A 134602-nucleotide genomic window follows, 5' to 3' on the forward strand; every position below is an offset into this window, starting at 1 on the left:
TATAAAATAATCATTAAGTGGCTTTTTTTGATTATTAATGTTCACATTTTAAATAACATCAATATAGCTTCTTAAATATGTATTTAATAAACCTCAATTTTACATACAATAACTCCAATTCTTATGACAACATTGTAATTTTGCAATTTGTGCAAGACTGCTAGATACTTTCAATTGAGTTGAAGTAGTTTTTTAATGCGTAATTGATGGTCTTTTCTTTGATTGACTTGGCGGCTCCTGCCTATCGGACCTTAAACTCAAGCATGCAAAAGAACTCAAAGACTTACTGAAAAAATCTCACTAACTACACGGTTGATCACACCAGGTGAGTAGAGGTTGGCCTATTAGGCCTGAAACAATCATATGGTTGAGGCAGGTCACTATTTCCAACTAGGCCTTACTCTAGTAAAGACTGAAACTCCAGTTACAAACATAAGACACTAATCTTATATTTGGAAAAAGTTGTTGGTGGTAATAACATTGTTGTTCCTACTATAATCCAAGGTCAAACTTAAAATAAATACACAATTTCATGGGCTGCTTATTGTATTCTTTCTCAAAACAATGTATATAATGTCATTGCGCTTTATGTTGGAAGCTGCATTCTTTGCTATGACATTACACCATTCTAATGTCACCACCAGAGCAGGGCTCCACTGCTCTGTTGCATCCATCTGCAGTTTGTATGTTTACTTTTGGATTCAATTTTCTAATCCTTTTTCAGACCTCAAGGTAATATGCTCTGGGTTTGATCTGTACTTCTAGCAACTTTAGAATTTAAACCCAAGTAGCACTTAAGAGTAGTAGTAAAAAGTGAGTTCACACTGAATTCAGCATGAACAAAACATTGTTCTGAAAGTAATGCTCAATATTTGGGATAGTAAAAAATAGTTGAATGGATAATTTATTATAATTATAACTGCATAACCTGTAGCAAAGGCATTTACAGTTTAAATCCCTCTCCAACTGTTTGACTGACATCAAGACCTGGATGCAAAACAGCTTTCTCAAACTCAACTCCAACAAATCCGAAATCCTCATCATTGGTCCTGACACCCTCACTCACTCCACTCTGAACTTCACCCTTAACATTGACGGCTCCACCATCACCCCCTCCACCAAAATCCGTAACCTTAGAGTTATCCTGGACCCCACTCTCTCCTTCCTCCCCCATGTTAACCATATTACCAAAACTGCCTTTTTCCACCTCCAAAACATCGCCCGCCTCCGCCCCAACCTGTCAACTACCGCTGCTGCGACACTCATCCACGCTTTCATTTCATCCAGGCTTGACTACTGCAATGGTCTTCTCTACGGCACCACCAACAAAGTCCTCAAAAAACTTCAATATGTCTAGAACTCAGCTGCACGCCTCCTCACTGGTACCCGCTCCAGAGAACACATCACACCTGTCCTCCGTGAACTCCATTGGCTTCCAATTAAACACAGAATCAACTACAAAATCGTACTCATCACCTACAAGGCCCTCAACAGCCTAGCCCCCCCTACCTTGCCGACCTTCTCCATCACCACGCCCCCTCCCGATTCCTCAGGTCCAATTCTGCCAACCTGCTACAAGTTCCACGGACTGAGCGACGGACTTGGGATGATCGGGCCTTCTCAGTTGCTGCCCCCACCCTTTGGAATTCACTCCCCTCCCACATCAAAGTCTCTCCAACCCTCTCTTCTTTTAAATCTGCCCTCAAAACATACCTTTTCACACTAGCCTTCCCCACCTAACTCCCACCTTATTCTTCATGTTTAACCTCTGTTTTTCTTTTATTCCTAGTCTGTTTTACATAGTTTTGATAGGGCAATATGTAAAGCATCTTAGAGTACCGTATTAAGCGCTATATAAATTTCATTTATTATTTTTATTACAGCTTTTAAATGTAATTTACAAATGTTAACTGAGGCACTCCCTACCATTGATTAGCTCACACAAAACCCTTAACTTATGCTTTGTTACTACCTGAATTGATAAATCCAGCCGCAACGTCTTTTATAAAAGCTTAGTAAGGCGTAGTCCTCACTTTAGATAAGCTCAAAGAAATACCTAATCATGATTGCAGCATTGTTTTTGTTTCTAAAGCACTATTAGCACATTGCAAATCTATTTTTTTTTTTTAAACCATTGACATACACTTTTAAATAAATCTTCATAAAACATCTAAATCACTTTAAATGATTAAAAATAGCTTACAAATGCATATTCATATATGAACAATGCTTACTAGGAATCCACTATTTACTACCCCTATTTAATGCATTAATGTTGTTATCCTAAAGTGCTATTGAATCCTCCCAAAAACCTGTTACTAGATTAGTTATTCCATTTATGTCATTTAACAAGCATAAGTATTATATAAACATATTTAAAATAAACAAATCATCCAAAAAGCTCATAGTATCAGCATCCTGGTATTTATCAATATATTTAATTCATATAAAAAATTAGCAGAATCAGGGATGCAATAGATCGGTTAATCATAAACTTAACAGCTTCAAATGGAAATTCAGAGCTTACTTGAACAACCCATAACTTAGTAACACAAGTACTGATGTGCTAATATCGTCTTTGTCGCATCGTTTGAAGAAGCTTCCAAATACAAAATAACAGATTTTTTTCTGATACACATATGTACATTCATGCCCTTAAATGCTAACACAGTAGCATTTATTGATGCAAAACCAAAATAAAAATGTAAAGCCACACCTATACACAAACATGCACACTATCCCCTCAAAATCCTGCATTATCCATGTTGTTCACTTGAGGTGTGCCATTATTATTGGACAAAAGATGCCATTGGATGTCAAGGACACAACCTCTGTCAAAGTGACTATTCAACTGCTATGCAGGTTCCAGGTATTTTGAGAGGAACGGGGGTAAAACAGTCCAGGTTACAAACGGAGATGGTCATCTTAAAACCACTTATTTATCAAACGTTTTATCAGCCTGCTTACCAATCTCTTTTGACACCATTAATGACTTAAAACTTCAAGACCAAAAGTTGCATATTGAAATACGTATACACACAAAAACACATTTCTTCAGAGCCTCTGTTCCTCTTTAAGCCTAAGGGAAAGTTTGTCCTGAACAATGTGGAGGTCCATATTCTTGCAGAGCTTCAGGTAGAAGTCCTTCCTCACTGGATGGATTGTCAGCCAATCAGGGACCAACTCTGCCAACAGCTGGAGGTGTTTCTCCATCTCACCTAGAAGAGGGCGACAAAAGTGTGAGCAACAAAAAAGGAGACCCAGTTAAATAACACATTTCCCAAGATACTGTTTGATGCACCAGTAGCCTACCAAAAGCTGTGACTATAACGAATACTGTAGATACACATTTACATTAGAGCTGTTATTTTATACAAAATACTATATCTGCTTTGGTTGAAGGAAGAGTCCAACATACAAGTAGGACTAATCTGCATGCCAAAAATCAACGTCACTAGTGGTCTTTTAGTTAAACAAGCAATCATCGCCAAGGAAAGTGCTATGATCCGGTAACTTCCGCTTAAAACCGAGGGAAGGCATCCAAAAATACATCAACCCCTGGATGGCTGTTATAGAGCTTAAATATGGAACGGCAGACGGAACGCAAAGGGACACGAATCAGCTGGAAGCACGCATATTGTTCTCAAGTCTAATTGTTTTGAGTATTTATAATAATAAAAAATAATAAAAAAAGTCAAGCAATGTATCAAAAGTTGGCACATCTCAGTACGACCAAGGTCCCACCGTTATTTTTGCAACATGCATTATTTCAGTTGGCCCTCATGCCGTGAATGTGTTCCGCCACACACCAGTTGGTACGTAGGTATCAAAACAGTCGGCAGTTCCTTGAAAGTAAAAATATAAAAATAAATACTCTTAGCCTTTTAAGAGACTGGAGCACAACCTCGTCCATACTGCCACGTTATTATGTAATTTCTAATTATAAAGAATATTATAACGAAGTCATGAAAGGCAGATTTTACCGACTGGTGTGAAAAGGGCCATCCAGAATTTTCCACCAGATTAAATTAATGGTCAGATATTTTGGGAACCTGCATGTGGTTTAACATCGGTTAACAGGTTAACCTCAGGGCTGTAGGACTCAAGACCTTTTATAGTCTCAGACTAGTTTTATTTTCACTCTGAAAAAAAAAAAAGAAAAAAAAGAAAAAGAAAAAAGAAAAGACAAAAACCGGGCCACCAATTCAGTTCAGTACTGTGCCCAGAGACCTAAAACACCCGTCAGGGCCCACTGACCGAAATTATCCAGAGTATATATGAACCCGATTCAAAACGGCACCGCAAAATGACTAAGGACATAGTCATTTCGAGTTCATAGGGAGAGTTACACGGAGACCAGAGACCGGGTTTACATCTTTGGTAAAGACACTGGATAACAGTACAGCACGCCACCACGTATAGAAACCGTGATCAGTGTTCTCGGAGAGGATTTATTTTTCTGTCCCTCTCATTTTGTCTTGACCTGAACCCTAACCTCTTTGGACTCAGACTCGACAAGCCTTGGCCTCGACAAAGATGGTCAAAGATGGACTACAACTTTGGTTGATTAGGCATATTAGATGCATATTCTAATTCTTCAATTAATATTTCCAACATTAGTGCAGAGCATCATGGTTTCAGGACAATAGAAATAAAACCTTTAACCAACTGCTCTTTGTGGTGTCGACTTCCAAAGCACAGCCACACCGTCGTGAGCTAATTTATACCACAACACAGGATCTACATCTAAATACACGATCATCTGAAATAACATTGATTATACAATACATAATACCCATTAGCTTCGGTTACTTGTACTGCACATAAAACCCTATGTGTACGCACCTGTGGAGAGGGCAGACCTGTAGCTGGCCACCATGCGGTTACACGCCATCTCCATGATCAGAGCCGGTTTCCTCTCTGCAACGAACACCGTCCTCAGGATGCGGGCCAGCTCCGTCAGACGGGTCATCATGAGGAGGCGTAGCTCCTGGGCCGGGTTCCTCGTCATGGCGGCCTCCAGCTTCTGGGCCTCCTTTGCACGGATCTGACAAAACAGACACCTATTTTAAAAAAACTGACCGACTCAAGTCAAAGACCCGGTGGCTGCGACGCAAAACTCTGCTTTTGGTGCAGAAGTCAAAATTACTGTACCGACAGCGAAATATTGTTTCACCTTCTTCTGCCAAATGTACTTATTTTAAGTCGCTTTGGAGAAAAGTGTCTGCTAAATGGTCTGAATGTATATGTAGAAGTCCTTCAGCGACCTGAACCCAGATTCAGCTGTAGACATCATAATAAGGACTGTGGTACTGTTACATGGCACCTACCCGATCTAGAAGGGCCTGAGAAACTCCTTTGAGGTCCCTGGAGGTTGTTGAAGCAGGAGCTACCGGCTCGTTGGTCCCTGTGGTCGGTGGTGAGACAGGCTGTGGCTCCTCACCAACAGTGGATGCTGCGGTCGTCTTTAAGGCTGCACAGGTCAACGCGCTCGCCATCTGGAATGCAAGCATTACATGTTAAAGTGGCAGGCAAGGGCTGAATGATTTGGGGAAATAATCGAATTGCGATCATTTCGACAAATATTGTGATTAAGTAGGGGAAAAAATTATTGTGATTTACATATCGCGTTCTATTATACCAGTCCACGAGTCTTGCTAGACATTACCTGGAATATATAAATATGACATGATTTGTAGTCCTGAATATTTTTTTTTACGTTTTATTTAACAAACGGCACTATATCCTAAACTGAATGCTGATAAAGTTAGGGGCAACGGACCATTAAACCTCACATCTTGGCTACAGAACTGCAACATAACGTCTCACATAGCAGCAGTAGTGTACCTTGGGGGTCAGTAGTGAGCGAGCCCTGTTCAGAACCTCCTGAGCGGAGGTGAGTTTCTCCACGTGAGGGGGGGCGGGGAGCTCGTCTGGCACGATGGCAGGCACCATGTCCACTTGGAAGCGAGGGTGCCAGCGAGTGAGTTTGTCCTCTGGCACCAATAGGGCAGGAAACCGTGAAGACAGGAAGGTCTGAAAATATTACAACAGATTAATTAGCCAAGAGTTTGAATCTTATGAATGGGTTAAACGGATATAGCCCATTTCACAAACGACGCATTGATGCAACCTCATATTGTAAAAACGTTATGCCATCAAAGCTGAAAACATTGCATTTTAAGTGCTGATACATTCAACAAAACAACAGACATTGGCAAAATTGGTATTATTAAAGCCAAGGGGAACATCTAGGTGTAGTACTTACCTTGTGATGCTCTTTGACGTGGCCCACCAGATTCTGGTGGAAGATGCGTCTTCTCTCCAGGAGGCGAGACGCTGTGAGAAGTGGGCGGGCCTCTTTTTGACCTGAAAGAAGACGCCACAATGAAGGCACACTATACAATGCTACGCTCTGTGGCAAGTTCACATCCACAAACTAAAAACTTAGTTATACAAGGTTTGGCAGAAGGCATTAGAATACATCCTTACAAATGTAAGCCAATGATTTGGGCTTGACACATCATTGTACACTGAAGACCTCTGGCAACTATGAATGTGTATACTATAATGTTTCTCAGCTTTAAAGATGTCATGCTAACAATGTAGAACAAAGAATGCGCGCAGGATCCAAACTATACAGCAGTGCAAAGTGCCTCCCCCCCACCCGTTACTACCCACAAGTAGGTTTGCAGACCATTGCATTGAATGACTTCAATTCCATAAAATATAACTATGGTCAAACAAAGCCCATCATAGCACTGTTTCCTTGAAAGCCCCATTACAGCAAATGTTCAATAGAGAAAGCAAATGTTACAAGGGCCCATTGGCCTCCTTCTCACCTGTATTCATGACAGGCTCCAGGGTCAGCTGATAGCTTCCCTTCTTGATATTGGAATTGAAAGTTGGGATGTTTCTTTCCTGCCTGAACGCATAGGCGCCAGGAAAAACTGTTTTCATCTGTCCCATGTGACTCTGCTCAAAACGCCTATAGAGCAGACAAACAGGAAAGGTCCATAACCAGATACACAGACACAAAGAACACAATGAGGTGCAACACCAAAGAACACTTACTTATGCATCATATCCCGAACCCCTTGCTGGACCTTGGCGAAAGTCACAGTTTCATTGCGGTTGTAGAGCATTCCAACAATGGTGTCTGCACTTCTAAACATCTCAGCCAGGAGCTTGTACTGGTACGGTAGTGTGAGGCCGGGGGTCTCATCCTGGGCCAGCGTGTGGTAGCGCTGGTAGGCTGGCAGATTGCTGTAGAATAAAACAAAAAGCATAATCACGCAAATGTCCAATACTGGAGTGTTTTTTTGTTTAATTTAATATCCAGTCAACCCAACACGTTTACCCTGTACACACCTATCCTGAGCTTCAGTGTTCCCAGCATCCGTCTTCCCCTCCTTTTCCTGCGTTGTATTTTTGGCAGTATTCGTTGACTTAGCAGATAGTTCTTTGGCTCGAACCACCCTCTTCTTCAAGGCAGCAATGTCAATGCAAACTGGTGGTGTTTTAGAAGAAGTGTCTTCGTCCTCTGCCACCGGGGTCGTCTTTGTGGAAGAGATGCTGGGAAGATTCTCAGCCCGTCTTCTGATAGTCTCGAGGCGTGATTTGAGACCCACCAGGTCTTCTTTTGACATGGCCTGTGATAGCCAAAAAGGAAGAATGTAACTTACCGGCCTTTTTGTTATTTATGCATACATATCCAACTTAAACCTCTGTAGAGAGATTTGGCCCGACGCTTACATTAGTGTCGAGACTGCCTGCATGTTGTCTGGAGGAGATCCTTGCTGCCGGGATATTCAGCTCCACTCCTTCGGATACATGAACCAGTGCTGCCGCTGGAGCCAGGTCGTCTGCACGGCATTTTTCCGTAGCCTAGAGAGAAAAATATCAGAAAAAAGTTTGATTACTATTGTATACGTACTGCAACGTTATAATTTAAATGTGGGAAGTTTTAATAATTTAGCTGACGTAATTGACGCCGAAGAAAACCAGCAGTAAATCTTCCAGAATTCCATACCTCTTCATTTTTTGGGAGTATCAATCTTTTTCTGGCCGTTTTTCTCTCCGTCTTTCGATCTTCTTGTGCGCCTTTGCTCACATCCAGCTGTCTTCTCTTCTTCGCAGTGCTGTGGTCCTTTGCAGCCGACGTTACGGAGCCCAGGTCCGCGTCCACCGAGGTCCGCTTGGGGGTGACGGGACTCGGAGGGGTCTTCCTCTGGCCATTAGGGTCAGACCAGTGATCGGTCTCTTCTCCAACCACCTCTGTGGCAGCAACGATATTCCTGACAAAGTCCCGATGTATGGACTTTGAACAACTCGAAGAAAGTGGCGTCGAGCAAACTGTGGATGGCAAAAACACTTTACCGGACAGACCATTGTCCCCCGACAAGCTGCTGGTTCTCGGTCCCTTTCGGCGCGTCGCTTCTTGAGCGCTGCTCTTCTTCTTCTGCGGGAAAAACGCCGTAACGCGAAGCTGCGCCATGGTACTGAAGACAAGTTATTGTAAGGATCTCGGCGATATTTGTCCACTAGTGTTGTTGTTGTACGCAGCGTTGTTTATATAGATCGCAGCGAAACAGCAGCACCGGAAATGGAGCTTAGCTTTGCCGCGAAAAAGTTGTACTTTTCTGTCCCCGATTGGCTAGAGACGAGTGACGTAGAAGAATGCGACGGAAGTAACTAGTTTATTTCTTAGTGATCCCTTTAACAATAGGTTCATGCCTTTAAACCTAGTATATCTTTAGTTTATTTATTGGTAATCCTTCAACCTTATTATAACTTTAGTTTATTTACTAGTAATCCCTTTAACGTAGTAAATGTACCCAGGCCCGTTTTGGGAATTTTCCAAAATTGTGGAAATATATTTTATGCATCCCTACACCTATAGGTGATCAATCCATAATGAAGTTGTTGATTTAATCTCATTAATTATTTTTAAGTAGTTAGAATTCTAAGATTCATTAGAAAGGAAAGATACCTGTATAACATCTTACAAACAGTTTTATACATTCCTGATGTGTGAGTAGCACTATGATTCAGGAGATTTCTCCAGAGTTAAAAAAACAAACGTTGCTAGAGTTTCTAAAAAACCTCCACACGCATGTCTCAGTGCTTCAGTGTGGTCGAAATTCAGTAAGTATCAAAATATTGCTTGATTGATTTCAAGGCCTGTGGGAAAGATTTTCAAATACTGCATAAACAGGTTTTCATACTGCATAACTGAATTATTGGAAAGAAATACAGGAGATTAATCGTGGGAGTCAGGGAAATTAGGTCTCAAACACTCATACGGATAGTATGGGTGGTGGAAATTCCTTAAGAAAGATTGGAGATAAACTTAAATGTTAGGTCGTTGTCCTTACTTTCACTCAACTTGTACCTCAATTAAAGATTTGTGTGTGTGCGCGCCTGCTTATATACTATTTCCATACAAGATCAAATCAGTAGCCTTATCTATATAATTCACAAATCATATCAACCTTTTTTTTTAACATATAAATCAACTAATCTGTCTGTTTAGATTACCTATAACAAAGCATAATGAGGTGATGACAGTATGCGGTTTCTATCACAATAATGCTCTTGAGCTATTAGACTGTAAGTTAGGCCAGCCTAAGGTTTAGGCCAGCCTCGGCTTCCAGACTCTCCTGTGACTGGAGAATTAGGACAGATCCCTTAAAAGTGTGTGGTGAACCCTGAGCTGTGGTCGGGCAGATTGGTCTTGACATGAGCTGAACAGGCACCTTGGTGAACCAGTGACTGTAACCACAAATCTGAATGCAAATAGAGAGGTGAGGGAGCTAAACCGATAGAAGCAAAGGTGGACATTCATTTTATGTAAAAAATGTTACATAAAATACTATGAACTGTGTTAACACAATGAATCATAAGCACCTATTATGCTTTTTCGACTTTATGACCTATAAACGTTGTTATAAGGATTTATAGTCATGTTTAACCATACTAAAGTGTAAAATAAGGACATGGATTATCATCCAGGCAGACCTCAGTTATTCCAACTGCATCCAATTCTCATGGTTTATTCGCGTCGCCATCTTAGTTTGACTCGTCATAGTTTGACCAGAGAATGTCTATATGAGGAGAATGGGCACTTGCTGGTTAAAGGTGCGGCCACACCAGACGCGTATCTCGCGTACTTCGCGTATAAAATCGCCATTTTTTCCATAGGGAACCATTGGTTTACGCGCGTATTACGCGTTTCACGCGTATAAGCAACATTTTACGCGCGTATATTTACGCGCTATACGCGCGTATATCGCGTACATTTCAAGAGTTCAAAAAATTGAACTTTTTACGCTCATACGCATGAAGATTAGCCGCGTTGCCCAATCAGCGTTGAGCTTGACCCGACGTCACTGGCAGAGAGTAGTGAGCTTGGACAGAAGCATACGGCCGACATCTTTCTTTATTCTGTGTGGAAATAGTAACATAGTTACGCCATTAAATGCTTTTATGGAAACATTTCTAGCGAGAAATGTGCATTTTACTTTTATAATGTTCGCTCGGTGAATGTGAAGGATGTTTGATTTGATAGTTATGACGAAGAGGGAACGCTCCGTTCACTTGCATGGACAGAGTCTCTGGTTACTAAGCAACCTCAACGTCTTGGCGGACTATATATCTGCTGATCAACACTACGAATGCTGGAAACACACCAGACACACCATGTGAAGTTATTTAACCCGATTATTGTTATTTATATCCGAGATTATTTAATCTAACCCGATCTAAACTCTATCACCCAAACACGGCGGCGTTTGGGTTTCCTACCTCGGACTCCAGAGCAGCTTATCCTGGGGTAACACACACACACACCCAAGTGTTGGAGCCTTAACTGTGGGGAGCCTCACCCTGGGGCAAGACACACACACAGACACACACAGCCACGGCCGACAACTTTCTTTATTCTGGGTGGAAATAGTAACATAGTTACGCCATTAAATGCGTTTATGGAAACATTTTTAGCGAGAAATGTGCATTTTAATTTCGTAATGTTCGCTCGGTGAATGTGAAGGATGTTTGGTTTGATAGTTATGACGAAGAGGGAACGCTCCGTTCACTTGCATGGACATGGACTCATCTAGGCGAGTGACGTAGGCGCGTATGCGACCATTTTTGACACAAAATGGTCAAGCAACATTTTACCCGCGTATCTCGCGTAAAAATTACGCGAGATACGCGTCTGGTGTGGCCGCACCTTTAGTTCCTGTTTTCTGGACTGGTTGCAGTAATAATCTCTGTCCACGCGGGGCGCTCACAGGCGAGTCCAGAATGAATGGGAGCCTATGGGGTTTTATCCTCAGAATCCACTTTTCTCACGATGTAATTTTTTGTCAAGTAATTTGAAAGTTGCGTTCAAAAGGAGGGGCTAAGAAAATAATATTGCATTTTTTAAGGTCACATATCTATTCTAAAAAGGCGTTAAAAACATGCGATGACGTCACACATTGTCATACTGTCAGAGGTACTGCTTTACGGCAGTTTCATAAGCACTTCGGCACTTACGCATTTCCCCGCAACGATAACACCAGCTGTTGGAGGTAAGGCATTTTTTTGCTTAATACACTAGTTACAGAGTTTTAGTGAGCCAATGTAAAAAAAAGAAATGCGCAAATGTTTTACATATGTATGTTACTTACAGAGTGTTTTTTTTAATCCTCACGAGTGCCGATGATAAAGCTTTTTTTTATCATCACGATTATGAGCTATTTCTTTCTCCTGAAATGGAAACCTGGATTAGAGTCATCATTTTAACACTGCATCAACTTAGTTTACATCAGTAAACAATCTCCTAGAGAGCAGTGTTCTGTTGTACTCCTCCTCATGCCTCTTCCTTTCTTGATCTCTACAGTTGGACCTTGATGCTGTGACAACGGACAAGTTCTATGTCGTATAGGCTTCGCCTTTTAAGGCTATCGCTATTGGGTTATCCCTAGGCGTGAGCCGTAGCACTGAAAAATTTGTAATCCCCGCCCACCAACAGCGTGGGCCTCAATTACGTCCACGTGCGGCGTGCCTCAACAACGTCCGCATTTCGCAGATATAGTCGGGCGCCGGCGGACGTTCTGCTCCCATTTTCTTCAGGACGATCCTGTAGCATACTGAAGTAAATAAATAGATATTATGGACTCAACGGCGAACGGCATCTGCAGGCGCATAACATCTCCACCATGGCGGTTGACCCTCATCGTCTGGCCGAACAGGCAGTCGACGTGGTGAAAACCGCCGGTGTCATCCTCTGCCTCTGCTCCACCGGCGCGGTGGCAGCGGCCCGGACGGCGGCATGGCAGCACCTCATACAGAGGAACCTGTGGCTGCAGCAGACCCCGGGCATCCCTGAGCCGATGAGTCGGCAGTTACTGGAGTGCCCCATCAGCCCGGACGTGCTGTTCGGGCCCCGTCTGTCATCTATGGTGGATGACATGCAGGCCGCTTGTCATCCACAACCTCGCCCTGCTTACCAGCCCCGCCCACCTCCATCGCAGGCGGCGGCGAGCGGCCAGCAAGAGCCCAAGACAGCGGGCTCATGGGGCGATGTCCCGCCCCAAAAGCACCGACTATTACGGGGCAAGGGAGGAGTGTGTGACAGCGGGGAACACCTCTTTACTAAAGACGGCTGTTTTCTCCCCACACAGTTAACGCCGGAGCCTGCCGGCCCGGCCATAACTGTTTCACACGCATCTTCCACCACATATAGGCAGGCCGTCAATAAACCTTGTATTATTGATCTAGCCAGACCTTCATTACCTTTACAAAGGCAGCCTCGCCCGGTTTACCAGCCCCGCCCGCCTCCATCGCAGGCTGCGGCAAGTGGCTGGCAAAGGCCTCGGGCAGCGGGCTCATGGAGCGATGTCCCGCCCCATGAGCGCCGGCTATTACGGGGCGAGGGAGAAACGTGTGACAGCGAGAAACACCTCTTTACTAAAGACGGCTGTTTTCTCCCCACAGTTAACTCCGGAGCCTACCGGCCCGGCCATAACTGTTTCACATGCATCCCCCCCCACACAAAGGCAGGCCGTCAATAAACTTTGCATTATTGATTGAGCCATCCCTACATTACTTTCCCCTCACCACATCATGCCTGGCATGACACGTGGCGAGGCGGCCGCTAAAACAAACTCTCTGTCTACAAAAGACACGCAGCTCGTCGTGTCAGCAGTCTGCTGCCCAGTCACAGTGTTATTCCTCCTCGCGTCCCAACGCTCAGGAGAGAGGAAGCTACACTCTTGTCACAAGCTGAGCAGGCAGGGCATGCCTCTGCTAATGACACACACACCCAGCCCTTTCGGGCAGAGCCCCCCATGGGCTGCGGGGAGGACTCCTCCCCTTGCAGCGGCGGCAGGGGCTCAAGCGTGGCTCGTTTCCATGACAGCCGCATCAAAACAAGAGGCTGCACAGCTATGGCGACACATTAGTGCCATAATTCACTAATGTGATAAAAGATGCATTCGGGCGTATTATATTATTCCACACGCGTAGATATTAACTGCGAGCGCGCAAACGATCTCTGCGCGCGCAAAACAGCCTCTCGCGCGCGCAAATTACCTCAGCGCGCGCAAAACAGCCTCTCGCGCGCGCAAATTACCTCAGCGGGCGCAAAACCTCTCGCGAAAGATGTTTTTACGCTCTCGCTCAAATTACATTTTGGCACTATGAGGGAGGGAACCAAGGCAGGGCGGGCTTTCCTATGATTGGCCGTTTCTGAAGCGCGATATTTGATTGACAGCCCTCCTCTCATTCAATTCTGAATTGTACAGTAAATGGCTGAAACGATAGTTACTTATTGTAACTCTAGATTCTATGAGTATAGGCGCAGCCTTTTAAGGCTATCGCTATTGGGTTATCCCTAGGCGTGAGCCGTAGCACTGAACATTTTGTAATCCCCGACCACCAACAGCGTGGGCCTCAATTACGTCCGTGTGCGGCGTGCCTCAACGACGTCCGCATTTCGCAGATATAGTCGGGCGCCGGCGGACGTTCTGCTCCCAATAAAAAGCTTTTCTTCAGCTATTTAAAGGACAATGAGGCCGACACTTAAAAGGCTGCGGCTATACTCATAGAATCTGGAGTTACAATACGTAACTATCGTTTCAGCCATTTACTGTACAATTCAGAAATGAATGAGAGGGCTGAGGAGGGCTGTCAATCAAATATCGCGCTTCAGAAACGGCCAATCATAGGAAAGCCCCCCCTGCCTTGGTTCCCTCCCCCATAGTGCCAAAATTAAATTCGAGCGAGAGCGTAGAAACATCTTTCGCGAGAGGTTTTGCGCGCGCTGAGGTAATTTGCACTAATGTGTCGCCATACACAGCCGCTTTCAGAGCATTACTCAGAATGGCTGAACGCATGCACCCTGGCCAAATGGATGGACAGGCTGATCAGCAAGGGTCACACCCTGCAGTTCACCTCCGTCCCGCCGCGATTCAACGGGATTGTGGAAACAACGCTGTCATCCAAGGATCAACAGCTGTCACCTTTAGCGGAGCTCCAGCAGCTTCTAGCGAAAAAAGTGATTTCCACGGTCCCGAAGGGAGAGGAAATGCAGGGATTCTATTCCCGTTATTTCCTGGTACTCAAGAAAACAGGAGGGCTGAGACCGATTCTCGATCTAGCCCTATTCAACAAATGCATCGCAGAGAGGCCGTTTCACATGTTAACAATCAGACGAGTGTTAAGCCCAATTCAGACCAAAGATTCACCTTGCAACGGCTTGCAACAAGACGGTTTTAGAACGTCGCAGGGGCGGTGTGAACGGGTCGTTGCAAGGAGTCCCTAGGAGTCGCCAGAGATTGAACATGTCAAATCGTAAGGTCCAGTTTTAGAATGCGCAATTGAACTATTTCTCTTCAGCCAATCACAGCACAGAACAACTTGTACGTCACAGCCTTACTCCGTCCCGGTAATGTACTGTCCACTCCAGAATAAAAATATCCGATTGAAATATCCGATATCCGGAGAATGACAAAACACAGTAACTCTAGCCTACTCTCAAGCAAAATAAAAATAAAACTAATTGCAAACCTAACTAATCGCAAACCTAACTAATCTAACCGAACCTACGCAAATGATGCTGTTGCGGCTCTCAGCTGTGCCAGAGCGTTCACAGTTGCTAGGGAAACCACCTAGCGTCGCAGCCCGTTGCAGCCAGTGTGAACGGCCCAGTTTTAGAACGTCGCAGCCCGTCTCGTCGCAAGGAGTTGCGAGTTGCAAGCCGTTGCAAGGTGAATCTTTGGTCTGAACTGGGCTTTACAGTGTGTAAAGCCGGGCGACTGGTTCACCTCAATCGATTTGAAGGACGCCTACTTCCACGTCACAGTGATCCCCAAACACAGGAAATTCCTGCGTTTCTCGTTCCAAGGGTTACACTACCAGTACAACCGTCTCCCGTTCGGCTATTCTCTAGCCCCACGAACGTTTTCCAAGTGCGTAGAGACGGCTCTCCGGCCGCTTCACGCAACAGGAATGAGAGTACTGTTCTACTTGGACGATCTGCTTTTGATGGCTCGCTCCAAGGAGGAAGCAGCTATTCAAACAAAAAAGCTGGTGAGTCACCTGTCGAATTTAGGCTTCGCAATAAATTGGAAGAAGAGCTCCCCCCTCCCCTTACAGAGTGTGATGTATTTGGGGGTAGAGCTGGATTCAGCTGTAATGAGAGCACGGCTCTCACAGCAGAGGATGGAGACGCTGTGGTCTCTCCTCCGCCGCTGTTCCCCGGGCAGCGTCGTGACAGCCCTCTCTGTCATGAGGCTGCTGGGCATGATGTCAGCCGCTCACACAGTGGTGCCGCTGGGGCTGCTTCAATTGAGGCGGCTGCAGAGATGGTTTTCTCGCCGGCGCATCGACCCGGTGCGCCAACGGCGGCGCAAAGTGACCATTCCCCCATCAGTGGGCCCCGATTTGACCCACTGGGGCGATCCCCGAACTCTCGCGAGAGGGGTGCCGTTGGGCAGAGCAACGTCACACATCTCGGTGTTCACGGATGCTTCTCTGTCGGGCTGGGGAGTAACATGCGAGTTTCACGTGGTGGGCGGCGTTTGGCCCCCCCCTTGACCATGCATATAAACGCATTGGAGCTCCTCACTGTGTTGAAAGTGGTCCAACACTTTGCCCCATTGTTGACGAATCAACACGTAATGATTCGCACGGACAACAAGGTGACAGCAGCATACATAAATCGCCAAGGGGGCGTGTGCTCGGCACAGCTGCTGAGCAGAGTGAGACAGCTGTTATGCTGGGCGCACACACACTTGCTCTCCATCAGAGCAGCGTATATCCCCGGTGTCCTGAACAGAGGGGCCGACATAATGTCGAGGGGGGGTCCCCAACCAGGAGACTGGACTCTGCACCACGATCTGATCAATCAGATATGGAGCAAGTTTGGGAAGGCGGAGGTCGACCTATTCGCCACGCGGGAGAACACACAGTGCGAGCTGTGGTTCTCTCTCAGCGCGAAGGACAATCCCCCACTCGGGTTGGATGCGTTCGCTCACAGACCGTGGCCGAACACACTCCTGTACGCTTTCCCGCCCGCCCCCCAGATTCCACAAGTCTTGGACCGAGTCCAAGAGGAGCGGCTGTGTATGATTCTCACAGCACCGCAACGCACGAGTGCACCGTGGTTTCCCTGCCTCCAGCGTCTGCTCTCGGGGCCGCCGAAGGAACTCCCTTGGCGGTGGGACGCTCTCTCACAGGCAGGGGGAGCCATCATAGATTACCCAGAGATCGGCCAGCGCTTGTGGGCCTGGCCGCTGAACGCGAGCGCCTAGAGGGTCTCAGCCTCTCCCAGGAGGTCGTACGGACCATCCAGGGTGCCAGAGCTGACTCCACCAGAGCGTGTTACTCGGCTAAATGGGCGGCTTTCCAGAAATGGTGCACGGAGAGGGGTTGTGATCCCATCTCAAGCCCTTTGCCGCGTGTGCTCTCTTTCCTCCAGATGCTGATGGAAAGAGGGCTGGCCTTTAGCATGGTTAATACGTACGCTGCTGCTGTTTCATCATGCCACAAAGGCTTCGGGGATAAAACAGTTTTTAGTCACCCCTTAATGAAGCGCTTCCTAAAAGGTGTGAGGAGAGAGAGACCTGTGACGCGCTCTCTCATTCCACAATGGGATTTAACACTGGTTAAAGCCCCATTTGAGCCTCTTGACCGGTGCCCCTCAAGTTTGTGTCAGCCAAGACAGCTTTGCTGCTGGCCATGACGTCATCTAAGAGAGTGAGCGACCTGTCTGCACTCTCTGTAGCCCCTTCTTGTCTTAGAATACAAGGAGACGGCAGTTCGGCCATATTACGCCCAAACCCGGCTTCTACACCAAAGAGTATTTCTAGCTCGTTCAGATCGAGAGTAATAACACTCAATGGTTTCTCTCTCCCTCCTCATCAATCTGAGGAGGCAACAGCCCATCTCTTGTGCCCCGTACGGCGCTTGCGCTTTTGTGCATTACAGAGAACATTCCCAGGGCCTCCCCCTGACGAAACAACGGCTGTCGCATTGGCTGTGTGATGCTATCACACAGGCTTATGTGTCAGCGGGGGCAGAGCCAACTGAGACTATCAGAGCTCACTTGACCAGAGGAATATCGTCCTCTGTCGCTCTGCAAAGAGGGATGCCTATGGAGGATATCTGCACAGCAGCCTCCTGGGCTTCCCCATGCTCTTTTATTAGGTTTTACCTAAGAGACATGTCGCGCCTCTCTATGACACACTCAGTTCTAGGTGCTTTGTCAGAGTGAGTGTGATTGTGTGACTATTCCCCTCGCATATTAGACAATGTGAGGAGGAGTCAAATATTCATGCTGAGAGCTCTTGTGTCTTATCAGACACATTGGAGCTGCTCGTTGATGACATGCCGTTAGACGCATGACGTATGTTATGCTACGTCTGACGCTAGCGCGTATGTAGCTGTGTTTCTGGTACTCATCGGGACCAATGAGGCATAGACTATATCGTGCTTCGCCCTTTAACCCAATAGCGATAGCCTTAAAAGGCGAAGCCTATACGACATAGAACGATAGTTACGTATTGTAACTCTAGTCTATGAGTATAGGCGCAGCCTTTTAAGTGTCGGCCTCATTGTCCTTTAAATAGATGAGGCAAAGCTGTTTATTGGGAGCAGAACGTCCGCCGGCGCCCGACTATATCTGCGAAATGCGGACGTCGTTGAGGCACGCAGACGTAATTGAGGCCCACGCTGTTGGTGGGTGGGGATTACAATTTTTTCAGTGCTACGGCTCACGGATAACCCAATAGCGATAGACTTAAAAGGCTGCGCCTATACTCATAGAATCTAGAGTTACAATACGTAACTATCGTTTCCATGGTTGTTTTGCTGTTCGTCAGTCTCTTCCCCCAGATACAGGCTAAATCCCCGAATCAAGGTTCTTGTTTGTTTAGATCACTATCGAATGCCTCAGATTTTCCTGAGAGTGTAGCCTTTATCATGTGATATGTACGGCTCGCCATATAATGTAGTACCCTGCTCCAGAGCTGCTAGTTAGCACATATGCGTCGGTAACAGAATTGCACAAGACAGGAACCTCCATTATAGATTTACCAATGTTATACCTTTGGTGTAGTTCCCCGCGTGTCCATGGTGTAAACATGTTTGTAAAAAGATTGCGTTGCATTTTTTTCTTAGTTACAAGCGTTGGAAAACAGCATTGTTATGAGTTATCGTTAGGAGGCTTGATGACCCAAGACGGCTCGGCCTGCTTGCCCCGGTACAGCCACCACCCACATCCAAACTTGTGCGGTACAAATGTCACGATGAAATCAAGAGAACCCTCAAGAGGATGCTACACAAAAGCTGTTACTTGAATTTTTTTCAATTTCCAAAATAAATATTTTAACCAAAAAGTGTGTAGTATTGAACAAATGAAGGACAGGTGGTGATAACATCTGTTATCTAAAGGGGACATATTTTAAAACCATATACAATAATAATTATTTACAATTTTTTTATTTGCAAACCTTTACACGTAAACAAATGTGTCCCTAATCTTCCAGAAACTGCATCTGGCTATGATAACTCTCCTGCCGGGACTGGCGACAGCATACCCTCTCGATGTCTGAATCCATCTCCCTGCCTACACAAGTTGAGCAGATACATAAATGTACGATTGCTGCGCAAATTCTTAATTCTATCGTTATGTATTATGTTGGCCAATCTTATACTGATCGTTCGGTTCAACAACCAAATATAAACCAATTCTAATCTAGGATATAACATCTCCCCATCAACTATAAAAAAGGATGGGTTCATGTTTATTGTAACACAAATGCACCATTTCAAAATGTATAACCTTGTCTACCCTTCATGAACAGCGAACATCAACCTCGGATATGGCTCCAACCATTCGCCGGCTTCTTTGAAAACAAACACATGGGCTGTTTCCCAAAGTGAAGGCTGCAGCCTTGCTAGGACGCGTCCTTGCTAGTCGCGTCCTATGGAGATGAGACTAGAGTGCTAGCTCGAGTGCTTCCTAACGTTTGTAACGTCTGACTTTGGGAACGACTTGGTAGTGTGGAAGCGCTTCCGCTTCCGCTTTTTAATACTGCGTGTCCGCTTGTAAACACATGTGCGCATATGAATAAAACATGGCAGCAATCAAGCTGATCGATATTTATTTGACTTTTGTCTGTTATGAATGCGGTCATGTCTCCTTCGCATGGAGCCTCTTTGGGGAAGTCACAAAAGCTTTGTTGTGGTGGTTGATCGAATTGTCTTTATTAAAAGGAAAATCCATTCAATTTTTATAAAACTAAGGGAAATTGTCTGAGAACTTAATTCATGCATCACATTTACAATACGGTTGATTACTATTATGCAGGGGGAAAAAGACAAAGAAAGATGATAAACGTGTATTTATTTGGATATATGATCTGATTCATTCATTCATATATGCCTACAATCTACAAGTGCTTTGAACACATAAGTATATCATATAAAATACAATTATATACGTTCATTAAAAATTACAAACATTGCAAATGATCGGTTGTGCATTAATTTGGATAGTGGCACTATCCCTTCCACCGGTAAACAAATGTTTGTGCGCCACCCTAAGGCGCACAAAAGCCTCCGTTTGCTGGGCTGACCCTAAAAAAAAACGATTCAACACAAACATAAATAGGTATACATAAATAATGTAATCTTGTGAGCGAGTAAATTGACATTGGTGACAGTGGTGTTTAACACCAGCTACGTCCATGCAAAATATAGCAACGTATCATTAAGTTGCAAAAACGTTTGAAAAGTGGCACAGGTCTTTAGGCTTGATTATTTGCATTAACATGATGAATCTATAAAAAGCAATACGGCACAAAATATTTCTGAAAACTAATATAACTTCACTTCGTTTGAACGTGTACTGCTCTGCCATTTTCAAGAACCCGCCCAGTGAACGCAGAGGATTGTGGGTAGTTTTGGCTCGTCTAGGATGCAGCGATGCATCCTTGAAAAATCTCGGAATTCTCAAAAACAAAGGACGCAAAAATGGCGCGGCTTTCGAGTGTCCTCAACATTGGAACAGTGCTTGTCGGCGTTCTATGACGTAGCGTCCTTAAAAGGGCGGCCGTTGAGCATGCTTCCTTGACATTGGGAAACAGCCATGGCTAGCTAACGTAGAAGTTGATGGGGAAGGGTCGTCAACGAGTTGTTACGACAGTGTTGTAAAATATCTACTCTGAAGCGTAGGGGGAGCTGTGTAGAGAAAAGTGTGAGCGCAAACCGAAGAAAACAGCGAAGAAATGGCCGATCCTGCATAGTGGGCCTTATTAAAAATTATTTACAACCTCGGTTTATAGGCTACTACAGTGCTCACCGTATTTTCTGCAGGAAATGCATTTTCTAGTTTGTATCGTTCCACAAATCCACAGATTCATAGTTTCAAGTCATCCCTCTCTTCTCAGACGTCCCAGTGGTGGTTAATACTGGCGAGCTGTAGGTTACAGGACGCCCCGCAGTGTTATTGGTGGTATACTGACTGGGTTACAGGCTCAAACCATACCGGTGAACTAAGTATGCACACGTAATATGTAGCTCTCTCCTGACACCACACACACACACACACACACACACACACACACACACACACACACACACACACACACACACACACCCCATAGGAATACTAGGATTATGTTTTTACACGTTTTGCCTACAATGCTTTTTTGAGTCAATATGTGAAGAAAATCCCTTTCATGCAATGGGTCTGCTACAAAAACAGTGTTTCTGTAGTGTTTGTGCAGCAGCAGGGAGGTGGCATGGCGTCAGTAGAGCAGGGTGTCACAGAGAGAAGGTCCGCAGCAGCAGCAGCAGCACACAGAGGGCTTGTTGAATCATAGTTTCCACTCTGGAACATCAGGAGGAACGCCTTGAGGAGAACACACACACGCAGGCAGGCTCAGGCTGGGGCGGACCCACGGACTAACTTGGTTTTAAAATCTAAAGCATATAGATTGAGCTGCTTAATTTTATTTCAAAGAATGGTTCTAATTCAAGTGACACCAAAGAAAGAAGTGTATTGAACACTTCCAACTTTTTCACAAACTTTTTACGCAGTTCCGATCTACGATGACCGCACCGGGGAGTAAATGTGTTATCGTTCACCCGGACTGTTTATCAACTAGTTGAACCGACGATTGATGTTTTATTTTTAAACATGTAGTGCACTACATATTATTGTACGGTTTATTGGAGGATTGGCCCGCAGTGTGTAACGAGTTGTTGGTCCGCCTCTGAAGGCTTCGTGACGGCTCTGTGCCGAAGCACGGCTCCTCAACATGGAGCTCCAGCTGGTCATAGGCTTCTTCTACTGTATGATCCTACCTGCAGTGCTTCTGACAGGTAAGACTGGACATGGTTTTATAATGTAACTACATTGATGCACTCAGACCAGGCAAGAACGTTCAATATTCAAATACTGTAGTTCAAAAAGGTACAGTCCATTTATGTGAAACGCCTGTGTTCACACACACACACACACACACACACACACACACACACACACACACACACACACACACACACACACACACACACACACACACACACACCAAGACACCCACACACACGTCATATTTCAGGGTTCTGCCTCCTGCTTTTGTTCTATCATGTCTATCATGATATATTGCAATCAGCCTTGTTCATACTCAAAATATGTAGAGAGGGGGAGAGCAAGAGAGAGAGAGAGATATCCTGGTATGTTGCTAAGCCAGTGAGACATTTCTTGACTTGATGTGAGAAGTGATCAGGATGACATCTCCCCGGTTTTAGTGTACGATTTCTGTGGGAAATGTGTGCTGGTTGATCTCAGCCGATGAGAAAACCAGAGATGAAACACAAAATATGACCACACTGTCAATTCAAAATATGATCACACTGAGTGTCAATTCATTTTTGTCATGTTCTCTTCAGCATCTGCTGCCTATTTCAATTCAAGAGAGCAGACTGTGCCTTTAACAGTTAAACAAATGTACCTTTATGGGTACATCTATATTTCCGATAAGCCCTAATTTAAGGGAAAGTCCATGACAAAGAACAAAACAATTACAATTTGATGTATGGGTTAAGGTCATTGCTGAATATATGGTCTTACGTTGAATGTGCTTTTGTTTTCCTCCTCTTCTCTTGCCAGTGTTACATGTTTCCAAAAGTGTGGATATCTTGGTGTCATGTGCGAGGGCTCATGTGCCCAGGGGCGGGGTTGTTTTAACTGGGCCTCCAGGTCTCAGGCATTACAAGTTCAACCTGAAGCTAGTTGAGAAAGTCTTTACCCTCAGAACACCAAGGATTTACAAGAGAGGCAGTACGCTATCCAACTAGCCATAAATTATCTCAAGTGCCACCCACTGATTAGGTCAACACCACCCTTTTTTAACTGCTTACAGCTAGATGTATTTGTTGTGTGTGTGTGTGTGTGTGTGTGTGTGTGTGTGTGTGTGTGTGTGTGTGTGTGTGTGTGTGTGTGTGTGTGTGTGTGTGTGTGTGTGTGTGTGTGTGTGTGTGTGTGTGTGTGTGTGTGAGTGATAGTGTGTGTGCCAACACACAGGCACACACGTGCGTGTGGGGAGGTTAGACAAAAACAGGAAAGCATGTCAATTCAGATTCACCAGTTGCTAACACACACACACACACACACACACACACACACACAGAATGGAACATTTCTGGGCTTATTGTTGTTGGACCAGTTGTCGTCATAATGACTGACAAAAGCAACAATGGTTATGGTAACATCAAGTCTGCTAACACATAGCTTAGTATGATCTCGTTAATATTTATTTTGTACTAGTCCGGAATAGTTTTTACAGAACATTAAACAGAGTTACGGCTTAACTTTTTCCATAGCTCCACTGTAATCCCAAAATAACCACGTTGGTTGCCAAGATTTGAACTGCTTTACCGTAATTGTCTACAGCTTTACTTTCCAAATGAGAAGATAATAATTTGTAGGCATTCAAACCCTCTCTACTTTACTCTATTTAATATTTAGTTAAAGTGGTTTGCTGTGTGTGTCTGTGTCATTGGCACACTGTATAGGCTCATATTGTTCAAAGTCAATTTCAAATTACCTCTCTATATCTAAGTTGATAGTTGGTAAGGCGTGTAGTATGTCCATTGTGCAATGCCCGTAAATCGGTTGGTTCAACAAGCATAATGGTTTATAGCACATTATGGCCTCGAAAACTCTCATCACGAAAGCGACTTCCTTCCTCCGATCAAATTCACATTTTGAGTCATGATCATATTTCTTATGTTCATTGTATTGTATCCCTTCTCAACACATACGTTACATATTATTGCCTCAGACAAACTATTATTATTCCATGATCACAGCGACAATATATTTTCTTTCAATTCAAAAAAGTAGACCTATCTAGTGAGAGCAGACTAAAGCAGTGAACAACTGCAATCTGTTGCACTGTGCTGTTTTAAGTGATAAAGAACGTCCGCACGTTGTAAAGAGCGGGTTTATTTCTATGGCCTTGGAAATATGTAAAATGCTAATTGTTTTGAAATATTTCCACGCAAAACCATTCCTAGCCCTTGCAATAGGGCTTGAACATTGTGAATTCACTTCACATTGACCGCCTCTATTCCGAAGCGTTGGAGAATAGGAATGTATTTGGTAATAAGGTTTTTTGGTTATTGTTGGGCAATTACTTGGGAAATCATTAGTCATTATAGGGAGAAATTGTTAGGTTTGAAACATGGTAAAACCAAAAATGTATTAGCCACAGTTACGGTATATTTACTTTTATTTATGATTTTACTGCAAATATCTGAAGATTGCGGAGTATCAGCAACATAAATCTCATGATATGTTCTGATCGACCAGCCATATGATTATTAAACATGATTTGCAGCATTATCTTTAGCAATGAAAACAGGTAGACCACAGTCTACGTCTCCCATTCTTGGAGATTGTTCAAACCATGTACTGTATGTGGTTCTCAAACCTGCAACCTGTTAATGTTTGCACATATCAGCGGGGATCTTTCAAAAATGCCCCTAAGTGTAAAAAAGCTCAAGCCCAAATCACACATCTCTGTTTCAGAGCCGTGTTGCTGCTCAGAGACCGTACACGTCCCGTTGGATGATACATGAAGATATAGGTATATTAGTATATATATTAATCTCTCTGGGACTTGGAGTCCTCTGAGAGCCTAGCGAGGTGTCACACAACACTGCATGGGTCTCGGCTTGAACACATTGCTTATTGTATCGAGAGACATTCTAAATTCTAGAACCGTTGTTGAATCTAGATACTTATCTTGTGTAAATGTGGTATGTATGTATGTATGTATGTATGTATGTATGTATGTATGTATGTATGTATGTATGTATGTATGTATGTATGTATGTATGTATGTATGCATGTGTATATGTGTATATATATATATATATCTCTAGATCAGGCCTATTCAACTAGCGGCCCGCGGGCCGAATACGGCCCATCTTACATTTTTTCTGGCCCGCAAGATGTTGCCTGCCTTTAATAAATAAATAAATAAATAATACAAATTATGAATCATATTACACTGTGTATTACACACGCGGGCCGTGACTTTTACCACGAGGCCCTAGTCCCCATTAGCGTCAACAGCGAGGGTATTCTCAGGATTTTGAAAATAATCTTTTCTTTTATTTTATTTTTTACCCAGAGACAGCGCAGGGAAATTATCTGATTGGATAAGGGCTCTAATACATATATTGTCGCGCTGGAGGCAACGCAACTGAAGGAAAAACAAATAAATACTTATTTAGACTTATGTGAACACACTTATTAAAATAGATAGAATGAATAAAAAATATATATATATTAAAAGGTATAAATTATATATTTTATAGAAATAATGTATTGTTCTGAAAGAATTATATAAAGAATTATACGGCAACAGGATTACATCAGCTCTGTCTGCAACTGCCAACGGCTCAGTCAAGGTCACATTGCATTCTATGCTTGCAGACCACGGAGAAACTCACTGCAGCTAGGCTAACAACAGCTCCAAGATGTCTCTTTCCAAGCCAAAAAAAAGGAAGGTTGATGGTTAAAATCGCCAATTCAAAAGCGAATGGACTGAAAAATATTTATTTACTTTGCCATCCGCCGCAAGTAGTAAACCGATGTGTTTAGTGTGCAACAAAGCCGTTTCCGTGATTAAGGAATACAATGTGAAGAGGCACTACCACTCAAATCACGGCTCGTTTGCTTCCAGTTATTCCCCGGGCTCGGAGGAACGGAGAAAGAAATTACAGGTGCTGCAAGCATCGTTTGAACGGAGTCAAATGGCTCTTGGTCAGTTTTGCACGGAACAACAGAGAGCCATGATAGCATCCCTGCGTGTAGCCTGGACTCTAACCAGACAGAAGAGGCCCTTTACCGACACGGACACCGTTAAAGACTGCATGCTTGCTGTCATTGATGAAGTGGTTATTGACCAAAAAGTAAAAGAGAGCGTCACTTCAGCCATTAAAAAAGAGTGGAATTACTGGCAAAAGATGTGTCGGGGAAGCTTTTTGAAAACGTTCGAAAAGCGGAATATAAATATCGATCGCTGTGGACGAATCAACTGATTGTACCGACATGGCGCAGCTTTGCATTTACGTGAGGTTTTTCGATGGAGTGAGATTTCGGGAAGAACTTCTTGGGCTTATTCCGCTGGAGGGACACACTACAGGTGAAGTGATTTTTCAAAAGATAGTGTCATTTTTTAATGAACATGAACTGGATTTACAAAAGGTGTGCCTGTTGGTTACTGATGGCGCTCCGGCTATGATCGGCAGAGTTCAGGGGCTGGTGGCGCGGCTATCAGCCATAGCCCCGCATATGCAGTATTTGCACTGCATTGTTCATCAATCGGTGCTGTGTGCTAAACTCAGTGGTGATTTGAAAAACACCATGGACACCGTCATGAGCATTGTGGATTTCATCCGGTCAACCTCCAGCCTACAACATCGCCTGTTTCTTCCGCTGCTTGCGGACACGTTCGCCGATCACACTGATTTGCTCGTACATAACGACGTGAGATGGCTGAGCAAGGGAAAAGTTTTGGATCGTTTCTGTGAGCTCCGCCAGGAGATTGTGTCTTTCCTTCGCACATGTAAACACAAACGAGCAGCGAACCTATTGGAGGGCATGTTGGATGAACGGTTTATGGCAGAAGTCTACTTTCTGTGTGACATTTTTGGACACATGAACACTTTGAATCTCGAACTGCAGGGGCGGGGGAAAGTCGATCACTGATCTGGTTGAGAGACTTTGTGCCTTCAAGACCAAGCTGTCGATCTTCTAAACAGACCTGATCACAAAAAAACTGCTGCACTTCCCACAACTCTGTGCATTCATGAGCCCATCGCCACGGGGAGAAATAACGCCTGTCCAACCCTGTCTCGTCAAAATTACGTTCCCAGAGAACTATTCGGCATTCTCAATTACGTTTGTCATAAAACGTATTTTGTCCGCGATTACGTTTTATTGAACGTATTGCAAATACGTTCGTCCTCAGCCTATTTTTTGCCATTCATTAACCTCTAGGATTATGTTTGGTTGAAACGTATCCCAGATAGGTTAAATGTCAACGTATAGCACATTATTGTCATTAAGGCATATCTCCCTTTCAGGGAACGTTTCATTTAACGTATTTTGTCTGAAAAACGTATCTTGGCTGTGGATACGTGTTATTGAACATATCGCAAATACGTTCGTTGTCAACCTATTTTTTGCCATTCATTTACCTCTAGGATTATGTTTGGTTGAAACGTATTCCAAATATGTTAAATGTCAACGTATAGCACATTATTGTCATTAAGGCATATTTCCCTTTCGGGAAACGTTTCATTTAACGTTATTTTGTCCCTGATTACGTCTTATTGAACATATTGCAAATAGGTTCGTTCTCAACATTTTTGTTGTTATTTATTTAAGCTACCTCTTGGATTACAGGCTACATTTAATTGAAACGTATCCTTAATAGGCTACGTTAAATTTCGATAACACATTATTGTCAGCATATAGGCATAGGTCTACCTCTCGGGGAAGCGTACGTTTGATTGTAATGTTAATAGTCCAACGTTATATCAACATGTCACAAGAGGAGAAATTAGCTGCTGACGGGGTAACTGTAGGAGCAGGGGTTGCTTTGTTGATTTCTTTATCTAGGGCTATAGCTGTGGTCAAAGCGGGAAGTGTGCGTTGTCTGGGCGGCTGCCTGAACTGAGCTGCAGGAAATTATGTTCACACGTTTCTTCATTCATTCATGAAGGCTATACCGGTGAACGGTGACGTCAGACTCACGCCCACCGACAAACCAATCAATGTCCAGTATCAGCCTGTCCACTCGGAAAATACGACCACGTAGGTGGTTTGTTCCGCCACAGATTACGACCCATTGGAATTTATCCAAAACGAGCGAACGAGGCCCTCTACATGTGCGGGGAACACTTTCTCATCAAAATGACGTTCCCAGAGAACTATTCGGCATTCTCAATTACATTTGTCTAAAAAACGTTTTTTGTCCGTGATTACGTTTTATTGAACATATTGTAATGACCTCGCCGGTGAAATAACGATGTCGAGTCATTAGTAATTGAAGGAACTTTTAATGGACCAAAACCAGGTCACTGAAACCCGTAACCAACGGCAGAAATCCCACCCAAAACAAACCCCGGTTACCCCGGCAACCCCCAACACGGTCTCACTCACGTGCAGGCCCCCACCCTCGTGTTCTTCCAAGGCCCTCCCCCAGCTGACCTAATGATTCGCCCTCACACTGATTGACAAGAAGAACATTACAATACATGCACAGTTGCACACAGACAACCCAGTCGCCAAGAAAAAACGTCAGTGGTGTACGTTTCCATGAACACTGGATACGTAGCATTTCAACGTAAAAAATAGCGTGTTATACCTACAGTATCCACGTGTGCCGCTGTGGAGGCGGGTTTCGGGGTTTGGGTTTCACGGCTTTCGCGGCAAATTGTGGACACGATTGTTTAGGGGGGGGGGGGGGGAGACTGTTGTTGACCGGGGAGGGGGGGGGGGGGAGACACGTTTGTTGAGGGGGGACGACGACACACGATTGTGGGGGGGGGGGACGACGACGACACGTTAGTTGAAGGGGGGGGGGGGGGGGACACGTTTGTTGAGGGGGGGTGAGACACGTTTGTAGGGGGGGGGCACGCTCGACAACGAGAGTTGGTTTTTATTGAACGCTCGACAACGAGAGTTGGTTTTTATTGAACGAGACTTCAACACGGAACAGCTGCGCGAAACGATGGTCACGTCACTCTCGGTGACGGTGTCGACAATAATGAACACACGGACAATGTTAATAGAACAACACACAACCACATAACATCCCGAACCCATTAACCCCACTTAATCCTAACAACAAAACAAGTTAACAAAAGCCCCATTTGTCAACTGAGAACCCCAATTCCCAGAATCCCCCGCGGCTCCGGAACACGGCGTAGCTTATATTAATCTTTATTATCTGAATGGGAAATGCAATATTTTAGGACAGATACACCATTAAACGCGTTTCTAATGACATTTCTAGCGAGAAATTTACATTTTCCTTACATAATCTTCAGTCAGTGAATGTGTATGATCTTTATTAATCTTTATTATCTGAATGGGAAATGCAATATTTTAGGACCGATTCACCGTTAAACGTGTTTCTAATGACATTTCTAGCGAGAAATATACTTTTTAATTGCATAATCTTCAGTCAGTGATTGTGTCTGATCTTTAGTTTTATAGTTATTAGGAGTTGATCGGCTCGCTCGCATGTTTCAACGACGTCAGGTTGCTTTCGCTAAACTAGCAGCTCACGTGCTTCCTGCGTTTGTGTTATTAAACTGTTACTTTATGTAACTTTTAATGATATCATCTTGTTAGAAACACGTATATCTGAGAGCCAACCCAGTCGCCAAAAACATACCTACGTTGACAGTGTACGTTTCGTGAACACTGGATTACGTCGCATTTCAACATAAAATAGCGTGTTATACACACACACACACGCACGCACATGCACAGACACACACACACACAAGCACACACAAGCACACACACGCACGCACAGACACACAGACACAGACACACACACACACACACACACACACACACACGCACACACGCACACGGTGCATTTCGCTGCTAAAACAACAACAAAAAAATATTCCCTCAAATATTATTACTTTCAAAACGTTGGCCAAAATGGCCAATAATATCTTTTTTTTTTGGGATGCTTCCAGGACATTTTGGGTGGATTTTGAACGGTATGTGGGGGGCACGTTTTTTGCAGGACCTGGCAACCCTGCGCTGTTGCCCGAGATCTGGATCCACCCCGGCGTGGTGCTGTCTCCTTTTGACCTTTTGACCCCAGACTTCTGGGGGAATAGCTGAATCAATTCATTAGTCAATCAGAAGCATGTAAATATCTTTCCGGTGGGGTAAGAGGACGAACAAGGTGTCCTTCAGCATCTACGCTTCCAGGCGATTGCAACGGTGCCACACATGAGCATATTCGAACATGTTTAATGGTAGTAATTAGCTGTCGAAATTGGAGGCCTTAATCAATACTGAGCAGCTATTGATTTGCTTCCCGATAAAGATTTGTCACAAATGACATGTTATTTAGCATCTACACGTTGAGCTGAGTCCAATGACACCAAGAACGACACTCTAGCTAATGGTAACATGTATTTAACATGGTACACCTAGGTCTAGGACATGATCTCGGTGTAGCAAGAGGCCGAGCTTGATCTCATTGGACTCAGCTTAACGTGTAGATGCTAATTAACATGTAATTTGTCAAAAATCTCCATCGGGAAGCAAATCTATAGCTGGTCATTATTGATAAAGGCCTCCAAAATCGACAGCTAATTACTACCCCGAAACATATTCAAATATGATCATGTGTGGCACTGTTGCAATCGTCTCGAAACGTAGATGTCAAAGGACACCTTGTTTGCTCTGTTGCACCACCGGGAACATATTTTCATACTTCTAATGGATTGATTCATATTTTAAGGTTCTCGGAGTGAGACTTTAAGTGGCTGCAGCAGAAGTGTTGAGACGAAAGATGATATCAAGAGATTTATAGAATATTCCCATTCACATTATGATTCTTCGTCGTAACATCCGACCAAACATCCTTCACATTCACAGAGCGAAGATTATGAAAGTCCAGGCTCAGCAAGTGCTCCATCTCGTTGCACCTGCACCCAGCGGCTCACTTGCAAGATTTTGGCCTGAAGATCTTCCCAGACCAACACCCTAGCCATCCAACATGCATATCTGAGAATCAGGCCTCTCTTTAATAATGACATAAAGTTATGAGAGAAACACACATTAACTTTTTGTTATCTCATAAGCGGCGTGGTGCCGGCTCCTTTTGACCTTTTGACCCCCGACTTCAAAAACGTGGCCACAGGCCAGCTGTGTCTACACACCTTTAGCCACAAATGTACACCTCCATCCCACAAAAAATGGGGACTAGAAACTAACCTCTGTCTTATGTACATTTACTGTACTGTTGGAGGTCACGCCCCTTTGCCGACCTTTTCGAGATAGCTAGGGATGCTAAAATGTTTACACACATTTCCCGGGGCCCCGTGTACGACATATCCGAGATTTGGAGTTCTAGCCCTTAGAGAAAAAAAGTTTTCCCAAATGGAGTGTCATTTGGACAAAGCCCCTCAGAAGTGTAGCCTGCAAGACCTAATAGTTCAGAATGTGGTGGAAAAACAGTTTTTGAGATAGGAAGGTCCTACCGCCCTGAAATTTTAATACCTTATTCTAGGGCCTAACTGGGACCTCCGCACCGAAACTTGGCCCGGTCGGACCCCGAGGGGAGGAAGGGGGGGCCCTTCCTGCCCGAGACTTGGCCCGGTCAGACCCCGAGGGCAGGCCCCCCCTTCCTGCCCTCGGGGTCCGACCGGGCCAAGTTTCGGTGCGGGGGTCCCAGTTAGGCCCTAGAATATGGTATTCAAATTTCAGGGCGGTAGGACCTTCCTATCACAAAAACTTTTTTTCCACCACATTCTGAACCATTAGGTCTCGCAGGCAACACTTCTGAAGGGGCTTTGTCCAAATGACAGTCCATTTGGGAAAACTTTTTTTCTCTATGGGCTAGAACTACAAATCTTGCATATGTCGTTCTCGGGGCCCCGGGAAATGTGTGTCAACATTTTAGCATCCCTAGCTATCTCGAAAAGGCTGGAAAAGGGGCGTGACCTCCAACAGTACAGTCAATGTATATAAGACAGAGGTTAGTTTCTAGGCCCTATTTTTTGCGGGATGGAGGTGTACATTTGTGGCTTAATGTGTGTAGACACAGCTGGCCTGTGGCCACGTCTTTGAAGTCTGGGGTCAAAAGGTCAAAAGGAGCCGGCACCACGCCGCTTATGAGATAACAAAAAGTGAATCTGTATTTCTCTCATTACATTTTGTCATTATTGAAGAGAGGCCTGATTCTCAGATATGCATATTGGACTGTTAGGGTATAGGTCTGGGAAGAACTTCAGGCCAAAATCTTGCAAGCGAGCCGCTGGGTGCAGGTGCAACGAGATGGAGCACTTGCTGAGCCTGGACTTTCATAATCTTCGCTCTGTGAATGTAAAGGATGTTTGGTCGGAGGTTACGACGAAGAATCATAATGTGAATGGGAATATTCTATAAATCTCTTGATATCATCTTTCGTCTCAACACTTCTGCTGCAGCCACTTAAAGTCTCACTCCGAGAACCTTAAAATATGAATCAATCCATTAGAAGTATGAAAATATGTTCCCGGTGGTGCAACAGAGCAAACAAGGTGTCCTTTGACATCTACGTTTCGAGACGATTGCAACAGTGCCACACATGATCATATTTGAATATGTTTCGGGGTAGTAATTAGCTGTCGATTTTGGAGGCCTTTATCAATAATGACCAGCTATAGATTTGCTTCCCGATGGAGATTTTTGACAAATTACATGTTAATTAGCATCTACACGTTAAGCTGAGTCCAATGAGATCAAGCTCGGCCTCTTGCTACACCGAGATCATGTCCTAGACCTAGGTGTACCATGTCAAATACATGTTACCATTAGCTAGAGTGTCGTTCTTGGTGTCATTGGACTCAGCTCAACGTGTAGATGCTAAATAACATGTCATTTGTGACAAATCTTTATCGGGAAGCAAATCAATAGCTGCTCAGTATTGATTAAGGCCTCCAATTTCGACAGCTAATTACTACCATTAAACATGTTCGAATATGCTCATGTGTGGCACCGTTGCAATCGCCTGGAAGCGTAGATGCTGAAGGACACCTTGTTCGTCCTCTTACCCCACCGGAAAGATATTTACATGCTTCTGATTGACTAATGAATTGATTCAGCTATTCCCCCAGAAGTCTGGGGTCAAAAGGTCAAAAGGAGACAGCACCACGCCGGGGTGGATCCAGATCTCGGGCAACAGCGCAGGGTTGCCAGGTCCTGCAAAAAACGTGCCCCCCACATACCGTTCAAAATCCACCCAAAATGTCCTGGAAGCATCCCAAAAAAAAAAGATATTATTGGCCATTTTGGCCAACGTTTTGAAAGTAATAATATTTGAGGGAATATTTTTTTGTTGTTGTTTTAGCAGCGAAATGCACCGTGTGCGTGTGTGCGTGTGTGTGTGTGTGTGTGTGTCTGTGTCTGTGTCTGTGTGTCTGTGCGTGCGTGTGTGTGCTTGTGTGTGCTTGTGTGTGTGTGTGTCTGTGCATGTGCGTGCGTGTGTGTGTGTGTATAACACGCTATTTTATGTTGAAATGCGACGTAATCCAGTGTTCACGAAACGTACACTGTCAACGTAGGTATGTTTTTGGCGACTGGGTTGGCTCTCAGATATACGTGTTTCTAACAAGATGATATCATTAAAAGTTACATAAAGTAACAGTTTAATAACACAAACGCAGGAAGCACGTGAGCTGCTAGTTTAGCGAAAGCAACCTGACGTCGTTGAAACATGCGAGCGAGCCGATCAACTCCTAATAACTATAAAACTAAAGATCAGACACAATCACTGACTGAAGATTATGCAATTAAAAAGTATATTTCTCGCTAGAAATGTCATTAGAAACACGTTTAACGGTGAATCGGTCCTAAAATATTGCATTTCCCATTCAGATAATAAAGATTAATAAAGATCATACACATTCACTGACTGAAGATTATGTAAGGAAAATGTAAATTTCTCGCTAGAAATGTCATTAGAAACGCGTTTAATGGTGTATCTGTCCTAAAATATTGCATTTCCCATTCAGATAATAAAGATTAATATAAGCTACGCCGTGTTCCGGAGCCGCGGGGGATTCTGGGAATTGGGGTTCTCAGTTGACAAATGGGGCTTTTGTTAACTTGTTTTGTTGTTAGGATTAAGTGGGGTTAATGGGTTCGGGATGTTATGTGGTTGTGTGTTGTTCTATTAACATTGTCCGTGTGTTCATTATTGTCGACACCGTCACCGAGAGTGACGTGACCATCGTTTCGCGCAGCTGTTCCGTGTTGAAGTCTCGTTCAATAAAAACCAACTCTCGTTGTCGAGCGTTCAATAAAAACCAACTCTCGTTGTCGAGCGTGCCCCCCCCCTACAAACGGGTCTCACCCCCCCTCAACAAACGTGTCCCCCCCCCCCCCCCCTTCAACTAACGTGTCGTCGTCCCCCCCCCCCCCCCACAATCGTGTGTCGTCGTCCCCCCCTCAACAAACGTGCCCCCCCCCTCCCCGGTCAACAACAGTCTCCCCCCCCCCCCCTAAACAATCGTGTCCACAATTTGCCGCGAAAGCCGTGAAACCCAAACCCCGAAACCCGCCTCCACAGCGGCACACGTGGATACTGTAGGTATAACACGCTATTTTTTACGTTGAAATGCTACGTATCCAGTGTTCATGGAAACGTACACCACTGACGTTTTTTCTTGGCGACTGGGTTGTCTGTGTGCATGTATTGTAATGTTCTTCTTGTCAATCAGTGTGAGGGCGAATCATTAGGTCAGCTGGGGGAGGGCCTTGGAAGAACACGAGGGTGGGGGCCTGCACGTGAGTGAGACCGTGTTGGGGGTTGCCGGGGTAACCGGGGTTTGTTTTGGGTGGGATTTCTGCCGTTGGTTACGGGTTTCAGTGACCTGGTTTTGGTCCATTAAAAGTTCCTTCAATTACTAATGACTCGACATCGTTATTTCACCGGCGAGGTCATTACAATATGTTCAATAAAACGTAATCACGGACAAAAAACGTTTTTTAGACAAATGTAATTGAGAATGCCGAATAGTTCTCTGGGAACGTAATTTTGATGAGAAAGTGTTCCCCGCACATGTAGAGGGCCTCGTTCGCTCGTTTTGGATAAATTCCAATGGGTCGTAATCTGTGGCGGAACAAACCACCTACGTGGTCGTATTTTCCGAGAGGACAGGCTGATACTGGACATTGATTGGTTTGTCGGTGGGCGTGAGTCTGACGTCACCGTTCACCGGTATAGCCTTCATGAATGAATGTAGAAACGTGTGAACATAATTTCCTGCAGCTCAGTTCAGGCAGCCGCCCAGACAACGCACACTTCCCGCTTTGACCACAGCTATAGCCCTAGATAAAGAAATCAACAAAGCAACCCCTGCTCCTACAGTTACCCCGTCAGCAGCTAATTTCTCCTCTTGTGACATGTTGATATAACGTTGGACTATTAACATTACAATCAAACGTACGCTTCCCCGAGAGGTAGACCTATGCCTATATGCTGACAATAATGTGTTATCGAAATTTAACGTAGCCTATTAAGGATACGTTTCAATTAAATGTAGCCTGTAATCCAAGAGGTAGCTTAAATAAATAACAACAAAAATGTTGAGAACGAACCTATTTGCAATATGTTCAATAAGACGTAATCAGGGACAAAATAACGTTAAATGAAACGTTTCCCGAAAGGGAAATATGCCTTAATGACAATAATGTGCTATACGTTGACATTTAACATATTTGGAATACGTTTCAACCAAACATAATCCTAGAGGTAAATGAATGGCAAAAAATAGGTTGACAACGAACGTATTTGCGATATGTTCAATAACACGTATCCACAGCCAAGATACGTTTTTCAGACAAAATACGTTAAATGAAACGTTCCCTGAAAGGGAGATATGCCTTAATGACAATAATGTGCTATACGTTGACATTTAACCTATCTGGGATACGTTTCAACCAAACATAATCCTAGAGGTTAATGAATGGCAAAAAATAGGCTGAGGACGAACGTATTTGCAATACGTTCAATAAAACGTAATCGCGGACAAAATACGTTTTATGACAAACGTAATTGAGAATGCCGAATAGTTCTCTGGGAACGTAATTTTGACGAGACAGGGTTGGCCTGTCATGACAGACTGCATGACAAAATTGACAGAGAACTTCACTGAGAGATTCCAAGGCTTCAGCATTCCCATTGAGGTATTGCAGTTTGCTCGTGACCCATTTCCATCAAGCCTGATGCAGACTTCTGTGTAAAAGTAAAGGAGGTATTATCCTGTATTGATGAAGGCACATTTCAGATGGAACTGGTTGATGTGCAGTCTTGCTTTGCTTTAAAACAGCACTTGTAGTCTGAGGGTGTAGCTGACTTTTGGTGTAACCATGTTAGCCAGTATCAGTACTCAGCCTGTTGTTACAAGTCGCATCACTTATTCTGACAATGTTTGGCTCAACCTATACTTGTGAGTCTAGCTTTTCACATATGAATGCCATCAAAACAAGGGCACGTTGCTCCATGAGCAATGGGAAGCTGCATGAGTGTCTCAGGATTGGTCTTACAACGTATGAACCAAACTATGCTGAAAAAGCAAAATCAAGGCAGTGCAATTTCTCTCACTGAATATAACAGGCTCAAAATGTGTCATATGTACAGTAGTTCTGTTTTGTGATAATTCCAACAACATCGTTGAATCGTAAAAATGTGTCCAAAATATTGTTATTGTTATTATATTGTTATTATAAATGTGTCAAAAAATATTTTGAATAAAAATTGCAATTGCAATACGTCTTACAAGTTTATTCCATTTAGCACTATATATATTAAGTTAACACTGCTTTAAGTACGATTTATTTGTAGCGATTAATTGACATAAGTTTTGTATGTGTGGCCCATGAACCACCAGCGGTTTTCCTTTTTGGCCCACTTGTTAAGGAGGTTGAATAGCCCTGCTCTAGGTGATTAACAGACAATTCAAAAAGTGACCCAAGCGTATAGATTATTCATGTATAGTTTGAAGTAAGAGCAGATCCTTTTATACCTGCAATGAAACACACGTGTGTGTGTGTGTGTGTGTGTGTGTGTGTGTGTGTGTGTGTGTGTGTGTGTGTGTGTGTGTGTGTGTGTGTGTGTGTGTGTGTGTGTGTGTGTGTGTGTGTGTGTGTGTGAGGGGTTTGCATGGATGTGTTTGGTCTTTTTTGGAATTGGTTGAAAGGCTGATAACCTTTATCTATTGTTTATCTAAGCTGCTACTGCTCAGAGAAGCCTGATTACACTACCTGCTGCAGCATATAATGTCTGTGTATATATGAATGGGTAAATACAGTCCTTAATGTAGATGTCAGTAGTTGCAGGATTTGAAAACCATTGCAGAGGGAACAAAACATTACTTGGGTCAGAGCAGATGAATGGAATCAACTAACAGAAACAAGAACTTAAACATAAGGAAACCAACAAATAGGCAGATGACATAGACGGTACTATCTAATTGCTGATATCTCCCACAGGGTGATAGGAAGGAAGAAGGATGCTTTCATCTGATTAGCGAGAGTTTTGACGTTCCACCTTTGAATAAACTAAACCATTACATTTGAACAAGATACAATTTAAGAACTATTCAGCTGCTTTAAAACATCAAATATTTAAAGGGCCCATGCCACCAAATGTGGGTGTGATTAACTGGTGGCACACCTGGTGGCATGACTTGAGCCCTTTAAGGAAGGGTTTATGTGGAGAAACTAGGAGGAGAAGTGGGGTGTTGTAGGGATGGTCTATGCCAGTGTCCATAAAACCATGGGAATCCCCAATGGTGTTATGCTGACAAAGTGCATCCGGTCTCGTGGCAGCAGTTATTCAGGCCTAGTGATTGTGGCAGCTGCTTAAAAAAAAAAAAAAAGACCAGTTCCTCTTTAGACAATTTTCAGACGGCTATGGTATTTTGCTACCCAAGTGTAAACATTTGATCAGTTTACCTGCTAATATCAGGGCTAGCGATAGGGAAAACATGCTTTTGACCCACAAACTGGCATATCCTTCTGCTTAATTTACACCACATTAATCGACCCCATACTAGGCCGACATTGCGTACGTGCGTCTGTGTTTCAATTCCCAAATTGATACAAATAAAATGCAACCAGATGACCATAGTGATATTAAAGGAGGGTCCTCAGAGGTGATAGATTCAAACGTGTATCCTCTCAAAATTGTTAACCGATTACCCAATGTTCCAAAAAGAATGCCTAATCCTTACCAATGCATACAAATACCAATACATAGTGCAACGTAATTATTTTCGAAATGGCATGGGTGCCAGTAATTAAAAAAAAATAGACTTAAACAAGTAAACCGCGATATAACACGGTTTGACATAGTGCCTATATGGATGTAACGTGGTGCGACCATGGACCCCGATTAGAGGGGCGATTTCTGCACAGAACTGCCTAAAAAACAAATGAAACGTCTGTGTCTAATCTACAGTTGGGTGTAGTTTTGATAGCGAAATATTAGAATGCCTTCCTGCGGCGCCCTTTGTAAGAAGAAGCTTACAAGAAGATTTGTCAGCAATAAGCCAATTACAAATAAAAAGCCCTTTGTGTTTCATATTAATCACAGGCTTCGGCTAAATCTAAAGTATTCTACAAAGCTTGTTTATGGGTGTGTATTACGCCCCCTGGTGGCTCGGAGTAGGACGCAACATAAGGGCAACAGGTTTGGGCAAGTGAGGGTGCAGTCACACAAAATCCAAGACAAAAGGTGAATTCAATATAAAGTGTTTATTTACAAAAAAGGCAACACAGGGATCAACAAGGACTGTCAGTGGCACCAAAGAAAAGAACATAACCCACCCCCCCCATTGACAGGTGCTTTGCACCCAAAAAGTACAGTGGGTGGTGCTCACTCTAACCTAGGGTATTAACAACAGGTAAACCTACGTGTATGAAATATGTAAACCCCAGGGTATCTTACCTATCCTTATTGACCCTGTGCGCACAACAAAATAATTAACAAAGGCAAAGACAAAACTAAAGTAGGCTGCTAACAACTAAAGTAATGAGGTTTAAACAAGTGTGTAATAACTAAAGACAATACAATAAACCAACAAAGAAACCAAGCACTCGCAAGCACTCGCAAGCACTAGTAAACACTAGCAAATACACTCCAAAAGCAAGCCAACAGAGCTCAACCAAAGCTCTGCCACAGCTCAAACCAAAGCACTTAACCCCTACAAACAAACACAGGACTATTTAAAGGGGAATGGTTGATGGGAGATCTGGAACAGGTGTGGTGATTTGGTGATTGGGACCAGGTGTGCACATCTGAGAATTTGGAGAATGAAAACAGGAGGAGGAGACAGAACAACAACACAAACATACTACACAAAACAGAACACAATACATGTAGGCCTATACCATGTATAACATATAAGACATACAGAACACTGTACGAAACAGTGTGTTGTTAATTAATCACAGAGCTCTTCTGGCTATCTCTGTCGCCACATGAGGTCAGATTGATACTAATAATAGGCTTCCCATCCCAGGTCATTCACTGAGCAGTCAACAAGCAGAAAACGCAACTGCTTCACTGTGGGAAAATCATGATTAACGCACTCCCAAAATTATATGTTTATACTATAATAACGAGGTCATCATTTTGTGGAGCCAAACAAAGGCGTTAAATTGGGTTTTACCTGTATCAGGGATCTCCTCAAACAATGCTATAGTGGTGCTGCGCCACCATACTCATTTCAATTAAAGGTATTTGTATGTAGCCCTTAATCACAGTTACAGTCTCAGGGCTTCACAGGCCATATATTCATGACATCCACCTAGGAGTGGTTGCACCCTCCTTCCTGGGATGGTGAGGAGTGCAATGGGTGAAATAATTGACATACACCAAGGCAATTCTGTTGTCTTGGTGATAGGGTGGTGGCCGGTGAGCAGGCTGGTTACCTTCTGGGAATTCCAGGCATCCAGTCAGGGTGCAAATAAAAAATGTTTTCAACCACTAATATAGTGCGAGTCATCTGCAGCAATCTCGGCAAACCCAGTGCAACAGCAGCTTAGTGCGCCTCTAGGCCAAATAAAAGAGTAAAATAGTAGGTAGGTTTTCAGCTTGTCTTTGAATATCTCAGCAGAGTCAGTTTCCCTGATTACAGATGGAAGACCATTCCAAAGATAGGGGGCTCGATTGAAGAGCTCCCAGGAATAATAAGGACCATCAGGTAGGATGGTGCTAATTCTTGCAAGGCTAGGTAAACAGTAGCACCTTAAAATCCGAACTGGCAGTTCTATGGTTGTTGTGTTTTTTCCCCCACTTATGTTCTGAAATGGTTCAATTGGTTAAAAGGCATGTTTACGGCTTGGTGAAGGCAGAGCTTCACTATGAAGCGGCTCACACACCAGACAAGGAGCACCGCGCGGGACAGCCTTATGTAGTGGAAAGGATAAACCTGTGAGAAGATTATATTTTAGGTGATAGGGGAGGTCATGAAAGGTTCAAGCCAAGCTGGAAGTTATAGAGTGGCTCTAATTGGAAACATGACCCACTGAAGTAAAGTTAAAACATAGGGCTTAAAAGGAGAATTTTACACTCTGCAAAGTGTCAATGAAATTGCACAGTAACACTTAAAACACTATAAAAGACAAGAGCATGCAGACAAAATACAAACAATCACTATTCTGATGACTGAGAGCCAGAAAAGGAAATGAAGATCAGGTATAATACCTGTTTACCAGCCTGTTGTTATTAGTGGTTGAGGTTTTTAATGTGTGTGAGAGCAGTGTTGGTAGTGAGGAAAGAAAAGACCCCGGCAGTAAAAAAGGAAAAAGGCATTTACAAGTTATTGCAAGTAAGTTCATCTTTACAAATAAATCTACAGAGATGGATGAAACGGGACAGAGGATGTGCCAATACTGTGACAAAGTGGGGAAAAAGGGTGTGTGACAAATTCTGTTTGGGTGACACAGATCTCCAGTAGCGCCGAGATCATTTATTGGCCTGTGACATGTGCCACCGCGACCACTGACATACCATGGCACATGCCGTTCTGGAACGGCAGATGCCGTTCAGGAGCGGTAACTGCCGTTCAGGAGCGGTAACTGCAGTTCAGGTGGAACGGCATAGCGTTCAGGAACGGTAACTGCCGTTCCCAACAATGGTATATGACACCAGCCCGCCCAGCCTCCTTCATATAATTTCAAGACAAGTATTGCCGTAAATGTAAAGCTATATATATTTATAGCTTTACATAGTGGAAAACTGGATCTAGAAGCTTAAAATAACCATTACATATCCCATTATCCATGACACATCTACCAAATATCTAGGAAAATTTTGAATATGATATAAATATACATCTCAAAGACGGCTAATAACCCCAACCCATACAATAGGCACTGTCGCCTGGATAGCCATTTGAGAGTATGGTCATTCATACCCACCACTCCTTGCTATTACGAGTCACTTATTTCTGTTGTCCATCACTTTTTATTTTACAGGCAGCTCCTTTAAAGGTATAATTCGCCCTGATAATCTATAATAAATGATAATCTCTCGCTCTCTTAATGTGTTGCCTATTACAGTCAAACACAGTTTTTAATTCATATTTTGAAGAGGCAGGGGCAGGGCACAACCTTCTCCTATCAGTCTTTTTCACCTGTGCTATTCTTATTGGAATATGCCAAATAAACGCATCATTACTGATGAAATGCATACTGAAAAAACATTGTTTGTCCAAATTATTTACGTTTTTCTCAGAGTGAAGTTGTGTTCTCTGTGTCTATTATAATTATATTATTTTAATGATAAAACAGCCGAGAGACACCAGGGTAGCCTCATTGTAAAACTCTTCCGGATGTCCCTCCCCTACAGCCTCCGCAAATCCCTACTTAGATGTTTCCTACGTGTATGCGTAGTGTTAACGATATATTGTTATAAAACATGTTCTATGATTGTAGGTGCAAGCCTCATTGGCTTGTTGATTGTAGGTGCAAGCCTTATTGGCTATGCATACCAAATGAATGATAACCAACGAAAACAGTGGGGACACACAGATCCTCCCCATGGTTGAGTTGGAGAGAGTTTCTCACTACGGGGGCAGGAGATTAAAATCCTGGACATAGCTGAACTTTGTGGTTAGCTTTTGTCTTCTTTTTGCTGATCAAAAACTTGATTTGCAAATAATACATTGATGTTTGTAAGCCTCTTGGACTGGAGTTGTGTGTCACCTGGTCCCCACATGTCTGAAACGGCTGCTCTTTCCTGTGGGGGGCCTAAAAGCCTTGTATATGCTCCCCTCAGTTCATATTGTGAGCAAATTTAAAGGTATCAAATATCCCTTCTACCCTGACGATATCCAGGGTAAATATCCCTGGATATCGTCAGGTCAACACAGTCTCACTCCCTACTCGTCAAATGTGTGACGCAAGGATCCCTGGCGTCAATTTCCGCCGAAAAATGGGTACCTTTTTCGTCGTTCTTCAACGCCAGATAGACATTCATGTTAATCCCTCACCGTCGGATATAGATGATAGTCTATCAACGGTGATGCCGTCACGTTATGCTACTATTGTCGATTGATTTGTTTGACAGATTCACCATTAAAAGTGTTTCTGATGACATTTCTAGTGAGAAATTTACTTTTTCCTTGAATAATCTTCAGTCAGTGAATGTGTATGATCTTTATTCATCTTTATTATCTGAATGGGAAATGCAATATTTTAGGATCGATTCACCGTTAAACGTGTTTCTAATAACATTTCTAGCGAGAAATATACTTTTTACTTGCATAATCTTCAGTCAGTGATTGTGTCTGATCTTTAGTTTTATTATAGTTATTAGGAAGATTTAATCGTCTCGCTCGCATGTTTCAACGACGTCAGGTTGCTAGGGACGCTGCTTTCGCTAAACTAGCAGCTCACGTGTTTCCTGCGTTTGTGTTATTAAACCGTTACTTTATGTAACTTTTAATGACAATGTAATAACCACAGGCGAGGTATTGAGCGAAGTAAGCTTGATAGCAGGTTTATTGGATTCCACAATCGGACAGGCAGGCACAGCTCCACCGGAAAACTACAACAACCAAAACTCCCGCCCGGAAGGAAACCCCCGGAACCCCCTCTCAGAAGGCCCGCCCCTTCCTCCCAAACCCTGTGACGTGAAACACGTTTATCTGAGAGCCAACCCAGTCGCCAAAAGCATACGTTGACAGTGTACGTTTTCGTGAACACTGGATTACGTCGCATTTCAACATAAAATAGCGTGTTAGCACACATACACACACGCACGCACGCACGCACGCACGCACGCACACACACACACACACACACACACACACACACACACACACACACACACACACACACACACACACACACACACACACACACACACACACACACACACACACAATGCATTTCGCTGCTAAAAAAACAACTTGGGCTGCTTCTAGGACATTTTGGGTGGATTTTGAACGGTATGTGGGCAGGACGTTTTTTGCAGGCAGGACCTGGCAACCCTGCGCTGTTGCCCGAGGTGCAGAAATGCTCTGGAACAGATCTGGATCCACCATGGCCAAAATAATTGTCATGAATAGCATGAATAGATTCATGCATTATCATTCAACTTGAACATGTGGTGGAGGGATGACGTATGTTGGCCAACCCGGAAGTGAGCGTCGACCTGGGTTTCCCTTGACAAAAAGCCAACGGGTTTTTCCATTGGATTTTGGATTATTGCAGAAATATTAGCATCTTTGAAGCACCTCCACAAAAAATGAAAAGAAATAAATAAATAAAAATAACTGTGCTCCAAAGAACGAAATGTAAACCAATGCATTCTGAATGGGAGTGTTTCTCCGATTTTTCCATGCTACACAGAACGAAATGTAAACCCATGCAAATAAAGACTTCATGGTCATAATAATTTAAATATCATTATTCTCCTCAGTGTGTAGGGTGGTATTCTATTTTTTTCAACGGGGCTGCATCCAGTCACTTGACCGTCATGGTTGCTATGGTGGTTGCTATCGACCAGCCCCTAAAATGGCCTCTAAAAACCACGCGGCAAAGGAGCTGCCGTCCATTGTGTTGTTTTTGTCGTAAACTAGGGTCCGATGGTTAAAAAATAGACAGATATTCCAAGGTATCCTTAAAAGGCAGCTTGGATGTTTTTATTTTCTGCAGTTTAGACTTCTTCTATAACCTATTTTTGAAAGCAAAACACCAAGCTCAATGATTTAACGAGGCAGGGTTATTTGAAACAATTTATTAAATATATATTTGTGAGAGGTCATTCCTTCTCCTGAGTTTGCTTCCTATTTATGTCTAGTGTACACAGAGCCGGATTAACCCAAAGGCAAACTAGGCACGTGCCTAGGGCCTGATTGGCAGGGGGGGGCCCAGACAGAAGTAAAAAATAAATAAATAAATGAAATAGCCAATACAAATGTCCTTCCTACTATTTATTTCAGTGATAATATATCAATATATATTAATTAACTAAAAATAGTGACGTTGTTTATCTTAACGTTACGTCACATTAACGCCAATCAGTTAAGTCCGAGGGGAGGTCAGCGGGTCAAGACTAAGCGGAACAATAAAGCTAGCAGGCAGGTCGTTTCTTGAGTAGGCTAACATTCAAGATGCTTTCGGGTGCGGCAAAACATAAAAAGAAAAAAATGAAGAGGAACAAAAGAAGAAACAGCGGGGGGCTTTACAGAAGTTTCTGTCGGGCAGCCGTCCGACAGCTGTGAACCTGCTCGTGTCAGCAGAGCCAGAGGCCGAGCCAGGCCCGCAGCCAGAGGCCGAGCCAGGCCCGCAGCCAGAGGCCGAGCCAGGCCCGCAGCCAGAGGCCGAGCCAGGCCCGCAGCTAGAGGCCGAGACAGGCCCGCAGCCAGAGGCCGAGCCAGGCCCGCAGCCAGGACCGGAGCCAGGCCCGGAGACGCGGCCCGAAGACGCGGCGGAAGACGCTGTGGCGCCGTCAACATCAGCGCCGTCATTTTCTACGTTGAAACGAGTGAAAACATACCGGAGAGCAACAGTAACAGAAAAAAAACTGAATGCCTTTGCCCTGTTGGCAATTGAGAATAGATTTACAACCTCCCTGGATTTTGAAGACATTATAGAGGACTTTGCCTCATCAAAACTCAGGAGAAAGCATCCGTAAATGTAAGTTTTCCATTTAAAAATCTAAATCTTAATAAGTAAAGTGAATGCATATTACTTTCTACTATAATGAAATGAAATATGAGGAACAAACCAAGTACCGGTATATTCAAATCTCAAACAGCTGTCTTTCAGCTTATATATACATTTTATTATTTCTCCACAAGATCGTGATGATGCTGTCAAGATGTGTTTCTACTGCAATGGAGGCCTGTGGTGCTGGAAGGCTGAAGATTATCCCTGAGTGGAGCATGCTAAATGAGAGTGTTGGAAAATTGAAGATAGGTGATGCTTGTCCATGAAAATAAACATCTTTACCACTACAGCACACTTTCTCTGACTGCATATTTTATTAGTCTTTGTATATTTGACTACTTATTTAACTATTCAATTTAATCAACACATTTAATTAAGATTTTCTGCAAAATGCAATAGCTTACTACATTTATCTTTTTTGCTCTGTTTACATAGCAATGCTGACACAGTGACACCTATTGGTGATTTACTGGGACTACTGCCTTAAAAATGACACTGGCAATGGATAAGATAAGGATAATTTAATAGCATTTAATAGAGCTGTGTAATAACGTATAAATAATAAAAATCAAAAAATAGTCTGATAGACTGTTTAATATACAACACATGGCGTACAAATAACCAACTTGTAACCAAAGACTACGCTATGTAAAATGTGAATTAACTTTTATTAGTAACTTTGGTAAGTGTTAGGGTTAGGTTAGGTTATCGATGGAGGGGGGGCCCAAAAAATACAGTCTGCCTAGTATAGTCCATTTATTTAATCTGGCTCTGAGTGTACAACCTAACTGTCCACAAGCATCACCCCCCCCCCTCCCCATATGGATTTGGAGAATTGTTGCCACGTCCCAGTGGTGGAGGTATCACATATATGAAAGAGGGCATTCAATTATACTACAATGATCAATTAGGAGGCTGAAGCCCTAAAGGAAGTGATGCAATAGGTGACTGGGTCGACAACATTTAAGTAAACTGTACTTTGAGGTCTCTTATATATCAAAGGGGGTCTCAAAGGACGCATACGCTTCAACCTGTGGCTCCAGCCCTACAGGAAATGACTCAGCAAGTGCTCCATCTCGTTGCACCTGCACCCAGCGGCTCGCGTGCAAGATTTTGGCCTGAAGTTCTCCCCAGACCTACACCCTAGCCATCCAACCTGCATATCTGAGAATCAGGCCTCTCTTTAATAATGACAAAAAGTTATGAGAGAAATACACGTTAACTTTTGTCTCATAAGCGGCGTGGTGCCGGCTCCTTTTGACCCCAGACTTCTGGGGGAATAGCTGAATCAATTCATTAGTCAATCAGAAGCATGTAAATATCTTCCCGGTGGCGTAAGAGGGCGAACAAGGTGTCCTTCAACATCTACGCTTCCAGGCGATTGCAACGGTGCCACACATGAGCATATTCGAACATGTTTAATGGTAGTAATTAGCTGTCGAAATTGGAGGCCTTAATCAATAATGAGCAGCTATTGATTTGCTTCCCGATAGAAATGTGTGACAAATGACATGTTATTTAGCATCTACACGTTGAGCTGAGTCCATTGACACCCAGCATGACACTCTAGCAAATGGAAACATGTATTTTACATGGTACACCTAGGTCTAGGACATGATCTCGGTGTAGCAAGAGGGCGAGCTTGATCTCATTGGACTCCGTTTAACGTGTAGATGCTAAATAACATGTAATTTGTCAAAAATCTCCATCGGGAAGCAAATCTATAGCTGGTCATTATTGATAAAGGCCTACAAAATCGACAGCTAATTACTACCCCGAAACATATTCAAATATGATCATGTGTGGCACTGTTGCAATCGCCTCAAAACGTAGATGTCAAAGGACATGATTCATATTTTAAGGTTCTCGGAGTGAGACTTTAAGCGGCTGCAGCAGAAGTGTTGAGACGAAAGATGATATCAAGACATTTATAGAATATTCCCATTCACATTATGATTCTTCGTCATAACATCCGACCAAACATCCTTTACAGTCACCGAGCGAGGATTATGAAAGTCCAGGCCCCCCCTTCCTGCACTCGGGGTCCGACTGGGCCAAGTTTCGGGCAGGAAGGGCCATCCCTTCCTGCCCTCGGGGTCCGACCGGGCCAAATTTCGGTGCGGGGGTCCCAGTTAGGTCTTAGATTAAGGTATTCAATTAGGGCGGTAGGACGTTCCTATCTCAAAAAAGTTTTTTTCCACCACATTCTGAACCATTAGGTCTTGCAGGTAACCCTTCTGAGGGGCTTTGTCCAAATGACAGTCCATTTGGGAAAACTTTTTTTCTCTAAGGGCTAGAACTCCAAATCTCGGATATGTCGTTCTCGGGTCCCCGGGAAATGTGTGTAAACATTTTAGCCTCCCTAGCTATCTCGAAAAGGTCGGAAAAGGGGCGTGACCTCCAACAATACAGTAAATGTACATAAGACAGAGGTTAGTTTCTAGTCCCCATTTTTTGTGGGATGGATGTGTACATTTGTGGCTTAAGATGTGTAGACACAGCTGGCCTGTGGCCACGTTTTTGAAGTCTGGGGTCAAAAGGTCAAAAGGAGCCGGCACCACGCTGCTTATAAGATAACAAAAAGTCAATGTGTATTTCTCTCGTAACATTTTGTCATTATTAAAGAGAAGCCTGATTCTCAGATATGCGTGTTGGATGGCAAGGGTGTAGGTCTGGGAAGAACTTCAGGCCAAAATCTTGCAAGCGAGCCGCTGGGTGCAGGTGCAACGAGATGGAGCACTTGCTGAGTCATTTCCTGTAGGGCTGGAGCCAAAGGTTGAAGCGTATGCGTCCTTTGAGACCCCCTTTGATATATAAGCAGTGTTGGGTATCGTTACTTTTGAAAGTAATCAGTTAGGTTACTTTGTTACTATCAATTAAAAGTAATCCGTTACGTTACTACGTTACCTATAAATAAAAGAAACGCGTTAGAGTACTCGTGCGTTACCAACAATTAAAATGCGTTTGGGGTGCGTGCGTGTCCGCCTAGCGCAACAACAACACACATCCTCCTTTAGATGCACCAACAGTGCTGACTGTTTATGAATCAATCATGAACCTATAGCATAAGGACAGGAAAGACAGTCATCATATTGCACGTTTTATTTAACAGGCATTCATCCTTTGATCATTTGAACAGCTTCCATGAATAACATACTCCTGTAACAGGCAGTTATTTTAACAGAATGTAGCTTACCGTATTGGCTGCGCACAAAAGAACAGTGCGTCGCACATAGCTTATCCACTTTACAAGTGCAGGCGCCTAACAAAGTGCTTAACAGGTAGGCACGCAACCTTTTAGAATTGGAAATTTAACTCAATTTAACCGTATGCGTTGCACAAAAGAACAGTGCATGGCACTAAAAAAACATTGAAGAACTGAAAATGTTCGTGTGACCCTATAGCCCTACATTCATAACAATCACGTAGGCTACCTTTAGCCTATTTATCACCAAAGTAATGGTTGAAACGTAGGAGAAGAAGGTGCTCAAAACGACCACTATGTTCTTCTTGTCCTTTTCGCTCTGTAACTCAAAATAATGAGCGTACCTCCAGGAATCTAAGGCTATCTTCTCGTCCATCTTGCCGCGGTGACACACGTAGCTTACACACACAGGTGCGCGCGCACACACACACAGAGAGCGAGAGAGAGAGATGCAAGGAGCAGGGCAGCAGCATCTGACTAAATGCAGAAAACCCGGGACTTTACTTTCCTTATCGAGGGAAAATCTTAAAGTAACGGAGTAACGAGTGGTTATTTTGGAAATTAACGAGTTACTGATTACTGAATTCGCAAAACTAACGCGTTACAGGTTACTCGTTACTGAAAAAAACGAATAAGAGTACTCTAACGCGTTAGTTCTAACGCGTTACCCCCAACACTGTATATAAGAGACCTCAAAGTACAGTTTACTTAAATGTTGTCGACCCAGTCACCTATTGCATCACTTCCTTTAGGGCTTCGGCCTCCTAATTGATCATTGTAGTATAATTGAATGCCCTCTTTCATATATATGATTCCTCCACCACTGGGACGTGGCAACAATTCTCCAAATCCATATGGGGAGGGGGGGGGGTGATGCTTGTGGACAGTAGGGTTGTACACTAGACATAAATAGGAAGCAAACTCAGGAGAAGGAATGACCTCTCACAAATATATATTTAATAAATTGTTTCAAATAACCCTGCCTCGTTAAATCATTGAGCTTGGTGTTTTGCTTTCAAAAATAGGTTATAGAAGAAGTCTAAACTGCAGAAAATAAAAACATCCAAGCTGCCTTTTAAGGATACCCTGGAATATCTGTCTATTTTTTAACCATCGGACCGCAGTTTACGACAAAAACAACACAATGGACGGCAGCTCCTTTGCCGCGTGGTTTTTAGAGCCATGTAAGGATTAGAGGGGCTGGTCGATAGCAACCACCAAGCAACCATGACGGTCAAGTGACTGGATGCAGCCCCGTTGAAAAAAAATAGAATACCACCCTACACACTGAGGAGAATAATGATATTTAAATTATTATGACCATGAAGTCTTTATTTGCATGGGTTTACATTTCGTTCTGTGTAGCATGGAAAAATCGGAGAAACACTCCCATTCAGAATGCATTGGTTTACATTTCGTTCTTTGGAGCACAGTTATTTTTATTGAATTATTTATTTTCAGTTTTTGTGGAGGTGCTTCATAGATGCTAATTTTTCTGCAATAATCCAAAATCCAATGGAAAAACCCGTTGGCTTTTTGTCAAGGGAAACCCAGGTCAACGCTCACTTCCGGGTTGGCCAACATACGTCATCCCTCCACCACTCTATACTGTAAAAACACATGTTCAAGTTGAATGATAATGCATGAATCTATTCATGCTATTCATGACAATTATTTTGGCCATGGTGGATCCAGATCTGTTCCGGAGCATTTCTGCACCTCGGGCAACAGCGCAGGGTTGCCAGGTCCTGCCTGCAAAAAACGTCCTGCCCACATACCGTTCAAAATCCACCCAAAATGTCCTAGAAGCAGCCCAAGTTGTTGTTTTAGCAGCGAAATGGTCTAGCTGGACCACTCAAATTACATTCTTCTTCACATTTGTTTCCCATGAAGTTCAGGATTTATTTTAAGCTACTTGTTTATTTTACATATAGAGCCTTGCATGGTCCAGGACCTGTGTACATCTCTTTCCTGCTCAATCCTTATATCACCACTGAAAACAAAGCTGGTTGGCCCTTTGAAGTGGTAACTCTGAGAATTCTCTTACATAGGCATATGAAATTGAGAGAGATGAGAGATATTAAAATTGTAGCTGAAGACTAATTTATTCAAACTGGCCTTTGTGTTTTTAAGATCTGTAGTTGCTTATTGTAGCAATGTCAAACCACATATCCCTAGATGGCAACACTCTCCTGCATGCTGCCATGCAGGAGATCTCTTCCAGAGTGTGTATGGAGATGGCTGGTTTAACCTGTGCACACTAATTACTCAATGCGCAAATTGGCCAATAAAGTTGGAGCAGTTAGCCCATTTTTCTCATATGACCATTTTGTTATTGTATAAAAAAACATACAACTATTATTGGGTGGATACCAATACCCCCCAATACCCATAAACCAAAGTTGTTGTACTGCACCCAAAGGAGGCTCTATTTAAAAAGCCTTATTTCTCCTCACTAGATTGACCTGGACTCAAAATTCTTTAATCATATTAACCTCTAAAATCAGATGCATCTTTTTCCCCCTTATCTTCTGCTCTAAAATGTTTTACTTTTCCCACAATTTCATAGAAAAGCCAAACATCCACAGTCTAAACCCATTTTGCCTATATGACCAATTTGTTGTTGTATAACTACCATACGGCTATCATTAGGTGGATACCATTAACAATGCAAATTTTCAGATCTGTACTCTTTTAAGAAAACCCTTAATTCTCTTGTGAAATGTGTGCTTGGAGTTTTCTTGATGTTGTGTGCTTATCAATTGACATTTTCACCATGTGAATGAGGCTGTATGCAGTTCAGGAATGTCAGTGGCTCAATGGGATTATGCTGTGTACTGGTGATCCTGAGGTTGAGAGTTCAAATCCCGATTATCACATTATGAACAAGCTGAACATGACATTCTGTGATTGCCACTCATTTAAGAAACACAACAATGAAAAGCACCTGAAATTCATCAGGCAATCAACATTCTGGCTCATTAGTTTCCAAGAATCTGACTGCCATGACAGAGTATGGCATTAAGGGGAACTTCCTCATTAATCATTTTTCCTTCATAATGAACTCTGTCATATTGATATTTCTTCCGTTAGTGTTCTTGACTACAAATGTTTAATTTCCCCAGAATGTCAAGGGTTCTTAGTGGAACCGAGAACAAGAAATGATGATGTTTGTACGCTCCACTGCCCGCACACTTCAGATTGAAGCTTTGCCCTAACCAAGTCTCGGTCGGTGTTGAGAGTTGATCGGAAACCCACTTACTTCCTCCAAATAGCACCTATGTGATATTTAGGCTATCAGGTAGAGTAGAGTACACTTTGTTTGACTCATCTCCAGATAACTAGCAGATTGACCTAATGGATACGAATAGGTCGATTTTACCAGAGAGGTAGAGTTTGTTTTAAGTTCCTCAAACAGAGGAGCTTGCAGTAACGGAAACACAGTCCTATAACCCTATTTGTTTAAAGATAGAATTACTGTCTTCCTTCTGTCAAAAAACTTAGTTTTATAAGTACTTACCGTAACCGACTATAAGCCACGCCTTTTTTCCCATTTTTCGATTCTGCGGCTTATATAACGGTGCGGCTAATCTATGGATTTTTACAGCTAGCGGCCACTAGGGGACCTCCTAAATCGAGAGCAAGATAGACATTACGAGAGCGAGACAGCCATCTCTTTCCCGACAATCCCTTCTGTGCACGAACCCTTACATATGGTAATTAGGGCTGGCCCGAATTATTCAAATACTTGTTCGGAAAATTTGTATTCAAAGCTTAAATCAGTATTCTGAGTTTTTTTTTCGAAATGCTAACCTTAGTTTAGTTGATTGTTTACGTTCGCAGTACAGCGCCGCACCAATCAACTGTGACTGGCTTACTGCAGAGCGTGAGCGTCTTGGGAGTACCCGGTCAATATAACGGATATAATATGGACACGTAAGACGATCAATATTCGGTATTTGTTATGGATTTATTGTACAAATTCCCTGAAAAGATGCACGTTCCAGGATGAATTTAAAAGCTCCCGTAAGGGCTGAGATGGCAGAGGACAGCTGATTTGGAACAGAACAACAGCTGTTCGCGTTCACGGGGAAAAACTAAGGAACTTCAACCTACTTAGGCCTACTAATTAACGTTCAAAAGCTATTAAATCTTCAACAAAAAATGCAGATACTGTCAAAATCGGTTCCAGGGAGTTTATAGGGATTATTAATGTTGTTTTTGATGGCGTTTTTTCTGGAACGAGTATTCGAATATTCGCTCGGAAAAACCAACGAGTATTCGGAGCCTGAAAAATGGCATTCGGGCCAGCCCTAATGGTAATTAAACATTAAAACACCTGCGGCTTATAGTCCAGTGCGGCTTATATATGTACACATCATTCAATTTAGCTGCTGCTGTTAGATTTTTGCGGCTCGGGCGAGGCGGCGGACAAACGGCCCTTTTCAGGGCCACCTGAGAGCGCTCCTGGAGCTAGGTCCTTTTCAGGACTCCTATGCGCCTCCTGTCCCGCCTCCCTGGCACCGGGTGATGGGCACTTGGCATGCTTTCGGTGCCTCGGCGCCGACCACGCCGCGGCTGCTATGGCGGCCCCCGTCTCCTGTGTCGCCTGCCGGGAGCTGCCTGAAGAGGGTGCTTCTTGCTTGCTTGCTTCTTTTCCCCTGCGGTGGAACTGGCTGACACCATGGACCTGTTCAGGGCCGGCCCTGACGTCGACGATGGCATATTGACGCCTCCCTGGACGACGTCTTCGGCGACTCGGCGTCCGGTTTTTCCCGCTCTCGGGTTACAACCGCCATCGTCATACAACACGAGGGTCCGCGCCGGATGACCGATCTCTTCCGGGAGATCATGGGTGAGGCGGTGGCCATCAAAAGGATTCCCATGCCGGCCCCGCCTCTCGCCCCCGTATCTGACGATATGGAGGGCGAGTGCTTTCGCACCCCATCTTTTTCCCGGCGGGTTACCCAGTGCCCCTTGTTCCCGCCTTTGCAGCACTTGTTTATTGCTGCAGGTGAGGACCCTTCGACCCTGAAGGCTCCGGTAAGATCCTACACGGATTTCACCAACGTGGAGGGGTGGGCCGATACTCAGGCGGGCGGGATCCCTCTCCTGGAGCCTCCCCTGGCAACGCTACTCTGTCCGGGCGCCGGATGGCTCCCTAACGAAAAGCCGCTGCCCCCCGACCGCCTCCAGAAGCAGAATGTCGGCCTAACGGACAGGGTGTTCGTTTGTGCCTCTCAATCCGCGGCGGCGGTCAACAACATCACCCTGCTCTCCTCTGCCATGGTCTCCTTGTCGGCTGACAGGGAGGCCTACGGCCCGGAGGAAGCCGCGACATGCGCACAGGTGCTGCGGCCGGACGGCTCGCTCCCTGTTCAGCGGGCACGAGCGCGACGTCTAGACAGCGCGTTGTTTTTACAGCTGCTAGTTCTGGTACGTCTCCTACGCTCGCTGAGCCTCCTCCCTTTCATTGGAAGCCCCCCTTGGTTCACATGCAGTGTGGAGGCGGTAGGGGCAGAGGAATACGGGTTATTCCTGGACGGTCTTCCTCAGCTGTCGGCTCGCCCTCTCTCCGACTGCTATGCGTATTGGCAAGAGCGGTGCGTTCTGCCATCATGGTTGGACACCACGTTGAGATGGGGCCATCCCATACAGTTCAAGCGTCGTCCCCCACCCTTTATGGGGTTGGTGGAGACCACGCTACGGGACCCGGCTACGGGACCCGGCTGCGAGCACGGCTCTAGCAGCAGAGGTGGCACGTCTCTTGGTAAAGGGGGCCATCACTGTTGTTCCCCCCTACGAGTCTCACCTATGGTTTTATTCCCGCTACTTCCTGGTTTCCAAGAAGTCAGGGGAAAAGAGACCTATTCTGGAACTTTGCATGTTCAACAGATTCGTTGCCACGAGGAAGTTCAGAATGCTCACTGTCGGAGCGTTGTTCCGGTGTGTGAGAGAGGGCGATTGGTTCACAACCCTGGATCTCAAGGATGCTTACTTCCACGTCCCTGTTCGGCAGGCGCACAGGAAGTTTCTCCGCTTTGCCTTTATGGGGATGGCGTACGAGTACCAGTGTCTGCCGTTCGGCTATTCCCTGGCTCCGCGCACCTTCTCGAAGTGTGTGGAGACGGCGTTGGAACCGCTCAGGCGTCAGGGAAAGAGGATTCTCTTCTACCTAGACGACCTGCTTATTCTGAGCAACTCAGAAGAGACCGCGAGAAGGGACAACATGTTGGTGATAAACCTTCCTGGGTTTTGCCGTCAACTGGGAGAAGAGCTCCCCGCTCCCCAGCTGGCAGACAGTCTACTTGGGGCTTTGCCTGGACTCAGCCACCATGACTGCGATGCTTTCGCCTCCTCGGCGAGACGCCATCCTGTCGGCGCTCTCCCGTTTTCACGTTCGCAGAAACGTGACGGCACTGTCCACCATGCGCCTGTTAGGGCTGATGGCAGCTGCCCACCCCGTGGTCCCCCTGGGTCTGCTTTTTATGCGCAGACTCCAGCGGTGGTTTGCTCACCAACGGTTGGACCCCAGGCGACACAAGCTCAGGGTGCTCCTCGTTCCTTGTTCGGTGTTGCCAGACCTGGAATATTGGAAAGGATCCTCCGCCCTTCTCAGGGGTGTTTCCCTGGGCAGGGTGGCGTCCTACTTAGTGGTCTTCACGGACGCCTCGTTGACGGGTTGGGGAGGAACGTGCCTCTCTCACTCGGTCGGAGACGAGTGGCGCACGCCCCCTACAGCACACATAAATGTGTTGGAGCTCGACGCTGTGAGGAAAGTGCTGTTGCATTTCTTTCACCTGGTGCACGGCCGCCACGTTCTGATCAGGACAGACAGCGTGTCGGCGGCGGCGTACATCAACAGACAGGGGGGAGTCCGCTCCCCTGCTCTCCACCGAAAGGCGGTCGAGCTCTGGCTTTGGGCTCATCAGTATATCCTCAGTCTGAGAGCCCTGCATATCGCGGGCGCCCAGAACTTTGGGGCGGACCTCATGTCTCGAGGCGGTCCCCGCCGAGACGAGTGGCGGTTATATCCCGACATTGTCAGACTGATCTGGCAGAGGTTCGGGACAGCGCAGGTGGACCTCTTCGCGTCCAGGGGGAACACGCACTGCAGGTGGTGGTTCTCCCTCAGCCCTCGGGATCTTCCCCCGTTGGGGGTAGATGCGTTGGCACACACACCTTGGCCGCGGGCTCTCTTGTATGCGTTTCCCCCGCTCCAGCTGATCCTTCCTCTTCTGGAACGGGTCAGACAGGAGAGACTGTCCCTGATATCAGTGGCCCCGGAGAACCGTTCAGCTTTGTGGTTTCCAGAGCTGGCCGCGCTCTTGCGGTCGGCGCCTTGGCCAGTACCGTTCAGGCCGGATGCGCTTTCACAGGCCCACGGGACAGTGCACCACCCGCCCGATGTCTCGGGACGGCTGTTGGTTTGGCTCCTGAGAGGTTGATCCTGCAGGGCAAAGGTTTGCCTGAGACGGTTATCAACACTATTCAGAGTGCTCGTGCGCCTTAGCTCACCATGCGGTTAGCTCACCGGGCCGGTGAGCTAACCGCTCTTTCTGTCAGCCCGAGTTGCTTGTTGCGAAACGAGGACAGCTCCTTCGCGTTGCTCAGACCTAATCCTGCGTTCCTCCCGAAGAACATTAATAGTTATTTTCGGTCGAGGGATATTGTGCTTAAGGCTTTTCACCCCCCGCCTCATTCTAGTGAGGCGGAGGCGGAGGTGCATCTCCTGTGCCCGGTTCGGGCGTTGGCTATGTACGTGAATCGCTCGGCCGCGTTCCGCTCCAAACAAGTTGTTTGTGTGTTATAGCGACGCTAGCAGGAGCCGCGCTCTCTCTAAGCAGCGGTTTTCTCGCTGGGTATGTGAGGGTGTTTGCTTAGCCTACTCTCGGCAGGGCTTGGCGCCACCGTTGGGCGTTAAAGCTCACTCCACACGGAGCGTGGCCGCTTCAACGGCTCTACTCAAGGGCGTTTCGGTGGAAGACATCTGCGCGGCTGCGTCTTGGTCTTCCCCCGGCCCCTTTGTCCGTTTTTACATGTTAGACATGTCCAGGGGCTCACTCGGCAACTCTGTGCTGGAGTCCGGGACCCCTTTTACGGCTTAAGAATATAGACATGTTCTTTAAAGCGGCGTGGTTGGATTTCCTCTCGCCGGCTGGCGAGTTGGACTTGATTACCAGTCTTACTCTCCCAGCTTTTTCAAATGAAAAACAGGCTAGGGGTTTTTCTATTGGCTCGCCAATTGTCTGGTGGTTTGTTTACCAGTGTGGCACTCCCGCCGTTTTCTTCAAATAAGAAACGGCCGAGAGAGTCCCATTATTGGAGAGCCGGATTCCGTAGCTCCGCCCCCGGTGGCAGCGGACCTAATGGAAACCATGTTGCTCTGGTTTTTCTTTTCCTTTCATGGGTTCCATGAAGCACGGATTAGAGCCGGAGTCTTTACAGACTCACTTTTTCTACCTTGATCATTGCCTTGCTTGATCTAGGAGGAATTAGTTTTTTATTACGGCCTGATTCCACCGAACGCGTTACGGCAACGTTACGGCTGCGGCACGTCTTGGCCGCGGTCACCGCAGCAGATAGGTTTCCACTCTAATCAATGAGACCATTTCCACCGGGCGCGGCTGCGGAACGTCTCAGCAGCGTCTCAGGAGCAGCTCGCCGTGCCGCAGCGCTATCATTCCGTAGCATTCCTATTTTTGCCGCAAGCCGTTGCTGAACCGCATCAATTTCAACAGAGCAGATCGAGCAGGCCAGGAAGTGAAAAAGTAAAAGCCATAGAGCATCCGGTCAATTTTCAAAATAAAACACAATAAATAAAACACCAACATTATTACGTCATGACCGGTGGCACCAGGTCAGCAGTCAATCAATCAAACTGTACGTCCACACCAGAAGCGAATTGAGCGACCAAATCGCCGGAAGTCATTCACTTTCTATGGGCAAGAGCGACCAAAGCGACCAACGCTACCAGCGGCCAAAGTTGAGCGACCAGAGCGTCAAAAAGAAGTTGAAAACTTTTTAACTTTATGCAAATGACTATTATTCGCTTCAGCGGCCAAACACTGACAGCCAATCGGAATGTAGACGCTCTTCGCTTGCGTGGATCCCAGGGAACATCGGCAGGCACTTTGGTTCCTACCTACCTTTATTCACTCACTGAACAAAATGTCGGCTGAAGTATTAATCGCGGCTGTAACTGGGCACCCGGTGTTGTACGAACCCACCCTTTTTCAGTTCAGAGATCGAAACGCCATAGTGGTTTTGGATATCAAGTGATGATAAGCGGGAGTATTTATAGGCTACATCTAGAACGTTCGTATTTAAGCGGGAATCATTTTAATTAGCTCTCCATGCCACCAATCTAACCAACCAATCGCGTGTAGCATGCTTTAAACAAAACCAAAAAAGTTTTTGAAATCGTCACATAAACAAACTAATCGACAAGACGAGGGATAAATGACAAGGGATATATCTCTTGTCTTTTATCCCTCTATTCCCCACTATTCACAGAGCCTGAGGTGAATAATTGTTAATTAAATAGTCTAGATAGATAGATAGCCTAGTCAAGTCTTTATTAATACCAAACGACACAAATCGTCGGGAATCCATTTAGGTGGTTCGCCCACACAGGACAGTAGCCTACAAGACCACACAGAACAAGTCTGACTGGACATACACACAATACATCACATTAAAACTAGACACGCGTTGATAGATAGATAGACAGAAAAGCCTAGATAGATAGATATGTTCCATTATTTGCCTTGCGGAGCCAACCAGTCCTGTGCACGTATGCAAATTAGCCATGTGCGCCAATGTCTATTTGTTTTGAATGCGACGAATGAGTGCAGATCATGATTTGCAGATCCAGATCAGTGAAACATATTTTAACTACTACAACACGCAGGGTTTTTTGTTCTCGGTTGTAATTAGCCTACATTTTAGGATTTTTTTATATTGGGGGGAATCACTGTCCCACTTGTTGTCGAAGCACTTTATCGAACAAGCAAAACCGTCTCGGCAATATGGCCAAGGTGTATGGGAGAGTTCACTATTTGATATGGCGGTCTGTAGGGCCTACTAAACGCATACGGCTCCTTTAAATGCGTCTGCATAATTGAATTGTACGTCATGAGCGACTTGAGCGACCAAACCGAACAGAATAATTCGCAGCGAAACCTTGTGAGCAACACGCTCACAAAGTTTCGCTGCAAATTTTTCTGTTCGCTTTGGTCGCTCAAGCCGCCATATCACGTCCACCGGTGTGGATGTACAGAAAGGGTCTCAAATCATCCTTTTTATAAGAACAATGTCAGAAAGGACAAAGCCTGGCATTTAATTGCAGTAGTTTGGGAGTGGAAGGTGAGTACATTACGTTTAGGATTATCGCGGGATCTCGTGATCTCACGTGAATACGGCTGGCTCGCAAGGCAGCGTTGCGCTGCCGTAACGCGCCCGGTGGAAATGCAAGCAGGGCAAAGTTGCGGCCAAGACGTGCCGCAGCCGTAACGTTGCCGTAACGCGTCCGGTGGAATCCCGGGTTAAGCTGTTGTGTTTTACACTTCCTTGGCTTTTTGAGTCTTAATGTGCTCTGGTGACTTAGGTCGTTTTGACTGGGGTCCAGCAGGAGTACATTGATCGGGCTCCGCTCGCAGCTTCACCTTAGCCCATAAGGCGAAGCCTAGACGGCGTAGGCTACATGAAATAGAACGATAGTTATGTTATTATAACTCTAGTCCTATGATTGTAGGCGTAGCCGTCTAGTTTCCCACCTGCTGTTCCCTCCAAATGCTGAAAGAAAAGCGTGGAGGATAAGCGACGGTATACACCGCGTTATATAGCGCGCGGCGCGGGACAAGCCCATAAGGCGAAGCCTAGACGGCTACGCCTACAATCATAGAACTAGAGTTATAATAACATAACTATCGTTTTCTCTACTACTGCTACTGCTAGTACTACGGCTACGGTTGATGTGTATAATGTGTTTTTGGGTCTTAATTTATGTATGTGTCGGTCTTTAAAAGTCTTAAAAGGCTTAAATTTGACTTTAAAAATGGTGCAAGAACCATGCTGCCAATCTCCTCCATCAGAGACAGCGCCCCTATCCTCCAAAATAATAGGGGCTTCCATCAAATGAATTAACTTCTTAATAATTCTCATGATTTACAAAACTTTCCTCACTGCAGGACCTTAGCTGTAAGGTCCTGCCAGTGGTGTAGCATAGCTACCCATTCCTCTTGACCAAGAACAGCAGTGATATTCCCTCCCCTCGAACCATTCAAACCCTTTCAATCCTTCAAACCCCCTCTCTCCAAACGCCCTCTCAAAGCGCCAGTGAACCCACTGTTTTCAGCTGGAATTTGAACAGTAATGAGTTAGACTTTGAGTCAAAAAGGTCTGAGAATTATATTACAAAACCATAATAAATAAAATGGATAATTACTAAATTATTACTTTGTTTTACCTGTGGAATGGAAATGTTACTGTCAATGACTTATAGAATTGAACAATGACTAGATAGCGCCATTGTTTGCAAAATAAATAATGACAATGCATAAATCAGAATTGGAGGGTGAGAAGTGATTCATGCAGTTGATCACATCTAATTTGAGAAGGTATTGTGGGACACTATTTTACTGACTAGAAACTTTGTTTTTTACACCCCACAGCATGTTTGTTGCGCTACACTGTATTCTCCCTGGTCTACCTGTTCTACTTGCTGCTGCTACCATGGTTCTTCTGGCCCAACAAGCACACAGTCAGAGGTAAGACAGATAGATTTGTGTGTGTATATTCTGCTGCCTGTCTTTAAGAAGCCTGTGTGTAACTTAACCATTCATCTTGTCGATTGCCGATTCTGTGTAAAAGAAGGAAGAGCCCTTGGAGGCTAAGGAGACACAGGGAGAGTCCTAATTGATTAAAACTTTAATCAATTAAGAATTCCTTTAGTTCCTTTAGTTCACCTTTTTCACAGAGGTGTCATCATAGGACACAGACAGCGGTCACTCATATCACTAATTACATGTCTGCTGTTTTTATGGGCATGGTACATAAACCAGCCATACATGATTGGAGCTGCCCATGTAGTGTTGGAGACGCACACACACACACACACACACACACACACACACACACACACACACACACACACCACACACACACACACACACACACACACACACACCAACCTACCTATCTACACCCCTCATGGGAAAAGGTTTGTCTGTAATCCGAGCCTGCCTCACCAGGCATATTTAGCTTTATATAGTAATACAGAGAACCTGATAGGGACAGCTGGTTAGGTTTGGTAATCAATAATATGTTCCCAGATATATATCTGTCCAAAAGAGAACGCAAATGCTCCCATAAGCGTAACAAGCCAGAAGGTAGCAAGAAAACATTATGTTAAACAGCACAGTGGAACCGTTGGAGTAAACAAATTGATGGGCAATGTTATGAAACCTAACAGTACAGAGTCACGTAAACACCGGTAGTCCGCCATTCCCTCATGTAATTTATTACCAACTCAGATTAATTATGTAAGCATTCTTCCTGCCTGGTAACCCTGGAATGTTTGACTTATGTCCTTAGCAAACATCATGTATGACAAAGCTACTGCCGAGATTCCCCCATGTTATGTCTTACATCTCCAATGATAATCACAATCTATTTTGTCTCCTCTATCATTTGTCTGTCGCAGGTCCAACAGGCCTATACATCAAAGGATTGTTTTGCACCAGTCTGGTTTTTGTGCTGGCTCATGTCTGTTTCCAGACGATGCTATACACATATCCACCTCTGTATACAGCTCTGGCTGACAACTGCACGCAATGGGACGTGCTCTCCAAACACATAGGACTGTCAAGGTACCAATGTCACGTTTCAGTTGGTTTGACTTTGCCGGTGTTTGTTGACATTTACGTTTAACAATGTTTTATTTGTGTCTTCCGAAGGCTTTCATTGGACGACCCATGGGGTCTGATGCGTCAGTTATGCCCGGATGTAGGGGTGTGCATGGTTGCCCTGGTAACCATGGTACTCTGCAGCCAAATATCGAAGAAGAGGGAGCTGCTGGCTGCTTCTAACATCACCTCGGTAAGTTGCAGCATATACCTTAAGGGTTGCTCAATATATTAAACCTTTTCCTTAACCCAGCCACTTCTCCACCATCAGCCCACACTGGACAGTGGGGCTTTTCCACCCTCATCTGAAACTTACTTTGCTACGGATGTGCTGACGCTGCGTTTTAGTTATGGAGTACCAAAGAGGCAATGCTGCAGACCTTTAACTGGGTGATTAGTGTGGTTTCAAAGCAAGCCCCAATATTGTTATTCTGTGTCTTATTATTATAAGCCGGCCAACTAAATCCGTAGGAACCCTATTGTATACGTTTGTATTATTAGGTGTCTGTAACCACTGAAAAAAAGACTCAATCGCACAACTCAGATTGGTTAGAAATCAAACAAGCAGATAAAGATGTAGTCAGGAGAAACAAGCAGGAATCAACAAACCAGGAACTGTAGTAATCTCAGAGTGAATGCTTGGACATTTGACACATTGAGTACACAGATAAACTAGCACAGAGGGAGGGCACCAGGCTGACTAAATACACAAGGAAGGAGATGATGACGTGGAACAGGTGGAACTTATCAGGGAGAGGGAAGGACAAAAAAGGATAAAGACAGCTGGTGGACCCAAAAGCTGGAGACTCAAGACTCATGACTAGATTTGAGTTGGAAATGAGCCGCAATAGTGACCATCATTGTTCACAGACAAATAAAAACAATGGCGTGTGGAATATTGAAGGCTGGCTGATTTAATACACTCTTTTGTGTATCCTATGAATTAATACAAAACAGTGCTGCCAAGTTTTCAGAAAACCTTGGAGGGATAGTGTCGTGGATTAACTGAGATATATAACACTTAGACTAATTCAAGAGAGAGAGAGAGAGAGTAAAATGAAAACGAGGGGTCCGGAGCAAGAATTGACAAAAGACTTTATCGTGCAGTAAAACAACAACGATAACAGCCGAGTAGGTCTCGAGAGTCACTCATGTTCACAAACTGCGGCGTCTTTTTATACACACAAACAGAACAGCTTCTCCTTGAGGTGTCTGCCTCCATTCAGTCATAAATCCACTTTAACCTGAATGGTCAGAAAATAGACAACAAATGGTCTGCAAAGATAGCCCTGCTCCTTTTAGGGGGGCTCCATCTGTTCTAAACCCAGACACCTAGGCACCGTGTGTTTTCCACTATATAAAAGACCTCATAATAATCACAGTTCACCATAGAATATAATCATTAATTTCTACCACAATAGTTGCGGTAAATTTAGGCAAGCTGGACATTACTTTTGGGCCTGTTTGCACTGCACACTGAAGATATTTATTTATTAATTCCTGTACTTTATGAAACTTTTTACAGCCGCTAACCCTAACCAAAGTTTCAGCACTTATTTTCCTTACCGCAACCATATGACCTGACAATCAAGGGACTGGTTGGGGTTCGTCTCCTCAGTATCGCGGCAATATTTTCTATTCAGTTGGCCATCCTTGATTAACTTACTTATCACTGCATGACATCTTGAACAATAATTCAATCATGAAAAATGAAAGTAGTGTAGTGATTTATTATTTACGTGTCGTGATAACAAACAGACGTTAATACGTATACGTACAATAAGTATTATAGATTGCATAATTACATTTACAATTACATTGCATAAATGCAATTTTAATTGTAAATGTAATTAAATGTAATTTGCATAAATCTATCCATCTATCCATTTATCCATTCCTCCAATCATCCATCCATCCATCCATCCATCCATCCATCCATCCATCCATCCATCCATCCATCCATCCATCCATCCATCCATCCATCCATCTATCCATCTATCAACACGTGTCTAGTTTTAATGTGATGTATTTTGTGTATGTCCAGTCAGACTTGTCTCCCTTGTTCTGTGTGATCTTGTAGGCTACTGTCCTGTGTGAGCCGAATCAGCTAAATGAATTCCCGATGATTTGTGTCATTTGGTATTAATAAAGACTTCACTAGGCTATATATCTATCTAGACTATTTAATTAAAAATGATTCACCTCAGGCTCCGTGAATGGTGGGGAATAAAGGGATAAAAGACAAGAGATATATCCCTTGTCATTTATCCCTCGTCTTGTCGATTAGTTTGTGTATGTGACGATTTCAAAAACGTGTTTTGTTAAAAGCATGACTACGCGCGATTGGTTGGTTATGCCGCTTTTCCACCGCACATGTAGCTCGACTCGACACGACTCGACACAACACGACTCGACACGGTAGCAGCACGGGTCCTTTTCCACCGCAAATAGTACCTCCTGGACGTGGGCGGGGTCGGCTGCGCGAAAGGGCCGTGACGTATTTTTGTACGCGACGCAAACAACACCTACGCAACCCACACATGGACAGAACCCACATAACAACGATGGAGGACATCGATAACATTACTATTATTAGCTGGCATGTTGAAGAAGTTGAAGAAGTGGAATATGTTGGCTGCTATGGCTGTTACCGGCATGGTTGCCATGTCGCTCTCGTGACTTCGTCACACTCTCTGGCCAATCAGTGGCCGGCCGTCTGCCGACGTCACCTTTTAGTATCGGCTCAGCCGCTTGGAACCTAGAGCGAGGGGTACTAGAAAAAGCAGCCACTTGAGGTACTAGATCGCGGTGGAAACGCAAAAAATGCGAGCTGAGTCGAGTCGAGTCGAGTCGAGCTGGTACCATGCAGTGGAAAAGCGGCATTAGATTGGTGGTATGGAGAGCAAATGAAATTGATTCCAGCTTAAAGGTTGGGTACGGAATTCGCTTTTTTGGCCATTTTTGCAAAATTACTTGAAATCCTTATCATAACCCGCTCACAGCCACTGAGTCAGAAGTACTGACATGAAAATTAAACTTGTCAATCATCTGTGGAACGGGCAGGGCTCGAAAAACTCCAGCCAATCATTTCCATTGCCACCGAGTTGCATTGGACAGTAAGTACGTCAATCAAACGGTCGCACTGCACTCCCCCTCCCCCGCTCCCCGCGCGCGACCCCTTCGTGCAGTACTCGTGACCCAGAGCTCGTGACCCAGAGCAAGTTCCTGTTTGTTGTTATCCTGCGGTAGCTACTGGAACTAGTTAATCCACATTTGGACCTAGCAGTAGAAGACTTTCCATGGCAGACAAGACGCCACCATACCACCACCACCACCACCACCACCACCACCACCACCACCAGCAAAGAGAAGGAAAACTCTTTTTCAGAGAGTAATTGATAATAAAAACGCTGAAAGAGAAAAACTGAAATCAAGAATAATCCTAGGCGCTGCTTTCGAACGTTGGCGGCAACTGAAGGACGAGAAGGGTCTAAAAACCGATGCTTGTGTGGCGGTTGACCTAGTTTCAAAGTTTATACCGTTTATACTCGGTAATACCGGTGTTGGACGAGTGAAAATGTCCACACCGCGGCAACCCTAGTGAAAACCAGGACTTCCAATACAATTATATGAAACAAACATACATTTTCTAAAAATAGTAATGATTTATGTGACCGTTTAATGTTTATAATATCTGGTGCAACCATAGCCGCGAGAACGTATTCTCAGCAGGGGGTGCTGGAAAAAAAAACCCGGCCTGCACTAGACTCGCAACTCGTCACATTGATAAAAAAGATATATAGCAGCGCAGCTCAATTACACCAGTGCATGCGCGCAAAGTTGAAAATCGATCGTTGTGTTCACTTCCTTCACACCATGGTTCACATCCAGCTGCTCACAGAACAAGTTTAGCGCACCACCGCTACCCTCACACTTTTTCATATAACCTTTTTTCAGCACTAGGTCATATGAGCATTAAATAAATGCTGCGTCTCAACATGCCTTGGACAGCAGCGAGGATGACTCGCTTTGCCACGGGCCGAAACAGTTCGGAGCGACCACAGCCAGAGCGAACACAGCGGGGCAGAGGAGTGTCAGGAAGTCTTTGGTGTACACATCAGTACGGCCTATTTGCACTACTGTTTAGTGGCAATGCAGTGTTTTATTCTATGCCTTTTTATTTTCGTATATTATTTCAATTAATGCAATTTATTTATTCATGAAATCAAGATCTGGTCTTCAAATATTTTTTCCAAATATAGGTCGTCTTACAATGGGGTTTGTGTTTATATTCGGACCAATACGGTACAGCGGGCGCTCACATGACGTTAAGCATTTCCTTGTGCATAATGTGACGCTTCAGAACCTAAAATCCCGTTTCTCCCCGTTGACACGACAACACATAACCAGCGTTTTCAGAAATCTCCACTTTGGCCGGAGTTTTTAGAAATGATCGTTTTCTGTGATAAGACAGGGCCTCGGACAGGGGGTGTTGCAGCACCCCCAGCACCCCTACTTCCCGCGGTACTGGGTGCAACTTACAGCTGAATGTAGTGCCATGTTGTTAAACGAAAACCTACGCTAGCCTGGCTCGCTCTCGCGCATCTCTGTTCGCGCTCGTGCATGATTGCGCGTCCAGGTACTTGGAATGGGTGGAGTCACGCCCCGTGCCCACTACCTCCGTCAGTTGTCCGTTGCCCATTGACTTTGAATGGGACGGACGCGCAATGCATTGTGGATCCGTCCGTTCAGTTGGAGCGTTCGCCACCATCACGCCCCGTGCCCACTACCTCCGTCAGTTGTCCGTTGCCCATTGACTTTGAATGGGGACGGACGCGCAATGCATTGTGGATCCGTCCGTTCAGTTGGAGCGTTCGCCACCGTCAGAAAGTTGAAAAATGTTCAACTTTTTCGGCAGCGACGGTTCCGTCATCCAATCAGATCGCGTATGCAAATTTAAGCACTGTGACGCGACTCGGGCTCTGACGATACTGGAAAGCGGGAAAGCGGGTCATCTTGCCTCGCAACAAGCAGGAAGAAGCGGGAAGAACCCGGCGAAGCGATTTGATTGGCTGACGGATGCCTCTGCAAAGACTACTCCCCCATCCGTCAGCCACGCCTTCCCACGTCCGTTGACTGACGGTGCAGTGGGCACGAGGTGTCAGAGTCAGCGTTGAAGGAGAGGGGGTAGGACCATTTGAGTTGTGTATTTTCAAAATCTGCTGGCGTTTCGCAAATCGCGATTTGCGTACCCAACGCAAAATCGCCTTGACTCTGAGTGCAAATAGGCCGTACTGATGTGTACACCAAAGACTTCCTGACACTCCTCTGCCCCGCTGTGTTCGCTCTGGCTGTGGTCGCTCCGAACTGTTTCGGCCCGTGGCAAAGCGAGTCATCCTCGCTGCTGTCCAAGGCATGTTGAGACGCAGCATTTATTTAATGCTCATATGACCTAGTGCTGAAAAAAGGTTATATGAAAAAGTGTGAGGGTAGCGGTGGTGCGCTAAACTTGTTCTGTGAGCAGCTGGATGTGAACCATGGTGTGAAGGAAGTGAACACAACGATCGATTTTCAATTGCCAACAGGGCAAAGGCATTCAGTTTTTTTTCTGTTACTGTTGCTCTCCGGTATGTTTTCACTTGTTTCAACGTAGAAAATGACGGCGCTGATGTTGACGGCGCCACAGCGTCTTCCGCCGCGTCTTCGGGCCGCGTCTCCGGGCCTGGCTCCGGTCCTGGCTGCGGGCCTGGCTCGGCCTCTGGCTGCGGGCCTGTCTCGGCCTCTAGCTGCGGGCCTGGCTCGGCCTCTGGCTGCGGGCCTGGCTCGGCCTCTGGCTCTGCTGACACGAGCAGGTTCACAGCTGTCGGACGGCTGCCCGACAGAAACTTCTGTAAAGCCCCCGCTGTTTCTTCTTTTGTTCCTCTTCATTTTTTTTTTATGTTTTGCCGCACCGAAAGCATCTTGAATGTTAGCCTACTCAAGAAACGACCTGCCTGCTAGCTTTATTGTTCCGCTTAGTCTTGACCCGCTGACCTCCCCTCGGACTTAACTGATTGGCGTTAATGTGACGTAACGTTAAGATAAACAACGTCACTATTTTAGTTAATTAATATATATATTGATATATTATCACTGAAATAAATAGTAGGCAGGACATTTGTATTGGCTATTTCATTTTTTTTCATTATTATTATTATTTTTTTTACTTCTGTCTGGGCCCCCCCCGCCAATCAGGCCCTAGGCACGTGCCTAGTTTGCCTTTGGGTTAATCCGGCTCTGGTTGCGAGTCTAGTGCAGGCCGGGTTTTTTTTTTCCAGCACCCCCTGCTGAGAATACTTTCTCGCGGCTATGGTTGCACCAGATGTTATAAACATTAAACGGTCACATAAATCATTATATTTTTAGAAAATGTATGTTTGTTTCATATAATTGTATTGGAAGTCCTGGTTTTCACTAGGGTTGCCGCGGTGTGGACATTTTCACACCGAGTAATACACTCGTCTCAACACCGGTATTACCGAGTATAACGGTATAAACTTTGAAACTAGGTCAACCGCCACACAAGCATCGGTTTTTAGACCCTTCTCGTCCTTCAGTTGCCGCCAACGTTCGAAAGCAGCGCCTAGGATTATTCTTGATTTCAGTTTTTCTCTTTCAGCGTTTTTATTATCAATTACTCTCTGAAAAAGAGTTTTCCTTCTCTTTGCTGGTGGTGGTGGTGGGGATGGTGGCGTCTTGTCTGCCATGGAAATTGTCTTCTACTGCTAGGTCCAAATGTGGATTAACTAGTTCCAGTAGCTACCGCAGGATAACAACAAACAGGAGCTTGCTCTGGGTCACGACTCACGAGCTCTGGGTCACGAGTACTGCCCGAAGGGGTCGCGCGCGGGGCGCGGGGGAGTGGGAGTGCAGTACGACCGTTTGATTGACGTACTTACTGTCCAATGCAACTCGGTGGCAATGGAAATGATTGGCTGGAGTTTTTCGAGCCCTGCCCGTTCCACAGATGATTGACAAGTTTAATTTTCATGTCAGTACTTCTGACTCAGTGGCTGTAAGCGGGTTATGATAAGGATTTCAAGTAATTTTGCAAAAATGGCCAAAAAAGCGAATTCCGTACCCAACCTTTAAATACGAACGTTCTAGGTCGCAAATATTTTCTATAAATACTCGCGCTTATCATCACTTGGTATCAAAATCACTATGGATGTTGCACTCATTAACTATTGAACACAAAACAGAAAACACAGCTGTCATTATCACTGTCACTGACAGCGATATATTGTTTCACTTCTTATGGCAAATGTACTTATTGTAAGTCGCTTTGGATAAAAGCGTCTGCTAAATGGTCATTTGTCCGCCGTCTATCCTCAATTAAACTGCATTGAGGTGACACGTTTGTTCAGTGCATTATTCATTTGCATTATTATTGCATTATTATGCGTGCATTATTCCTTTGCACTACCTATTATTCCTTTGCACAACGTATCTATTTTCGATATTTCAAAACGTTATCGTCCCAGAGCAAGGAAGATTAGTATGCTAGGATCTCGGTTAGCAGGCATGTATCGCGCCTATCTTACAATAATCTCATACGTTTCATTAACTCACACAGACCAACCAACCACGCGTGACACCTCCGCCCAGGCCACAGCCTTTTTGTTGCAATTTCTGAAATGAAAAAGGCTGGGATCGTACAACACCGGGTGCCCAGTTACAGCCGCGATTAATTTTCAGTCGACATTTTGTACAGTGAGTGGGAACCAATAAAGTAGGTAGGAACCAAAGTGCCGGTGTTAGTGTTGGCTTGTTCGTTCGCGAACCGGTTCGAATGAACAAGTCTTTAGGACGAAAAACCGAACCGGTTCGTTTATCTCGTTTGTTCCATAATGCGATTTACCGCTACCGGAAACCAGGCTGAACGAACAAACGATTCGCGAACGACTCCTCCCAGTTCAGTCGAGTTTCCGGTAGCACTGAGTCCGACTGACTCAGCTGAGAACCGTGCAATGGCATGCATTCCATGATGCGATTCACCGCTACCGGAAACTAGGTTGATTTGTGAACGATTCCTCCACCGAGTTTCCGGTGAATCATTTCACCGGAAACTCGACAGAGGAGTCGTTTGTCGAACCGTTTGTCGTTCAGCTGGTTTCCGGTAGCGGTAAATCGCATCATGGAATGGACCCCATTGCACGGTTCTCAGCTGAGTCAGTCAGACTAAGTGGAGTTAGTGCTACCGGAAACTCGACTGACGAACGAACGAACGTATGATTCGTGAACGACTCCTCTTGGCAACTGAATCACGCGAACTGGGTCACTGAAACGAATCATTGAATCCACCACTAGCCGGTGTTCGGTGTTCCCTGGGATCCACGCAAGTGAAGAGTCTACATTCCGATTGGCTGTCAGTGTTTTGCCGCCGAAACGTGTCATAGTAATTTGAATAAAGATCAGCCGCTCACCTTTTGCCGCTGGTAGCGTTTGACGCTTGTGTCGCTTTGGTCGCTCTTGCCCATAGAGTGACTGACTTCCGGTGATTTGGCAGCTCAATTCGCTTCTGATGTGAACGCACAGTTATGCTCTCTTGCTGTCATTTGGGATGGCATTTGTTTTGGCAGTCAGGACCCAAGTTGGTCTGTATTTCCCATACACATACATGTAAACAACAGCATCTGTTAGTCATGTTAAAGCAGATCAATGATTCAAAAAGAGAACTTGTTAGGGCTGGGTCAGCGGTCAAGTGAACCACTGTCATAAATAATGTATAAAAGTCACAAATTGGGAGCAGCCAAAACCTTTTAGAGCTAAATTATGATAAATCTGAAATCCTCTGCCTGGGCCCCAACAACAAGATGGATATGCTGTCCATTAGGAATAGTCTTAGGATAGTTTACTCCTTGGATTAAATCAGGGTCTCAAATCAAGGTGATATTATGCAGAGAAAATTATTCATGCAATTATTTCTAGTAGCCTTGGCTAATGCTATGCACTATTTGCTGACGTGTGGCTTGGTGCATTTTGGTGATACTGAAGGTCTTGAAGTGACAGAGTGTGGCTGAAAGTCCTGCAATTTTTCTGTTCCTTTATTCTGTTATGATTGTATAATGTGTCACAGTGTAAACAAGTACAGTGTATAGCACAGAACCATTTCTTACCTAACCCTAAACGTAAGCCTCTGTAACCTAAAACCTTCACCTAAACATCTCCAATGAACAATAATAATAATAATAATACATTTAATTTAGAGGCGCCCTTCAAGGCACCCAAGGTCACCTACAACATCCACTGAAGCATCTCTAGCCTCAAACCTAAACTTTAACGTATGATAGGTAGCAATTCTGCATTCAGATATCTAAACATGATTAGAATGATGTTACATAGTTTATGGAGTTGTGTACTTAAATTATCTAAGTTGTTTTCTACAAAGTTCAAACCTAGAGAAAACCGTAGTCTTATTCATGGTGGTGGACGGTTGCATGTCGATGGCGTCATATGTGTCATAAATGCCATATTTGTCTTATTTCTGATGTGTTTCTTGCATCTCTCAACCCAGATTGAAGATGTACTCACAGACATTGAAGAAGAAGAAGAAGAAGAAGAAGAAGAAGAGGAAGAGGAAGAGGAAGAAGAAGAAGATGAGGTGAATGAAGCAGTCATTGATGAATTTGTTGAAGCAGACATCGATGTTGAAGCAGGCATTGTAGTTGCAGACGAGGATGAGACGATGCTTTCATCCAACATGCCTGCTGAGAAGGTTTCCACAGCGACCAGAGCTAAGCAGCTGGCCCAGCGACTTCGAACCACAGCACACGAGGTTCTCCAGGACGTAGGACGGATCCTAACCATATGTCTTTTGGCTTTAGCTGGTAAGATTATTGTTGAATTTCTAATACATAGGAGATTATGAATATGTGTACTCAAAGCAAATTATCTATGTATGTTAAGTGTTTGAGACTTAAGTGCTTATAGTAAAGTAGGTGCTAATTAAAATGTTTTATTATTGTTAAATTAAATTACCGTATCCTTTTGTCTGTTGCTTTGTCCATGACAACTGCCGTGTTTGTGTGATTGCCTCTGCAGGCATAACTTTTCCATCTACGTTCTCTGCGGTCTACTTTATTCTCTTCATTGGCCTGTGCACATGGTGGGCGTGTCACCTTCCCATCAGCCCCGTGGGGTTCAACGCGCTGTGTGTCATGGTTGGATTCTTCACTGCTGGACACATGGTCTGTCTGTATCTGTACCAGAGTCAGGTGGCACAAAGCCTCTTCCCACCTGAAAGTCTATGGGCCAGGTAAAGTATTGTTCCTTTTTACACTTATTCCCTTAGCGGCACTCAAAACACATTTTCAACATGTAGACTATTTGCAGATGAAAGTTGATTTATTACTACTTTCCGACATCAGATTTTTTTAATCTGTAAATCTTAACAACTCATTTGGATGGATGGATTTATTTGAGTATCTATTTAGCTAATTTACAGTTTTGGTCTTATTAGGTGAGTGCTGCATGCAGCGCTCAACTGTTGTTCTTCATAAGTTTTATTCTTTCTTTCTTTCTATCTTTCTCTCTGTCTTATTCTCTACAAACTTTGGGACCTATCTCCTTCCTCAATCTTTCACCTAGAGACTCCATTCAAATTTTCAGAATAGCTTGGAATCGCGCGCTTCATTTCAGATTTCTTAATATTTTATACTTTTTAAGATATTCTACTTTTAAAATACTGTCTTTTTTCAACATGGGAGTCAATGGGTGTTTAAGACGTAACTAAATCAATTTCCAACCGTTTATCTTTGTTCAAACCATTTAACAAATCTACACACTTGTATCTTCAATAATATCTAAACCAAATTTCGATATAATTTAAACTTTCTTCAGAATCACAGTTATAGTTTCATACCGGCTTCGTTTTCAGCTTGTTTTCTATGGAAACATATATGTAGAATTCAAATGGCAATGCAATTTGCAATTCAATAAGTCATTACATTATGCAATTGACAATTCATTCTGCAATTGAATAATGTAATTTGTAAAGACGTTATTCAAATACGTTATACGGGGACGCTATAGCTTTTCAATTTGAATAAAGGAACTCCAAAAATTTGACAAAATGTTATTCTATTTTTATTGTTATAACTTTTGCAAATTGTATTGAGGATTTCATTGTCACTTTGCATCTTAAAATACACTTTGAATAACGTGTTTACAAATTACATTATTAAATACATAATTAATTGTCAATTGCATAATGAAAGGACTTATTGAATTGCAAATTGCAATTTGCATTGCCATTTGAATTTTGCTACATATGCTTCCATAGTTTTCATTGAAGACGTCTGCCCATTCTGACACATCTACTTCTTAAGACATTGTAACTCAATCATTTTTCAACTGTTTACCTTCTCATCTCATCTCATCTCATCTTCGTCCGCTTATTCGGGGTCGGGTCGCGGGGGGAGCAGCTCAAGCAGGGGGCCCCAGACTTCCCTTTCCCGGGCCACATTGACCAGCTCTGACGGGGGGATCCCGAGGCGTTCCCAGGCCAGTGTTGAGATATAATCTCTCCACCTAGTCCTGGGTCTTCCCCGAGGTCTCCTCCCCACTGGACGTGCCTGAAACACCTCCCAAGGAAGGTGCCCAGTGGGCATCTGGTACCTACCAAACTATTTAACAAATCGACACACTTGTATTTTCAATAATATCCAAACGGAATTTGGATATCATTTAAACTTTATTCAGAATCACAGTTTTAGTTTCATAACGGCTTCGTTTTCAGTTGGTCTCTTTGATTTACGTTGACGCTGGAGCGTGAGGACGTTCAGCACTGTTGCCAGATTGGGCAGTTTTTTCCGCCAGATTGGGCTAATTTTGGAGGAGGTTCAAGCAGTGTTGCCAGGTTGGGCTGTTTTTCCCACTCTAGTGGGCTACTTTTAATCACACACGGCTCGCTACTCTTTAAGACGCACGCATGCGCGCGCGCACGCACGCACGCACGCACGCACGCACGCACGCACGCACGCACACACACACACACACACACACACACACACACACACACACACACACACACACACACACACACACACACACACACACACACACACACACACACACACACACACACACACACACACCAGCAGTGCAGGGCAATACATTTGACCTTTCAGATTAATCAGGTCAATTCATTTTACATTTCTGCATTTTTTGCAATGCTTTGCGCTTTTCATTCAGCTGTCACTTTATTTGTTTCCAACCATTTACATTTTCTTAAATGGTGTGTATGTTTACATTGTTTACTCCATTTAGACCTTTGAACTTTTGTTCAAATCCCTTCGCTTGATTTAAGCCATTTAACGTTTCTTTATGTGTTAATCGATGTGGCTTTATTAAATAATATTTTCAAACGCACTTTGCACTACAGCACTCACCTCATTTTCTGCAGGAAATGCATTTTCTAGTTGATAATAAAGTCTTCTCCTAAGGGCACGCCATATGTGGAGGCTGATAGTTGGCCTCCGGTTAGTGGACATTGTGCAACGATTTAAGATCAAAATGCTACATTTTGTTATTCGTGGTGATGTCAGGGAACACAAAGCTGAATTTTGGCCCAAGGCCACTCCTCCTTTAGTTTGTGAATGCTAATAGACATCAGGGGCCCTATTTTAACGGTCTGAAACGCAAGTGAGAAGCGCCAAGCGCAATTAGCTTTGTTGGCGGTTCTATGGCGATGTCGCTAGTTTACCGGCGGGAAAAATTACTCTTGCGCCCGGCGCAAATCTTAAAAGGGTTGGTCTGAAGTAGCCTAATTACCCGTAGGTGTGGTTTGTGCGTAACGTGCAATAAACCAATGAGAGTGCCAGCTCCCATCCCCTTTAAGAGCCATGAGCGCATTTGAATCTGACAAGTTGATATTTTGACAGCGCGTCTGCAGTCTCCGATGAGACAGATGCACATGAATTTCAAACTTCAAATGGCTCAGTTTATGGCCAAATAATATGGCCTAATTCACACATGGAATAAGGTTTTCTTCCACAACTTCAAATACTGAGTCCTATTTAATATGGTTCTATTTAATGATATTTAATGATATACGCAATACATTATAAACATAGTTTCTTATCAGTGTTGTCATTATCGTTATCGACTTGTGTTCCCAATATGTGTCCCCCGTTAATATACATTGACATGCGTTACGTGTTTAGTTTGAGTGTGTTTAAACAGATGACGCACACACATGCGGTAAAACAATATTTTCTCACGATCAAATACTCATCATCCTAAAAGTTGTGGGCATGTACACGATGTCTGTGTCAAGAAAATATGTGTTTGCTGTACAGTGTTTGCAGATGCATTGATTTAAAAGTACAACTTACCGCTGTATCAGCTGTTCTTTCCCAAATAATTTACCAAGAATGTGTGGCTAGGTAGATGAGAGAAGCAAAGTGTTAGCGCGAGGTGCACAAGCAACATTATGCATGCGCCCTTAAAATAGCATCTCAACAATGCGCCACTGACCTTTAACCAGGTACTTCCTGGTTTGTGGCGCAATTGTTTTCTGAAACTGCAGAATAGCACAAGGGAACGTTTGCGCCAGAGCATGCCTCCTCCTTTCGCAGAGCCGCCCCTTGGGGCGCAAGATCATTCCCCTAATTTACCGACGCGTGGAGCAGGAGGAAAAGAACGCACTGCGCCAGTTGCAAACTAGCAACGACACATGCGCCAGTGATTAAGTCAATTGCGCCGGATGCAAGATACGGCCCATAACTACTACTGTCTGGGTATAATTACATACATTTCAATGAGTGTCAGAGAGTCAAATGATAGCCCCCCGCTCATGGAGACACTAAGCCCCAAAAAACTGTTTTGCACATACCTCTAGAGTATAATGAAGTCATCATTGTTGTAAATATTAACTGTAAGATTTGTTCATAAATTCACAAAAACAATGGGTTAGCAGCTAACTAGACTTTCCAAATGTACACTATAGAATGAGGTCATGTAGTGGTGGGAAGTCATGACTGGAGTCCATTTATTCTGATCTGTACTCTATCTGACAACAAATATTATATTAGTAGAGAATAAAAAAGTTAACCGCAATTACTGCCTACAAGAAAAAATAAATATCTACCATAAAACAAAATACACAAAAAAGGTTCAAATATAGAAAGACTATGTAGGAAGAGTCTGTTAGAATTCCTTTCATTCAATAATCGTGGCTTTCCTGATCTGCCCTCTACAGTTCTAAATATTCACCATACGACACTTTTCACAATGTTCCTGATTTATCTGAGGTATAAAGACACAGTGTTGATTTTCTCTCTTCTTTAAATACCCTAGCCACTAGACTGTTTGGCCTGAGGACATGCATTCAAGCATGGAAGCTGTTCTGCCCCCTCAGACCTCATCGTGAACTCAACCATATTGGCCCGTCTATGTCAATCCGGTGATATTGCTCCTTCCTACATAACAATAGCCATCGTGCTGAAGAAACCAGCAGCCACAGGACACCAGCCAAGGTATCAACTGCCACACCCGACCCATGACCTTGAACTATCGCCAGTCAAGGTTTAAGAGCGCTGTCACATGCACACAATATTGGTCCTTTTTAATCTGACTGTAGCAGGGTCAAAGAGCGTGCGGAGACCACAGTTCGTCGTCCCTCACTGGGTTCCTCGTTATTTTAACGACAGCAAAACAAATCAGAGGCTTGAAATTATCAAATCAACAACATCCGGGAGAATCCTTGCGTTCAGCGCTCCACGACCTGCCTTCGATCTCTGGTGGAGATCTCTGTGGGGATCTCTGTGGAGATCGCTGCTGGGGATCTCTGGTGGGATCTCTGGTGGGGATCGCGTTTGGATCACTCCCCTCTTCGCCTCACTCTGCTCCCCGGTGTTCCTACTACAAACAAGCAGGCACATAAATACACACTCCCTGGATTAGCCTGATTGCGAGCAGGTGCCCGCAATCAGACCCAATCCCCCCAGCCGATCCGGTGCCCTCCCAACCTGCCCATACTCCCCCTGCAGGCCAGACGCCGCAGGTCCCCTCACACTGACCCTGGTACGGGGGCCCCTCATTGACTCAAAGGGGTGGATCGGTTGTCATTTTTAATCTGACCCTGGTACGGGGCCATCATTGACACATAGGTGTGGATAGGCTGAACCAGAGAACTCAGGGGACTGGTAAGGATGCACAATTGTATTTTCTCCAAAAAGGAGGAATCGAGGGCATTCGCCGGTGACTTCCAATAGAAGAACATAAAACTAGTCATAGACCTAAGGGGCAAGAAATGTCGCCAAAGAGAAAACAGAAAGCAATAGAAAACAACAAGGTTATAGAAGACTAAGCATGGAGAACCCCGACTTAGAACATTATACATTGGAACTAATCAACCACGAGGGGATATGTCTAACAAAGAGCCAAACAAAGGAGAGCATCCACTGAACACACTAAGGAGTTTTAACCTGGAACCGGGACCCTGGTCATGTTGGTTGGGGTGCTTTTTCACCCAGCCAGACCAAAGCATCCAGTCCCTGACTGCATGGTCTGAAGACCACTACAGATTGACATAGAACAGACAATAGGGCCTGTCATATACCTGTGTAATACGTGTGTGTGTGTGTGTGTGTGTGTGTGTGTGTGTGTGTGTGAGGTGTGTGTGTGTGTGTGTGTGTGTGTGTGTGTGTGGGTGTGTGTGTGTGTGTGTGTGGTGTGTGTATTTTCATCAGAAAAAAGGGTGAGCCAACAAGTGATAATGTGGAGCTCAGTTCCAGGAGGGACAGCAGAGGGCATAACTATGAGGATGAAACACAGGTACATGTATATTAACACAAGAAATGAAGATTGTGTTTACAGCCTCATCTTTTATTTGACAGTGTGTTGTGTGTGTGTGTGTGTGTGTGTGTGTGTGTGTGTGTGTGGTGTGTGTGTGGGTGTGTGTGTGTGTGTGTGTGTGTGTGTGTGTGGTGTGTGTGTGTGTGTTAGTTTATGCTCCTGTCTTCAGGTCATTCAGAGAGACCGAGACACTGGGGGAGAGGCCATTAGTGGTAAGCTGCATCTATAAAATATATTTAACATAATATTGATTATTTTACGGTATAAATTTAAAAAACTAAAAACACATTTTTAGCAGCAGGATACGAGTATAGTTCATTTCTTAATTGCAGCCTTTTATTCCCCAGACCTCTGCCTGCCATTAACCCAGAAGGAGAGAAAAACCCGTTCTTGTCATGGGACGAGATGGTGATGCAGCAGAGCTACGTCTGTGCTCTCATAGCCATGATGGTACATCTCAGCTAGGGTCAAACAAAGTGCATCCAATGTTATGCTCTGTCCATGGGTCCTCAAATCGTGTCCGTATCGTAGGAAATGGCAATTAGGTTGATACATAACTGGATAGGGTAGATCAGCACAATAATATAACTATTACAAATTAATTTCAGTAGAGGCTAATATTAACATGACTGTGTAAGATATACAGTACACAGTGTAACAATACAGTCAAACGAATTTCTGTCATAGTTATTCTGCCCCTATAGCCTACCACAAAATCAAAAACATTGAGAGTTCCAGATACCCTTGTCTTGCGCAATCACACTGCTTGAACACCATGTTCATGCAGAGCAGTGTCAAGCCACACCTTCCTTCACATAGCCTACTGAAATTACGTCTTCTGAACTCGCAAGCCACTTAAAAGCGGTTAGGATCACGCTAATTCCGCCGGAAGTCCCCAAAGTAGGCAGCACCCCATTAATATTATAACTAGGTATCATTAAAAGGCCTGCAGGAAGTGGTTACCTTATTAATAGAACCTTGCCTAAGAGTAATTTACAAGCAAGATAGTGATAGTGGATAGGTAGTGTACATGTTGATCCGGTAGTGATAGGTAGTGTAGCATGTGATACATGAACTGGTGAATCCGGAGGAGCTGGTGTACATTGGTCGACGCTCTTGGCTCCTCTCGCTGTTTTGGAGGTCATATCTCCTACGCTGAGCCCTCATCTTCGCTGCTCTGCTCAGCTCTGTGTGTTAGTCTGTAAGTTGTCAGGCAGAAGATGATATAAACACATTCCTCAGTTTTCAGCTACTCAATCACTTCAGTGGCAGTCAGCTGCCTCAACATTCACTGTTTCGGGGACAGAGCCTTTCTCCAGGGTTGCTCCCAGGCTCTGGGAACTCCCTCCCCAAAAGACATCAGAGAGCTCAAATTCCCTCCCATTTGTCCAAGTGCCGCCTCAAGACCAATCTTTTTCTCTACTGCCTTCTCTTAGCCCCCAACCCCCCCATCCTATCTGAGTGTGTGTCAGTGATGTATGTCTGTTGTTTGTTTTACCACCAGCCTCCCCTCAGTTTAAAGCGACTTTGAGTCCTAGAAATGCGCTATATAAATCGAATTTATTTATTATTATATTACTATTATTATTATTATTATTTATATACTACATCAAGTTCATGTTTTTTCTTCATAATTTACATTTTCGTTAGGTGTGGAGCGATCACTTACCACAGCTGGCTGACCTTTGTGCTGTTGCTATGGGCTTGTCTCATATGGATTGTGCGGTCCAGGTACTATAAAGACAATAACATTCAGGTCTGAAGCAATGTATTGAAAAACTTTCCTATACATTTGAAACAATCCTATTTCCTTGTGTTTTGTTCAGACGCCACGTGGCCATGCTGTGCCTCGCCCTTCATCCTGTTCTACGGCCCTGGCGCTGTGTTTCTCTGCAGTTCATCTGGGCCATGGAGTTCCAGCTAGAGCTGCCCAACAATGTGGGGCTGCTGAGTCTCAGACAGCTGGGCTTAGATAGGGCTCAGTACCCATGCCTCAGGCTAGGCGCTATGGTAAGCAGGTCCCTATTTAATTGACAATAAAGTAAGAGAAACCAAGGACTTGAAAGCAGGTCTTAGAAGTCACACAAGATAGTCTCACAAGATGGCTCGGAACTGGGTGTTTAACTTTATTTAGATAGAAATTTGTTTAAATCCACTTATGTTTCTGTACATTTCTTTTCTCCTCAGCTTCTCTTTACTCTTACCTTCTGGCTGTTGTTGCGGCAATCAGTGAAAGAGATTTTCAGTAGGAAAATTAAGATGTTCACTCAACTCCAAGAGGTCAATACCAGAGGTGAAGGTTATTCCTTTCCTCTTGCTTACACAGACATGCCCACCTGCAGAAGTGTATATTTAGCCATGAAACGCTAACATAAACAATATCACAATATTATTTTATTACAAACATCTTTAAAAGCCTGTGCATGTTTTAGAGACACGTAAACAAATATGAGATGAGAGGCCAGTAACAAACAACTGACGGAGCGTTATAGTTTAGTGGCTGTTTGACTACTTAGATAAGTCTATGGGTCTGGTGTGTATAGGACTGTTCACTTAGAATACCTTGTCACCATTTCTCAATGTTCTCTTTGTGTTTACTTCTCCTGTGATGACCATATATAGGACAGAGTGGGGGTGATGCATCAGTGCTGAAGGTGGTGGGAGGAGTGGTGATGAGCTGCTATGCCAAGTACTGGATCTACGTCTGTGGAGGGATGTTTATCATGGTCTCCTTCGCTGGGAAGCTTGTTGGATACAAAATCGTTTACATGCTGCTCTTCCTTCTCTGCCTATGCCTCTATCAGGTCGGATATTGTCACCACCCCACTGCATTCCTCTACGTCATTGTACTATTTATTATTGTGTTATATTATGTGTTTTATTATTTGATTCATTATAGTTTTTGTGAATAATGTAAATGTATTTATAATTTACCTTTTACATTTAGGGCATTTAGCAGACGCTTTTATTCAAAGCAAATTACAATAAGTACATTTGTCAGAAGAAAGATAAAAATCAATATATCGCTTTCGGCACAGTAAGGATGTTCAGTGCCAAGCACTTACAATCACTAGGTAAACTGCTTCCCCGTATACAACAAAGATAACTAGGGTAATTATGTAAAGTAATTATTTAATTCTGTCCAGTCACCCATATGTCATGTGTCCAGGTGTACTACTCCCTGTGGAGGAAGCTGCTGAAGGTGTTCTGGTGGCTGGTAGTGGCCTACACCATGCTTATCTTAATCTCAATCTACACCTACCAGTTTGAGGACTTCCCTGGCTACTGGAGGAACCTCACTGGGTTCACAGAGGAACAGTGGGTTGACCTTTTCTTATCTCCTCATAGGTCTTTTAACCATTCAAATACATTGTTTATAGCTTACCAGAATAAATTTACTTTTATGTTTTGTAATGTGGCTAATTAATACATCCAAACGATTTAGGCTGAGAACAAATAAAGAATACAGTCAAAATTTGACAACAGAAAAGGTTCGGAGGAAAGGATTGACTAATGGTCATCAGTAGACAGTAGACTTACAGCATTTGAAGAAGAAGAAGGTGAGGGGGTCTGCAACCATAAGGATGCTAGGTAGCTCCACCATTAGGGGGAACTTATCCAGGCATGGTTTTCTTGACCGGTGACCGGGTTACGGTTGTTTGAACCTAACCTTAACCCCTGCTCCCATAGTCTAACATAACGTCTGCGTTTCCAGGTTGGCTGACATCGGCCTGGAGACATTTGCTCTGTCAGAGCTGTTCAGCAGCATCCTGATCCCCGGCTTCTTCTTGCTGGCATGCATATTGCAGCTGCACTATTTCCACACGCCGTTCATGAGCCTCACAGACCTGGAGCACGTAAACCCTTTACACAGGTGATTAATGAGATGATTGTTTATACATGTTTTAGGCTTTTGCTATAAATCCATCTATTTTACAATACGCTGTAGTTATTGACTGCTGTTATTATACAATGCAGTGGCGGCTGGTGGTTTTTAAAGTGAGGGAGGAAGGACTGCGCGCTTGGTTGCCATTGGCCTGCTTGCACTGTTGGTGTATGGTGGCATAAGAATGTGAGACTCAGTTTGTCACTCAAGTTGTTTCAGGGTGTTTTGGCGAACTACAAAATAGCAGGGAGGGAGTTATGTGAACAAAATGTATACAAAGCCACCAGTGGCATCACTGTAATTTGAGAAGGAAAGGATGCAAAGCATATTAGTCAAATCAGGCCTACTATTGATTTGTAAAAGTAAATAAAAAAATCTGGGCCTATTATTGGGCCTATTTTTGCCCTCACTGACTGAAGTTATTTAGCTATGTTTATTTTCAGTTACAATTGCTTGTAATGCTACCAGTAAGTCATGCGTACCTAGCAAACCATGTAGCACTCACAACACTGACGTTGCCATTACTTCTGATGACCTTGATTTTGGGAAGTGGTCTACCTCTTTCTGAATGAATGGAATGGTTTTTGTAATAAGACGTTAACAATGTCCTCCGTTTCCAATGTTTCCATTGTGCATTTAGGATCTCGCTATCGCAGATTTCGCTTCTGCGTCTCTCAGACTGAGCACCGCGGCAATGCAGACCGGGTTTGTTATCGACAGCGTTGCCAGATTGGGCAGATTTCCCGCCCAATGATAATTTTTCCAGCCTAACATGGTTAAAAGTAGCCCAATTGGGTGGGAAATCGGACCAATCTGGCAACGCTGCTCAACATCCAGGGATCCTGCTTATTGGTTCATAGCGCAGACGGATAGATTTTTGCGCGAATCAGACCCCTTAAGGTCCCACCCACTCAGAGGAGGATTTTCCTCCTCTCTCCCATTGAAACCCATGTTATCCACCGGCCGCCAGTACTTTCGGGAAAATGAATGGGAGTGGACGGCGGCGGAGGGAGGACGTTCCTCCCTGAAGTAATTGTCAATAGGCGATAGGGGGTGCTAATGTCCCTTTACCCAGGGAAACGAACATTATATATTCAAAGGCAATAAAGTAGTCATATTTAAGGGCATTAATTCATTACAATAGTCGGGGCAATCTAAATTTTTTATTCTCAACAATGTTAGGGAGGATCTTCCTCCCTCTCCTCAATGGAGAAGCCTCCACTGATACAATGTGTAATACATGCGTTAAATATTAATGTTAATCATATGATGTTTATATGGTGATTACTAAATATATCATCCTGAAATCAGAAAGAGTGGCTGCGCCAATTCTGAGGGCACTGAGTGCCTTGATGAAGATCTGGAGATCGGAAACCACGATCTAGAGGATGGAGGTGAGTGGTTCTCCCATTCTTTAGCTTGAACTTATGATAAGATCGTCCAGTTTATAGTTAAATTGAGGTAGGAATTCATTATGTAGCTCTTGTTTATGTAAGAGAGAACATATTGAAGTATGTGACGTAATATACAAATTATGATCAGATGTTGAGTAACAGCTCCTGCTTGTAAGATCTATGTGGTCGTTTCTACTGAAATTACCCAACTTAAACCAAATCAGGAAGAACTTACCAATAGATATGAATATATTTTTATTTTGTTTTTCAAATTATCTGATATCACACCTGTCGCTAAACCATTCTTCTCTCCTCCACATCCTCGACTCCAGCGCTTATGCCTAGTAAATGGGGTCTAGTGATGGATAGGTTGCTGGTTCTTTGCAGACAGTTTTCAGATACGTTGACCCAGACTCAGGAGTTTCTCTGGAGGTTACTTGAACTCCACATCGTTAAGATGGTGGCCTTCTACACCGTGTGGGTCGCTCTAGGAGAGGTAACCACCTCTTCTCTCTTAATCCGATCTGTCTTTTAAGGCTCTATTCAGAATTGGAATATTAAGAAATAAGTACAAGCTCATATCATCCTCTCTTTTAATGTTTTCACCTCTCCCCCTGCAGCCTTCAGTCATGAACCTGTTGCTGGTGGTCCTGTGGTCCCTAGCCATGCCCTACGGCCGCTTCAGGCCCATGGCGTCCTGTCTGTCCACCGTCTGGGTGTGTGTCATCATCGTGTGTAAGATGCTGTACCAGCTGGTCATCGTCAATCCGGACAAGTACTCAAACAACTGCAGCCTGGTAAGATTTAACGTACGGTATATCAAGAGATTGTTACTGAAAGAAGATATATAATCCTTTATAATCCGACGGTCTCTGAACCAAACCAGACACAGTTGGCACCACAAACTGCTCTACTTGTTAGTCATCTAGGTTAGATTCTTCATTGGTCATGTTTCCCCCCCCCCTCCCCTCCCCACATCCCATTAAAATGAATGACGTGAAAGTGACACAAATGCAATATTTTAAAGTGATTTTAAAAGTGCTGTAAGCATGTTATGGGTACTTGCGAAGGTAATCAATAACATTTCTCCTGAAGTGATGTGAGTTTGAGAACAGTTAATGATGGGTGAAGTCGGGTTGGTCTGAGCTATCATCTCCACCTCCTCCCCATCAGCCTTTCGCCAACATGACCAACCTGTCCCCGGAGCAGATGAAGAACTCTACGCTGTACAAGGGGCCCGTGGACCCCGCCAACTGGTTCGGCTTCAGGAAAGATGCCACAGTGCTGGGATACAGCAAAGTGCGCTTACACCTATAATTCCTTTATAGTATAAAATGTTAATTTTTAACAACATAGTTGCCCTGTCTACACAAGACAAAGCTTTTGCAATCTAGACTGTATCTGTATTAAATATTAAATGTATACATTTTACATACAGGGCACAACAATGTTGGATAAATGCAGCGTATAACATCTCTGGAGGGGGTTTGATGAAGGGTGTCTGTATCTCTCGTTCAACTCTTCCCGCCTGATAGGACTGAGAAAAACATCCCTCTTTGCATTGCAAGGTTCAGAAAGCTTGTGTAAACATGGTCAATGCTAAACTCTATCCCCATGATGGCTCACACTAAACGTGTAACATTGCTTTTCCAGTTCAGTGGGTTGGAGCAGTGAGATTTATTCAGATGACTATTCTCTTCTTTCAGAATCATTTGGTGGTCCTTATGCTGCTGGTGTTTGAAGCCACAGTCTACCGTCACCAGATCCACCACTACTGCCAGGTCCAGTGCTCCCCCCCTGCGGTCCAGACCCTGTTCCCCGCGGCCACCAGAGACACTCTGGACCAGGGCCTCATGAACTGCCTCAAGTACCTGCTCAACTACGCCTTCTACAAGTTTGGGCTGGAGGTTTGTTTGTTTTGTGCTTTTCAACACATTGTTAAGCAACAACCTCTTGTTTTTATACCCTACAATTACCCCAGCTGTGGTTATTTTAACAGCTTAATTATGTGTTTCCCTTCATAAAATGGTTAGATCCCACAGTCATGGTGTAGGCATTGAATTACACAATTGATCACATATCACATGCGTCATTGTGTAGTTCTGTTCTATTCTCCTGACCAATGAACTGTATGAAATCAGTTCTATATCAGGCCGAGAAGCAGCTGGGGCCGTTAGTAAGACGTCTGTTACTCTGCAAGATCGTTTGTAGTTCACAGCCTCTCCTACGGACGCAGCTAACTGTGCTAGTAGCTTGATAGGCATGTTGAACACAGGAGTGCTGAAGTGTAAAGTAGGACCCCTGGTTGTGTATACGTGGAGTCCAAGCCTCTTCAACCAATAACACATCATCATCACCAGAAGTCTTGAGTGCTTTCACATTTCACATGTATCTGTAACTCTCTGTCTCTCCTACTTCATTTATCTCTCCCTCTCTCCTTCCTATACATCCATTTCTTGTTCTCTTTCATCATTCTCTAGCTTGCTTTCCATTTTGTCTCACCTCAAAGCATGTGGATAGACTTTAAGATGAGCAAAGTGTGTGTGTGTGTTTTAGTTTGTGTGTGTGTGTGTGTGTGTGTGTGTGTGTGTGTGTGTGTGTGTGTGTGGGGGGGAGTTTAATCTGTTTGGAAGAGAGTGTTTTTGTGTGTGTCAGAGTGACAAATAAGATATTCTTAGTGTGCGTGTATGTGTGTGTGTGTTTTAGTTTGTGTGTGTCTCTGTGTGTGTGTGTGTGGGGGGGAGTTTAATCTGTTTGGAAGAGAGTGTTTTGTGCGTCAGAGTGACAAATAAGATTTTCTATTTGTGTGTGTGTGTGTGTGTGTGTGTGTGTGTGTGTGTGTGTGTGTGTGTGTGTGTGTGTGTGTGTGTGTGTGTCAGTATATGTTGTTCACACATACGGCCAATCAGGAGAATATCAGGACTTACACGTGTGTCTGAAAGCAGAGCTAGTGTGTGAGAATTTGATGACATTATAAAATTAGTCAATTTATGGTAACAGGTAATTGTTCAATGGAAAGTGTAGTATACTATGCATGCAAATCAATTATTAAATAGCTTTTATTGTTATTCAGGGCTGAAAAGTGCATTGACATTTAAAATGCAATGCAACTACCATTGGTTAGTTGAAAATAATAATCATCGAGATTAAACATCTCTTCCAGTGTCCTGGCCAAGACAGGCAGCATTAGTCTGCCCTACAGCCACACATAGCATACACAGAAAAACATACGAAAAAATATAACCGCAAGCGGTGATTAACAGGGCCCAAGCTAAATTAAAAGTCAAGAACACACTAATGGAAGATATAAAAATATAACGAAAGATGTTCCACTGCAGCCTCATTCACATGGTCAAAATGTCTATTGATAAGCACACAACATCCAGAAAACTCAAAGCATTTCTCAAATGAATTAAGGGGTTTCTTCAAAGCATATACCTGAAAAATATTTGGAATTCTGGGGAAATTAAACATTTGTAGTCAAGAACATTAACAGAAGAAATATAATATGACAAGAGTTAATTATGAAGGAAAAATGGTCAATGAGGAGTTCCCCTTAATGCCATACTGTGTCTGGGCAATCCGACTCTTGGAAACAAATGAGCCGGAATGTTGATTGCCTGATGAATTTCAGGTGCTGTTCAATGTTGTGTTTCTTAAATGACTGGCAATGACAGAATGTCATGTTCAGCTTGTTCATAATGCTCTAAACAGGATTCAAACTTTCAACCTAGGTATCATTAGTACACGGCATTATCCCGTTGAGCCACTGACATTCCTGAACTGCATGAAGCCTCATTCACATGGTGAAAATGTCGATTCATAAGCACACAACATGAAGAAAACTCCAAGCACACATTTCACAAGAGAATAAAGGGATTTCTTAAAAGAGTAAAGATCTGAAAATCTACACTGTTAATGGTATTTGTTATCCTTTATTCATCCCTTTTAGGGGGAAATTCTTCTCTGCTTTTGACCCATCCGGGTAGCCGGTGAACACATACACACACAGAGGTCCACACACATGGGGGCACACGCATGGGGACACACCGGCACTACCGGAGCAGTGGGCTGCCGCGGTGCAGCACCCGTGGAGCAGGTGGGGGTTTCAGGTGCCTTGCTCAAGGGCACCTCATCCGTGGAGGCTCGGGATTCGAACTGGCCACCCTCCGGTTACCAGTCCAACTCCTTAACCAGTGTCCTAAAGATAGCCGTATGGTAGTTATACAATAACAAAATGTTCATATAGGCAAAATGGGTTGAGAATGTGGACGTTTGGCTTTTCTATGAAATTGTGGGAAAAGTAAACATTTTTAGAGCAGAAGACCAGGGTGAAAAAGATGCGTCTGATTCTAGAGATTGATATTCTGAAAGAATATTGAGTCCAGGTCAATCTGGTGAGGAGAAATAAGCCTAATTCATGATTTTTTAACAATAGCGCCACCTTTGGGTGCAGTACCACAAAAAAATTCAAGATTTTTTGATTTACGGTATGGCTGCAGTATGACTTTTACAGAATTTGAAGGGGAAAAAAAAAACGGTTTCTCTCATTTGTTCGTTCGTCTCGTTCACCATTCGATTCACCGGAAACTCGACTGAACGAACGAACGAGATCCGGTAGCACTAACTCTACTGAGTCTGACTGACTCAGCTGAGAACCGTACAATGGCGTGCATTCCATGATGCGATTTACCGCTACCGGAAACCAGGCTGGACGAACAAACGATTCGCAAACGACTCCTCCCAGTTCAGTCGAGTTTCCGGTAGCATTGAGTCTGACTGACTCAGCTGAGAACCGTGCAATGGCATGCATTCCATGATGCGATTCACTGCTACCGGAAACTAGGCTGATTCGCGAACGACTCCTCCACCGAGTTTCCGGTGAATCGATTCACAGGAAACTCGACTGAACTGGGAGGAGTCGTTCGCGAATCGTTTGTTCGTTCAGCCTGGTTTCCGGTAGCGGTAAATCGCATCATGGAATGGACGCCATTGCACGGTTCTCAGCTGAGTCAGTCAGACTCAGTGGAGTTAGTGCTACCGGAAACTCGACTGAACAAACGATTCGCGAACGACTCCTCTTGGCGAACTGAATCACGCGAACTGGGTCACGGAAACAAATCATTAAATCCACCACTAATTCTGACCTCATCTGGCTCCAGTAGGCGGGGCCTATGTGAAGTAGGCGTGGTCTATGTGACGTCTTAAATGCGGCTTCCGTGTCTGTCTTAAAGATGCTGCCTTCTGTGGCTGGGGTAGATATTACAGCTTGTATGTTTGATCCTGCTCTCTTGTGGCTGTGTGTAGTAATTACAGCTTATGTGCTTTATTTACGTAACATTGTTCTAACCTGCGCGTGTGTCGATGGCCGAGCCGTTTTAATGCTGAGTGTCGCTGGCTGTGTGCGCGTGCGTGTGTGTTTTTACCTGCACATGTGTCGATGGCGGAGCCGTTATGATTAAAAACATAACGTCTGTCGCTGCCTTTCTCTTGACGTGTGGTGTGTGCGCGTGCGTGTAAGTGTGTGTTGTGTGTGTGTGTGCGTTTCCATGTATGTTTGTGCACATGTGCGTGTGTGTGCGGTGTTTGTATGCGGTGTGTATGTGCATGCTTGTGGTGTATGTATGCGTTTGCGCGTGCTGTGTGTGTGTATGAGCTGCAGGCTGCTTGGCACATGCGCACATGAGTAACTTGAGTAACTGGTGCGACAGGCCTGCTATTATTATTATAGTAGTAAGATTTAAACAAAATGATAATTTTTTGTTTTGTTATACTTAAAGGTACACTGAGCATACATCAAAGCATAAATAGTAAAAAATACAATGTAGAGTGCCAAGCTGCTTCTGTAATAGGGTAGCTTGTTTCCGTCACTCTACAGAAACCATCACCGCAAAACAGATGGTAGAACACGTAATCAAACAAAGACAAAGATGTTGGGCAGCTAGGGCAAAACATTGCATCATGCTCACAAATCATAGTCTTAATCTTAAATTCCCAACAGGAAATGTTGCACACAATCCAGATCAGACCGATAGTGTTTTAAGTGTAAAAGGAAAGTTTCATAGATATTTGTGTGTCTATTACTTTCCCTTGTTTTTCCCAGTTTTAAAAATGTTAACCCTATTGATAAGACTTGAACTATGCCTTTGTCAAAATTCAGACCGGCTGAATGAGTAGAACCGTACAATCCAGAGGTTCTTGGACCCCTGCTCATTGTACATTACATAGGCAAAGTGCTTCCGCAAACAGCCCAGGTCTATAGGATTCAAGAACATTTGAAAAGTAGGACATAAAGTTGGACTATTCCCTCATTCCTTCTTTCATATATTTTCTCTTATCTCATTTCTAACAGATATGCTTTCTGATGACGATTAATGTGATTGGCCAGAGGATGAACTTTGTGGTTATAATCCACGGCTGCTGGCTGGTGATCATCATAGTGAGGCGGAGGCGGGCAGCAATGGCTCGGATCTGGCCTAAGTACTGCCTATTCCTGTGCGTTTTCATGATTTATCAGTATGTCCTCTGCGTGGGGATGCCGCCCGCCCTCTGTATCGGTAAGGCCACGCTCTGTACTCTCTCCAAAGAGGCGTCATCATAGGACAGACACAGGTGTCCCTCCTAAAGCGAGTTATGGGTCTTTAATGCAACAGCAGATTGAACCAGTCAAGGTATCCCCCGATCTCTGCAAGAAGGTTTGCAAAAACACGAATATATTGCAGAGCAGAAAATCAATAAAACAAAAAACAAGAAATATTTAGCAGTCAGTAGTGGCATCAGAGCCCCTTCTGAGGTGAAGGAGTTGGGAAAAATAACCAATGCTTTCATGCCTGCACAGTATCCGAAAGAAAATAACTGTTTGATTTGATTTGAAATAGATTCCGATAGAGATGTTGGCAAGGCAAAGCGACCCATGTGCCCATGTAGTTAAAGTGATTTTACTGCTGCAAACCTAAAATATTGGTCATGTTTAATAATATTAAAAGATGTTCTGAGGAGTATAGGGGCTATAAAAGGCAGCACAGTTTGGGCCAGAAGCGCACAGAGTCCAGCCGCCTTAAAGACTGGCAGATCGCTTCCTTCATGTTCAACAGATTAGAGAGGATAAGGTGTAAGCAAAGAGAATGTAGATAGGATTAGAAGGTTGGAGTTGTCGTGATAAGTAATGAATAAGGCCTAACGTGTGATACTCACTCAGCGATTATAAATCTTTGTTTTGAGTTATTCTAGAGCCTATAAAAGGCGAAACAATATATTAACCGGCTTATTCTTATTAATACTATTTTATTGTTTATTGTTGTATAAAGGTTAATACATTCAAAGCCCTTGTACAAGCCTTATAGGCACAGATGTGTGCGTACGAGTTGTCCATGAGGTCAAATGACGATGTGCCCTTTAATAGCAGACCCATAATTAGTGTTGGAGCGACAACTATGTGTCCTATGGTGAATCCTGTGAAAAGGGTCTATTCAATGGATTTTAAATATATATATATTCACTATAAGTATCCTGATGACGGGTGGTTTGAGGCAGTCTCCACTATAACCCTCTTGACTCTCCGTCCCTCCTCTGTTTAGACTATCCTTGGCGGTGGAACACTCCAGTGATGATCAACTCCGCTCTGATTAAGTGGATCTATCTGCCCGATTTCTACACTGAGCCCAACTCACAAAATCTTATAGGTATTCAAATCAGGACCTAAATGCCGTACTCATAAGGAGCTGTTCCAATTGGTTGTGTACAATTACATTTTCTGAAAACACAGCAAATGCTTATTTTGAACAAGCAACATGTTTCCTTATAATGCAGTTTTTTGGACTTGAGTGAGGGATTAATTGAAGTGATGAGGTCATGTAAAACATGGTTATGGTTCATCCAACAGTGGTAGAAGCCAAAGGTTTTGTTACGTGTTGGTCTTGATGCATGTGTTTGTGTGTCTACAGCGGATTTTGTCCTGCTGATGTGTGCCTCCCAGCAGTGGAAGGTGTTTGAGAATGAGCGGACAGAGGATTGGATGGTTCTTGCGGGGGAGAACACAGACTGTCCTGATCCAATGGAGAACCAACTATTCAACCCAACACCCAATTTCATCAACTGCAGGCAAAAAGCATCCTCTATTGAACTATTCACCTCATAATCTGTCCAACCATCAAACATTCATATGTAAACTATTGCTTGGTGCATCAAGCCGGCTTGTCACTTACTCATCTGTCACTCTGGAATGGAAGGCAGGATTAACCATGTCACAGCACGTACCACATTTATATCATGCTGTACACTGCAACTAGTCTACGATCTGTACAAGATTCAGCTGTTTTCCTATATTGTTCCATAGTAATGACTCCTCTCTTGTTCCCTTTGTTTCCCTCTGCTCATCCCAGGTGTTACCTCGATATGGCTAAAGTCCTGGTGTTCCGATACCTCTACTGGTTTGTGCTGTCAGTGGTCTTTGTCACAGGAGCGACAAGGATCTCTGTGTTCGGACTGGGTTATTTGCTGGCGTGTTTCTTCTTCTTTTTGTTTGGGACTCAGCTATTGGTCAAACCAGCAAGGGCCCGCCTTGCTGTGTGGGACTGCCTTATCATCTATAATGTAGCAGTTATCATTGCAAAGAATCTGTTATCGGTAAGTGAGGTCCTCAAAAAACCTCAAACACACACAGGACACATCTACAGACCCAGATTACCCTGATTAAGTCCTTTTGTCTGTGGATGGTTATCAAATTATTATTATCAAAGTACTTGAAATCATGGATTAAAATAAACTACATTTGTCTCTGAACTAGGAATAATAGTTAATATACACATACTTATATATATATATATCATAATATTATGAAATAATCCTACTGACTTGTGTTTTGTTTGTGTTTTGAATGCAGATCCTGGCATGTGTATTTGTAGTTGGGATGCAGAAAGATTTTTGTTGGGTGATACAGCTCTTCAGTCTAGTTTGCACAGTGAAGGGTTATTATGACCGTAAGTACTGATTTCCTCAAGCACTTCTATACAAATAGAAAGACCCATTTTCTCATCCACTGACAACGTGACTTCTTGCATGATGCAATTCTGTGGACATCCTGTATTTCTTGCATTTCTATCTTAATGACACCTCAAGTGCTCTTTTTCACATGCATGTTTTTTGAATTCCTTCCATCAGCCAAGTCTGTGGGCGACAAGACCTGCACCCTCCCAGTGGAGGAGGCGGGCATCATCTGGGACAGCATCTGTTTCCTCTTCCTGCTGCTCCAGAGGCGGGTCTTCCTCAGCTTCTACTTCCTGCACGTGACAGCAGAGCTCCAGGCCTCCGCCAAACAGGCTTCAAGGTAAGAGTGGAAACCACCATCCCAGGTTGATTTTGGTTTGGTAAAAATATCTTAACAGACTTTTTTCAATTTAGAGACCCAGTCACTTCCTCAAATTCTGCAGGTAAAACATGCAGAATGTTTAACAGCATAGTATTCATTTATTTTTAGCATTAACAGATTGAAGGCATTAACATTTTCAATTAGTTAAATAATAGTTGAGTGATGCGTAAGTGCAGTATGGCTGGTAAGACAAAGACCAACTAAATGCGGTATTGCTTTGCTCCCAGGGGTTTTGAGCTGTTCAGAGCCAGTCTGGTGAAGGACATGACGTTCCACCAGAAGGCCGAGGAGAAGTCCCTCTCACAGCTAAAGAGATCGTAAGGATGTTTTGTAGCTTCAGTGCCTCAGTTCTAGTGACATTCTTGAGAAGGTATCTACAAAGATTTGCTAAAATATATTATTCCTAATTGATATTATATTTAACAAACATTGACGCTCCTCTCGTAGCCACACAGGAATTGAAGAATTGTTATGTGTTGTAATTGTAATAAATACAGCTATAAAATAAAATTGGATAACAATGTATGACGATGAAGCATCGTCATGGGGATATTAGTTGCTGATTTATTTATATAAAAGGAGAATCCCTCATGTTTCCTGTATCTATATTATCTTATCTGTGTTAAAGCATGCAGAGAATCCGCTCCAGACAGAAGAAGTACCGAGCAGGACGTAGATCTTCTGGAGGTTCTCTGGACGATGAAGCTGATGGTAAAGATTTAACTGTTGGAATGGAAAAAAACTTCTGCTCATTGTGAGGGATCTCAATGGTTTATAAATTGTTTATGGAGGTTATTGAGGAATATGAAAACACAGCCATATTCTCTGTAATGTAGTTGTTCACATGTTAAACAGAACCGCTTATCACGAGGGTCTGAAGCTCCATGAAGAAATTCAAGCCGCCATCTTGGTACTTCTTGACCAAAAATTGTAGAATAACCAAGCAACCAGTTTTTATTGATTCAATAATAATGATGAATTAAAGCTGCAAGCAGCATTTTACGGGTTTCAAGCCTAAAGCCGCCAATTAAGGTGCGGCCACACCAGACGCGTATCTCGCGTACTTCGCGTATAAAATCGCCATTTTTTCCATAGGGAACCATTGGTTTACGCGCGTAATACGCGTTTCACGCGTATAAGCAACATTTTACGCGCGTAACGCGCGTATGAGGCGCGTATATTTACGCGCTATACGAGCGTATATCGCGTATATCGCGTACATTTCAAGAGTTCAAAAAATTTAACTTTTTACGCTCATACGCATGACGATTAACCGCGTTGCCCAATCAGCGTTGAGCTTGACCCGACGTCACTGGCAGAGAGTAGTGAGCTTGGACAGAAGCATACGGCCGACATCTTTCTTTATTCTGTGTGGAAATAGTAACATAGTTACGCCATTAAATGCTTTTATGGAAACATTTTAGCGAGAAATGTGCATTTTACTTTCATAATGTTCGCTCGGTGAATGTGAAGGATGTTTGGTTTGATAGTTATGACGAAGAGGGAACGCTCCAGTTCACTTGCATGGACAGAGTCTCTGGTTACTAAGCAACCTCAACGTCTTGGCGGACTATATATCTGCTGATCAACACTACGAATGCTGGAAACACACCAGACACACCATGTGAAGTTATTTAACCCGATTATTGTTATTTATATCCGAGATTATTTAATCTAACCCGATCTAAACTCTATCACCCAAACACGGCGGCGTTTGGGTTTCCTACCTCGGACTCCAGCGCAGCCACGGCCGACAACTTTCTTTATTCTGGGTGGAAATAGTAACATAGTTACGCCATTAAATGCGTTTATGGAAACATTTTTAGCGAGAAATGTGCATTTTACTTTCGTAATGTTCGCTCGGTGAATGTGAAGGATGTTTGGTTTGATAGTTATGACGAAGAGGGAACGCTCCGTTCACTTGCATGGACATGGACTCATCTAGGGTGACGTTAGGAGCGTAGGCGCGTTAGGAGCGTATGCCCATTTTTGACACAAAATGGTCAAGCAACATTTTACGCGCGTATCTCGCGTAAAAATTACGCGAGATACGCGTCTGGTGTGGCCGCACCTTTAGACCCTGTCAGACCATTAAGACCCTGACAGGCCATTAAAACCCTGACGCAGACCAATAAGACCCTGTCAGACCATTAAGACCCTGACAAACCATTAAGACCCTGACGCAGATAATTAAGACTGTTTTTGTTTGCATACGGTTGACAACGCTGGAATAGCCTCAGCTTGGATCTGTTGATGGGGAAACAAAACGTCATGACCGTACGTCAAAAGGCTGAGGAGTTATAATTCTTTAAAGTTTTCAATTGATCGCTTTAGCGCCCCCTATAGTCCTATTTTGAAGAACTTTTGCCTAGTTAACCTTGACCTATGCTTCTTTAAATACACCAAGTTTGGTGATTATTGACTCAAGTTAACCCCACCTTTAGTCACCTATCATTGATTTGGCTAATTTGGAAGCCAGCCGCCATTTTGTTACAGGTTCTTGGTTTCATGGGAACATTTGCTGAACATGAGGATACACAAATGTCTACCGGATTTCATGACTGTAGAAGAAAAAGTTCAGAAAATATGTCCATCCAAAGTCTGCATTTTCAGTTAATTGATATAGCTCCCCCTATCGCCCGATCTGGATACAATTTGGAGGAGTTTATCCGGACCCATGATTCTTTTTTGATGAGAATTGGGTTAAGTTAACCTTGCTTTTTAGCATTAAGTTAATTTTGGACGATTCCTCTGGCGGCCATGTTGTTTGTCAATCAACTTCATTTTACTTAAGCAGTTGGGACTTTGGTCCCCAATAGCCACTAAGTTGGTCTCGCTCAAATCAAACATTCCGTCTATGAACTGTTGTGATTTTTTTTTCCTAATTTGAAATATGTTGAATCTTTCTCGTTCAAAATTTGATTCAGAACAACTTTTGATCGGACTCAAGATCATAGGAGTCCAATTTGATGTTGATATAAGCATTTAAGTCTTTACGCGTTTTAAACCACACCCTTTTTAGAATTCAATGGCTCCTGGGTGCTTTAATCTTTATTGGACAGACTTCGCTTTAAGGCAGATTGAAGAAATTGGTCCATAGATGATGCGTGCTAAAGGATTTTTGTCTACGTCTAAAAACCTAGGATCCTTAGAGAATTGGGTGCTTTTAATGTCGTAAAAAAAATCTATCAAAATAAAGTCATAGATTCTTGAGTCATATTTGCTCAACCTGAGGATATGCATTTGTAAACAAAGTTTCATGACTCTACGTCAAAGCGGTTATGAGATATGTTTGTTCAAAGTTTGCATTTTTGGACTGTTGCTCTAGCGCCACCTTTGGCCCAATCAGTGCAATATTTGTTCTCTGTTAATTTTGCGTCAGCCTCTACAGCTGTAGTAAGTTTCATAAAAAGCGAGCGACCGGTTTAGGCTGTGTAAGTCAAACGTGGAGGAATAATAATAATAATAATAAAACTAACAATTACAATAGGTTGCATTCACACTTTGTGCTTGGCACCCTATCTAGCAGCAGGTTGGTGGCTTGGATTGTTTGTGACATTATGTGAACCCCTCCTCAACACAGGGCATGTATCAAGTGGACAATTTAATGTTTACTGCTACAAATCGGACATGTATCTATCTACTGCTAATGTTATTAAAATATCAAAAGAGATAAAATACCATTAACCACATAGAAAGATAACTAATGATTGGTTATTTACACTCCCAGACCCTTCCTCCCGTCCAGACCCCAGAAGGAAGACCCCGAAGAGATGGCATCAGCCATGGATGCACCACGCTACCGGTCGGAGAACTTACATCTTTCATTTGAGTTGTGCAAGTTGTGTTTCTCATACAGACATTTGTTCTACACAAGCTAACACATGTTGCTGTTTAATCCCTGCAGTGCTCCACTCTGGCGAGTACTACCTGTTTGAGTCAGACAGTGAGGATGAGGAAGACACGCCCTTTGAGGAGCCAACCCCTCAGAAGCAGACTGCATGTCAGGTTGGCACCTTTATTTATTCAGCTTTTGAATATGTGCTTCTGATTGGTCAAGAACATTCCAGATTTGTGCATTATTTTCAATAATGGGACACCTATGCCTTCAAAAGTTCCAAATCAATGCGCTGCCAATGCAACTTTGAGACAATGTTTAAATGTGACTATTGACCAGAGTTTTCCATGATAACGTTCAAACTATATGCTGAAAACACAGCGGATTATAAATATGTAAGCTGATAGAAAACAATCCTATTATTATGTTTGAAAGTAACTAATATCTATTATAAACTTGTATAATCTACGAGTTGCTATAAGTTTTAGGGGGAATATGTACATACACACAATCATTTTATTTTGTTTATTAGTAGAGAGCGTTAAGAGTTTAGAGTACTTATGTTATGTTGACGCTATATGATTGTTCAACTTTGTGGCCTTCAGCTGGCGTACCAGGCCTGGGTGACCAGTGTGAAGGGCGCTCTACGCGACCGCCAGAGACGACAGCGAGAGCTGAGGCGGTTGGAGAGAGGAGACAAGAGCAAGGAGAGGGACAACAGAAGTAACCAAGAGGCTGGGCTGGAGTCTGGTACATTTGCAGATACACACCAAGACCACATAGTGAAGGAGCTTTACTGAAGTCTATATCCAATCTATCCATTTGTTATCTTAAATTGTAAATTCAAATCATAAACCAAATGTCATTGTATCACTAAAGTTGATCAAAAATGTTTATTTATATTTTCACAATGTGTTGTCTCATCCCTTTCACCAATCATTCAAACGAGAAACCATGCACGCACGGTTGCACACACTCACAAACACACTACTACGGAACAATTCTGCTCATGTGTGTTTGCCTGTGCTTCTATGTGTGTTAAGGTGACCATAATGTCTTTGAGGATCTGATCCAGGATGGACAGCAGTCAACTGAGCAGTCAGACTCTGGTAAGTATATATATCTCCTGATATATTATCCTTTCTTAAACAACAGCCAGTTAAAGTTATTGCATATTTTAGGCTTTGGGCCCTATCTTGCATCCGGCGCATTTGACTTTCTACACTGACGCATGCGTCGTTGCTAGTTTGCAACTGGCGCAGAGCGTTCTTTTCCCTCCACCGCCACTCGCGGTAGATTAGGGAATGATCTTGCGCCCCAAGGCAGGGCTGTACAGTGCGACAGTTTTGATCGCATTTGCTATTGAAATATTTAGCGTGCGAAGATAAATACAAGTCCACTCGCACCGGCGCGAAAGGGTACGGCTTTCAATGGCACCACTAAGCGCGAGTGTGTGGGAGCATGATGGGAGCGTTGAATGTTGGGAAATGTATTTTGAGTTATAGGCTCGCCAGTTCCGCTCGACTACTAAAAAACTACATTTCCCGAACATTCACACGTTGAGGAAGAGGTTTTGTAATGGTCGCGGGAAATTCACTTTTTAAACAAAACAAAAAAATTAAAAGGTATTTCCCTGTATTCGGAAGTTATTCTTCATCAAATAAAGATGGAAACTTGGAAAAAAAAATCCACGTATGGAAGAGATTGACTCGGCGACCACAAGCACGGAACCGGCACCTTCGGACGAAGCCGACTCCACCCATGACTCCGTCTCGGCCAACGGGAAAACGTACAGGTTTAACCCCCAGTGGTTAAAAACGTTCAATTGGCTGGTCTACGACCAGTCCAAGAAGTCTATGTTTTGTAAATATTGCCTCGAGGCAGGGGAAAGGACATCAGAGGTTAATAAATAAGTGTTTGTTCAATTTGTAATAATTACTTAATTTTGTTGAATGTGTTCACCACTTCTGGCTGCTGATGTTTTAAAAGAGGCTCTCATAGTCACTTTACTATTTAATATGTTCATTGTCACTTCACTGTTGTTAAATTTGTTCATATAGTGTTGCTTTTGTATATACGTCCTATTTTGTTCATATAGTATTTTTATTTTTTTGACTGTAGTATGTGTGCTACCAAAATAATTTTTGTGCTACTGAATTTTTTCGCTTGCTAGCACCAGTGCTACCATTTTAAAAAGTAGGCGTACAGCCCTGCAAGGGGCGGTTCAGCGAAAGGAGGAGGCGTGTTCTGGCGCAAACGTTCCCTGGTGCTATTCTGCAGTTGCAGAAACAATTGCGCCACAAACCAGGAAATACCTGGTTTAAAGCAGAAGCGCGTTGTTCAGATGCTATTTTTCAACATTATGCGCATGCATAATGTTGCTTGTGTACCTCGCGCATACACTTTGCTTCTCACATCTACCTAGCCACACATCTATGCAAATTATTTGGGAAAGAACAGCTGATACAGCGGTAATAATAAGTTTACACATTTTCTTGACACAGACATCGAGTACAAGCCCATAACTTTTAAGATTGATGAGTTGATCGTGAGAGAACATTGTTTTACCGCGAGTGATTGTTAAAAGAATGAATGAATGCGGGCGCGCGTGTGTGTATGTGTAAAATAATTAATGAATGCGGGCGCGCGTGTGTGTATGTGTAAAATAATTAATGAATGCGGGTGCGCGAGTGTGCGTCCATCTGTTTAAATACACGCATACTAAACACGCATAATACATTCCATGGCAATGTATATTAACGGGGGGACACATGCATATTAGGAACACAAGTCAATAACGATAGTGCATACAATACTGGTAAGAAATTATGTTTTTTTAATGTATTGCGTATATCATTAAATAGAACCACAGTTACCTCACATCATATGTGTGTTAAGTTTTCCTCGCCAAAATTTATTTGAGGACTCACTATTTCTGAAGTTGTGGAAGAAAACGCCATTCCATGTGTGAATTAGGCCATATTATTTTGCCATAAACTGAGCCATTTGAACTTTGAAATTCATTAATTTCTAACAATTCCACTCATACATCTACTCAATAGCTGTAGAATGTGTGGGGTGTGACCCTCTGTCTTCTGCTTCATGTTGATGTGCAGGTCATGGAGCAGTGGTCCAAAGGATCCTGGATATCCTGAGGTTCTTATGGGCCATCGTGTTGGCAATGGTGGACGGGCTGTCTGAGTGGCTCAATCTGTTGACTAAACAGTACAGGGATACTTCTACTGTTCTGTGCAAAGAACGCTACCTGCACATACACAAGATAGACAGGTAATGTCCACAGACAATACCAGAAGGCTGTTAAACATAAACTACTCCAAATGCTCCATTACGTGGCCCCTAAATCTGCTTTCCCCTTCCAGCCGGGGACCACAGCAGAGCCTTCAGGGGACAATCTCTCTGAGGACGGGGACACACTGGAGAACAGCTTAAATGAGACAGATGCAGAAACAAACAAGTGAGCCTGTCTGTCCCAGGTTTCTTGAAACAACAATTAAAAAGAGAAATATAGTTTATAACAATAACAACATTAACAATCAATCAATACTATATCAAATACGAAAAATACTTTGGGAAACCATAACACTGGCCCTTATCATATATATTTACATGCATATAAATGTATATATATATGTATATACATGTAAATAAATATGTGTATGTATATACTGTATATATATATATATATATATGTGTGTGTATGTATGTATGTATGTATGTATGTATGTATATGTATATATATATATAGACAGCAGGTGAAAAAAAGAATATATATATATATTAGTGCTTTAAAGCGATTAAAAATATTTAATCGCGATTAATCGTATTAATGCCATTGTTAACACGCGATTAATCGCATCTTTTTTTCTATTCTAAATATCCCTTGATTTCGTGCTGCCCCTCCCAAAGTGGTACAGCCTAGGTGGGCCTTGAACTGCGATTGGTCAGAAAGACGTAACAGCTAATGACAACATTGAACTCTCGTGCAGGCTCGAACAAGTGACACACAAACACACACAGGAGTTTTTCACTCGCTCCGTATCCTTGCTTGCCCCAACAAGTTCGTGCAGCGAGCTTGTTGTTTTGTTCGCCGTGTTGCTAGATTCGGTATGGTTTTGTAGTTTTTCTGACGTGACTAGTTGTTGCTAGACAGCATGTGAAAAAAACTCCAACGTTTGCCAAGCCAAAAGAGCGTTAAAAGCGCGTTAAAAAAATAAAGCCGTTAAAATTGGTTTGCGTTAATGCCGTTAATAACGTGTTAAACTGACAGCACTAATATATATATATATCAGTGGAGGCTTCTCCATTGAGGAGAGGGAGGAAGATCCTCCTTAACATTGTTGAGAATAAAAAAATTTAGATTGCAGACTACTGTAATGAATTAATGCCCTTAAATATGACTACTTTAATGACTTTGAATATATAATGTTTGTTTCCCTGGGTAAAGGGATATTAGCACCCCCTATCGCCTATTGACAATAACTTCAGGGAGGGCGTTCCTCCCTCAGCCTCCGTTGTCGCCCATTCATTTCCTCGAAAGTACTGGCGGCCGGGGAATAACATGGGTTTCAATGGGAGAAAGGAGGAAAGTCCTCCTCTGAGCGGGTGTGACCTTAAGTGGTCCGATTCGCGCAAAACTGCCTGCGTGCAGTATACAAACATTCAGTCACGTGGAGATTCAACCTTTTCAATTGAGCAGAAATACTTTTTAATGTACCGTTAGTCCTTACATTTATCAAGGGGCTTTATTTAAAGCTACAAAAATAATACAAATAAAATAATAAATAAAAAATTCAACGCAACTCTGACGTCCCCCAGCTGGTGGGGGGCTAATGACGTCATCGTTTGCGTTTCAGGCGTCCACACGAATCCTAACACGAAACAGCATAGGTCCAGATAGATTTGAAACCACCTCCGTAGGTGGTTTCAGAAATTTGCGGTTTCGGGGACCGGATTCGCCGGCTCCTTCTGGACGGTCGGCCGAAATGCACAAGACTTATGCGGTTTGACCAAAAAATCGGCTTTGTGTGGACGGGGCCTAAGAGACGCAAAGCAGGTGAAAGTATCTGAGCGATGGCGAGATTCGAACATTTGCGAATAAAGTGTAACAATGGAAACATTGGAAACAGAGGACATTGTTTCATGTTTTATTACACAAAGCATTCCATTCATTGAGTTACAGTGCTAAGTTAGCGACCAAAGAAAAATGTAGACCACTTCGCAAAATCGAGATCACCAAAAGTAATGGCAACATCAGTGTTGTGGGTGCTACATTGTATGCTAAGTACTCATGGCTTACTTGTAGCATTACTAGCAATCGACTGTATTGTTGCCCTGTTTGCTAATAAATAATGGCAAATCTCCAACATGGTCCGTTCTTGATAGGGCTACCAAACGCCACGACAAGTGTCCAAGATCACGTTGGTGCTGATATGCGACTTTCCTTGCTAGGCACCATGCCTATAGATCAGGTTGTTTGAAATAATGTTCTTGTTCTTTTAACTATTTTGTTACTCTGACCTTTCTGTTTGATATTGTGGAAAGGGTGTGAAAAGGGTGAATGATTCAGAGCATGATGCATTTTAAATGGCATCACTTTTAGTCTTGAGGCTTTCTTAAAACAATTGTAACTGAAAATAAACATAGCTAAATTACAACCTTAACTTCAGTCATTAAGGGCAAAAATAGGCCCAGATTTTTTTATTTACTTTTACTAATCAGGAGTAGGCCTGATTTGACTAATGGGCTTTGCATCCTTTCCTTCTTCCCTTTTAGTCCATTTCAAAGACATGCTGCCCACCAGTTTTCAAATGACAGTGATGCCACTGGTGGCTTTGTATCAATTTTATACACATAACTATCCCTCATACTATTTTGTATTCACCAAATCACCCTGAAAACAACTTGAGTCTCACATTCTTATGCCGCCATACACCAACAGTGCAAGCAGGCCAATGGCAACCAAGCGCGCAGTCTTTCCTCCCTCACTTTAAAAACCACCAGCCACCACTGATTGTTAAGTGGGATTTGGCAGGTGGGGGAACTCTCAAATTTTGTGTTGGCGCAACAAAGAAAAATTACTCACCATGTACAACATATTGGGTATTGTGTATATTTTCAGATACGATAGAGTCCTTTCGTTCTGAGTACACACAATTAATTGCTTGACATTTAATGGTTTTACTTTGGTCCAGCCATACTGATATGGCAATATGCAAACATTGCTGAACACCACAATATGGAACACAACCTTGCTTTCCCAATTTTAATTCAAAATGAAAATGGAAAGTGCCAAGAACTGACATCATATTTTAACACCCCAAATGTTTGCAGACAAGAACAAAGAATCACAACCTATGTAGAGTTTTTCTGTAAAACATAACAATAAAAACCACCAAACATAATCTGTCTACGTGCATACAGTCAAAATAGCTCCCATACTGCTAGTACCTAGGGACTTAATTGTCACGTTTTTTTTTAACATATCTCTGTGATTCCACTGTTCAACAGGGAGGCCCAACCAAAGAAATAAAACATCAATGCCGACACCTTAAGTTATCCATTAGGCTATTTCCGGATTTAACTAGGCCAGGGCATGGGCAACTTTCATGATTAAGAGGCCAACATTTTTCATCATCACCATCAGAGGGCCACATGAACACGCACTTCAACTAATTGGATATGAGAGGAAGGTACCAATAATTCAAATCAGAACAAAATATGTGCATATATATGTCTTATATCGTGGCGGTGTCACACTACATTTGTACCGGTGTAAGTGCCATATTGGCTCGCTACCAGATCGGCTCGGGGTCAGTCGTCTGCTGATTACGTCACAACATACGCTATCTACAGCAATAAGGTATTTTTATGGCTAAATTAAAGAGCCTGTATGATCTTTCATTTTGAACATAGACATTCCACCTATCTGTCTGTATGATGTTTTCTTTAAAAACAAAACATCCCTCGGAATCATCCTTGGCTGTTAGAATAAGCCGTCCGTTTTGCCAGATTGGGCACATTTTCCAGCCTGATTTGGTACTTTGATCACTTAGGCTGGAAAAACGGGACATATGCCCAATCTGCAACACAACCCGAACTGACAGACCTACCGCGCTCACGACATGTTCTCGCTGTGGTTCTATGACACAGCCATGCTACAGCACAAACAGCCAATCACACTTGTCCCCTTAGCAGCCCATCACAATGAGCCTACGCCCATTCAAGCGTACAGCCAATGATATTGTGTAACGTAATCAGCAGACGACGGACCCCGAGCCGATCTGGTAGCCGAGCCAATATGGTACTTACACCGGCTGCCAAATTTGTACCGGGCGCGTCATCCATACGTAATCCATTCCAAACCTGCCTGTCAGCAGATGATCGCGTCGTCCGTTGCCGGGCAGGTTTCAAAAAACATTTGCGCTCATGTGCCAAAGACGAATAACATAATACGTTAACGGATCGCTAGATAATGTAATGTTTTGTGGTTCCTTAATAAACACACGATGTATCTGGAACAGACATCAACATGCCGCGCGCCAATCCAACTGCGCATGCTTCCGTGTGACGGTCTAATAACTGATGTTGATATCATTACACGATAACACTTGTTTTTACTTTATAGTTGTATGTATTTAATTGTTTAATCAAATTTAGCAAGTAAACTGAGTGTTTAAAGCAGGTCAAGGGACGAAATAGCACAATACAGATAACGGATCGCTAGATAGAAGGTTCGTGATGTTCCAGTCATTCGACGTGATCGTCCGTTGCCAGGCAACGGACCTATCATCTATTGCCAGGCAGATTTGGAGTGGATTACGTATGGATGACGCGCCCGGTACAAATTTGGGCAGCCGGTACAAATTTAGTGTGACAGTCGGCTGGTGATAACATTTGTGTTTGGGACATAGTCATTGAAGGAGGGTCTCGGGGGTCCTCCACAGAAAATTTTGAATTTGGTAGATGTGATGTCCTGTATTCTGGTAACCCTAACCCTCAAAATTCATTCAGATTCTAGCCTAGTATGTTCATTCAACCAAAATATATTAATTTCATATTTCCATGCTGAAAATGTTTTTTAACATGTCTATACCTTGTTAAATTTCCCATGGCATGCTACGTTATAGATGCTTGAGGGCCCCTAGCACAGTATTTGAAGACATCCGAATTCAGCCGTGGTACAGAATTACAGCCACTACGAGCTAGTCGCACATTGAGCTTTCCCCCCAAACGCTTTAATGCAAATGAGGAGGAGAGAGGCGGGTCAGAGGAGGGGGGGGGGGTGTGGCCCTGAGCAGCTTGCGGCCACGGTACATGCGCTCTGTTTACAGTGGATGTATCACAATGGCGAGGCGCACACAGCCTTTGGCCGTGTTCTGAAATTATTCTAGAACACGTCCGGTGCTCCGGCGGGAATCCTGGAGCTCTATATCTCAATAATATCATATTATACATAGATATCTATATCATATAATATATATGATGATCACGGCCAAAAGCTGTGTGCGCCTCCAGACGATATTATGAATCTCAAAACGAGCTGCGTCGGGTTCTCCGACCGTCTCTGGTTCTTCCCACGTCCAAAAACCATCAATCTGAAGTAGACTGAACCACGACATGGAGGAGAAGGGATTGTTGCCCACGATTGTCTCCTGCCGGAGCCTAGCTGCCGAGGGACCACCGCCTCGGCAGCGGGTAGCGCTTAGGCACCACCACTCCTGCAGCAGGCAGCACCAAGGTGGTGGTCAGCGGGCAAGCGGGAGACATTCGCGGGCAACAACCCCTTTCTCCTCCATGTCGTGGTTCATGTACTTCAGGGAGACAAAGCCAAAGTTTCTTTCCCCCAATTCCTTCTCAACCATGGCTGAGATAACTCCCACTACAAGTCTCGTTATGGAAATACCAAAGACTAGAGTCCGACGTGTTATGCGCCATAACACCAACAGCAGAACGGTTATCCAAATAACAAAGAAGTGTACAACACTTGCGTTACAGTGTGTATAATCACACAAACCACACACACACATGTGCCGCGCGTACGGTCGTAGCTCATTGTCTCATTGGCGGGCCAAATTCTCTGGGCGGGCAAGGCAGAGAAAGGGGAGGTAACTTGGCCCCTTATGACGACGTATGGGGCCACATGACAAATAAGCACGCGCGAGCAGGGTACCTAGTGCTCGTTTAACACCGAACGCAAGTTTTAGCCACGTGGGGACGGGAGGCAAGCTTGCTAGGGGAACTCATATTAATGTTAGAAAACCTCATAAAGTGAGATTTTCATGCCATGGGACCTTTAAAGAGTAACAACAACAGCCACATGAGTGATTAGTATTCTTTCAGTTCAAAGGGCTCACATACATCATCATTCAATGGTGATGAAAACTGAAAAACAAAGGCCCAACATTAAGTGCAACAACTAGCATTATATTCAGTGCAGTTTTGCTATATGTAGTGGCAACTTAAGTTGAAATTACTTTCATGACTGTAATCGTTTCTAAGCAAACTAGACACATGGGTTGGCCTTTGAATTCTATGAACAGATACTCTGCCTTTCATCTTGACTGAAAGGTACGGTTTTCTTGATCAAGTTTTCTGTAAAAATCTATTTATATATTCATTTATCTGAGGTGCCGGAACTGTTTCCGGAGCGTTCCGGCCCACTTTAACCCCTGTATAGATATATATATATATATCTATACACATATATAATTTGTCCTCCCCTTGTCTCTCAGTTTCCTGGCCATCACAGGTTGGTCCACAGTACCACCAGCAGTCTATTATGGTGGAACTGAGCAGTCATCAGAATCCACATCGTGCAGCACCGTGAGGCTGGCAGTAGAGCCACAGGGGGGTCACAAACAACACAGACACTCCAGAACAGCCAGTGAAATGCTGGGAGAAAGGTAAGGGAAGGGAAGGTCGCTAACCTTCTCAGTGGATAAAGAACTCATCCGTAGTGCATAGATAGAAGCATATGTCAATGAAAAGATTTGTACGAGTAGATTTGTGACAGATTTGGGATAGATTTGTGACATGAAACCAACTAACTCAGATCTGTCTCTGCAGTTCTCAGTTCTTCATCGAGGAGCTGGAGCAAAGCAGGGACTTCTACGCCAAGCAGAACCGCCTGTTAAAGCTCCTCTTTGCCTTGTACAGCCTGTTGGCTGCCAACTCAGAGCTGGTCTGCTATTTAATAATAGTGCTCAATAATGTGGTCTCAGCCTCGGCCATATCCCTTGTCCTGCCCATACTCGTGTTTCTGTGGGCCATGCTAGCTGTCCCACGACCCACCAAGAAATTCTGGATGACGGCTATTATCTACACAGAGGTAAGTGGAAAATGGAAAGGCATGTATGGATATTGTGGTTAATTGTATGGATCAATGTTACTGTCATAATTGTCAGAATGATGCTTTGGCTTGTACTAATCCACAGTGCTTGTGTGAACAGGAGATCGGTCATTCACCATTTACTAAATGTTGATCTTTCAACAGGTGATGGTGGTGGTCAAATACCTGTTTCAGTTTGGCTTCTTTCCATGGAATAGCGTTTATGAGATGACTTTAAACGAGGACAAGCCCTTCTTTACACCGCGGATCTTGGGCCTTGAGAAGACAGACAACTACATCCGATACGATCTGTTACAACTACTAGCACTCTTCTTCCACAGGTCTTTGCTGATGGTGAGTAACTTATATTATCTAGGTCCAATGTGTGTCTTCTTTGGTCACCGAGCAAAGCACTCAGGCTTTCATTAAGGGCATGCTCACTTTAGTCATTTGCATGCACGCTTTAGAGGGTGCCGGCCGCTCTAATGAAGTTACACTCACACTTTACTGAAGTGCACGCCCTGAAGCTTCAATGCACCGTTGACAAAAATGTAGTAAAGTCATATAAATAATTTATTGGTCAATTAATTGACGATAAAATTTGATACAAAAGTTAAGCGCCACTATGGATCACGGTTGATGGATTTGTTGGGCCCAACCTTAAGAAGAGCTGCAACACGCTGCAATCAGATGCATGGACAACAGTAACCTTGTGTTCCTTTTCCAAAGCGCTACGGCCTGTGGCACCAGGAGGGCCCGCTGGAGGAGAACACAGCGGCCAACGAGGACGGCATGGACAGAGAACGGCAAGGAAGGGAGAAGGAGGAAGCAGCAAGGGGATCAGATGAAGACGTTTTTCAGAGAGGACTTGCGAACAAGGACACCAATGAATCCGACTGGACCGACCAGCAAGGCCCAGTCCTGATTCAGTCAGAAAAGGCTTGTACTATTTTCTTTAAAACACAAGTGACACAGGATGGTGGTGATAGTGAGAGGCTCCTATCAGTGGCGGCTGGTGATCAAAAATATTGGTGGGGCACAGTAATAGACAGGGTCCCCCCCCCCCCCCCCCCGTAAAAAATATTGAATTTAATAGATTTTATTTCCTGTATTCTGGTGCATTTTGGGGATGGCCACTTCCTATTACCTATTACCTACTATTCATTCAGATTCATAGCCTACATCCTGACTTGCAGGGCCTGGACAAGCTTACATTGCATATACAGACCTACGTTATGGCCATTCCACCAGCCATTGCTATTTTACCCATTGTTGTTATTCTGATAATGAGACAAATCATGATCACTGTCCTATAGTGTCCATTTTTTGAGTCTCAATGTCTACTTCAAATGCAGTTAGAAATATGGGACAGTAGCTTAATTTTGTTTATATGCTACATGCCGAAAGACAAAATTAATATGTAACTTACTTGCTCCTTTTAAGTATAACATTGCTTGGGGAGTCCAATTCCGCTACTGAAATGGGTGGAATGTGCTTACAACTCTCTGGTAGTTAGCGATCTATCTATTCTCTACATGTAGTTGCGTTGAGCGAATGCTGCTGAGGGAGGTAACCTATTTGATTGATTCGCTGAATTGTCCAATGATGTGGTGATAACAAAAAAGAAAAGGGACACCATTGGCCTTGGGCGCACACTGGTGCGACCCGAGGGCGAATTTTCTTGCGCCAATGAAAAGCTGTCTCTGCTTGATAGACTGAAAAAAGTTAGCGAGCTTACATTGACTTCAACGTGGCCGGCGCCCCTGACTTGGAGGAGGGCTTTATTTCGAATGACCAATAACTAGCCTAGCCCAAATCATTGACGTTCTGACGCATTTAAATGGTTGCTGGCAGTGAAAATTATATCACACAATTAAACAAGGATAGACGCTATGTATTTTTGTTGATTTATTACGAATTGATAATAGTTGATTAATAGTTGGTAGATATATTTAAGTGAATATTTCTCGGAGGGGCGGCGCCCTAGCGCCCTCTATTGACCCACCCCACTGGCTCCTATACTGCATACTGAGCTTCTTGTGTTTGATCTGATGGGAGTAATCTTTATTGAATCCCAAACCGTGTCCAATCAATCCAGGATGAACACCGTGACCCTGCTATTGTTATTGGATACACCCAAGAGATAACTGCCACTGGACCGCAGGATGGTTTGGAAAACCCTGCTGGTCCAGAGAACACCAAGCTAGAGGGAGAAGGACACACGGAAAAGACTGAACCGAGAAAGAGAAGCAGACTCCGCTTCCGGAAGGCCAAACGAAAGACGAGCAACGGTATTCATCTACGATATCTTGGGGGCTACATTGGTTTTAGGAAACTATATTTCTCTATGCATATACTTATATCTCACATATATGCATGTGAATATATGTGTGTGTGTGTGTGTGTGTGTTTGTGTGTCATGTGTTTCTGTTCACTTTCTAACTCTCATGTAGATTTGCCAACAGAAGCTTCACAGCCAATCAAGGAGCCGGTTAAGAAGAAGGGGAGAGCAGACGAGCTGAGAGACTTTTAGCTGCAGGACAGAAGATAAAGCATGTGTTAGTCTCCCGGTGAGATGAACCCTCACTGAAAAGACTCAGGACTCAATTGTTCAGAGTTCATCTAGACTCTGTATAGCAAATCCCTCCCACCCCTCCTTAATGTACGCACTTACGCAGGCTTGCTTCTATGAACATCCTTGCTGTACAAACAGCGATAGATTGTTTCTCTGTCTGACAAATGTTCTTATTGTAAGGCTCTTTGGATAAAAGCATCTGCTAAATGCCCTGAATGTAAATGTAGCTCACACTTTGTAAATACCTGCTGTTGTGAGTTCCCTTCATACTACGAGAAGTTTGTACACTATGACCTTTTTGTATAAGGCTAATGCAACAGGAATATAATTAGTTTTATTTGTTGCCTTTCTTTTCCTCTAGCGTTCAGGATGTTTACAGACCTACCCGCTGTTTCTTTGTGAATATCCTCCACACGGAATACCGTGCAGCTACAGACGTCTACGCTCTCATGTTCCTGACAGACGTGGTTGACTTTATCATCATTGTGTTTGGATTCTGGGCGTTTGGCGTGAGTATTAAACCAAAGTAGTAAACCGTTTCTATTTTCATCTGTATTCTATTTTTTTGCAACATTCTTCAATGGCTTCATTCTCTAATTTTTCCTGCCCGGGTCCTCTGTTTACCGTCGGTCTCTCAGTCTGTCATCTTACATGAGTGGTCCAACAAAGTGGTTGGTTGATTTTTCCCTGTGTTTTTCTTGTCTGTTGTATGGGACTGTTACTGCTGCACGCACTGCCTTAACATTTCCACCAGCAGATGTTTGTTCCAGATGTTACGGTCCGAAACGTTAGGCAGGGAGAACTAATAACTATAACTATAACTAATAATGGAAAAGATGTTGCTAGGAATACACAGATAACCTGTTATCCCTCTATCCCAGAGAGGGGTGGAGGTGTTGGGTGGTGCAGACAGAGGGGTGGTGGTGTTGGATTGTGCAGACAGAGAGGGGTGGAGGCGTTGGGTGGTGCAGACAGAGAGGTGTTGGGTGGTGCAGACAGAGAGGTGTGGAGGAGTTGGGTGGGGCAGATAGAGAGTTGTGGAGGTGTTGGGTTGTGCAGACAGAGAGGTGGAGGTGTTGGGTGGTGCAGACAGAGGTGTGGAGGTGTTGGGTGGTGCAGACAGAGAGTTGTGGAGGAGTTGGGTGGGGCAGATAGAGAGTTGTGGAGGTGTTGGGTTGTGCAGACAGAGAGGTGGAGGTGTTGTGGTGCAGACAGAGGGGTGGAGGTGTTGGGTGGTGCAGACAGAGGGGTGGAGGTGTTGGGTGGGGCAGACAGAGAGGTGGAGGTGTTGGGTGGTGCAGAGAGAGAGTTGTGGAGGTGTTGGGTGGTGCAGACAGAGAGGTGGAGGTGTTGGGTGGGGCAGACAGAGGTGGAGGTGTTGGTGGTGCAGACAGAGTGGTGGAGGTGTTGGGTGGTGAAGACAGAGAGGTGGAGGTGTTGGGTGGTGCAGACAGTGAGTTGTGGTGGTGCTGAAAGAGAGGTGGAGGTGTTGGGTGGTGCAGACAGAGAGTTGTGGAGGTGCAGACAGAGAGGTGGAGGTGTTGGGTGATGCAGACAGAGGTGTTGGGTGGTGCAGACAGAGAGGTGGAGGTGTTGCGTGGTGCAGAGAGAGAGTTGTGGAGGTGTTGGGTGGTGCAGACAGAGAGGTGGAGGTGTTGGGTGGTGCAGACAGAGGTGGAGGTGTTGGGTGGTGCAGACAGAGAGGTGGAGGTGTTGGGTGGTGCAGACCGAGAGTTGTGGAGTGTTGGGTGGTGCAGACAGAGAGGTGTGGAGGTGTTAGTTGGTGTAGACAGAGAGGTGGAGGTGTTGGGTGGTGCAGACAGAGAGGTGGAGGTGTTGGGTGGTGCAGACAGAGAGTTGTGGAGGTGTTGGGTGGTGCAGACAGAGAGGCAAGGAGAAGGAGGAAGACAAGGGAGGACTTTGCAAGCTGTAGCCAACTGCACTGATTTCAAATGAACGTTGTGGATGAAAAAGAAAGTAGTAGGAAGCATGAGAGTATCATCTTCTGGAGCTATGGTTCTGTTTATTAAGGAGCATAAAGGGAACAGGCATAGGCACCATCATAACACAATGATTGAATACACTTATTGCTAAACTGTCTCCCCAGAAACACAGCGCTGCAGCAGACATCGCCTCCTCTCTGTCGGACGACCAAGTCCCCGAGGCCTTCCTGGTGATGCTGCTCATCCAGTTTAGCACCATGATCATCGACAGAGCTCTGTACCTCCGCAAGACTGTACTGGGAAAGCTCATATTTCAGGTGAGAGTGCAGATTTTCATGGAGACCATACAATGTATATTTTATATACCTAGATATTTGGCTAAGCAAAGATAATTATCGGTTATTTTTGGTTAGAAAATGTCATTTGAACATTGAAGGTAACATTACAATTTGTTAATCTTGTGAAAAAACGGTTCTTGTTTCAGGTGACTTCCTAACAAATTACAATCAGATGATCTTTTTTAAGGCTTACCTACAGCACCTTTAGGATGCTGGAAGACATCAGACATGTTTTCATCTGTGTCTCTTCTTTCGCTCCTATAGATTATCTTAGTGTTTGGTATTCACCTGTGGATGTTCTTTATTCTTCCTGCAGTCACTGAGAGGTGAGTACAAAACAATCTAGTAGCTCATACAAATTTGGGTCAAATTATTATTATTGAAAACATAATTAATTGTACAGTGCACCATTTGTTTTCTATCTTTCAATAGAGTAGCTTTTTAATAATAAAAAATACTAATGCCTCTCTCTCTCATTCTCTGTTTCTCTCTCTCTCTCTCAGGATGTTTAACCAGAACTTCGTGGCCCAACTATGGTACTTTGTCAAGTGCATCTACTTCGGCCTGTCTGCCTATCAGATCCGGTGTGGATACCCCACCCGAATTCTGGGCAATTTCCTTACCAAGGGATACAACCACCTCAACCTTTTTCTGTTCCAAGGGTGAGGATAGATGCAAGTATGAATAGGAAAGAGTTCTGCCAGTTGTTGCTGGGTTAGGGTTAGGAAAAACACCAAGGTATTCCATCAACTGACTTTAAGGGGGCAAATTCCATAAACATAAATTGCATCTACAAATATGTTTCCATGCTCTTTTCCATGATTGTGTAAAGGTTCCGACTCGTTCCATTCCTGGTTGAGCTGCGTGCTGTCATGGATTGGGTGTGGACTGACACAACCTTGTCTCTGTCAAATTGGATGTGTGTTGAAGATATCTATGCAAATATCTTCATAATAAAGTGCAGCCGTGAGACAGAGAAGGTAAGGACCTGTGTACCCTCCTGTCCTGGCTCAGGTCTCGCTTTACATTGAAGCCTCTGTCTAGGCAGAAATCAGTGTTTTCTTTCAGGTATGTTAGTGTTTAGTGCCGGTTATAAAATTGTGAGGGACCACACACAAAACGGCATGTAAATCATACATTCTGCACGTTTTAACCTGTAGTAATTGGATTGTAGCGGTGTGGAGTGCTTTTGCCTCATCGGCAAACCACACACGACCAATACCATTCACAACCAACCCTGATCCACACTCTACAATCAAACACGACGTGAGACTAAACCATGGACGTAAACATAGCTGGATGCATCTGTCCGTCAAGCTTTGATCTGTAGTCTGCCGAAGATTCTCTGTCCAAGCTCAGGGGCCTCCTCGGTTTATTTAGAGGAAGAAGGGGTAAAATCCTTGTTTTGGCCATTCTCCCCAAATCACTACGTGAGCGTTAAAAACAGGTGGCATCCTTTCCGTTCTTCTTTTAATCAAATAGTGTCCAAATTCCATGTTAAACAGTGGTTTCACTTGCTTTTTGAGGCAAGTTTGATAGTCGGTTATCCAGTTCTCGATCTCTCTGAATGAGCCCCTGGACTGTCTGGACACTGCCATACGTAGGGCTCGGCATTCCCACAGAAAAGACACAACCTCCTGATCTCCTGCTGCTTGGCCTCCGACCAGAACGTCTTGAGCCCCTCCACCTCTGTCCTGGGGCCCCCGAGCAGAGCTCCGCTCTGTCAGCGTTTACCTCGAGCCAGTAGCCAAGGTCCACCGGTTTTAAGGGTTCAGGGTTAATTGTTGAGGTGACCTAGAACATGAAGATGCTCCACAAAGCTTACCCAAGAGCCAATCCACATCATTTCATAATTTCCATCTCGTTGAGCCCTTCCAGCAAAGTTGCAAAGGGTCAAGCTCTTGCGGCAATCTTGCTCTGTGCGAGTTGATTGGGCTGTGCCTATTGCCACTCTATCCCGTCCATGGCAGCAGTGAGAGCTGCAAATAATGCCTACAAGGCTTGTAAACGGGCTTCCTCTAGAACGTAGCGCTGCATGAGTACACTATAAGGTTCAGTATGGCAAATTAGTTGGTGATCCAGTGCCAGCTTCAACTTCCTCTGTCTATCTTTGGGCATGTTAGTTAATTCAGGTATTGAAACTAGCTCAGCAATGGTGGCTGGAGAGTGTATGGAGAGGCTTCTGCAACACAGGATACAATGACCGATGGCAGGCTGTGTCAGGCTGGGCTGGCACAGGCTGATAAGGGGCTTTGCCGAGTGTATACAGCTGGTAGGCTGGGGGAGCCTGTGGAGCAGGATGTACTTGGTGAGGTGATTGTGTGCTCAGCTGCTGAGGCATTGATAAGATGACTGCTGATACGCTGACTGCGCTGCGATGCCAGCGGAAGGCGGAAACACTGTCTTTAGGAGCACAGTAGGTGTGTGTGTGTAGTTATTGCGGATGGCCATACACTAGGTTGATAGGAGACCTGCCGATGCATGATGGCTGGGTGTTGGCTCACTGGCCGGAGAAGTGGAGCAGTAGTGATAGACTGGAGGTTAAGATGGAGCAGTTATGATAGGCTGTGGAGGTTAAGGTGGAGCAGTGATGATAGGCTGTGGGGGTTAGCGTGGAGGTTAAGATGTAGCAGTGTGATACGGGGGGGGGGATAGTTTGATACGGGATAGTTTGATACAGAATATAAATGTGTCAATAAATATATTTTAATTAATATTTAAAGGGCCCCCCTAAACTTTCCAAATTAATATTTCAGGGGACCTCAAGTCTCATTGGCTCCCTGGTTCCCCCGTATTGTTACCCTGGATAAAGGCATTTCCAAGCAATGAAGGAAACAATGACAAGGAGCTGAAGGACTGCATTCAAGTAGTTATTATCCAAATGCAACAGCCATCATTTTAAAGGTTTTTAAGTACTAACAATTAGGGCCCGACCGATATTGATTTTTGAGTGCCGATGCCGATGCCGATTGTTTTCAGAGAAAAATTACGATTACGATTTAATCGGCCGATTAAAAACAAAACAAAAAAAAGCATATAAAACGTAGTTTTTGATACCTTAAATATACTTTAACACTTTTGACGAATATGTGAATTGAATGCAGAACCTTTGAGTGTTTTAGAATACATTTACAGTCAAAAATGAGTGTAATGTCAAATGTAAAATAAATAAATAACTCCCAATGTGCTGCGCTCGCGAGCAGTGACTAACACGTGCGCGCTGAGCAGTATGGTCTCACCGTTAGAGTCTACAGTATAACAAATTAACATGGCCTGGGACCTAAAGAAAAACAGGCACAACATGCTCAAACAACGCGTCTTGTGTACATTGGTGAGGTGAGCGCGCAGCTGCCTGAGCGAGCGTTTCATGTTGTACGGTAAAATTCAATCCCCTCTTTTTTACTCCAGCTAAAGTTGTTAGTTAGCAAGGCGAGTAGGAGCGCACTCTGCAGGATACTAAGCGCAATAACATTTAAAAAAAAAATAATAATAAAAAAAAATAATAATAATCGGTTGTAATCGCCGTCTTTTTGGCAGATGTTGATTATTTTCAAAAAGGCTATAATCGGCCGATTAAATCAGCAGGCCGATGAATCGGTCGGGCCCTACTAACAATATATAATGTCAATAAACACAAATGGGTAATTGAGTAGTTTGAAGGAAATATTCAGAGCAGTTTTTCCAACTGGACCCTTTTTTTTTGGATCTATGGCGCATTTCCACTGGTGGGAGCGCAGCGAAGGTGCGGTATAGAGTGGCGAAGACACGCCTCTTCCGGTAGAGCCAATGGGCCCATGAGATCAAAAAATATGAATGGGTTTCAATTGAGAGAAAGTAACTATTTTCTGGTCCCAGTCTTTATATGCCACGGATTACACATATGTTGTTTGGATTTAAATGATAATTTTTCATGTCAAGAGTTTATTGGGAAATTGTTCAGGGCCCAGTTTCCCGAAAGCATCGTTAGCCTAAGTGGATCGTGAAGTGCGTCGTACAAGCATCGTACCGTTTTGATCGTCGTGAAAAAGCTCGTAGCTAACGAGGACTCCAGGGGTACTCGTAGGATGCTAAGAGCATCGTTAGCCTACTATAGCCTCAGTGGCATCACAAGCGGACATTCCGTGTATTGGATGTGTTTTATTAAAGCACATCCAATACCGCGGGATTCCCAGCTGGCACAATTTCGCAACCAAAAACAGTGGTTACCGCCTATATATTACTCATATACTACTGTTAGATTTAATCAGCAACGATAGAGAAATGTTAGAAGTCAACAACAACATAATTTATTACAGCAATTTAAAATTCCAAAAATACATGCGCAGCGAAATGAACCGATCAAACACCACTTCACAAGGCATATAATAAAATCAAATGATTCCATTGCTCTTGTGTGGGAGGTCGCTTTCGAGCTGCACTTGCTGTCTTCCTCTGATTTTAATTCAACCATCGTGGTTAAAATGTCTTCATTCGTAAAAAAATAAAACATTTGGTAGTATGAAATAATCCAAATTATTCTAAAGAGGGCTAGACTCCATGCGCCGCCCCGCCTCCTCCAGTGAACCAAGAAAGCCCGCGCAGTGAATACCGGGGTTGACCCCCTCGGTTTTATGCAGGAAACTTGAGATAAGAAGGTGAAATCGCCGGGCGTGCCAAGCTGCGATCGAACCGGCTTGGCAGCGTAAAAAGACCTATAGCCTACATCATCCTGCCCAACAATATGGGCAGGATCTAGACCAAGCTCTCCTAATCAGGTCAGCAATAGTTTTAATGTCTACAAATATCCTAGACTAGAGAGTGCGCGCCAATCAATGAAACCTTATGCGGAATCAGATAAAGTCTTTGCTGCGCAAAGCATGTTTCTGAAATCAGCACGTAATTGTCACACAAGCTATTTTTATTTTTGTGATATGGAAGGGGGAAAAGGCCATGAAAAAATGTACGCACAGTGCATTCAGGATTAGGACTGATACATATGTCGGCCTAGGCCTAATCAATTGTGTTTTAATATCTTTAGCATTCAAATTATTGCAGGCTCCAGTTTAAACATCCAGAGGTTTTCCTTTAACTAGCCCCTAGAGAAAATACCTTACACACACCAAAACACAGCCACATGATGAATGTGAGAACCTACATTAATGAGGTCTGAACCAGGCGCAGGCATACAGAAAACACACCCAACAAATATAGTAACATATTTGGAAGGTAAATGTGTACTACATCCACTATTTATCCCTCCAATGTCGAGGAAGGGAATGTTTGCATTACTCCTCGTTTGTTTTGTTCGTTTGTTGAGGTGCATGGTGTTTGTGTGTTTGAACATGTTTTTTCTTCTTTTGTCAGAAATACCCCCAGCCTAAAGGGCAGAAGAAGAAGATAGTGAAATACGGAATGGGCGGACTGATCATTTTCTTCCTGATATGCATTATTTGGTTCCCACTTCTCTTCATCTCATTGGTCAGATCTGTGGTGGGTGTGGTCAACCATCCCATCGATGTGACTGTGACAGTGAAGCTCGGAGGTTATGAGGTAATGATTAAATATATGATGCTTATATTTAACCCCATATCTATAATGAATCTAGACTGTGTTGATATCATTCGGCCAACGGCTGAATGATTTTTTGTGGCTAAACATGACTCACATCTGAAGCGGTGTTAACTTTGTGCAACAAACCAGACAACATTATAATTATATAACGTCTATATATATATATATATATATATATATATATATAGACGTTATATAATTGATACTAATACAATACCAATGGGCATAGTTTAAGTAGCTACATACAGTGTCTTCTTCCATAAGCCTTACATAACGACCACAGCTTCAAATAACTTTCATTATTCTTAATTAGAGTGTTTGAGATCGGTAAAGTAAAATCAAATAGATAGGACCATGAAATCCCAAAGCTTAATATGTATGATGTACGCATACATGACTGAAGACAATGTTTGATCCATGGGATTTCCTGGCAGGTAAGTCTGTGATTTGAGTGAAGGTCTCCCCTCCCCGGTAACAGCCCTTTGTCCATCATCCTGTAGCTACATACCTATATCTTTCTGAGGGTTGAACTTGTGTGTTCCAGCCCCTGTTCACTATGAGTGCTCAGCAGCAGTCCATCCAGCCCTTCTCTGAGGCAGACTATGACAGACTTACAACACTTTTTGGAGACAACGCTGTAAGTATCCATGCTTTAGATTGCTTTCTGCTATCCATCTCACGATGCATGATAGTGTCCTCTGTGAGGTTATTTTTCTTCTGGTGATTTAACTTAAATATAGTCACTGAAATCAACCAATCTCCAATCTACGTTTGAATGCTGTGTGGTTTTGTAGGTCGCCATGCAGTTCATAACGTTCTACAGTTCTGAGGACATCGTGACAGCCCGGATCGAGGGGAGCTCGGGGTCGGTGTGGAGGATCAGCCCCCCCAGCCGACAGGAGGTGGTAAAGGAGCTGATGGGGAGTCCTGGTGATCTAACGCTGCGGCTTGCATGGAACTTTCAGAGGTAAACAACACATCAGGTCAATGAGTAGAGCAGCAATAGCAGCAGCTATTGAATGTCATAATTAGTTATAAAACTAAGTTGTGTAGCATCTTATCCCAAATATCTTTGTTGTATACAGGGAATGGGTTAACCAATTGATTGGTTCTATGAACATCCTTACTGTACGGACAGATATATATTGTTGTGCTAAATGCCCTAAATGTAAATGTACGTATTGTACATTGTGACCAAACCTAGGGTTAAGTAACATGGTGTGAGAAGTAATAAATAAAAATGGAAACTTGTAAAAATATATGTTTTATTTAACATTATCATTGATTTTTCCAAATTGGGAGTCATTTTAAAATAAGTTTGTTGAATGAAGAGACTTAACCCCTAATTTCTGTGTTTCTCCCTCCTACAGAGACTTGGGCAAAGGTGGGACTGTTGAACACTCGTTTGACAACACTCCATAAACCTGGAGCCAGGAAACCCAGTCAGAGCGGACCTGGCTTCACTACTGGTTGGCAACCGCACTGAGCCTGTGTAGGTCATCTTGGCAGAAATGTGTATGTATGTGCATGCAAACATGTTAGTATAACATGCTTGGAAAGCAAAAACAGCTGGTTGAACACATTTCTTAGATTAAACAGTTAACTTGACATCTTTGTTTGAATCTTTCTCTTCTGAGAATCCATAATTAGGAACATTTATTGGGCATATATTTTTAGCCTGGCATTTGCAGATGAATTGCACACAGCAATTATTCCAGAACCTCTCTGTAATTTTTTGGATTTCCCTGGACGTGGTTAACGGGTTAGACCAAAAGGCCTCTGGGCGATATTTCAGATCAACCAATCAGAGCAAATAAACAGGGGACGCAGCACTGAGTGAAGATTTTTTATTTTTATTTAAGTACCGTCATATTTATCCTTTCATTGTATTAATCCTGCCTCCAGATAGATAAAGGTGGAACTATAGTCGGTCCATCTTGTACCGGGCAGAACTCTTTTTGTGAGGGAGGGGAGGGGAGGGGAGCCAGAGCCTATCTGCACAGCAAATTATACATTGTGAGATTCGTCTGGTTTCCAGGCTTTATATTTCAGGGTTGCATTTTATTTCTGAATTCTGTGTCTGATGACCTTTCAATTTAAATCTTTCCAGGCGTATTCCTCATATGTTCCCCAATTACATCCGGGCCCCGAATGGCGCTGAGGCCAAGCCGGTGACCCAGCTCTATGAAGGTCAGAGTCATCCCTAATATCACATGTTCCTATTTACATCACAGGAACAACGTGCAGCAAAAGAATGAATGCATTCATTACCCCAAGTTAGTCTCAACTTGTAAGTCGCTTTGAATGTACTAGTGCAGTGCCTGTTGGGAATGGGCCGGTTGCCTCCCGTATCGCTGCTGATAGCTTTCTGGAGAGGCGCTCATTCAAACACCTACACTCGACCCCTTGGATTCCATCGAATTACAATTATTTAGTTAACTGAAGGATTTGCAGACAAACAGAAACTACGCTCATTATAGTAAGAGAAATATTAGAGTACTGTATCCAGAAGTAGAGTGCTATACTGAGGTTCAGACAGTGAGCCAGGGAGTGTGTGGGCATATTTAGTCGTCTGTCCAGAGCCATGAAGCCCAGCTCCGACTGCCGTGCAGCTGGCTGTTGTTTTTGTTCATTCATATTTATTCATATCGAACAACATCTCCAAATAAGTCAACATTACCCTTCATCTGTCCCCAACAGTAAACATGCCAAGTGGGCAGTAGATCAGACATACAGATATACAGATTAGGACATACCTACACCAATACATACATGATTACATGTTTATAGCTCTACTATTCAGATAAGATCAGATGTTCTCTATACATTCATTATGGGTATTATTAAACTTGAACATTCTTTGTTTATATCCGTTAATAAGTATGTGCAACACATTGACTTTGGATCATGAATGATCGTTCATCTGCTGCAGTGTTTTTCATAAAAGTAATTATTGATTTTCTTTTCAGGGGATGAGGATGGGTACCAGAATGTGACTCTGTCCCTAATGAGCGACAGGTCCTTAAACCGCAGTGGGACCCAGGAGTGGTGGGACATTGCCATCGATGACTGTAAACCTTCCACAGGCAGCTGTCGCGTGTTGCCCATGATCATATTTAATGACAAAGTCAGTCCGCCGAGCTTGGGTTTCCTTGCTGGATACGGGTAAAGTATACAAAATCTAATGTATACAGGTCACACAACAGACATACTCCACCACAAGAGGGGCAGTGCCATGTATTGAGGAACAGTAACTTATGTCTCTTCTATTCAAACCACTCCATTCCTTGCAGAATCATGGGTCTGTATGTGTCGGTGGTCCTGGTGATTGGAAAGTTTGTCCGCGGGTTCTTCAGTGAGATCTCCCACTCCATCATGTTTGAGGAACTTCCCTGTGTGGATCGCATCCTAAAGTTGTGCACTGACATATTCCTGGTGAGTGTATGCGCAAATAAAACCATACAAGACGCGCACTAAAACACACCGCAGTGCATTGATCTGCTGAATACTGAGATAACCTAAAATCCCCATCCAATTGAGACCCAACCCTAGATTGTATGTTAAAGATCCCATATCATGCTTCTTGCCATAATTGCATTTGAGGTTACTACAACAATAGGATTACATGCCTGTATTTTAGGAATACCCTGTTTTATTCTCACACTGTATTCAAACAAAACTACTTTCATCATCTTTCACAAACGTTCTGTTTTGTATCGTGCCGCTTTAAGGCCCCCCCTCCCGCGTAGCCCAGTCTGCTGTGATTGTTCAGCATGCCCACTCTGTTGCGATTTGAACGTGTGTCGGCAATTCAATACCCCGAGAAGTTGTAAACATCGCGGGTGGCCGGGAGGCGGGACTTCTACTCTTTAAGCACCGCCCTGCACAAGTGCACTGCACTTATTAAGGGGCGTTCTCGGTGGGCGCGAATACTCCCCTGGCTCCAGCTTAGATTTTTCTAGTTTAGCAGACGTAAAACATGTATACATGCGTCATATAACAGTCTAATGTCTAAAGCAAAGGGAAAAGTCGAAAAAGCATGATATCACCCCTTTAATGGTTGGTTGTATTTATGTCTAGGTCCGTGAGACAGGAGAACTGGAGCTGGAGGAGGAGCTCTACTCAAAACTCATCTTCCTGTACCGCTCCCCGGAGACCATGATCAAATGGACCAGAGACATGCAAGTCAGGGGTCGAAGAAGAAACTGACCCTTTAATTTAAAGAAGTATTTATGAAACAGTACAATGAATAGCAAAAAATGCAGTGCATTTACAACGGAATGTAAGCAGACATGACAGGACGTATGAATTATTTCCTAGATGACCTCTTGCAACCATCATTTGGACTCTTGTGGATTCTTGGTGTTTTTTTATTCATTTTCTATTTTTTTTATTCAGACTCAAATGAATAAGGGAACAAAAAATAAAAGCATAATAGACTAGCTGTGAACATGAAATGAGAATGGCGATTTTATCGTTAAAATAATAATGTTAATATTTTTATGGTTGATAAATTCCCCCTGAAAGGAGGACTTTATGAAGTGAAAACAATGCAAATAAATGAAATGCAACATTTGTCAGGTTGCTTATGTTTAACAAAGATATGAAGAAGATTGTCCTGGTTAGAATAACCATCAACAAAGGGGATACATTTATTGCAGATGTAGATATCTTGTATAGATATGGATACCAAACGATTCGGATACTTTAATAATTTTCAATGTGAAACGCCCACTAATAATAATAATACATTTTATTTGTAAAGCACTGTTCATAAAATAATCTCAAAGTGCTACAGAAACCGAAAAAATAATATAACAAAACACTAAGGGCAATAACAAATTAAAATCCAGCGATAAAATACATTAATAAAAAATAGCTAAAAGAGGAGTTGATGTGCAGATTTAATTTTGAAAAATCGAAGGACAACTTAAGAACGCCTGCTTGAACAAAAAGGTTTTTAGCTCTTTTTAAAAGTGTCCACAGACTGGGGTTTTCGCAGATGTTCAGGGAGGGAGTTCCAGATGTGAGGGTCAGCGGAGCAGAAGGCTCGGTCTCCCATGGTGCGAAGTCTTGTGCGGGGCTGATGGAGGTTTGTGCTTTGGGACCGGAGGTTACGGGTGAATGAGTGAGGTGTAAGGAGGTCTTTGAGGTATTGCAGGGCGTTGCTGTAGATTCAAAGGTGGGTGATGAGGGAGATCTTGTATTGAATACTTGAGGTTCTGGGGAGCCTGTGGAGGTTCTGAAGAAAGGGGGTGATGTGGTCTTATCTGCGGGTTTTCATCAGAGTTCGGGCAGCGCAGTTCTGAATGAATTAAAGTTTCTGAAGGTGTTTACTAGGTATAACGATGAGCAGGCTGTTACAATATTCAAGCCTGGAGGAGATTAAGGCGTGGACGAGTTTCTCTGAGTCAGAGAAAGTGAGGGGCGGAGTTTAGAAATGTTCTTGATATGGAAAAAGCAGGTTTTTACAGATGTTTGATGTGGTTTGCAAAGGTCAGTTGTGGGTCCAGCTTCACAACGAGGTTGGTAACTGTGGTTAAAAGGGGGATGTCTTGACCGGAGAAGGAGATTTGTGGTTATGGGTGATGACTGGACCTGATGAGGGGTGCCAATTTGTATGGTTTCAGTTTTAGAGCTGTTCAGCTGGAGGAAGTTGTGACTCATCCACGCCCTAATCTCCTCCAGTTAGTTGGAGAGGGCTAGAAAAGATGGTAAACAAAACTAAACATTGTTATGGCTGGAACTGGTATATTAAAACAGCTAAATAATAACCAGCAATCCTTTTCCAAGTAAAGGAAAAATGGATAAAATAAATACTATGCTTTCAAATTAAATTAACAGAACCACCACGCGTGGAAGGGGCTGGACAGTTGACCATGAAATCAGCAAGTCCTGCAGCGCGCATTCAGCCATGTGATTGGACAGAATCTCCTCAAACGTTGGTAGATTGGGTAAAGCATAGCAACCTAATCTGATAGAATATTGTTATGTGGCTCAGAAGCCACAGCTGTTTGTGTCTTCCAGTTTATAATGCCCGGTGGAAGGAAACAAAGGTACAGGTTATCCATCAGGGATCTGGTCTGACCGGGCCTTCAGTAAGTGTGATTAACCGCAACAAGCCGTTTTGAAAATCAGCCTCTTCTGACATCACAAGTGGGCATGTCCAAATAGATGTACGACGGATAGATGAGCAACATTTGCTACAGTCCACTGGGTAGGCTGGTAGACTGATCTATCCAGCACATATCTAGGTGGACACGCCTAGATGTGTCAACTCGAAAAAACAACTTGGACGATTTTAAAACCTCTTCTGACATCAGAAGTGGGCGTGTCCACCTAGATATGTGCTGGATAGATCAGTCTACCAGCCTACCCATTGGACTGTAGCCAATGTTGCTCATCTATCCGTCATACTTCTAGGTGGACACGCCCACTTGTAATGTCAGAAGAGGCTGATTTTCAAAACGGCTTGTAACGGCTAATCACTCACACCTGGTGGTATAATATATCACCTTTAATTAAATTAAATGAACAGAACATTTTGTTGTACATGATAATGACAAACTAAAGACACCCTTTAACTTTATTTTGAAGTGTTGATGCATCAATAAAGTGAAAGTAAGACAGAAACGAGTTTAAGAATACGTCATATTCTTAATCCTTTAAGAATACTTAAATCAACAACAAGTGGTCGTAGACCTACAAGAAGTGATGCAAACACACCATTCACAGGGACACAGAATGACTTAGGAGTGAGATAAAGACGTCTGATCTCTTGTATATGAATCAGGGCATTAAGGTTTACTAGAATACGAGAGATATACATCCAACCCCACCGGAAGTTATGTAATTAATAGGTGACCTAGGCATCAAAGACACTTGGGAGTGAGCCAGAAACTTGGGGTCAATTTTATATGAAAGAAGGCCTCAAGGACAAGTATGTTTATAAATGTGGGGGCTGTATCCTAGAAGGTTGTAAAAAGCCTCAGATAATGCTGTATCTCATGACCTCTCACCCTTTGGCCCAACTCTGGGATTCTGAGACTTCATTCTTTTCACAGCTCTCAGCTTACCATTCCTAGAACAGCTCCTTCTCCTTGCTTTCATATACAAAAATTACTTTAAAAGACTGAAACTCTCTAAACCTGTATTGAGTCGGTTCAGAGTGTGGTCCAGCAAAGCATGTGAGCGACTTTGCGCCTGGTTGGATAGGGCAGGCTGTAACCAGGACTTCGAGTGGGCGGGGCAAGAGGCTGGAAACAACATGGATGAATACACAGATACTGTGTCATTGTTCATTGGCTTCTACGAGGAGGTTTGTGTCCTCTTCTGCTCCTGGAAGTCTTACCACAATGACAAGCCCTGGTTCTCACCCCAACTCAAGCGGCTGAGGTGGGAAGGAGGCAGCCAAGTGTGGCTGGGACAGTGACCTGTTCAGGCAGGCCAAGTACCGGTTTGGCAAAGCGGTGAAGGAGGCGAAACATCACTATGCGGAGAGACTGCAGCAGCAGCAGCTGTCGGAGGGGATCCCTCCTCTGTCTGGAAAGGCCTCAAGAAGATCACCAATTACAGAACTAAGTCCCCATCGCCAGCCTCCCCCTCGCCCCTTCCCTCCACTCCCCTAGGTCACAACCACCCTTGCTGCCCCATGCTACTCCTCCCCCGCCCCCTCCCCCACCTCTCCTTCCCCTCCCCTTTTCCCCTCTCTGTGACACTCTGTCACAGAGAGGCTGGTGAAGCGTCTGTTCAAGAGTCAGAATCGCCGGTAGGCGGCCGGCCTGGATTCTGTCTCTTCCTCCGCCCTGAAGCACTGTGCCAACCAGTTGGCCCCGGTATTTACCTACATCTTTAACACCTCACTGAAGCTGTGTCACGTCCCGGCATGCTTTAAGGCTTTAATCATCAACCCCATCCCCAAGAAGGCCAAGGTCACAGGCCTGAATGACTAGATTAGATTAGATTAGATTAGATACACTTTAATGTCTGTTTACACAGAAATTTGTCTTGCATTACACATCTCTTCAATCCTCATAGCAAGACATAAAACACACATAAAAAAATTTACACAACATTTAAGAGCCCAAGTGTCCATACACACAGATAAGTCCATAAGAGTCAGGGGTCTCACAGTCCAATAAATTAAAGGCCATAGATGTCTCTGGGGTGTGTAAAGTGATATTGGGAGTGCGTAGTGTGTTTGCATGTGAGATGTATGTGGAGTCTACTTTACTCTTCTGTTAGTTGGGCAATGATACGGAATGAGGGAGAAAAGAGTGTTTGCATTTGTTTCTCCTGCAGCTAGGCATTCTAAGGCCGTGTTCACATCTAGCGTTTTTTTTTATCTGCCAGCGCTTGTTTTACATTATATTCCTATGGAGCAGAGAATTTTGGAAAAAGTCACGGCTGCTTTTTTAAACACCTCTCCCAGCGTTTTTTTTGCCATACGGAGCGTTGAAAAAAGTTCAACTTTCAGGAAGAAAGCGGCCGACGTCAGGCGTCTTTTTGGCAACTGACCAATCACAAGCAGAACATTGACACTTCGTCGTGAAGGAAACTCTCAACTGTCAAAACAAGAAACAATGGCGGACAAATCACTCGGGAAAGTGGAGCGATTAATAGTTTTTACAGAACATGTCGAGATCTACGACATGTCTAATGGGCTCTAACCTGGATACGTAGCAGACGAGTAATGTCGGGTCTAGAATGGGTTTGTTGCTAGGCGATAGAAAAAAAGCCCTCGGCGCAATTAGGACAAAAGATTTTTGCTCTCCCAATTGGACCAATCTCTTCACACTCTCATAGTAGAGAGGTAGTGGTGCTCCACTGCTCGTTGTGAGCAGGGGGAGAGTGTCTTGTTAACTCTGACCAGCTGTTGCCTACGGATGAGGGAAGAGTGGCACCAATGAATAAGGTATGGATTAATGTCCAACTGTTGCATTTAGGAGAGAAGTAAATCCAGTTTGATGGTATTGAAAGCAGAGGAGTGGTCAATAAACAATACTGTAGCATATGGTTTGTGTTTTGGTAAGTCCAGGTATTTTAGGACAAGGTGTGTAAGGGTAGCGGCGTCATCTTCGGTGTTGTGGCCGCACTCATCTCATCTTCATCCGCTTATCCGGGTCGGGTCGCGGGGGGAGCAGCTCAAGCAAAAGTGGCCGCACTTATAGGCAAATTGATATTGGTCCAGTTTACTCTGCACTGACGTGGAGAGCAAGGGGCAGATGATTCTTTCCAGTCACTTCATCAATATAGAGGACAGAGCCAGGTCGGAAATCATTGCACTCCTTTGGGCATGTTTTCTTTGGAAGCGGGATCACATGTGAGGTTTTCCAGGCAGTGGGGACAGTGTTGTGTCCAATGACTGTTGGACACAACAATATGGGCTGCCACACATGGGCAAGCTCTTCACTGTTTGTCTTCAGGAGAGACGCTGTGATGTTATCAGTATCAGGACCCGTAGAATGGCTTTCAGCCAGGACTCTGCTGCTTTCGGTTCAGTCTCTTCCATCCACATAACAGTTCAGAGTAACAAACAACAAACAAAACACGTAGGATTGTCAGAGCAGGTATGCGCGGAGCAGCGCCATTCTTTATTGTTTGCTATATGATGTTACTACAGACCCGTCGCCCTGACCTCTGTTTTCATGAAGGTGCTGGAGCACCTTACCCTGGCCCCCCTGAAGTACATTACAGATCCTGTACTGGACCCCCTGCAGTTCGCGTACAGAGCCAACAGATCCACGGGCGACGAGGTGAAAATGGCTCTGAACTGTGTTCAGAGCCACAGAGCTGTGGTCAGGCCTGGGCCCGCCCTGAATGACAGCTGGGACGCCCAATAAGAAAATATATACTACTCTGTATAGTTAAACATGGATATTAGTACTGTTACGTATTTGTTGTATTTTATCTATAGAATGTAAAAATAGTAAAATTATAAGAAAAAATATTAGTGAAACAGTTGTTATGAAGGGCTTGTGTTGTTTACTTGGCATCCCTGCCATGTTTTTCATGGCACTCCACATTTTCCTAGAGTCATTAGCCTGGATAGTTCCTCTAGATGTTTTTTGTGTGTCCTTTGCCTTCCTTACTTCCCTCTGAGTTCTTTATCTTTCCTCAAGTAACACACCCAGATACGTATATGTATTGGTGATGACAAGATTTTGATTTGAGAAGATGATGGGACTGGTAAAGGACAGATGCTTTCTGGATGAGTGGAAATACATGCATTTAGTTTTTGTAACATTAATGGTTAAGTGATTGTCAATTAACCGTTTATGCAAAGATTGAAGATCAGATGATAGTTTGGAGTTTATGGTATCATGGTTTGAGTCGGACAGAAAGAGCACGGCGTCATCAGCATACATTAGGCATTTAGAGTAGTTACACACTTGCGGGAGATCGTTAATGTATAAAAGAAAAAGCAAAGGCCCAAGGATACTTCCTTGTGGAACACCCATGTCACACCCTAATTGCTGAGATGTTGCATGGTCAATTTTGACAACTTGTGATCTGTCTGTTAAACAATAGGAAATCATATCTAGAACAGAGGGTGATAGGTTAAAAGAGTGAAGTTTGGATAATAAAATCAGGTGGTCTACTGTGTCAAACGCTTTACTAAAATCAATAAAATTGCTCCAGTGGTGTGTCTTCTATTTATAGAGTTCCGAATTTCCTCAGTGAAGAGTAGTAGAGCTGACGTAGTGGACCGCTTTGCACGGAAACCATGTTGGCAGTCACTTAGCCTGTTGTTGCTTTCAAGATAGAAGCTTATGTTGCATTGGTCAATGCAACACAATGTAGCACTATTGCCATCTGGCGTACGGTAACGTTTGTTAGCAGTGTCAAGGTATAATTTTGTATTCATTTTGCTCTTTCATGGCTAAACAAGTTGCACTCGCTCAGTTTTTTTGAAAACCATGTTTTGAGAACAATAATGATGCTAACCGGCAAGCAGATCTGCCTATACACACTCCCTTGTCTAATCAACGATTACTGCCACCCTTGATTGCACCGTCGGATCTGTCAGCTCTTGGGGAACCTGCCTCCCAACCTCATCAACAAGTATTCCCGAAAACCATAATTTATGGGAAATATCGATTTGGTATGAAAGGTTCTGTCGAAAGACAAGATTTTTGAATAGCATGTAGGCATTTTACTGAACGGCACACTGAGATTACTTTTACTAAAGGTTTCAAAACTAGAAACTTATCTGACAGGGCTGGTTTCCCGAAACCTTCTTAACGCTACGTCATTCGTAACCTTCCCGAAACGTTCTTTGCTACGAAACTCTTACATACATCGTCCGTTGGTAAGATTGGTCTGAAGCACTGGTAGAACCTTCTTAGCTCTACCATAGTGATGGTTCAGCTTCTGACGCTAGTCGTCGCCAGTGTTGTGTTTCACCAATGGGTTTAAGTCATTCATGAAGAAAATAATTGCTGGAAACACACAAGCACAAAATAAAAAGATAGACATGCAGGAGAGTACGGTGGCGCTGAGCATTCCCCAAATAAAAAAGTTTCACAGCTAATGTAGCCGTTACAACACTCAGGATCTCGTAATTAAGAGATAATATCTCGTAATTAAGAGATAATATCTCGTAATTACGAGATCCTGAGTGTTACGAGAGTAGCGTAGGCCTTTGTGTGCGCAAGAATGGCAGTGCGTGTGTGAGTGATGTCAGCTAGTGAGTGTTCGAGCGAGGCAAGCGAGCGTTAGCGTGTGTCAGTTTAGTGTCGGTGGCCGCTTTATTCCGACTTATAAGCAGCAGAGCCACTGCCGGTCAAAGTGAAGGGTGTTACCCCTGAGAAAACAACGGCCCTGGAGGGAACGTCTCTCCTGTGCTTCTCGACTACGGAAGCCGACAGCAGGAAAGGTGTACAGTAGGATAGACCCGCCCGGTTTCCCGATTACATCGAACCTGAGGGGTATTCCACAAAGCCGGTTTTATCACATAACCGGGTAAGTTACCCCAGGGTTTGCGGTAACCCTAGGTTTTCCGTTCCAAAAGGATCACGGTATGTTAGTTTCTATAGAAACATATGCTCTGAATCAAACCTGGTTGGACCAGGTTTTGCGCAGGTTAAGTTTGAAACATAACCCGGTTTTGGGTATTTCAACCGGCGTTCACAGCAGATTTCATTTGTTCACAATGGCATGCCCTTTTGATGAGAGACTGCTGATATCGGAACGCAAATTATACGTGCAATCCACCGGGAGCGATTGATAACCACGGCTCGACATCTTGGCATATCGGATGACTTTTTGCTGGAGTGGAGAGATATAGATTCTCGCGCAAATCTTTTATATTTAAATAGCCTTACATAGCCAACACTACCAATCGAGGACCTGGCTCATGGCCAAATGGTAGTTTTATCTAGGCTATAATGTTGGAGATGCTGAGCACACGTCGTTTCAGATGACCCATCCAAGATTTGTATCGGCCTCCTATCATACAAAGAGCATATGTCTGAGTACTACGCCGAGAGGCATTTACAACATAAAGTATAAAATAGTCCTAACGGACTTGCATCCACTGGAGAATGTTCTATCGTAGCCGGCGGCTTCATTACAAGCACTGATCCATCTTGATCTGTGAAGTTGATGAATTGTCACTTTTAGGTTTTCTACCCAGTTACCAAAAAAGAAACATTTGGAATAGTATGCGCTGTGGCAAGCACACTGTTTGCATGTGTTACTTTGGAGGCAAAAAAAATCTAAAATACAAGAAAACACAAAACCTACATTCAACCAGTGGGGTATGGCCCCTGACTCTCTGAGGTGGTAGGTACCTCAAGGTACCCCCTCCATGCCAGGGCGCCCTGAATATATGTTTATTAACCGCTCCTCCACCGGGGTCATGACAATTTGAGGGCCAGATCCAGTCTGCCGACTGTCGGCCTTTTCACGATTGGCTTAAAAAAATGGCTTATTTAAATTTATACCAATACGATGGTGGGAAAAGCTTACCAGTTTGTACGTTTTTTATACTTCATTTTATACTTGATCCTCTGACCGCTTGGAAGCAATTGGAGTAGGCTATATATTTTTTTAGAAGAAAGGGGTTATGTGGTAGGATCTTTAAGAATGCTTAACTGGGATATTTATACATGCTTTTGACGTGTAACTAACGCATTTACGCGGTCAGCGATCCGCTGCCAGGCTTTGGTTCTCCGGGTTGCAGAGGCTTTAGCGTTCCCTTTTCTTGTGATAATGTCCTTCTCCTCGTCATAGCTCTCCAGGAAACCTGAGTTCCATTTCATTGAATAAGCGGCCCGTTTCGCCATATCAATCAGGGTTTCCATGATCCATACATCACGTCTTTTTAGTTTTGGCGTGGACGCGCCCAACCCCGAGTTGATTGAACTAATGCATAACCGCTGCTGTGGAACCGAAAACTCTGGTTGGTCGGCACAGGTCAATCAACCTGAGTTGAGCGTTAAATCAGTGTTTGTTAAACCTCCGTTCGTGGACACCCCTCTGGTCTAAGAAATCCGTGATATTATATATATATATATATATACACAATACTGTTTGGGAGCGTTTCTCAAACTTTTTACTGCTTTACAGAACGAAACGAGAGAGAGAGAGAGAGAGAGAGAGAGAGAGAGAGAGAGAGAGAGAGAGAGAGGAGAGAGAGAGAGAGAGAGAGAGAGAGAGAGAGAGAGAGGAAGGAGAGAGAGAGAGAGAGAGAGAGAGAGAGAGAGCGCTTCAGCAGGGGTGTGCGCAGAGAGTAGCAAAAAAGGGAAGCATGCAAAAAAGGGTCAATGCTTTGTATTATGGATACTCCAAGTTTTGTAGCAGATCATATTGATATATATTTATTTTGTTGCTTCGAGGAGGTCTGGTGGTCTCCGTATATAATAAATAAATAAATATATTTACGGATCAGTAGCGTCATTAACTTGCATTGGCTCAAAATCCGTGGCCGCATCACGGAAATTCTTGTTTCCTGTGAGACCAGGTTGCCAATGTTTAGACTAACACTCCTTACGTCGTTCGTAAATGGCGCTGTCCAGAGAGAACGTGCTGAAATGGATTGCTCAGAGATCGAGTTTCCACTTCATGCGCATTACATCGTAAGTTACCGGACTACTTACGGAGTGATAAGAAAGACGTGAATCAGGCAAAAAAAATCCACTTTCCTTGACAGCGGTCTAGTTCGGTGTGCATAAAAGTACAGACGGACCAATTGCGAACGACTGCAACTGCTGATGCCATCTCTCTAAGCTAAAAAGCAGCCGCATCCACCCCAAACCAAGCGGAATAAGGGTATAGGCCTACATGTCGATTATAGCGGACTACATCACCTCTTCTATTCCGCATGAAATTATACTAAATCATATATTAGCCTACATATGATTTATTCCGATTGAGCTGTTCTTCCACTTCTAATCTGATCAGAAGTATCCATGTAAACGCGGCTAGTGTCAAGGCATGCACAATTCTGCAAGCAATTTTTGAAATTTGCAAATTGACAAACAATTAGGCTCTGAGTGGCTTAAAAGTAGCTCCCGGCCTGTCCTGGGAGGTCCTCAAAGCTGGGGATGTCCTCGCAGATGGGGATGGAGAGCACCTGGCCTGAGATGTAATGGCAGGGATGGGGATCGCCTGGCCTGAGAGCGTCCAGCATCACCTCTTCTAAGGTTTATGCCTCCCGAGATCCAATCACAGGAGATCTCAGCTATAATCGCGAGCGCCTTTTCCTCCATCTGTGTTAATTTTTGAAGCCGGTCTCTTCAATTTTTTTTTCATTTATTAAACAAATCAAAATGAACCAAACTGTCTTCTAAATTAACGAAATTATACTTGGAAACGAATAAACCATTACAAGAAACGAGTGAACGTAATAAGTCTGTCGAAAGACTTTTTTCAACCCGCTCTTTCCTTCTTTTTGGCATTTAGTTTTCACCTGACAAACACACCTGGCCAGGTGATGCTATGTTCGCCCATGGTTAACTAAATGTTTAGGCCTACTAGAAGGATTTTGAGCAATTTTTTATTCACAAAGACTGCAATATTTTTGAGAACAATGTCATGCGCATGAAATGGAAACTCGATCTCTGAGCAATCGATTTCAGTACATTCTTTCTGGACAGAGACGTTTACGAACGCCGTAAGGAGTGTTTCCTAAGAAGACTCCTAAGAGACCGTTCGGGATCCACGCCTATAGAGGTAAACAACATTAATAAGTCTAAACGTAGGAGTCTTCATTGCGCGCTAAGAGAGAACTCGCTTGAGAGCATCAATGGTGACTGAACCCTTGAACAATTTTATCATGTTTTCTTTCGAAAGAGAACTGACAGAAAGACTCAGATTTCATTGCTCATAGGAAAATCTCAGCCCTACCCCTGCTGTTGCACGTTCACGCGCCGTGGAGCCATGTCCGAAACCCATTTAAAGGTAGGGTAAGGGGTAAGGGGGAGGGCTAACATCCCTCAAAATTTAGATTTTCGATGGGCACACTCAAAGAAACTGAGAACGCTCCAATTGTGACTTGCGCCCACAATACCTTGCGAGAAAATGGCAAGATGGCGGGCGAAAAGATGCGACAGGATTGAAAACCCCAAATGTAAGTGTTTTCTACGTTAATAATCAGGCTGGGGGCTCCGCGGCAGCCCGACTGCAGGCTCCGCAGCCCGGCCGTGGACCGGGGTCCGGTGGCCCGCAGTCGGGCGGCCTGCGGTCGGGCTGCCCGCGGTTGGGGAGCTGCCGGGCTCATGCCGTATGATATCCATATGTACCATGTTCTAGGGACTACAGGTTGAAGAAAAGCTTTAACCCCCTGCCAAGTAATAATTTGTTTTAAAAATGCTTATTAGCATGGAGAATGGTGGCTCAATGTGATGTCGTTTATTTTTATAAACCAGTGTATTTTTTCATTTATTTTGGTAGAAATATATATCAATCTATGTCAGTTATTATATATTGTACATAACATGTGGCCATATAACCCAGTTCTACCATATAATTCCTTCTTATTTGTTATTTGTTATGTTTTCTTGCAGGAAATCATTGAGGCCGCTGCCATCAGAGCCCATCGCTCCACCATCTCAAGCACCTCTTCTGCATTGGTAGCCCTAAAACCCCCAGGAAGATAGAAAGATTAACCATCCACTGACGGTTTAAAACCGACCAAGTTATTGATCAAATGTGATGGTTGATGCCTTTTTGTAATGTCCAATATTAGTTCCATTATATCACTGGTTCTTGATGTATAATATTTATTAGGGTGTGCATCTCTCCTTTATAGGATAATCCGAAACGTATCTAGATACATCTGCTACAATACGATTCAGGGACAATACATTTTAATATGGAACGATTCGATTCAATATTCTAATGATCCGGTGCGATTTGATGAGATATTAATTAATCTGATAGATACAGTTAATATTCATTTAACTTTAACTCATACATTTCGATTAATTAAAGTAAGCCTTCTATAAAACTTTCAGTATAATGATCCTCCAACGTTCAGCTTCAGCAGTGTAGCGGAGCATTTCAGCTTCAGCAGACGTTAGCAGTATGACTTCAAAACCCTTCAACTCATTCATACTTCATTCTACAGACTTCATTCTACATTCAAAATGTTCAGCAGATTTCTTAGATTCAGTGAAATGATTCTTCAACGTTCAGCTTCAGTAGTGTAGAGGAGCATTTCAGCGTCAGCATTCACACCGCAATACCTTCAGGGATCGCAATTCTAGTTTAGTTTTAAACCCACTTATATATTCAGTTGGTCTCATGACTTTCGTTGAGCACTTCTTTCAGCTTGATGACTCCACCTGCTCTAGCCCAAGGTGGCTATCACAAAAGCTGACCATATTAGACCTCGTTGAGCCTAACAACAAGGTCTATGAAGAACAACAATGTTGTTCTTCATAAGTTTTATTCTTTCTTTATTCTCTACAAATTTTGTAGACTCTAACTTTAGACTTTAAAATATTCAGAATAGCTTGGAATCAGTTTTAGTTTCATACTGGCTTCGTTTTCAGTTGTTCTCATTGATTTACGTTGACGTTGGAGGTGAGGATGTTCAGCAGTGTTGCCAGATTGTGCTGTTTTTCCCGCTCTATTGGGCTACTTTTAATCACGCACCAGCTCACTATTCTCTGAAAGACACACACAGGCAGGCACACACACACACACACACACACACACACACACACACACACACACACCACACACACACACACACACACACACACACACACACACATACACACATACACACACACACACATCAGCAGTGCAGGGCAATACATTGGACCTTTCAAATTCTTCAGCTCAATTCATTTTACATTTCTGCATTTTTAGCAATGCTTGGCGCATTTCATTCAGCAGTCACTTTATTTGTTTCCAACCATTTACATTTTCTTAAATGGTGTGCATGTTTACATTGTTTACTCCATTTAGACTTTTGAACTTTTGTTCAAATCCCTTACTTGATTTAAGCCATTTAACGTTTCATTATGTCTTAATCTATGTGGCTGTATTAAAAAATATTTTCAACCTCACTTTGCACTACCGCACTCACCACATTTTTTGCAGGAACAGCATTTTCTAGTTAACCTTATTAGCTTAGAGTAATGCATGCTGCAGCACTCAGCTATTTTTCCTCCTGGGACCTAACTGCCTCCACAATGTTTCACCTAGAGCAGTGGTTCTCAACCTTTTTTGAGAAAACGCCCCCCTGACCTTACCCTGATCCTCTGGCGCCCCCCCCAATAAAAAAATTAAATAACTAACAACCCCACTCACACTCGTGTTATATATTGCTTAAAGTTGTCAGTGCATCGTTTTTCATTGATTTTGCGTTGGTCACTAATAGCAATGAATGCCCTCTGAGTCGGTTTTGGTGCAAAAAATATAAAAATATTCATGAATATTCATGACATGCAATAAAGAGAGAGAGAGAGAGAGAGAGAGAGAGAGAGAGAGAGAGAGAGAGAGAGAGGAGAGAGAGAGAGAGAGAGAGAGAGAGAGAGAGAGAGAGAGAGAGAGAGAGCGAGAGAGAGAGAGAGAGAGAGAGAGAGAGAGAGAGAGAGAGAGATAGAGAGAGAGAAGAGAGAGAGAGAGTGAGTTGAGGAAGAAATGGTTGGATTGAACGATTCATTCACTGTGACCGCGGTGCGGGCACTCCCGCGACCGCGGTGCGGGCACTCCCGCGACTCCCGGCCGCTGTCACGTTAAAATTGTACCGGGGGCGAAAATTTAGCGGCCTACGTCATCGTTTGTTTACATCCTGACAACCTGCCCGGCAACAGACGACACGATGCAGAAAACATGTTTCAACGACGAAATAACATAATACAGATAGCGGATCGCTATCTGTATTATGATAGATAGCGATAACACTTTTTACTTATATTTGTATTGTATTTAATTGTTAATCGAA

General features: G+C 43.6%; 2 protein-coding genes across 2 annotated transcripts; one reads left to right on the top strand and one right to left on the bottom strand.

The window, feature by feature from the left end:
- Positions 1 to 2198: 2198 nt before the first annotated feature.
- Positions 2199 to 8661, bottom strand: cdt1 (chromatin licensing and DNA replication factor 1). The gene is made up of 10 exons (XM_056610081.1): positions 8033 to 8661; positions 7756 to 7887; positions 7372 to 7652; positions 7075 to 7266; positions 6843 to 6988; positions 6269 to 6369; positions 5848 to 6036; positions 5331 to 5498; positions 4846 to 5047; positions 2199 to 3218 (listed from the first exon to the last, which is right to left on the bottom strand). Exons 1-10 carry the CDS (start codon positions 8495 to 8497, stop codon positions 3055 to 3057), a joined length of 2040 nt encoding a protein of 679 aa, XP_056466056.1. The 5' UTR covers positions 8498 to 8661; the 3' UTR covers positions 2199 to 3054.
- Positions 8662 to 21246: 12585 nt separating this feature from the next.
- On the top strand, positions 21247 to 120804 carry LOC130404253 (piezo-type mechanosensitive ion channel component 1-like). Its single transcript, XM_056608894.1, is given in 52 exon segments — positions 21247 to 21879; positions 59888 to 59983; positions 60919 to 61084; positions 61172 to 61313; positions 70677 to 70989; positions 71204 to 71417; positions 75468 to 75566; positions 78787 to 78970; positions 79148 to 79253; positions 79583 to 79764; positions 80130 to 80278; positions 80676 to 80834; positions 82158 to 82240; positions 82573 to 82736; positions 82861 to 83037; positions 83414 to 83539; positions 83947 to 84147; positions 88593 to 88797; positions 89818 to 89922; positions 90184 to 90340; positions 90622 to 90865; positions 91122 to 91218; positions 91400 to 91565; positions 91835 to 91924; positions 92236 to 92318; positions 95338 to 95412; positions 95515 to 95615; positions 96051 to 96195; positions 96489 to 96554; positions 98562 to 98734; positions 98736 to 98920; positions 105198 to 105368; positions 105532 to 105793; positions 105959 to 106147; positions 106523 to 106732; positions 107892 to 108084; positions 108247 to 108314; positions 108317 to 108363; positions 108730 to 108877; positions 110476 to 110628; positions 110914 to 110975; positions 111153 to 111311; positions 111482 to 111629; positions 115993 to 116178; positions 116744 to 116836; positions 116994 to 117166; positions 117570 to 117610; positions 117613 to 117691; positions 118310 to 118389; positions 119169 to 119364; positions 119493 to 119634; positions 120280 to 120804. Coding segments are annotated over 52 exon segments (7446 nt in total). The 5' UTR covers positions 21247 to 21815; the 3' UTR covers positions 120409 to 120804.
- Positions 120805 to 134602: the final 13798 nt, after the last annotated feature.

Source organism: Gadus chalcogrammus, chromosome 15, assembly GCF_026213295.1.
Source record: "Gadus chalcogrammus isolate NIFS_2021 chromosome 15, NIFS_Gcha_1.0, whole genome shotgun sequence".
Taxonomy (NCBI): Eukaryota; Metazoa; Chordata; class Actinopteri; order Gadiformes; family Gadidae; genus Gadus; species Gadus chalcogrammus.

Excerpts from the sequence above, each read along its gene's own strand:
- cdt1 (XM_056610081.1), bottom strand. The coding sequence starts at position 8,497 with ATGGCGCAGCTTCGCGTTACGGCGTTTTTCCCGCAGAAGAAGAAGAGC. Across the intron at positions 6,989-7,074 it reads GTTCGGGATATGATGCATAA|GCGTTTTGAGCAGAGTCACA; the intron begins GTAAGTGTTCTT and ends TCTGCTCTATAG. Across the intron at positions 3,219-4,845 it reads CAGGTCTGCCCTCTCCACAG|GTGAGATGGAGAAACACCTC; the intron begins GTGCGTACACAT and ends GCCCTCTTCTAG.